This window comes from Miniopterus natalensis, chromosome 8 (genome assembly GCF_054644295.1).
Source record: "Miniopterus natalensis isolate mMinNat1 chromosome 8, mMinNat1.hap1, whole genome shotgun sequence".
Lineage (NCBI taxonomy): Eukaryota > Metazoa > Chordata > Mammalia > Chiroptera > Miniopteridae > Miniopterus > Miniopterus natalensis.
This window is the reverse complement of record NC_142088.1, coordinates 4,798,041-4,940,435: the sequence shown is the minus strand read 5'-3', so window position 1 is coordinate 4,940,435 and position 142,395 is coordinate 4,798,041. Positions and strand designations below refer to the sequence as shown.

Sequence of the window (142,395 nt, the reverse complement as noted above, 5' to 3'; positions counted from 1 at the left end):
CATACCTATTTAATTCAATTCAACAAATACCTTCTTCATGCCAGCATTATTCTAGGCTCTTAGATTGTATTAATAAACAAAGCAGACCAAGACCCTTGTCCATGTGAGGCTTAATCCTGGGGGTGGGAGAAGGGCGACAGACATCATATAATGACATAATCATGTAGTGTGCTAGAAGGTGACCAGTTCTATGGGAGAAAAAAATACAGCAAGATAAAAGGAGTTGGGAGATGGGTAGAAATTTTAAGTAGGGTGTCAGGGTAGGCCTCATTGAGACATTTGACAAAACTTTCAACAAGGTGATCTATTATTTATTATTGTTGTTGTTGTTATTTTCCTAGGGAATCACATCAAATTCTTTGGCCTGTAAACCCCCACATCTCTGCCAATCCACACCCACTCTTGTATCAGAGGAGAAATGTTGCCCCTGAGACAGAAAATCTGACTTTGACTCTGCTCTTTACTAGCTATGTGATGTGGGGCAAGTCACTTAACCTCTCTGAGCCTGTGCTTCCTTCCACACCCTGCACTCCTCTGGGCCATCTCCTCTGTGTGGTGAGGTACAGGCATGGCTATCTAAGGCAGGACTGCTCTAGGGATGGCTGGGGTAGGTGTTGAGATTTCAGAAGGATGAGCTGTCTATCAGTTAGGACCACGTTCAGCTGCAAGTAACTGAAAACTAGAGTGGTGGGGGCTTAAACAAAGAAGGATTTTTTTTTTTTTTTTTTAATCTCACGCAGAAAATTAAGTTCAGAGTAGGCAGTAAAGGGCTGGTGCCTCTGCTTAAGGTTGAGTCAACCCAGATCCAGACTCCTTCTATCTTCCAGCACACTCAGCTTCTGCCTTTTATCCTCATGGTTGAAAGATGGCTGCTGCACCTCCAGGCATCCAAATTGTCTTCCAGGAAGGTAGAAAGAGGAAAGGGTGAGATCAGCAATCACAGATAAAGGGCTGCTGAACATGCCAGTTGAGTCAGTTCCTTTTCAATATCTACCATTGACTTCCTCTCTTATTTCATTGGGCAGAACTGGATCAATACGGCCACACTAGCTACAAAGGATCCTAAGAGGTGTTTTAGCTAGGCACATTGCTGTCCCCCTAAAATCGGGCCCTGCTAATAAGATGAAGGGGAAACTAGACGTTGGGCACACTCTCTTTATTGCCCTTGAATCAAGCAAATTTTGAGGCTGACCCTGTTTTGAAGGGCTGGTCTAGATTTTCATTTCCATCTGTACCGGAACTCCTCTTCCTCTCATCAGAACCCAGGAGGCTTTGTGACATCTGTGTCTTTTGATTTTTGTTTTTTTGTTTTTTTATTTTTTTAAATATGTTTTTATTGATTTTTTTAGAGAGGACGGGAGAGGGAGAGAGAGATAGAAACATCAATGATTAGAGAGAATCATCGATTGGCTGCTCCTGCACGCCCCCTACTGGGACCCAGGCATGTGCCCTGACCGGGAATGAAACTGTGACCTCCTAGTTCATAGGTCGACGCTCAACCACTGAGCCACACCAGCCAGCATGCCTGTGTCTTTTATACATCAAGGTCACCCCTGGCTTCTTTGCTGTCCAAGCTCACTGGGAATGTCCCCCCCATCCCCAACGTCCAGTGCCCCTTTGGGGTGGGGGAATCTTTGGCAAGCATGGACACTTGGTACCAGTCCAGATGCCCCACTTAGGGCCCCTACACCAGGCCTGGCCACTTCCTCTGGCTGCTGCGGGGCACTGGGGTCCTTGCTGCTCAAGGACCCCCACACTATCTACCCTGAGGGCTGGGGCCTCTGTCACTCTCCAGGCCGATCTCCCTCCTACCCTCCCAGGACACCAAGAATGATCTTATCAACATCTGGCTTAACTCCTGGGGAATTTACTTTAGGTGAAAAGGCAAGTGTCTCCTGGGGTTGGGCAGGACAGCCGAATGTCTGAGCCACCAAACCCAAGGGAATACTGGGACCTGGATGAGTGTGCTAGAGTGGCCCTAGCAGAGCCACACAATGGAAATGTACAGACTTACAGTTCTGGAGTCCAGAAGTCCAGAAAGTGCTAAGACAAGGAAGACGCCAAGCAAACCGGGATGGGTGGTCATCCTAAATGGAGGCCCTATTTTTTCCTATTTCAGGAGAGGCCAGGAATTCTTAATTTTATGTAAAATATCCCAATTTAAATGTTGGCAACTAATTCATCAAATTTTAAAACCCCGAGTGGCCCCAGGTGAGTGTGATTCTAGCCCGCGTATGGCCAGTTTACCACCCGCTGAACACACCAGCCAGGGCAACACAGTGACCTTTTAAAGACGCTAGCTCCAGATGCAGCCCACATTTGGAGGTCCTGGGGCTTAGGACAGAAACAGCTGAATGGGGAAGGGACACGGTTCGGCCCATAGCAGGAACCACGCTGTGGATGTCTGACGTGGGGAGGGGCACTTCTTGGAAAAGCAGTGGAGACACTGACATGGTTGCCCAGCTACCCAGCCCCCACTTATGCCACTACCACCAGACTTGGCCACCAACTTCCCACCCCCACTCACTCCATGCCACTCGTTGCTTCTTATCTACCCAGATCAGCTCTGGCGCCTTCTAAGGGGAGATTAGCCTCTCAAACAACAGCCCTCGCTCTTTGCTGGTGGTGACTAAGAGAGGGAATTGCAGACAAGGTCAGAAAGGAGGTTGGCACAGGGCACAGTGGGGAAGGATGAGGTGTCCTGTCCAGGCCTCTGCCCCCAGGTGGGCTGGCCCCGTGCAGTCTCTGGTTTGAGGCCCAGACAGCGCTCTGGCCTGCTCCTGGCCACACAGCAGGGCCTGCAGATCTGGAAGGGGAACGCTTCCTGAAAAGAGGAAGCGTTGAGGAGAGGGGAAGGCCAGGGACTCCCCCTTCCCTCTTGCCAGGCCCGCAGCACTGGGGAGCCCCCGTGGGAGACCACCTCCTTCCGGCTGGGAGCTGCACCCCTGCTCAGCCTGGCCCCGGCTGACCTGCCCTGCCTGCTGTGACCTGGGCAAGCACGCCGTCCCTGCGCACGCTCGTGTTCTCTGAAACCCGAGGAGGCCGCGGGATAAGGAGTCCTGCACGGCCCGGCCCAGCTGGTGGGGCTAATTTTAGGTGTTTCCCAGCCTGACCGAGGCCCACTAATCTTCATCTACCCAGAGAATGCACACTGATCAGATGGCACCTTCACTCAGGGTGTCCCCCACACCTACGCCCTAAGAAAGCAGCTTCCTCTGTCTAATTTCAACCCCTCTTTACCTGCCCAGTCCCAGCCCCCTGGGGAAAACTGCGCTGACCACTGCCTCCCAGAGGGTTTCTCCCCCGCAGCGTCTGGGACAACTGTAGTCTGAAGGCACAGTGGGGCCTGTGTCCCCAGTGCAGGACCCAAAATTAGCACTCGGTCAGTGTGGGTGACATGAATGAATGAATGATTGAGCACTTTATTACATAGTGCCATCATGTGCTACATGGAGGTTAGGTCTAAAGTTAGCAAATAAGGTCAAAAGATCAAAGTTTAAGCCACCCTTGAAACTTCATCAACAAGGCATAAATCTCTCAGTAAGTCCAGTGCAACCTTATTTCCTCCACAAGACCTGCCTCCTCAACTCCCCCTAACCCTCCACTCTGGCCCCCACCACTACCAACGACCAAGGAGAGGGACCTGGTCCGGCCAGTGGGGCTCAGTTGTCACCTCATGCACCAAGAGGTCACCGGTTCTATAATCCGTCAGGGCACATGCCCTGGTTGCAGGCTCAATCCCCAGGAGGGGGCGTGCAAGGGGAAGCCGATCCATGTTCTCTCTCATCGATGTTTCTGTATCTCCCTCCCTCTCCCTTCCTCTCTCTCTCTAAAAATCAATAAACACACACACATACACACATTTATACACACATATATATAGGAGAGGGACCCAGTCCTCTGCCCTGGCTCCCCAGCTCTCTGCCCAGACTTGGGACTGACAGGTGCTGGCTCAGGAATCCTCGAGTTTATGCAACAGGCCCCTGAAAGAACCCACATCTGGAAACCTGAAAGGTAAGAGGCTCTCATCCCCTCTCAGCCTCCTTTGGGGCTGCCTCTCTGTGGCCATGAGTCAGGCCAGAGTCTGGAGGGTCCTCAGAAAGTCCAGCAGGCTGAGACAAAGCCAGCCAGAGGTGGAGAGGCAGCCCCAAGGCCGAGAGCAGGAGTCGGAGGCTGTGGTGAGCAGCGACAGGCCCGTTTCGGAGAGCTCTGCAGTGTGGCGAGGAAAGCTCCCCAGCTCCGTCCAGGGCAAGGGAAGTGCCCCAGGCCAGAGCCTAAACCCACGCCAGGAGGGGAAGGAAGGCTGTTCTCACCTCAGTTTTCCTCTTGTAGCTCAATGAGTCTTCCTCACCTTTACACTTGACAAGTTCCAAACACAGAGAAATGAAAAGAGTAGCACAGCAGTCACGACCTGCCACCTAGGTGCCACAGCTGCTGGCACTTTGGCTCGCTCTCTTTCTCCGGGTGCTTGGTGTTTGAACATTTGATGGTGAGGCCAGACATCACGACACAGCCTTAAAGGCTTCGGCTGCATCTCCTAAGAACTGTCTATTCTCCTGCATAACCGCAAAACCAGCTTTCATGGGTATTTGAATTTAAAAAAAAAAAAAAGCTGTACCTAACATTTTTTCTAAATAAAGCAGCCTTGCAAGACTAGAAAAGTAAGGGAGGGCCAGGGCTCACGGAGGGCAACCATGCAAACCAAACCTAGATTTGTTCTGGGGAACTTCTAAATCGGGCTCTCATCACTGGAAAACAAGAGAGCTCTTCAGCCCTGCCGAACACCTACCCAGGGAGCCTTGGGTATATATTTAACAGCAAGCCTCCAAGTCATCTATTTACACTTTCCAAAATGATGTCTTGGGAAGCTGGAGCTGCTCTGTAACTGTGTGCTGAGCACACAGTAGGTGCTTCATAAATCCAAGTGCACACTGCCCTGAGGCAGGAGAAAGTCTTCAGAGCCCACCATCTGGGCTGCATGGGGCTCAGTGTGAGTCAGCAGCCCTAACTCGGCCTCCCAAAAATGGCCCTTTACGTAGTCAAAGGAGGTCCCTCTGGTCCCACTGGTCACCAGCTCTAGCTGCTCTGAGACCAGACCTCCTAGCCCCCCAAGAGCTCCCAGCTTTTCTTCTTATGTAAATTCCTAATATATCTGTGGCTCTGTATCCTAATATATCTGTATCCCAATTTGGCTCTTAATTTGTCTTCTTTTCTCCCCATGGGTTAGTCTTAGTCTTCAACTACAGCCCAAGACCCGCAACCCGCCCCCCCTTCCCCTGCAGCTCAGAGCTCACAGCCAGAGGCTGTTTCAGACTGGGGGAAGGTAAAGGTCGGAATCACTAGAATCTCCGACTCCTGGGGTGCCAGGCATTGAACTGAACCCCTCCAAACACAGTCTCGCCTAATCTTCACAAACCCCACGATGTGAGTACTAGTATAATCCCCAGTTTACAGATCGGGAAATGGGGGCTCAGGAAGGTGAACAAAAGTAGCACAACTAGTAAGTGAAACAGAGGCAGGATCTGAAAGGACCACTCAGGAGCCAAGTCCCAGATTTTTTACCATTAGACGCCAAAGATGGGCGGGGGGGGGGGGGGGCATGGGTTCCCACGCACACTGAGGAGGGTGGTGGTTGGAGGCCCTGGGTCAGTGTTGCTATGGTTCTACTCCGGATTCGAGCTTTGCACCCTCCTACACAGGGCATCCCTCAGAGCAAGGGACTCAATTGTCTCTGCTAGCCTCCTCCTTGGATGTCACACAACAGGTGCTCAGCACAGCAGGTATGCAGAAATGTGACTTATTTCTCCTTTGTGAACCCTGAGCAAATGTCCAGATGGCAGAGTGCAGGGGAGTATTGAGACCCACCCATTTGTGGCCCCTTGACAACTGCAGGGAGCATGCTGTCTGCTATTCAGGTTGCATCTGAGATCCGGACAGCATCTCCCGGGGGAATGGATTTTCCACAGCAGCCAACCGGAGGTAGATACCCCACATTCTTCTGTAATATGTAGAGCAGCTGTGTGGGATACCGGGGAGGCCAGGAATGGAACGGGACGCTGACTTGAGATGAGGGAACAAAGGGCTGCCCCCAGCAGACCCCTTCATTGTCTGACTCACTCCTTATCCAGAACCATGGGGAAGGGAACAAAGGGGAGAGCTCAGGTCTTCCTCAAACAGCCAAACACAACTTCTTTTTAGGGCAAGAACTTCGTACATGAGGAATGAATGAATAGGAAAGTCTCCAATGGGTTTGAAAAATATTAATGAGACCTTGAATTTCCACCTTAGTCTGTGCTCCATTGATCTGCCTGGGGAGATCTTAGGATTTGCTACAGAAGTTAAATTAAGAAGACAAAAGAGCTATAGAGAGGAAAAATAAGCCTTGCAAGTCAGAATAGTGCCTTTAAAAAGATATTCTAAGTTATTCTTTCTCCCGCTCCCATGTAACCTTTTAACAAAATGTTCTCTCTCCATCATTCTGGAAGTAAGGGGAGAGCTGGCCCCCCAAGCCCAGGGAATAGAGAGAGGGGAGGGGGCACAAAGCAGTCCACGGCCTTCCCAATTAGTGGGAGACGGATAGGATACAAACAAGAGCAGGTGGAGAGTCGAGGGACCCCTTCTCCCCCTCTCCCCACCCCAGCTCACCCCTGCTCCCTCCCAGGCCTCTGGGGGGGCTGCCTGCACCTGCCCGGGATGCAGCCGCATCTGCACCACCCTGAGGGGCTGTCTTGGCTAGGCGAGGCCCACCCCACGTCTGAGCTCTGCCTGAGCCACCCTTGGTTCCTGGGATCATGGGCTAGACCCTGAAGGAGCTGTCAGTCTAGATTGGGAGCTTCCCAGAAAAAGGTAGGAGGGGGCAGGGGGAAAGGTGAGCAAAGCACCAAGGGTGGAGCCAAGGGCAAGCTCCAGGCCAACCTCAGAGGCGTCTTTTGCCCCAGGGGGAGTTGGATGGGGCCAGTCAATGGTGTGACACTGCTAGGAGCATTGGTCTCCAGGGATGCAGTGTTTAAGGTCACTGCTCTGTCCCCTTGCTCTATGGGCCAAAGAACCTCCCAGGACAAAAGCAACCCCACCCAGGCCGCGGGCCTTTGAATTCAGCACCATTAGAGCATCTCTGATGAAGTGAAACTGTCCCAAATGAGGACTGGTCGCAGGAAGGGCCTCAGAGGGAAACTGACCCTTAAGAACAGGTAGTGGCAGAACTCAGGGCCCGGGTTCAACAGGAAAGCTTAGAACATGCGGCTCAGCCTGGGGACTGACCTGCTTTTCCCAGGTGGTTTTCGGAGACCACAGCTGAGCAAGACACTGTCAAGTGAGCATTCAGAGCTCAGGAGCCCAGGGGTGGGGTCCCCCTGCCATCTGGGCTCAACTCGGAGCAGTGGCACTGTCAGTCCCCAGTGAGAACAAGGAAACCTTCTTCTGTGTGGAGCTCTTTCTCGGCAGCAACTACGGCCAAAGCCAGAAGTCAACTGAGGTCTCCACCCATTCACTGTCCCCCTGACACTTGGAATCCTGTGCCATCTGGGGTACTTGTCTCCAGGTCCAATGTGATTGACTGCAGAGGGGCCTGACTGTTGGGTTCCTGGGAGAGGCCATCACCCACCATGTTCCCCCTCTTGGTCCCAACACAGGGACACCTGGAACTTCAGCTCTACTTCACCTGATCAGTACCTAGCTGCCTGGGCACCGCCCCCCCCCCCCCCCCCCGGCCACACCCAGAAGACTTTCTGCACTGAGGCAGCCAGTCCACGCATACACCAGGCTGGTCCTTCCTTCTGAGCCTTTGCTTGAGGTGCCCTCTTTCCTCTTCATACCCGGGCTCACCTGGCTGATGCTTAGAATCACAGCTCAGGCACGCTGGCTGCAGAAAGCCATCTCCGAATTTCTAGTATGGACTAAACTTCTCCAGCACCCTGCACAGACCTGACTCCCAGTATTTCATCCATTCCTTCCACAAATACCTAAGTGCCTACTATGCACCTGTCCTGGGTCCTAGGGATGCAGCAATGAGCAAAAAATATAACAAACAAATAAAAAAAAACCCCTGCGTTTGTGGAATCTGCTTTCTAGATCATGTGGAAGGGAGACAGAAAATAAATAAAATTAACTTCACATCAGATTCGAAGTCCTGTGAGGATAAACAAAACAGCATAAACAAAATAGCAAAGACAAGGAGGCATGGGGGTGTCTCTTTCACAGTGTGCTCCTGGAAGACAAGCGTTCAGTTGTGTTTCTCTTTGGGCCCCAGGACTAGCTGGGTACCTACTGACTGATCCTCTCCCCCAGGGCTGCCACATGCATGGCCACTTGCCCCTTGAGAGTTTAGAGAGACCCTAGGTGCCTGAACCCATGCCTCCCCCTCCCCAGATCACCAACCCGTCTCCAAGCAGTGAGGGCCCAAGACAGTCAAGGCAGGGCTTCCCCAGGATCCCAGGACCGCCCAGGCAATCCCTGCCCACTCAGGCCTTCTTGAAACCAATCTGGAGATTGAGCCAATATTGTTTCTGTGAGCCCTTAAAGAAGAAGACTTTGGGCAAAGAATTAATGAATGCAAAATTCTGATTTTTTATGAGCGTATGAATCTCAATGCAGAATTAACAGCCAGATGACCTAGAAGACAGCTCTGCCCAGATGGCCTCATAAGAACCATAATCCACTCAGAGAGGCTAGCTCTGGGCATGGGGAACAGGAGCCAGCTTTAGTGCCATTTTCTAGAAGTTTCTTTTCATGATTTATTTTTTATAAGCAGTTATACTAGAGATGAGAATCATTTCCTTCTGGGCCACAGCTCAGATAGGCACCCTGTGTTCCAAGCGATCCCTCTCCTCCCCCCACCCCCTATTTGCCCATAGATCATCTCTGATTCAAGGGGCCCAACCACTTTCTCCAGGGATGTGGAAGTGAGTCTCAGAGTCCCAGAGGTGTTGCTGCTGCCTGGAAGCTGGCTCATGGGCACTGCATCAGGGAGAGGCCAGGGAGGTGGAGTCAGTGCCACACACAAGGAAAAGCTCCCCCAGCTGCCAAGGGAGGGTGGAGCAGGTGTGCAAAGGGCAGAGGGGTGGAGGCTGCGAGAGACAGACAGAGAGGGGGAGAGAGAGAGAACGAGAGAGAGAGAGAGAGGCTGGCTGGGTGTAGCCATCTGAGATAACGTGCTGAGATACTTGCGGAGGTAGAGGCATGCCTGGGAGAGGAGCACGTGGCTCTACCTGAGGACACCCGATGTAAAGCTTCCTGGCAAAGAAAAAAGATGCCTATGGGGAGCACCGAGGATGAGTAAGAGGAAGCTGAGAACCGGGGAGCGGAAGGGAGTTCCAGGCTGCCCCATCCCGAGGCAGAGGGATGAGGCATGGGGCCTGCCTGGGGGCGTCCAGGGACAGACAGGGAGCGAGACTGCAGGAAGGGGGGGGGGCCAAGGCCCAAGGGCACATGCGTGATACTGACGAACTTGGACTTGGTGGTGGGTGAGCCATGTGGCAACATTCATGGAGCAGCAAAAGATGCATTCAAATAAAACATTTTAAGCCTTAGATGCAGTGTCAGGGCTGAAGATATGTCCCGGGGCACTGGCAGATAGAGGTGATGGAAATTCTAACGGGGATGGGAGGTGAGGCAGATGTGAGACAGGAGAGCGCCACACTGAGCCCAGAACCCCAAGGAGCAAGACTGGGATCTCAAGCCCCCAGCCGCCAGTCCCCAGCCCCCAGCCCCCAGCAAGGAGTCTCAAGAGACTCGGTTGACAAGTAGAAGGAACACGGGGCAAGGGGCTGTCCTGGGAGCCTAGGAAATGGGAAGTCTCAAGAACCAGTGTGGTCGCAGTGGCAGGTCAATAAACGGGTCCAGAAAGATAAGGCCTGAAACTATCCAGTTGGCCTGACGACCTTGCAAGCCCTGTGGCCGTCCCTCGGCTACCGTGGGGCAAGAAGCAGGGAAGCTAGGCGCTGCCGGGGAGAAGGGGAAGGTCGCACAGCCATCACCGACACCCACTCCCCCTCCCACCCTGCCACCGCCAAAAAGAAAGTAGCAGCAGCAGAATGCGCGGTCTCTGTAACTAGGCGCCGGAGGAGGGGAAGCGCCTGGAAAAGGCAGTCCTGTTGGCTCTGCTGGCTGTCCAGTACCTGGAAGGGTGGGAGGACCTGTTTCCCAGGACAGAGGGCTTAGAAACTGGTTCCTGAGAACAGGAGGCAAGGGAAAAGAGATACTCAGGAAAAAGGGCATCAGACAAAGAAATACTCGGGAAAAAAGGCGTCAGACTCTAGAGAGGCAGCGGACTCTGGAAGCATCTGAAACCCAGCTCTGCCCCTCAGCTCTGAGGTTCTGGCCACAGTACCCGCTTCCCTGAACTTCAGCTCCCTCGTCTGTAAAATCAATTCCTCACCATCAATTCTAAGATGCACTTTCTTTTCACATTTTAACATCTCCGAAATGAGGGTGCAATTTGCAATCAGCGGCAGGTTACAACATAGTTTACAGGGTGTGTTTTTTCTTAATGTAACAACATGCAACAATGGGCCTTACAACCCAAGTGTCCTGTATTCAATAAAATACAGTATTTCCCCTTTGTTTTAGGATCAGCTATGAACGTAGGTAATGCCTCTGGCATAGGACCTGTGCATAGTAGAGTCTCAAAAAATTGCTATTTTTAACTTCATGATATAAAAAATGGTCCTCAAAATCTTTGTGAATTGATTGATTTCTACCCTCAGATTCTGTACAACTGTCATTACGGGCAGTGCCCATGCATGACTTGTGGGGTGCAGTGGGCTCATTCTGCAGGTGGGACTGAAATAAAGGCTAGATGAGGGGGTGCAGAGAGGTGGGGGAGAGAGAAGACAGAGAGAAGAGAAATTAAAGGCACAATGTTAATCGATGACCTCATTGGAACTGTACAATCGCAACCGAACTGTAAGAGATGCTGGCTCCGAGCCGGGCAGAGGCAGCGAGCCCGAATGCGAGATCAGGCCTCGTGAATGACTCAGCAAGGAGCAAAGAACATCCAGGACAACAAATAATCCTCCGCCTCCGAGAGCCAGAGGCCAGAAGAGTCCAGAAGCCATGAACTTTGATTATTATAAAATTGGAAGTTGAAAATATAAACCTTTTTCATCAGAAAGATAGAGACCTTCGGTGCAAAGCTCCCCAGTGATTTTTAAAGCAATGAGGGGACACTGTTAGGTACATGGGAGTAGATCTGGAGACAGTGCCAACATTTATCCCTGGTTTAGATCCAGCTCCTTCCCTGCACTGTCCATCCCCACCCCGGCCCCCATCCCCACCCCAGCCCCCATCCCCACCCCGGCCCCCATCCCCACCCCCGCCCCCACCTCCACCCCCACCCCCACCACAAGTGATTGGCTCAGTTTGAATTGTATCAGTTTTGTTAGAATTGTCTTAGTGTGTGACCATCTGGATATTTGTACTTGAGCTTAACACTTGAAAGTTTAGTTTGGTGGGGGGTTTTTAATCTTTTTTTTTTTTATTTAAAATTTTCTTTATTTTAATTTATTTTATTTTCATCACCATTTACCACCACCCCTCCCCACACCCTCTTCCACCTCCACCCACTCTCCTCCCTCTGCACTCATAGTGTGGTTTTTGAAATGCTTTTTATAAAAGGATTTCATTCCTTTTTCTCTTTTTTTTTTCTTCCTTTTTTTCCATCACAGTTTATCCCCCTTAAGGATTTTCATTTCTTAATGCAGTGAGGTATTATTAAAAGGAAAATCAGGGTTTGATCTGTATTGATCTGGAGAAGTTCCGCAGGATGTCAAGTGTTTATGGTTTTGCAGGTCACGATGATAAGAATCAGGGAAGGACATTAAAAAATAAGTTTATGAAGAAACTTGGGTAAGTAATGACTCAGGACATTCACCATTTTAAGGGAAGGGAATTATTAATGAATTGTTTTGGAAATCGAATTGCCAATTGTCATGTTACTTCTACGCTGGAAGAGAGCAAATGGGAAGGTGCTGTTTTGTACATAATTCAGTACACGATGGGATAAATGTGGCCAGTTCTGCTAAGTGAAGGTATAAAGTTGTATAGTAGATTTACATTAAAAAAAATACAGATCCTACCAAAATGAGGAATTGAGTTTTTGATCATAAGATAGCTTGGCAAATAACAATATGTTTATAAATATTTTCCATGATGTAATTTGTCCTTTAATTTAATCAAGATGAGTTCTTTAGAGATAATTTTGGTTAAAGTAGTCAGTGATGGAACTTATATTTGAAAGCTGAGATAAAAATTGGGCTGGCTGTAATGTGATTTTAATTAAAAACATCCCATAGTGTTAAAGTTAATTTGCTGGGTAATTTTAATCAGGGCCATGCCATAATTATGGGTGAATGGGACAGGATTTTGTTTTTAGAGGTATCTCATCTACCCATAACCTAGCCTGCGCTCTGGGGTGGTTTGTGGTTTAATCACCATAAAATAGACTTGGGCCACTGAACACCTATGATCAACTCAGATCTACAGACTATAGCCACTTCCAATAAAAAAGTTACATTGTTTGTATTTTATACATTTTTAAAGTAACTTTTATCACTTTTAATTTGAAACTTTGTTTATGGCATAGTCAGTCCCTGTCCCTGGGCTGATTGGAGAAGTGGCTGAAAATTTATGTGAATGGTTCTGGGAGTGGCCAGTAGAGCGTGCTGTGAATGTGGAATGAGCATGGCTCCACGCACTGACGTTTGCAGAAGCTGCACTGAGATTGTGACTAGACACATGGATCCTTAGCCTGGAGGAAGTCAAGTTTCAGCTTGATGGATTGGATCTGGGTCATCTCCAGCACACTTTGTGTAACTCATGTACTGTTCCTCACACACTGTGGCAACACAAATAATACCTTCTGCAATGACCCTAAGACAGCTGGAGATACTGCAGCTCCTTCTTGGGGGCCCTGCTGGCAAGTGGCGGCCAGGTGCCAAGTCCATCACCTGCATCCTAGCTGCACCAGTCCCGACATGTGCCACGGCATGCTGTCACCCGGACCACACCTGGACTGGAGCGATCCCATCTTCTGTACCATGCTAGGTCTGAATAATCCTTTCCAGAAGCAGTGGGTGGCAGCTTCCCAGAGCTCTCTTCTGTCTTGAGAAGGCTGATTCCAGCCAGGACTACTGCTTGAGTGTGCTCCTGGTGCCTCACCCCATTCTCTGGTGGCCCTGACCCCTAAATCCTTCTTCTTCCAGAAGGTAAGCAAGTGCTCACCCTGCCGAGGTCCCTGGTTGCCCTGCACTCAGGTGTGCCTGTATTGAAGCCTGTGGAGCGGGAAGTTGCAGCTCCCTGGTGAAGCTGCCCAGGTGACCATGCTTATAATATCTGGCCTCCCCTTTACTCTGTTCCTATTTTAACATTAGCTAGCTAGTTACAACGGTAACAATGCCAGAAGCATAGCTGAATGGGTATGTTCATCTTTTTGAGGCTGAAATCTTTCAACCACAACAGCCTAGAAAAAACTTACTATCGGGAGTTAGCAAACTTTTTACCACAGTCACCAGGACGGCTGTCTTTGTAATGTAGGAAAACTGGGAGCTCCAGCTAAAACAGGACTTCCCAGAATAGGGCTGGAGTCACCAAGACAGGAGACGCTAGTCTGGAACAGAAGCTAGGATCTAACTATGCTGCATATTCACACAAACTCCACGTAAATACTTTTAACCATCAAGCCCCCAGGTTTGTTTTTCTCACCAGATGCCAGACCGTGTTTTGGTGGCCCTAATCAGGGCCGTCACAATAAGAGACCATTACTCACCTCTGATCATTTTCAACTCATGGAACCAATTTAGAAGAGCCAGTCCATTCACAAAGCAGGACAAACAGTGCAGGTGTGGGCCTGTGGGCCTGCAGAGAAGACCTTTGGACCTGCTGGGACCATTCCAGGTATTTGGTAATCCCCTGAGTTCTGACCCACCCATGTGTATTTTGAGGACTCACAGGTGTGAGCCTGCAAGGCCTCCTGGCCAGGTGCGAAGCCAGGCATGACTGGTGCCCTAACCCTCAGCTATTTCCTGGACCCTGTCTTTATGACTCAAGTGAGTCAGCGTCCCTCCCCCAAATTTATATTCCAAACACTTGAGGTTGACTTGACCAGGTTCCTGTAGTCAAGTGGCATACCCCTATAACACCAGAAACAACCAAGATTACCTGGTTAACATGGGCACTCAAAAACTTACTTCCACCGACACCTTGTCAATGGACTTCCTCAAAATAAAAAGAATATTGCTTGGACCAGAAAATAGCAAAAATCCCCAGGAAACCACAGACCTGCCTCCTTCCACCTTCACCCAGCCTTTTCTAAGTCAGCCAACCATGTCCACCTGGCTTTGGAGGCTCCAACCATATATATGGGGTCACCATGTTGCTAAAGGACTTTTGCTCTTGGGCATATTTTTTTAAATATGTCTTTATTGATTTCAGAGGAAAGGGGGAGGGGGAGAGAGAGAGAGAGAGAGAGAAACATCAATGATGAGAGAGTTGTCATTGATCGGCTGCCTCCTACAGGCCCCTGACCAGAGATAGAGCCAGCAACCCGGGCATGTGCCCTGACCAGGAATTGAACCACAACCTCCTGGATCCTAGGTCCATCTCAGCCGCTAAGCCACGCCCGGCCAGGCTTGGGCTCATTTTTTGAAGTACCTTGTTCCATTCAAAGCCAACTCCCAGGACATGAATAATAGCAAAAGAGGCTCGAGGGATGAACTCAATAAAAACTGGCATCAGTGAGCCTCGAAGGGAGACCACTGCAGCTTGAAACAACTCTAGGGAACAGGAAAACAGCCCTGGGCACTTGACTTTGAATGATTGGAGTTTTCAAACAACTAGTCTCGGCAATCACTCAGCTGGTTTGTCATTTCTGAAACACAAAAGGGTGGGGAGAGTTCTTAACCATCGCTGCTGAGATTGCACAGGGCTCCAATAAAGCTCAACCTCGTCAGTCCCCCCTTTTGTTCAATATGATATTGTTTGTCACTGAACAACTCAGAGGTAAGCATAGACTTCCCAAGTAGGGTGATGCAGGGCCCAAGACATAGTCTCTCCAGGATCCGGCTACAATCCTCCAATCTAATGTTTCAAATTTTTCTTCCACTGGCCTGACTCAGCATCACCAGGAACTAAGACTTCACTGCTCAGGTCCCTACCAGACTCTAGGCTGCTTTGCAGGTGGCCTTTCCCTCTGAGTCGGAGGAAGCACTGTGAGCTGAAGCCCGGTGACTTGGCAGTGACCTGGAAGGAGCCAGCACAGCAGCAGACCATGCACGGGGTTGGAACTCTCCCTGGACGAGCTGCTGCTGGACCACTAAGGAAGTCCAGCAAGATGGGTCACACATGCCCTTAGATGAAGGTAGCCAAGACTATGCACAACACCACCAAGAGTATAGACATCTTAGCCTCAAGGAGGTTCGGTAAGTATAAATTACACTGAGTTTCAAAGGCTTGGTACCACAACAAACAAACAAACATAAAACAAGGAACTCAAGAAGTGATGCTACGCGATTTTCTACAGCTGACCTCTGGTATCCACTGGGCTGGGTAATTCTCAAGGTTCAACTCCTGGCTCTTGACTTTAAAGAACTTTTGTACTACTATTTCTCTATTTTAGGCATCCCTCTTTTAACATGTCTAAGGTCCAGGACTCTAAAACAACTGACCTTCACCACCACCTCTCAACAGATGGTTCAATAGTTTTATAGGAACAGCACCAGCTGAAATTATGACTTTCAACACCTCCTGTGGTTGTCTACTCTCAGGTACAGCAGCACCAAGAAACACCAGGTCCAGTGAGGGCCACAAAAATCTCTAGGGATTTCCACTCCCTTCAGGTTGAAACTCAAGTCTTTTCAACATGGATGATATGACTTTCCATTTTTGGACCTTTGCTTATCTCTCCAACTTTATTTGTGCCAACTTCTATCCTCAATCCTGCTATTTGTGATGGCATAGATGGACCTTGAGGGCATTCTGCTAAGTGAAATAAGTTCCACAGAGAAAGACAAATGGTGTCCTTTATATGAGGAATCTAAAAGAGCTGAACTCAGAAACAGAGCAGAATGGTGGTTGCCAGGGGAAGATGTCTCATCAAAGGGTACAAACTCCCAGCCATAAGATAAATAAGGTCTGGGGATCTAATGTACAGCCTGATGATTATAGTTAATAATACTGTATTTATATAACTAAAAGTTATTAAGACAGTAGATCTCAAATGATATCAACACACACACACAAAATCATAATTATGTGAGGAGTAAAAGGTGTTAACTAACCTCACTGTGGTAATCACTTTGCAATATAAACATGTACTTGCCCTGACCCCGGAGCTCAGTTGATTAGAGCACCATCTAATATGCCAACGTTTCAGGTTCGATCCCCAATGAGGGTACATCAAGAATCAACCAGTGAGTTCGTAAATAAGTGGGACAACAAGTCAGTGTTTCTCTCTCTCTCAAATCAATAAGTACATTTTTAAAAACATGTATCTAATCATCATATTGTACACCTTAAACTTACATGTGTTATATGCTAACAATATCTCAGTAAAGCTGGGGTGGGGAGGGGATAGTAGTTCAGTCTATAGAGCTTAGAGCTTGAACTCCCCTCCTCAAGTTCAAGCTCTAAGCTCTATAGACTGAACTCCTCACACGCACTTCCCAAATTCACCGTGCTTTCTTTCCGGCTTTTGGTGCTATTCGCATGGCTTCCCTTGAGCATGTCCCCCCAGCTCCAACTCATGCTTCGTGTCTCTTCGTAAACGCCTGTTGCCTTGTGTCCCCCCTGGACTGCAAGCTCACTGAGAGCAGGGGCCATGTTATTCAACGTCTCACTCCTGCTGCATGTGCCCAGTAATTATGTGCTCTCAGTCTGTATCTGTTGAAAAACAAAGTTTCACTGAGCTTTAGAGCAGGTTTGGTGGGTGTGAGGCTGTGGGACGGGTGGGTGGCCGGGAGGAGCAATTAAACCGGAGAGTTATAAAGTTCAAGCTTCAAACATAGAGTGGTGGTGACCCAGAGACCCGGGTGGGGCTAACCGAGTGGCTGCCCAGGTGGAGTGGAAGTGAAGGTCACGGGGCAGAGAATAGGAGGCGCCTCTGCCCCAGCCCCTGAGCTGGGTGGCACTTAGGTTGCCCGGAGAAGTCAGGTGCGGGTGGGGTGGGAAGGGAAGCTGTGAGTCAGGCTCCAAGGTCTTTTCACAGGTGGTGTGACTAAGGCAGGGAGGGGCCTTCAGCCCTCGGCCCTGCGGCAGTGGAGCAGAGGAAGGGAAATGACAGTGATGGAAGGTTTACACAAGACCAGCAGTGACCCCGGAATGGCAGCCCTGCCTTCTGACCCTGAGATCTACGCACCGGGCACGGGAGGGTGAGGCCTCTGTGAAGAGCGTTTCAAGATGAAGAGGTGGAGGAGTTTCCCAGAAAGAGGCTGTGTCTACCAAAACATGTATTAATAGAATGGGCTTTGCAGAGAGCCTGGGAGAAGGCCGGAGAAGGTGCACATTCAAGTGGTCGAATCGCAGGCCTCCTTCTGCTTTGGCTTCAGAATTTGTTCCCCCTGCAGAAATGTCTGCCATCTTGCTGGAGACCTGCTCTTACCCTACAGCAGAGGAATCAAAAACTTGCGTATGGGGGGGGGGGGAGGGGGGGGAAGGGGACATCTGTAATTCTTTCAACAAGATAAATTAAAACAATACAAAACAAAAACTTGTGTATGGGGTTATCCATCCCCATGCGGTCCTTCATTCTGTGGGAAATTGGGTCTTGACTTGTTTTTGTGGGATGTTGGTACAATCAAGGCCTCCCCTTGGGATTACGGTAAAAGGGGACTCTCATCTTAATTGAAAGGGAAAAAAAAGGAAAGAAAGCTGCGGGGGTAAAGTCTTTATTGAACAAAGTTTCAAAATTGGATAAAACTTGCAGTCTGCTCCCTCTGGAGGACCAGGCACCTCCCTGCCATGGTTACTAGAGAGAAGCGAAGAGCAGCTGGGAGCCAGCCTGCTCAGGACTTTGTGCCGGCTGACTTCTCTCTGGCCTAGAGGGCTATGGCTTTTCTAATAGTTTCTAACATGCTTGAGATAAATTGTCCCTGGCTGGGATGGACTTTACCTTTAACATGCTGCTATTTTATTTATATTTCAAATTTTTTATTTAGGTTTTTCCTAGCAAGATTAGTCTAGTTTTCTTTTTTTTGTGGGTTGCGTTTATTGAGGCTTTGGTATCGAGATTATAACAAGAATAATCATCACCCTCCCACCCCCTTCCCAGACCAGTGGAATCACTATCTGCATTTCAACAGGGTCCCCCAGTAATTACATGGACATTATAGTTTGAGAAGCTGCCCCAGGCCTTGTCATTTACTGAAAACTGCTCCTTTCCTGATCTCAGTGTAAGGAACCTGGCTGTCTAGCCAACACCTCCTTCATTCCAGCTCAGTCCCTCTACTGCACTGGTTCCAACAATCCTTCCCCCCACCATTTCGTGGGTCCTCCAACTCCTACAAGGTGTCTCCTTCCCAATGCCCCCACCTCCGCCCCCATTTCCTCACCGCCCCTTATCTGGCTTGGATTCAACAGTAGGCCTTAATTATTATTACTGCCTTGTATACACTCTCTCCTTCCTTTGCTCCGTCTCTCCATGGGGCTCCCTAAGAGAAACAACGCTGGTTGAATCCAACTCCCCACCTTCCCAGCAACTGTGGCTGGTGAAAAACACAGAAGAGCCCTGCGGGCCGGTCCTGCTTCACTCCCCCTTCCCTCAGGCTCCCAACAGTGAGCGGATGACCTGGCTTCCAGCTTTCCCGGGAAAAGAGGAGTCTTCAGAAGGAAACATGTCCCGGCACCTCCGCCCACCGGCTCCCTGCCTCTGTGCCCGCACTCGGCCTGCCCTCTGTCCCTGGGAGGGAAGGCCACCTTGCGGGCATCAAGGCCAGGCCCTCCGCTGTGCGCTGCAACCTTCTCTTCTTGCTCACTCAAGGACAGGTGTCTAGAAAATGCCCCCCACACGTACCTCCCATCACATTTCCCCCTGCGGCTGACTCCTTCCCATCAGCACTAAAGCTGGCTGTAATAGCTCCCAGCCTAAAATCAAAATCAAACCAACGAAAAGAAATAAAACAAGCAAACAAACATCTGTTTGGCCCTACCATCTCCTCCAGCTACCACCTCATTTCTCTGCTGCTCTTTAGAATTAAACTTCATGAAAAAGTTCTCTACATTCACGGTCTCTCTTTCCAGAGCCCCACTCTTTCTAGAGACCACTCCTGTGAGGCTCTTCCACCCACCTCTGCTGAAACAGCTCCTACGGAGGCCACTGGTTACCTCTATGGTGCTGATGCCAGTGACCAATCGCCAGCAGCAACCTTGCTTGAGTATTAGCCAGAATCGGTGGCGTCGGTCCATCCTCCAACCCATCGTGGTCTTCCAGCACAAAAAGTTCTCCTGGGTGTTTCCCAGCCACCCTGGTTCCTCTCCTCAGAATATTTTGCTGGTTCCTTGTCATCTCCCTGGCCTCTCAAGTATGGGGGGCTTCTGGCTCATCCGTGGCTTTGCCCTTCATTAACACTCACCCCCTAAGTGATCCCATTGAGTCTTGAGGTCTTGCTTCCTTTAAGGACTCCCAAAATTCTATCTCCAGCCTGGGCCTCTCCTCCAAACCCCAGACTTCTACATCCATCTTCCTACTTGGGTGTCTAACAGGCAGTTCCAAGTTAATATGCCCCCAGATGTGTTCCCGACTTCCTCCTTCACTCTGCTTCTGTTTGTCTGTCAACTGGATTATTTCAAAAGTTTTCTAACAGGTCTCCGGGCCGAAAGCCTTGTGCCCGTCAGGCTGGTCTTCACAGCACTACCAGAGTGGTCCTTTTAAAATGTCAGACCACATCCTTTCTCTGCTCAAAACGCTCCAAATAGCTTCCCATCTCATTCAGAGTGAAAAGCAAAGGCCTCATTTCAGCCTCTATGGTCCGCATTCTCTGCTCATCTCTGCCTCTGCTCAGGGATCTCGCCTTGCTGGGGTCCATGCGCCCCACCTCGGGGCCTTGGTCCTTGCTGTTCCCTCTGCCTTTCCGTGAACATACGTCATAGCAACATGCTTTTATTTTTTTCACCTAGAAGCTACCCATACAGGAGAGCTATAAATAACAACACCCTGCACTCTCCCCCTTCCTTGGCCCCTGTTGCTTTTCTCCGCAGCACTGAAAACCATCCAGTGCCCTATATGTGCTGTTTGTTTGTTTATTGTTTGTCTTGGGAGCCGGGACTGTTTGGTTGACTGTCCCACCTCCTAGAACAGTGCCTGGCACACAGTAGATGCTCCAAAATCCCTGTCCAATTACAAATAAAAACCAAAGCAACAGAAAGAAACAAATATAGGCATTTATGGCATTTTTATGGTCCAGATTCTGCTGTCTGGGCTTTGCAATGCCTTTTCATGTTCACCCTCATAAGCCTATGGCCTGTATGCGTGTGTGTGTGTGAAGGAACCAGACACAGGGAAAGGAAATAGCCCGTGGAGACCAGACGGTAGAGCTGGGGTTCAAATCCAGGCTGCTGCATCCCACTAATCTGGGCCATTCCATCACTGTCCACGCCCCGAGGATGCCAGCGTGACCGATGCGTCCTCCACAGGGATGCCGGGTTCAAGCTACACCGTCGGCTCCAGGTGCTTAGCAGAAATAAAGCTTTGTTAAGAGCTGAGGAAGTGGTCGCGGAAAGGGAGCGTGCGATTTCTCCAGGAAGCTGCTTAGACAGAAGACACGGGGCCGGGCACCGACATCTGAGCGGCGAGGGAAGAAGAGGAACTCCCCGGCTCAGCTTCTGCTTTCCTCTGCGCCCCTCCCTCTCCCGCCGCGGCGGGGCCTCGGGCGCCGAGTCCGCCCGGCCGCCAGGGGGCGCCCGAGGCCAAAGGGGGCGTTGCGGCGCCGCCCGACGTCGGCCCCTCGGCGGCTGCGCAGTGCGTACGTCAAAGCCGGGCTCGGTCCGGGAACGGGGAGCGGCGCGGCCTGGGAGAGACGGAGCCTCGGGGAGCCGGGCGCAGGCGAAGGCGAAGGCAGAGGCGGCGCCGGGCTCCGCAGCAGCAGCCGCAGCAGCCGCCGCCGGGCGATCGAGCGCAGCAGTGAGGCGGCCGCCGCGGGAGCCTCTGGGCCGCCGTCTGCCCGCGCCGCCGCCGCCGCGGGAGCCCGTCGCCGGGAGCGGGAGCGGACGGAAGACAACGGAGGGGCCGAGCGCCCGAGCCGCGCCGCGGGGACCGAGCGAGCAGCCCGAGGCGGCGGCGGCCGAGGACGGGGACGGCGACGACGCGGAGGCTGAGAGGGAGCCGCCCGGCCCAGCCCGGTGAGTGACCCCCGGCCCTGCCCTGCCCTGCGCGCGGCGCGGACGCCGGCCCGGTTTCCGCCTGCCGTGCCCGGCCCGTCACCGGCCCCGGGGCCGCCTCCATTTTCTCGGCGGCAGCGGCGGCCCGGCGCCTCGCGGAGCCTTCGCCTCCTGCCCTCGCCGGCGCCGCGCCCGGGGCCTGCGGCGGGGTCCGGGCGCGCCGGGCCCTCCCGCGGCTCTGCGGCCGGGCGGCGGGGAGGTGCGGGCCGGGCCAGCTGTCACTGCCTTCAAGCCCGGGCCCCCGGTCAAGTTCCTGTTCTGCGAGGCCGGCGGCCGGTCCGCCACGGCCCGCGGGGGAGAACGCCTAACCGACCCCTGGCTGGGAGTGTGCGGCGCCGCGTCCCCGAGTTCGGTTGAACCACCAGCGCGCTCACCGCGCGCAGGTGCCCGGTCGTCCGCCCCGGACGGACTCAAAGGTGAACCCGGGCCCGCGCCTCCTCCCGCGGGGCGCTCACGCCCGGGTGTGGGTGATAAGCCCGGTACACAGATAACACGATACCAGGAAGGAGGCGATAAAGTCCTGGGACGGAACTGCAAGGTGCTAGAAAGGAACCCGGGGAGGCCCGGCGGATGGACCAATCGCTTCCGCCCAGCCGAAATCTGGAAGGCTTCCTGGGCGAGGCCGTGCCAGGGGGCGCCTCGGGGGCCTCCCCAGGGGGGATTTGGGAGTGGAGGGGTCGCGGAATAGAAGGTACGGGGCGGGCCGGCGAAGCTAGAGGACAAAGGTAAAAAGGCGTAGTGTGGAAACAGTGGGTAATTCATTCTGTCGCCTAGGACGGCGGCGGGGGGGGGGGCGAGGGGGAGCAGAGAGGTGTTTGGGGGCCTGGTCCTTGAGCGCTGCCGAGGAGCTGCCTGAGCGGCGCTCGCCCGGAAACTTCGAGCTCGTTTCTCTGTGACTCATGAGCCCGGAAATGTACGCGGAGGGGCGTCAAAGGCGCGCTAGTGAGAGGAGAGGAGGCCCCGGCTGGAGTTGACGCTCGGTGCCTTGAATGTAATGCAGCTTGAGATCGATTTTGACAGCTTCCCGGGTAGTTAAATAAATCCATGTCCAGTCTGAGCAAAGTACCTTTTGCACAAAGCTTCATTAGATGTCAGGCTCTTAAGAGGTAATGGGAAGATGTGTTTAAAATAAGCTCATCTCCACCGAAGGCGGTTCTGTGGGTGTGTAGTTCACTAAAACGCATCAAAACTGAAGACGGTGTGTGTTGGGTGTCTGCCCCGTGGAATTACAGAGCGGAGCGTAACTTCTTTCAGATGGCATTTGTGTAAAGCAATCTGAATGGATGGTTTTCAAAATCAAATTGTTGCCAGTATTGTGGAATGGAAAGTTGGACATAGAACCTTCTTATAGAAAGGTAAAATTTTCTTTTTTTTTTTTCAGTTCTGAAAACTTTTATAGGAGAGCCAGAAGCAAAAGTCTTTAGCTTTATTTTGTATATTTAAAAAGTATTACTGTCTCTATTTGAAATCTAGACTCTATGGAAGCAGCTTAGAACCTGTGTTAGTTTTGCAAGCACTTATTTGTTTGCTTATATGATGACTATAAACCTTTTTCAGTTTTAAAAAAAGAGTTGTAAAATGCAGGACGTACTGGAAAATTTTTAAAAATTATATTCTATAATCTTACCACTTAGATATCGTTACTGTTAACATTTTTGCATATTTCCTTTTCACTCCTTTTATGTTTTTTTCTTTACATAATGAAATAAACTGCATGTGTGTGTGTGTGTGTGTATATATATATATATATATAAAACACTTTTATTAAGCTTTTTTGTCATTAAATATCTTCATGTAAAATTATTTTACCCAAGTAGGGGAAGTCTTCTTAAATGTATTTTTTTTTCTGACAAGGTTGCACTATTTATGTAAGATAAAATGCAGTAGACATGCATTTTATTTAATAACTGCTACTATGGACAGAATTTTTTCTAAAATTGTCTTGTTTGAAGTATGTTTATTAACTTCTGTACAATTTAGATCCTGTTGCTTGTTGAGTAAATATTACTTGGGACGCATCTTGTCATCAGGAAGCGATCACACATCTCTGCTATATGAGAGGATGTACTTTTTAAAATCGCATTATAAAAAGATTGCTCTCACAGCTTTTCATAGCTCCCATACAGTGTAATGCGCCTCCCATTCCCTGCCCCTCCCCAAATAGTCTTTATACTAGGGCCATCCATATAGGCTAACTACTTTTGATCATGACATTACAAAGGTTCAGGCTAGATACATTAAGTTTTCTATTGGTGTTTCTTTAGTAAATATAGAATTCGTCACGAAATAAGTTGCTGCTGTAACAAAACGGACTTGGTTTTTTTTGTTGTTTTATTTTGAGGCACTTCACTTTGGTTCATTAGCATTGCAGTCTGCAGGTTCTTGTTTAAACCAGTTTTTCCTCTTGTGCTTTACATTCTAAAATGTATAAATGAGGTTTCTAATGGCATGTGAAGTGAGATGCTGAGCTAGATAATATAAATTTTCATAAAATCAGTATAAAAGAATAGCTGAGAAAGTCCAGTTTAAGTATGGGGTTTAGTTTTATAATTTGGTTTTATTCGAATCTTTATTTGTATAGTGCAGATGTGTATGCCACAGGTACCCTTTATTACTTTTGAATATTTAAAGTTTTTTCTTTTGATCATCTTTTGTAGGTTATAGATTTCTGTTATTACTGCCCTACTTTCCCAAGAGCCTTTTTTTCCAGGAGCGGTTGATCACTGATCATTCAGGTTTACCATCTGCCATAAAAATACAGACCCAAATCCAAATTGTACCCCCACCTGACCTCCACAGAACGCAAAAATATAGGGTATAATTTCATTTCAGGCAGTGTGTTCTGGTTACATTTCTGGTGGTGTTTTTATTTTTAATATCTATTTTCCTCTTTTTTATGGCTCCTTTTAATTAGGAATTTGATTTTATGAATGGTGTGTTACAGAAATAGTGTCATAGGTGGATTAGTATTGGTAAGGGCAAAACACTGGTAAAACTTTGGTGTACTTGTTTAATTTTTGAGGTGTAAAGATCTTATGTTTGTGTGAATGCATATCAAGCCAAGTAGCCTAAAAATTGCATAATAATTTAGTCATCAGTCTATATTTTGGTTTTTATTGGAGAGAAGGCTGGCATTGGGTCCATCTCTAATTAAAAGGAATTGAGCTATATGAGAGTTCTTTCTTTGAGTGTCTTACCCTCTAATGACTATCCAGCTGGACCCTAATCATCATCTTTATCATTCCACAGTATGGGGCTGGGGCAGAGTGAGGCAAATATCTCTACCACCAGCATTTGTAAAGTAGACCAGCCTGGGAGTAAATACTAAATGTTCTGCTTCTGTTTCTCAGGCCTTCCACGATTGTGAGAGGAGTTATTGAAGGACTAAGTGACACATGATAGACTGATGGTGATAAAATGAAGGTTAACAGCCTGTTGGCCTCAGCATTTTGTTTTAGGGTGTGCATATGTGTGCATCCTCCTCCAATGTACTATTTCTGCCTCACTGAGCTTCCTGGCCCCACTGTGCTTTTTTAACTTTCTTTAGAGATAAAAGAGGTGTGATGAAGGCAGAATTGTGTTTTGTTAGCAACTATGGTGTTAAGCTGGCAGAGGAAGGAGGAATGGTATGCAGAGAATTGCAAGAGGTCAGTCAGGTGTGAAGTGGCCCCAAAGGAGGGAGGTAAAGCCTGCCCATTTATGTTGGCAGTGTCTAGCACATACCTTAATAGATTTTTCTTTAAGATTTGCGTAATCCTTAATAGATTGTGTCTAATTTGAGATTGTGTTTCTGTTTGCTTGTTTGTATGTATACATGCATTTTCCTATGCATAGTTACAAGGATGAGAAAATCTAGTTAACCACTGTTTAGTACTCCTTGGGAGCATTCTCCAGCAGATAACTTGTTAATGACCAAGGAAATATGATAATGCTAAAACATCACAACACTGATTCTTTTGATAAAATGTTTGTCAGAGAAACAACATATACATTTTGTAGATTGATCTTAATTAAGTGGCTACCTGATAACTTTGTCTGAATTGTAGCTTGCTCTTTTACAGGGTGCTGTTAACATGTTAGTCCCTGTTCTCTCCACAGTAGATTATGTATTTAGGCACAAGGAGGGAATAGCAGGAACAGATTTTTGTTTACAAGTCTATAGTTAAGGCTCACTCTGCGATTTACAGAATTCCGAGACTAGCTGGTTGAAAGCACAGGTGCAGCCAAACCCCCTAGATTGTGGAACCCTCATCCCTTCTTTGGGCTCTGTAACTTAAGGCAAGTTCCTTCACTTCTTTCTAGCTTACATTCCTTGGATAGGAATGGTATAGTCCGTATCTACAAAGATCGTAGGGGGCTAAATGAGTTACTCCATCTAATGGTTTATAACAGGGCCAGGCACGTACCAAGTGCAGGACATAAGTTCTGTGTTGCTGCTGGTGCTGGACTGTTAGGTGGAAGAAATGTGAGAACTTGAGAAACCCTCTAGTCAGAATGGTTTTTTTCTGCAGTTGAGAACACTGAGGCCCGCTGTAACCCGAGCAGTGTGTGGCTTTGAGCTGTAACTGGTGGAACTTTCTGTGAAGTGGAGTCACTTGCTTAGGGTCATGCAGCTTATTAGCCACAGGACTGATCTAGAGAGAACCTGGTTCTCCTTGTTCTTTATCCAGTTGGCTTGAAAGAAATTGCTTTATACTTTATGCAGTAATGTCATCTTTCAACCTTTTCACTAATATTTACAAAGATTATATCCACATCCTAGATGCTCTTTATTACAAGATAATTCTTGTTTTGAGGTGTTGAATATACTAATGTCTATAATTATAATTATAGCTGAAAATGGCTTGGGGGTGGTTGTATGAAGTTAAAAGTTGGAATAGCACTCAAGGGAGATGGACAGAAATAGATTGAGTGAGAAAAGTACCATTTCAGTACCATTAATTGTAGGGCAAACCTCTGAGGTAGGTAGTGCTGTCTCCCAGCATCATTACAGATGGGAAACAAAAATGAGGGCTTGTCGAGGCTCGCACAGGCATTGCACAGTTGAGGTAAGATTTGAACCCAGATCTGCCTCACTCCAAAATATATTCCTTGGAATAGGAATGACTCTCTCGTATGAAATAGTTTTATTTTCCTCCATAGGTTCTTGGTTTCTTGTTGGTCATTTTTTATTTAGTACTTTAGAGTGAAGGTTTGTAAGTGTAGCCTACTGAGGATTTTAATGGGTTTCTAGACAGTAACCACATGTCATAATACAAAATAAGATGGTTTATTCTAAATGCTCTAGTTGTATAGAGTCATAATTGATTAGTGGTTTATAGTTTTGGTTAGGCCAGTAGCTAGTGTTCATTTTCCATGTTCTTATAGAGAAGGCGGGAGGCCTTATGTTACAGTGGGAAATGCAGAGCCTGGGAATTGGAAGATCTGGCCTGGCTCCTGACTCGATGACTAATCATGTCACTCTGGGCAAGTCACTTCACCTTTCTGGGCATCTGTCATCCAATTGTTATACTCGGGATCGGATTGAAAAACCTTCATGTTTCTTGTTCTTATTTTCAGTGATCCTATGCATAGACTTTCTGACTTGCCTTTTTTTTTCCTGTACTAAGTACCATGCCTTTTTGTCTGTGGTCTTGAAATCAGTTTCTTTATGAGAACATTCTGGCACATAAGCATGCTTTATCATTTTTTTTCTCCTGCTTGGTCAAGTGCCTGGTGTTGTATGTCATAGTAGGGTAGTTCTCTGCTTCAGATAATGTAATATCAAAATGTGTATCTTTAAATTTTTTACTTTAGTACTTAGGAACAAATAGTTAACAACTAAATGTTATGTAGTTGTAAAGTACAAGCTTTTAGTAAGTCAAGTTAATGATTAACAAAATCCTCAAGCCTCACATCGAGTTTTTCTGTCAGTTTTAGGTACTATATGCTATGAAGTTCTCTGAGCTCTTTGTTTTGAGGAAAGGAAAAACATTAAGAATGGAAAAGAAAGGACCAAAAAGGTAGAATCAAATTTGAGGATGTGAAGAACATGCATAAGATAGTATTCTTTGGCTCTAATTGATGTTAAGCCTCTACCAACATAAAGGGGTATGCTAGCCTTGATCATAGGGTTGTTTCTAGCCCAGGGTTCTGTTGCTGATAATAGATGACGGTGATGTTCACCATCCCTGAGCATTCATAACTCCTCAGACATCTATTATGGATTAGGTTGTTCCACAAGCAGTTTTTATTCCCCTTTATGCTGGGTCCTGTTCTATATGCTGCCCCCAGAGGGTTCCTGGTCTAGGTAAACAACTGCTCCCTTCTTTGATGGCATGTTATCAGTCAGTTCATTTACTTCTGGATTCTCCAGCAGGGAGACAGAGACCCAGGTCACTAACATGATCTTTGCGGATCTTTTGGCTCCATTTACAGTGTGGTTTTCTTCTCTGTTCAGCCTTGTTCCAGGGTGAGTTACAAGTTTTTCTTCCTTGTGTGTCATCTTAGTAGACTACCTATGTATAGAGTCATTTGTGTGTAAGTTTTGTACAATAAGTTGTAATTTATTTGAATTGTTAGTTTCCTTTCACCTTTCTTCATATCTTTCTCTCTTGTCTTACCCTCACTTCATGTTTTCAGAGTATAATACATTGTTTCTCTACATATTTATTCAGTAATACAACTCTGTAATCGGATAAAACTGCTCAGCAGAGATGAAATATTTATCCAACTTACAATTTTCTGTGAATTTATTTATCTCTGCTATATTTGCTCTTACTTGCTTTAATAGCTGAAGCTTATTAAGACCCTTTCCATTAAGTTTACATAAAAGCATTATTTCCCAGATTGTGTTTTGCAGAACACTAGTCTTATGAGAGATTAGTAGCTGTTGGTGGGAGAGGTTCCAGAATAAAATTTGTGTTTGGGAAAACACTGAGTTAAAAACAGTTAATCAGATTTTAATTCTGATGGTAGTTGTGTTACTGTTTTTCTACAGAGCTTGTCAGGGTTTTTATTTTATTTATTTTTTCCTAGTGCAAGAAGTTTATTTAGCTTTTAAGAGAGAAAGCCACAGAGGCAAAAGAAGTGAGCCAGCTAGGCTGCATGGACTCAGAAAACAAGTTACAGAGGCAAAAGAAGGGTCCTTGGAGCTTAGAAGAAAGAAAGCAAAGGATATGAGCCTAAGGAAAGAAGTGGGAGAAAGGCGTGGGCATGCTCTAGAAAGAGGGCATGCTAGGGTTTTTAATAATGTGTGTTGTGACTGTCCAGAAAGGAAATATAATGTACAATTTGCCAAGTTTATTTGGTTGCAAGAGCATTTCTTCCCCTGGAAAATATGCACAAATATCTTGAAGGAAGGTTCTATTGGAAAATAATTTGGAAACCCTCTTATTTACATACTTGCTAGTATGGAATTCAAAGCATTTACTTAAATTTTTTTTTTTTTCTAATTTATTGATTTTAGAGAGAGAGAGGAAAGGAAAGAGAGTAAGAGAGAAACGATTTGTTCCATATATTGGTTGCTTCTTGTATGTGCCCTAACCAGGGATCAAACCTGCAATCTTGACAGATCGGGACAACGCTTTAACCAACTGAACTACCCGGTCAGGGCTCAGATCATTTACGTTTTGATTAGAGTGATTATTTCTATCAGGTATGGAATCCAGCTAACGATGGAATTTATTTTCAATTTCAATAAGGAAAAGAATGCACCTTAGATGGGCAGCTTTTCAACCTTTTTTTTTTTTGAACTTCAACCCACAATGAGAAATTACATTTTCATCAGTGACCCAGCACATACATTAACACACTGTCGAAACTGAAAAAGAAGTTTCATGAAACAATACCTAGGCCTTACTATAGTGAGTGAGGAAACTAAAGCTCAGCTTGGAGATAAGAGAGGGCTCTAACCTTAGAATTCCTGGATTTAGTTTCTGGTTGTGTTTTCTTGACCAGTTGTTAAAAGCCGGTTTTGCCTCAGAAGTAGAGCCTACACTTAAAGTGGTTGTGAGGATTCAGTAAGAAATGCTTTGTACAATGTGTCTGATATGCTAAGTGCCCAATATGTTTTAGCTTTTATGATAACTGAAGCTCTAAAGCTCTTTCTGCTGTACCAGACACACACTTCCAAAAATATTTTAAGACTTCAAAAGTGTGAAGCAGCCTTCAAGTGAACCTGGACTCTGACCTGTAGCTGGGTGTTTCATTTGGTGTGATATCAGCCTCATAGTTGCAAGTGGATTCTTAGTTGCTGAGCTTTATACTGTATTATTGTATGTAATTTAAACTACTCTTTTTTAAAACATTACCTTAAATTTAGAAGAATCTTTCTTTGTAGCATGTAATTAAATACAAGTATGTACACACATACACCAGTGATTAATTTAGCATTCTTACAGTTTAACTCACTAAAAGAACAAGGTAAAAGTTGCTGTTTCATGTTCTGTCCTCGTTTCTGCAGTTAATTCCCTCATCCTCAGTATTTTATATTTCTTTTGGGAGGTTAATTTTGTAGAAAAGGGACAGTTAGAAGAGATCAACAATGGTGGGGCCAAATCCAGTTTGTAGGCTGTTCCCTGTTCTGAACATATCTGGCTACCTCATGCATTTATGTCACCTACAGAGGCATTTTATGTTGTCTGTCCCTGGTTAAGCGTTCCCCTGTGTGCTTCTTGTATTGCCCACTTGTCCTCAACGTGCCCCGAGGTTGCTGAAATGAGAGGCTTCAGTGAGCCTCATTGAGACTTGCCAGTTCAGTGTGATTCTCTACTTGAGTGAGCAAAAGGGAGGGAGTGAAAGGGTAAGCGCAGGGTGCGGAGAAGGAGGTTCACAGTCGTGAGTGTGTGAAACACAGTTTGTTCTTGTATTACTATTTATTCATTAATTATTGTACTTGTTGTTGTTAACCTACATTTGCCCGCCCTTGTAATTGCTGACATAGCACATACCTGTTACCTGCTGGTACAGAGTCTAAGACCTCCCTGTATATTTACCTCATTCAGTCCAATAGGAACCCTGTTTTCATCCCAGATCTTCAGGCGAGTAAGCAGAGGAAAGCTAAGTAACTGGCCTGAAGTCAAACACCTAGAAAGGGGCCTGAGATTTCAAACCCTGGTCCCAGAGTGTTCGCTTGTAACCCACCGTACTCGGCTGCCTCCGCCCTATGGTGCTAGAATATAGAGTCATCCTGGAACATAGGGAATCTCTGTTACAGAAACAGGTGAGGTTAAGTCTTCTGGTCAGGACAGGTGATGTCCTAGGACAAAGTGCACTCTCATGCTACTGTCAGTGGTCTTTGAGGAGCTGTGAAGAGAGGGAGCTGTGCAGGAAGACTAGAGAAGCTAATGAACTGTTTTTCAAAAAAAAAGGAAAGGGTGGAATCTATAAATCACAGAGACTGGACTTGATGCTGATTAATGGACAGATTCCAGAAGAGAACAAGTCCCTTAGCAAAGTGCTGGTTTCTGGAGGCTACCACCCATTACCATTTCCCTTCTTAACAGGTTTCTGTTAAATGTCTTGGAGAAGGATGTCGGCAGGATACGGACACCTGCAAGGATTCATAGTTTCATTCATATTTGAGATTATCTGAAAAATGTTAACCTGTATAATTTAAGTTGAAATATTATCTAGGACTTAAAAGTCATTTTGATATTTTTACAAGACAATTTTACTTACATTCATTGTATTAGAATATAGCTATAGAATAGACCTTTCCTCTGCTGTATATAGCAACATTAGGCTCAGACACTGGCCCACATCCCTATGCCTTGCCTTCTCAAGTAGGCAAGAAGGAACTAGAACTGACAACATCTTCCTGTATATGCACATGGCAAAGTAAGTACTTCCTAGTTCTATGTTATTCAAAATCATTCATCCCTGTTCTTTAAGATGGGTTATAACCCATTTATTTACTCAAGAGCTAGTCTTGCTCTTGTTCCTGAAGACAACATAGTGAGTGAGTGAGTGGAAGCTAAGTGATGGGAAGTGGGTTAGACACTAGGAGAGTACATTCCTTCCTCACAGAAGCTGCAACTTACAGAGGAGGGGTGAGGGTGGAGAATGTTAGCTTTTTTTTTTTATGTTATGAAACCCCCCCCCCTTTTTTTTTTTTAATTTTTATGAGCTTATTTGAGCCAAGCTGATGACATAGGCTGGGGAGCAAGATCTCAAATGCTCCTTGAAAGTTTCCCCATTTTAAAAATTAAATAGAGTAAAAGGAAGACAGAGGGATGAGTGTGCTTAGCATAGGATATTATGTACAAGTACCCCATAGGTGTTTGGAAAGGGCAAAGCTATCTTTTACAGAGGCTTTTGTTGTTGAGAGGAGGAAGGAATAAGAAATAGGGAGGGGAAACAAGACATAGGAGTACATCTAGGGGGAAGTGACCAGAGAAGACACTGGGTCTAAAATTTGTGTGTCATGAACAAATTTGAAAGATCTAATGATGCAGGCCCTGGCTGGGTAGCTCAGTTGGTTAGAGCTTCATCCCAATATGCCAAGGTTGCAGGTTCGATCCCCAGTCAGGACACATACAAGAATCAACTGATGATGCATAAGTAAGTGAAACAACAAGTCAATCCCTCTCTCTCTCTTTCTCCCCCCCTTCTTCCCTCTCTCTAATAAAATCAATTTAAAAATAATTTTAAAAAGAAAGATCTAATGATTCAAGTGGAGAACTGGTTGCTTTTCAGAATTTCTTAAGTAGAGCACTTGAGTAGATTGTCAGTTATGGAATATATTAAATATATATTGAAGGCCATCGCCTCCTAACCAAAAAAGGAAGGGGTACTCCAGGCCTAGATTATAAAGAAATTAGTTATTTTTTAAAATGGAGGGGGGAGTGTATCAGTAAACCATCTGATTTAGATCCTAGAAAAATACTAGAAGATGCCAAATTCATGTTTTAAAACTGGCATAAACTCTTAGAAACCTAATAAAATATAAAGGAAGGCGACCTGATAAGATACTACAAAGGAAGAAAACTCTGTTCCAATTTCACTTATGGAAATAGCCATGAAAATCTGGAGTAAAACACCAGCAAGTTTAATTAAATAGAAAGTTCTTTTAGTTAAAGAGGACAAATAACAGGCAGCAGTTGGTATTTACTGTGTGCCAGGCATTGTTCTAATACATTATCTCTGTTAATTCTCACAACAACCCTAAGAAAGAGGTTATTACCCTCATTTTATGGATGAAGACATTTAGGCCAAGAGGTTAAATAACCTGCCCAAGTTACAGAGCCTGATTGTGAACATTATGGCATGGGACCAGTGGATATTGAAGACTCATGCTACTTCATCTCAGCATGTGCCAAGATGACTGTTAATTCAGTAGTCCTTCCTGATCCAGAACTCTATAAAAGTTGTAGGAGAGAAGAGAATGTCTGCCTTAAACCAACAGCATACAGCCTACTAATGGGAAAACTGACAGAATTCTCCTTGGAACCAGAAAATGAAATAAGCATGCCCCCAATAACATTTCTGATGTTTAGTATTATCCTGGCCAATGCAAGAATATTAGGAAAAAATGGTGGAAAATAACAATATTTGCAGATGTTACAGTCTTAAACTTAGGAAAACCAACAGGCTCAACTGAAAAACTGAAAGAGTTGAGTAAGATAGCTGTATATACCACATAAAGATATTTAAAAATTGGTAGCGTTTTTCTTGCTAGAAATAACCAATTATAAAACTATTGGGAGAAAAATGTCATTAAAGCAACAAAATGTGAAATGCCTAAGGTGTGGGCATCTGTATGACATGTCCAGGATCTCTATGAAAAAAACTAATAAACATAATTGAGTGAAGAAAGACAAGAATGGAGAGTTACCGTGTTCTTGAATCTGAAGACTGAATGCAGCTATGCAAGAAAATTTCCCAAGTTAAGTTACTAGCCAGGAGTACAGTCAGATTTTTAAAAAGTCAACTTAGGGAACTCAGTAAATGGTATATATGCACCTACCGCATGAGCGAGATCACACATCAGTCGGGAAGGAAGAAGGATTTGTTTTTAACTGAGGTAACATTGGTTTATAACATGAGTTTCAGTTGTGCATTATAATTCTACATCTCTAGATACTGCATTGTGCTCACCACCAAAAGTTAGTTTCCATCTATTGTTATAGACCACCTTTACCCGCTTCACCCTCCCCCATCCCCTTCCCCTCTGTTGTCTGCCTCCATGAGTCTGTTTTTTGTTTAATTTTTCGTTTTTTGTTACACATATGAGTGAAATCATATGGTATTTGTTTTTCTCTGCCTGACTTATTTCACTTAGCCTAATACCCTCAAGGTCTATCCATGCTGTTGCAAATGGCAGGATTTCATCTTTTCTGTGGCTGAGCAGATTCTGTTGTATTCTTCATCTGCTCTTCTGTCAATGGGCATAGAGGTTGTTTTCATATCTGCACTGAACACAGGTGTGCCGTTTATCTTTTTGAATTAGTGTTTTTTATTCTTTGGATAAAGACCCAGAAGTAGAATAGCTGGGTCATAATTTTTTGAGGAATGGCTATACTGTTTTCCATAGTTGCTGCCCTAATTCTGCAGCCATAGCAGCTAGCTGGTCTGTCTTTGGAACCAAAGGATTTTCAGTAGGTTGTTTTGACTTTTCTCTGAGTGAGCACTATGATGTTCTAACGCTAAAATGTTCTGCTTTGCCTCAAGTCAGACAAGGAGAGATTCTAAATGTAAGCACCTTCTTTTCACCCAGATTCACTTGTCCTCCACTCATCTCTAGCTTCTCAGGAACCACTGAAGAAAGAAGTTGGGGAGTTCTAGTTTTTGAAGAGTTGTTATTGGATGCCATGTAGCTCAGAGAGGACTGTTTAGGAAGGTGATACACCAGCATTCATACACTTACATATTTCTGTAATCTTTAATTCTGTATACTTAAGAGAGAATTTCTTCCAAGTCCTAGAGCAACTGTATCCAAGAGAAAAATCAGGAATTTCACAAGATCATCTTGAGAATTCAATTTAGGATGGCCAGGGAAGAAAATTGCATTTACTTTTTATGTGTTTATATAATCTTGAACTTTATTCTCATTTTATGAGAATAAACATACATGTCTATTTTCACCTTTTTTTTTTTTTTTAATATATCTTTATTGATTTCAGAGGGAGAAAGAAATGGAAACATCAATGATGAGAGAGTCATTGATCGGCTGCCTCCTGCACACCCCAGACTGGAGATTGAACTGCGATCTCCTGGACCCTAGGTCAGTGCTCATCCGCTGAGCCACGCCAGGCCGGGCTTCATCTTTTTTTACTGTTTTTCCCTTTGTCCTGTAATAACACATGTCACGTCTCTAACCCCCCAGAGTAGGTACTCAGAGTACGTGGAAAAATAGCAGCAGGGGCCACGCCCAGCCTTGGCTAGGCCAGTATGGGAGCTCTAAAGGGGTAGGAGGACAAGTGTCTGGGCCCTGCCCTTCTGTAGCTGCCTTTGTGGGGCAGAGCACTGGAGCTTAGGCAGGAGGAACCCCCGTGGTACTTGGAACTCTTGTTTCTGTCAACAGGGCAGGGATTTAGTGAAAATTGACCTCAGGGAAATGTCAAAACACTCAAGGTGTGGAAAACAGCAGAGATGCAACTGGGTCTCACCAACAGCTGGAACCAGAAACACAAACTCTTTTATGACTAGCCAGCTGCTACTGGGTTTCTCTGCTTGCTTACTGCATCCTCTTGTGCAGTCCGGCTTTCTCCAGCCTGATAGAAAGCTGGCCACCTGCATCTCCTAAGTATTCTTTCATGGAGTGTCAGCCCCTCAATAACAGGAGGTCTACCTGCCCCTCTAGGTAACTTTGCTGGGCCCAGCAGGGGTATGGTTCTTATAGGACTATTGCCCCTCCCGTTATGTTAATGGTGTGTGTTGGGGTCGGGGCAGTTGCCAGAAGGAGGTGGTGCTGGAAGCAATATAGAGTGACCCCATGACCTTCCCATCTGTGAAGATTGTTGGGGTTCTCATCCTCCTGTCTGATTTGCTTAGGTGTCCATGATAAATCTGATGGACTTCTTGGTTATTTGTCTGCTCTGAGCCCACATATTTCTTCCTATTCTTATTTTGTCCTTTAGCTCTCACTTTAGCCTTAAAACATTTCAGCTTCTCTGGCCATAGATATCCTCAAGGCCTAGGAGGGTCTGTAAAGTACTGGAGCACAGGATCCCAAAGGAATTCCACCTCCAACTAAAACGCCACTATGCTTGTATTCCTTCAACAGTCCCGGAAATACAGAAGGAAATTGCAGTATTTGCTGCCCAAGGGTGGAACCTTGTTCTGCTTCGTTAACCTGCTTTCAATCTAAACTAGCAGTATTTGTTGATGAGGTGGCATTTTGGTTTATCTCATTCTCAGTTTGTTTACATGGTGCCCTTTGCCTGTTGCCTCCTCTGACCCACTCCCCTCACCCCCAGTCATATTCTTGTTTTCCTAATTTCCTAGAAGAAATTGGAGTAGCATGGAGACAAGAGGTTTGAAAGTACAGCTCAGCTATTTATGAATGGTATTTTTTATACTAGTTGAATAGAATACATTTTGTATAACTGGTTTAAAAATATTTTTCTATAAAGGCAACCATTTAGACCTTAATGTCTGTAGTGCCTCACACAGACACTACACCGTACTTGAAAAATACAGTGAATAAACTTGGAGATATTTTAACTTATTCTTACTTCCCGGGAAGGGGAAGGAAAGGGACTAAGGCATTTCACGCTGGAGTCAGGAGCTCTTTGGGAGGTGGAGGAGCTGTGATGACCATCTCTCACGTCACGAGAGCGGCCTGGGCCATTAGTAACCTTCCCCAGACAGGATGTCCCCTTAGTTGTATTAACCTGTTTCTACCTGAGCGAGAAAAGTGACACATTAGATCTTGTAGTATTTAACAAATTTATCATGATAAGGTTAAAAGCCATACTCTCACGCTAAAATTAGCTAGTTATTTTTTCATGTTCCTTGCCTTCCATTTTAGGGAAATGGAAAAAATTAGGGGCATGTTTTCTTCTCTTTTCTTTCCCTCTGTCTCATCTCCTCCCTTACCCCAAAGAATTAGATGAGGCACAAAGGAAAAATAGGGAGAGATAAACATGATTCCCAGGGCAGGAGTAATACACAAATAAATGCATGTGTTTTAAAGACTGACTAGGTGAAGGCCATACATTTGACTTTGAGTTTGACTAGCCAGAACAAAAAAGAAAACAAGATCAATTCCAAGACCAAGTTCATGAGATAAACCAATCCGGCCACGTAGGTAGGAGAAGCATCATTTTTCCAGGAATTGGGACCCTCTGGATCCTTTGTAATGCAGGCTCTGGTCCTTTGTACACTTGTCTCTTCAGTTTTCTACAGACTGTAAAAGTGAAGTACCTGAGTTCAAGTTTAAGGTATCTTAGTACAAGACATGAAGAATAATACAAGGCTGGAGTGCAATTAAATCATTACTTTTCTGATGCTCTGTACATATTCATGCCATTGAACTTTTTTTAAAAATTGGTACGAGAGAAGTCCAAGTAACCACTCTGCTTTAACAGTTACTGAACTGGTGGGTAGCACTACAACATTTGCCTTTGAAAATTGAAGCGCTTAACCAAGACTTCATTTTAAATCTAGTTGTATAAGTTAACTTGAAGACCAGGTCAGTGTTCTCAGAAAATAATACTGTGTTTAACATACAGACAGATTTAATGGGCAGTGTATTATATCATAAAGTATAGTTTTTAAAAATTTGTTAAATTTCTGACAAAGAAGCCCAAATTTTTTTTTTTTTTTTTTAAATGATAGCAGTGAGGTGTTTGGGCTGGAGAGGAGCTGGACCCTCTCCTGCTCCAGCCCTTATAGTGAGGCTCAAAAGATGGCTAATGTTATTTTAGCCTGGAAGAGTTTCAAAGCCTGGATCACCAGTCTCTCACTTTTAAGGAACAGGTTCAATCTATGCATTCCACTATCCCCAAGAACACCTATATAAATCTACTTTTATTTAAAACTAACTCCTATTTGAACTACTAAGGTTTTGACAGGTTGGTAAAATGGTTAGCAGTAACCTCAGCATTGGGGAAATCAAGTTAAACACCAAGAAGGTAGATTTTTGAGGCCTGAACAGAAATGGTAATGTCTGTCTGTATGCTTTTTTGCAGATACAGACCACTTTCACAAATGATTTGTTGAGTCACCACATTCACTTGAGTTAGTAGGATTCTGCCAAAATAGTAAAGGAAAAGTCAAATGGCATGTTCAGAATTTTTGTAGAAGGAAGTAAGTCTTTAATGTAAATAAATGTATCCACTGATACTCTTCTGAATGTTTGGGTCCTCTACCTAAAACTTACCTTAACTCCCTTGGATAGATGTGTTTGTTGTGCATTTTAGATCCAGCTTTCAGATTAAAAAGCAAGTTTTCCCTTGTGACTGTGTTGTGATGTCAACACTCACCTGGAAAGCACCACTCCATAAAGAGTGGAATGTTCTTTGAGCAATAAATGAAGGCATGTGGTTATTCTGTAAACAGAACTTGGGTTTATGGTGAGGCTTTCACCACCTTTTGCCTTCCTTTTTGCTCAATACTTTATTATTCACCAGAGCTTGGTGAAATTACAAAATAATTTTTGTTTCCTCATGATTGTTTAGATTGTTGCATAAATGTCTCTTGCCAACTGTAATACATTTTCTTACTCTTATCCAAATTTATTCTTTGTATAAAACATAGTTCAAGAAGCATCTCCTCTGTTGAAGTCTGAGACCTTCAGCACAGAGTGCCCAGTGTATCCTCTGAATTTGCTACCCAGATCACTTTTTTGGGCTCCCTTCATATGGCCAAGTGGCATGTATTAGTCTTCTGTAGATTTCAGTCTTCCTGTGTGTGTGCCTTGTCTCACAGCTGTATTCTAAGTCTGGAGCAGCTCCTGGTGAATGTGTACCACAAGATGAGGCATGACCACAGCTAAGTTTTGGCTATAGAATTGGGAACTTTTTTCCTCCAAAAGTGCAAGCAAGAGCTTTTATATTTGATCATGCCAATCATTTGACAAATGAACTTCAGTCACTTCCTCTGAAATGAAATGTTTTATAGCATCATTATTTCATCTAGAATTTTTCTCAATCGGGGGTCAAGACACCATATGCCAGTTAAGTGTCGACATGGAGGGGTGGAAAGGATATATTGACTCTTTAGGAGAAATCTTAGAGAAATCATCCCTGGGTAAATGTTCCACGTGATCCTCTACAGGGCCATGTCATTGTTTATTCTGTGACTCTAAATACTTCTGCTGAAAAAAATCTATTTACACTAAATACCACCACAAGGTGGCCTTTGAGCAGTTTAAAAAGAAAACAGACCTTCAAATCTCCAACTATGGTGCTTTAGCTCAGGCTGGTTTTGTGGCATGTTGGTGCTTTTGTGGGCATTTGGCCAGAACAGAAATAGCAGCAGGGACCTTGGAGGAGAGTGATTTTCCAGGTTTACCTCTTATCCTCTAGAAATAAGTTTTATGGTAGTAAATTTAGAAAAGGAAATTGTTTTTCAGAATACTGTGTGGTTCTTCATCAGAATGACTAAAAGGGAAAAAGTAAAAATTATTTCACCCTTCTCAGGTGTAACTTTTTAGAACCACAGTATTTTCTTTTCAATCTATCTGTTTGACAAAATATTTTCTAAAAGGCTTTTTTTCATATTTGAACTTTCTTTCACATTTTTCATTTGTTTATAGTTCAAGTTTGAACTATGCCTTCTTTTTAAGGAGTTATCTTTATTAAAAAGCAGGATTGGCTATTTACTTTTCTTATTTACCAAAATGTGGGTGGAGCCATGATATGTACCCGTGATCATATGGGCTATGTTTACACAACCTGTGGCAAAGTGAGTAGTAAATATAACAAAGAAAATGGATTTATCATTTCGTCCTTGAAGATTGACAGTTTCACATTTTAAAATGTGGGCATGGATTAACCTTTCATGTTGTTAAAGTACAGTGCTAACTTGTAAAGAAATAGTTGAAGTTCACGTTTTGAAACTAATTCAAAAACTGTGATTAATGTAACTCTTCATTCCTTAGAATATCTGTGAAATCAGTGAAGATAAAACTAAAGATGGCAGATCCATATTGATAAAAGACCTTTAAAATACTCATGGAAACCAGTTAATTAGTTATGTATTACAGATGTTTCTAAATACCACTTTGTAATATGTAACTGTAATTTCAAGTCTTTAACTACATGCTAAAATATTTTTGCCTTGTGATAATTTGAGAAGTTCAGCATTGTGAATAAGATAGATGTCATTAATAAAAAAGCTACTCAAATTGATTTTAAGTCTGTTTTACAAACTGCAGGTTCCTCCTATCAGTTGGTTGTGAAATCAGCCTACCGCTGGCCAGTGTGACTCAGTTGGCTGGACGTTATCCCATGCACTAAAGGGTCATGGGTTCCATTCCTGATCAGGGCACGTACCCAGGTTTCGGATTCAATCCCTGGTTGGGACACGTCCAGGAGGGAACCAATCGATGTTTCTCTCCCCCCTCTCCCTCCTTTCTCTCTAAAATCAATAGAAACAGCCCAGCCGGGCGTGGCTCAGCGGTTGAGCATTTATCTAGGATCCAGGAGATTGCAGATCAATTCCCAGTCAGGGCACATGCCCGGGTTTCGGGCTCAATCCCCAGCAGGGGGTGTGCAGGAGGCAGCCAATCAATGACTCTTTCATCGTTTCTATCTCTCTCCCTTCCTGTCTCTGAAATCAATGAAGATATATTTTTTTAAATAAAAAAATTGAATTAAAATCAATAGAAACATATCCTTGAATGGGGATTAATCAAACAAAAAATCAATCTAGTGGGCTCTGACTAGCATTTTTAAAGGGAGGGGAGGGAAGTGAGCAGGGCATTAGGAAAGTGGCACAGAATAGAGAATGTCAGTGTAATTTTACATAGTAAGGATAAGTGCTGTTTGGTGATACTTTATGTGTAGGGGCTGGGGATACTTATTTTTTATATAATGAATATATGTGTGCCATGAGGTCAGAAATCTGTAAGCCATCACTGCTAGTGGTAATGCAGTTAGGTGGCTTGGTGGCCTTGTGGTTATTTAATGACTGTACACACAATAGAGGTTCATGGCAGGCTCTAACTGGAAAGCTTCTGTATTTGTGCTTTTAACGGGGTCAAGGAAGACCTGTGTGACTTGCTGATCAGATTTGTAGTTGACAGGAATCTGGTAGGGAAAGCCAGTAATACACTGGACAACAGAGTCAAGATCCAAGAAAAAATTTTAATGTCATACTGTATACTGAAGCTAAACCAGAAGCAATTTAATAGAAATGATTCTTTAGTCCTGCAGGTATGTCCCAAAATGCAATAGTAAACAATAGGTGAAAATGTAGCTCACTGATGGCATATTGTTCACGAGAAAGCAGCCATGCACGCAGTGTGACCATCAGAACTATTATGGAGTTTAATACTACATTTATAAAATACAGGGATAGGTAGCCCTGTCTGGTCAGATCACATAATGGAGTGTACAGACCATTTTGAAACGCCACACTCTCAAAGAAGGATGGTGACAAGCTGAAGTGTCTGGAGGATAACTGAGGAGGTGGTCCTGTGTTTGAGTCAACTCCCCCAAGGTTCATTTTTTAAATTTGTAACCACAACTGAGCCCGGCCGGGCGTGGCTCAGTGGTTAAGCATCGACCTAGGATCCAGGCGATCAGGGTTCAATTCCCGGTCAGGGCACATGCCCGGGCTGCGGGCTGCAGCCAATCAGTGAGTGACTCTCTCATCATTGATGTTTCTATCTCTCTCTCTCCCTCTCCTTTCCTCTCTCTGAAATCAATAAAGATATATTTTTTAAAAAAACAAAAAACAAAAAAAAAACAATACCACAACTGAATAAATTTTGTAGGAATTTGGTTGCCAACTATGGTAAGTGTAATACAGATTGAGTATGAATATATGACTCTTGCCTCCCAGACAGCTCACAGGCTAGTGTGCTGGTAATTTATATATTAACACGTTTGATTAGACTATTCAAAATGCTTTAAGTTCACACCTCTCACTTTCTATTTACTCCAGTCCTGGATGCCTAGTGCTTAGGACATGAGGATACAGGTCTACTGCAAAATACTCCTACTGGATGCCCACTAAAATTGCTGCCCAGGATTGACAGTATATTCTGTCAGCTTACTTTTTTGTTGTTGTTAATTCTCACCCAAGGATACTTCCTCCATATATTTCTCAGAGAGAGTGGAAGGGGGGGTATTGTGGGGAGAGAGAGAGAGAGAAACATAGATTGGTTGCCTCCAGCAATTGAGCCTGCAACCCTTCAGGCTCCTGCCCTTAGTGGGCTGTTGCTCTAACCACTGAGCCAAACCAGCTAGGGTTGTCAACTTCTAAATTTAGTGTTTGTCTCTGCCTTGGCCTGGACTAGGATGAAATGTTGGAATAGGAATCCTGTCACATTACCAGTTGGAATCCATTTCTAAAAGGCATGTCTATACGTTCATTTTTTTTAAATATTCTTAAATCATAGACCTATAACTTTGAAAAATGTATCAGATGTTTATTTAACATCATACTTACTTAACATGTACTTAAGTATGGTTACCACATATACAGAATATAGTCTAACCCTATCCAGTAACTTTATTATTTGGTGGCTAATTGGGAAAAGCTCATGAATTCATGTTACAGTGATTTCTTAATTGTCCTACAACTAAGCAGTGCTAATGTGAAAGTTACCGTACCATGTGAAACTGGATAACATAGTGAGGTTTGTTAAATTAGATTCTATTAGAACTTACTTCAGAAAAGGCCACTGTTGTTTAATTGTAAACGTCTGATGTCTGTAAATATGAAACCTTGTCTTCATATTCAACATGCCGTGCAAGCCTGGTAAGAAATCCAGAATTCATGAAAAAAAGATTACAAATAAAGCTGTCAGAAAATGAAAACCTCATACATTAAGTGACATAGTTGAAATGCAAATGGCAAACTATAAAACATATCCTCGGGTGAGGGCAAAAAAAAAAGCAGGTATCCTGTCCGTCCAAAAGCCACATCAGAACTCTAGAGGCGAAAGTGAAAAGGGTTAAGATCGTGCATTTTATTTTGCTGCTCAGTCTGTGTAGATACCTGTTGTTTCTTTTTTTTAACCCTGTTTTGGTTCTGGAAATAGCGGTCACGAATCAGATTTTAGAAGGCAAAAACTCCACATAAGTAGCCTTTACTACTACTTATTCAGATTGTAACATATACCTGTGCACTTGAAACACATGTAATTTTTTTTTTTTTAATTTTTATTGATTTCAGAGAGAAGAAGGGAGAGGGAGAGAGAGAGAAACATCAATGATGAGAGAGTCTTTGATCAGCTGCCTCCTGCGCGGCCCCTGCTGGGGATCCAGCCCACAACCCGGGCATGTGCCGTGACTAGGAATCGAACCGCAATTTCCTGGATCCTAGGTCAGTGCTCAATTGCTGAGCCACACTGGCCGGGCAACACATGTAATTCTTATTACTAACTTGTAAGGTAGCTATTTTTCCCATTAGAGATGACGAAAGGGGGCTTAGAAAAGTATAAGTCAGCTTAGGCATGGGTGAAGTCAGAATTTGTGCAGGTAATCTTTACAGCCCATGTAATTAACTACTGTGCTTTATGTAATTGCCCTGGACTAGTATATGGATAGTCTAGTGCACCTAAACACAGTATCTGGCATGTTGTAGATACTCAGCATTTATTTGAAATTACACACTTCCTATGACTGCTTAATTAAGTACCTTAATAGTTCTTGTATGCAACAATTTTGTTATTGTATGTGGGCGTTTTGTTTGCAGTTTGTATTTGACCACCAAGTTTATGAGTTAGATTTAACATACGTTAGTTTCGAGTCCTATGAACTCATCTGTCTAGGAATGTGTTCTCATTCAGCAGCTTTTCATTATTGTCTCTACACACACGCACTCCACACACAGAAGAAAGTTGTCTTCTTTAGAGCAGGCACTCTTGGTGCCTTAAGTTTGTGGCATATAGTGACTGTACAGTTGGTTTTGGAGGGTTTTTTTTAAATATCTTTATTGATTTTAGAGAGAGGAAGGGAAAGGGGGAGAGAGAGATAGAAACATCAATGATGAGAGAGCCTTCTTTGATCAGCTGCCTCTTGTACCCCCCACCCCGAATGGGGATCGAGCCCCACAACCCGGGCATGTGCCCTGACTGGGAATCGAACCTCGATCTTCTGGATCCTTGGTCAGTGCTCAACCACTGAGCCATACCTGGCTGGGCTACAGTTGGTTTTTGAATGAATGTCGTGACTGCTTTTCAGCATTTGACTACTTTTCAGTATTGTCGACATATAGGTGAATAGAGTTAGAGTTAGGAGTATGTCACATAAGCCAGAAGCAGTCAGATTCCCTAACTCTAATGCTGTTAGACTTTGATTTTCCCGGTGGGTTTTCTGAATGTTCTCCAGCACTTTCATGTGGTGGAGCTACTCGTACTTTTAGGAGTATTAACGTAACAGAGCAGTGACTTGAAATTTTTGTGCTTTCTAAGATGGAAGTGACCATTTCTAGTATCATCTGGTCTTCATCAGTTTTGAAGAAAGGAGTAGACTCCTAGTGTGAAAGACCACAAACATAGAGCATAAGTGATAAGGAGACTACATAACAAATTGTTAATACCAGTTGACTCCACAGGCTTTGCAGGTCATTTTCACCTTCTATCTTGTGTAGTCCTTTAATGTTTGAATTTTGCACAATAAACAACATAACCATTTTTTAAATGCTAGAAGTTTAACTCTCAGTTTTGAACACAGATGTAGGAAGTAGATAGCCTTTTATTATTTTGACCCCCAACCCAACCCCTCTCCCCGCCAGGATATAGAAGTTAGCAGAAGGCTATGCACATGTGAACAACAGCACAAAAAGCAGTGCTGGGTTGGTTGGTTGGTTGGTTGGTTGGTTGGTTGGTTGGTTGGTTGGTTGGTTGGTTGGTTTGATAATGATTTTAGTGGTCAGTGAATGTGACAGTCATTGACAACCAAATTTTCTAAAACAGCCCCCAGGGATGATATTGGCCCAATTGACAACCACCCCTGCCTTATGTGGGGAATAGTGAAGGTCTACACACTTGGTATCTGTAGGGATAGAGAGATTTAGAAAATAGAATTGACTAAAATTGTGACCTGATTATATATGGAAGAGTGAACACGTGGAGAGTCTAGTATGATCACCAAATTTTGTGATCGAGTCAACAATGGATATGTTCGCCCTAAAGGGGAACATAGAAAAAGAAGCAGGGCTTGGGGATGGGGTTTGAGTTCCCCGAAGGACATCTGTAAGGAGTAGCAGTTGGAAATGTAGGCCAGTTGGTTGGGGCAGGAAGAAGACTTCATGTTGCTATAACCATGGGTAGATGAGATCACTCAGAATATAGAGTAAAAAGACAGCCAAGGGTGGAACCTTGAAAGGACATAAAGATGAGTCATTGAATTAAATGCAGAAAGAGAGAGCATTTGGAGAGACAGGAATACAATTAGAGGGGTGCAACTTGTGAAAGCTAAGAGGTGTGCAGTGCGAAATAGTCATGCAAATTCCTTCCATACAGACTTAATAAATTCTATAAATGTCTATTTTAATATAAAAGTGGCATGTAAAATTATTCTCCACTCCTATCCTCCCCACTCACCCCCCCCCCCAATTTTTCAAGTTAAATTTACCCTCCATGGCTGCTTTTTCTTTGGGATTTAAGTGTACACCACTGATTGCCATCAGGAGCATGCTTCCCTCCAGGTTGAGAAATGTGGTTATGGGTTTCCAAGCCCTCTACAATCCTAACAGTGGCTGGCTTTCTCCCAGTTACATTAATAATTTTGGCTCAGCCCAAGGAGTCCTGGTTCATTATGAAACTTTTTTTTTTTTTGACAGGACAGAGGGAAATTAGTTGTATTTGAAAACTAGATGAATTTTTTCAGTTATAATGTGTATTTTGTCCATTTTCTAAATGAACTCCAGTTATGTCCAAAACACAGGTTAGTCAGTTTTAAAACACTATTAAGGAAAAACTGGACATACAGAAAAGTTGAGTAACAATAAAAGCCCATATATACCTACCATCTAGATTTAAATATTAAGGTTTTTATCATATTTGCAAATGTGCTCAGGCTTAGAAGTAGTTGGCATGTTCAGAGAACAGAAAGGATCTCAGTATGGATAGACTTCTGTAATAAAGGCCAGAGAGCTGTGCTGTGAGTTGAAGATGGGGAAAGCCTAGAGGGCCCTAGTAAGGAACTTGGATTTTATTATGAGTGCAATGAAAAGTTATTGAACCCTCAGTCACTGGGTTCTTGCTGTTAATTGTTCCTTGGCATTCCCCCAAATACTTCTAATGATGATAAAGGAGGAAAGGGCAAAATGAGAAAGGCAGGCAGATTGTTAAGCTGAAAGGTACCTTTTAACCATCTTAACCCTTGTTTAACCATTGCTGCCTTTAGCTTGAGAATTTCCTTACTCTTGGAATTCTTAGTTCAGAAACTCAGACATGCACCTGTATGTTTTCATATCCTTCAGGGTCCTGGAGCACTTTGAATGGTACTTTTATATTGCTTGATGATGGACCAGGCCCTTTTGAAGGCACTTCTGTGCTTTTGGGAAAAAGCAGTGTGGGCTGGAGAGGCCATTAGTGATGCCTTTGCTATCTATCATTTGAGCATTGTTGGATGGTCATCTGGTGTTTCCTTTGTCAAAGCAATGAAGCTCAACTCTTTTTAAAGTTAAGTTTGTATTTGATCCTAAATCTTCTTGCTCTTTATAATCACTAAAATTAATTAGAGTGATTCACGAATCTGTTCAATCGTGCATTTTTTTTTTTAAATAAAAGTGAATACAGTAGAAAATACCAATTTTAGCTTTGTTGCATGCGCATGCACACGTGTGTAATTAAATAAATTTCTTGTAGATCATGATCACAGTTTGAAAAACACTGCTGGTTCTACTGGCTCTGTCTAGGGTTCATGATTAGTAGGATTAGTTTATTGGTGGCCTTACTTTCCTCTTTCATTTAGCTTCCCATTCAGTTGTCTTATGGTCAGTACTTTTTATGTATTAAAGATGGACTGTTTTATATTATCCATTGATTTCTTTAAACTTAGTTTTTATGTTTATCAAAATGATGCATGTGTACAATTGAAGGAGGCAGATAGTTACAAAAAGGGCTTGTAAGGAAAAATTACCAGTTCTTCCCCCTTTTCCTTCTCCGCAGAAATACCACCATTCAGCTGTTTGGGTCGATTGTTTTCGGCATTTTTTCCCACAACTTTAATGAGTACACTTGTATGACACATCCATGGTTTTACCATATTAGTCATAACATTTGCCTCAAGCTGCTTATGTTTCCTTTATTACACTCATAAATTCAGTAACAATCAATACTCAGTAGCTCTATGCATATTAAGCTAACATGTTTAATTAAGAGCCTTATTTCTTAAAGCATTACTCTCTTACCCCTTTAGCAATGTTCTAGGCACAGGTATTGTCTACCCATTTAAGAGCCATTCATTAATTTTAAACTTTTCTATGTCAATTAATTATTTTAAAAGTTGAATCACTGAGTGGCATACATTAGTGTAAGATATTTAAGCTTAATACATAGCAAACTTAGACATAAGAAACAAATTCTAAGGCAGAAGTTTTAAGGGGCATTATTTCCTTATCTTTGCCCTGCAGAATCTCTGACAGTTGAGTTGTGTAAAAATTGGTGAATTTGAGGACATGAATGAAAGAAAGTAAAGGATTTGTTTATTACACTCATACTTTAAAATAAGAACTATATAGCCCTGGCCAGATAGCTCAGTTGGTTGGAGCATTGTCCCGATGGTTCAGGGTTGCAGGTTTGATCTCTGGTCAAGGCACATGCAGGAGGCAGCCAACAACAAATCTGTTTCTCTCTCTCTAAAATCAATAAAAAAATAAAATAACTATATCATTCTTATTTACAAGTTTATAATAAAATTATTTGTATAGTGTTTATTTTTTACTTAATTATTTTAACTATATTTTATAAACAATATCATAAAAGAATATATGAAGTATAAGGAGGCAAGAGTGGGAGGGGGAGAGAGCAAATGGGAGTATGTCATGAACAACTTCACCACTGTGACTGGATCCTGCTGAGTAGTGACCACTTCTTGTTTTGAGTACTTGTTACTCACTGTTTTTCCTCAAACTACAGTCTTACTAGTTTTTTATGTTCTGCAAACTCTTGGCTGCCTGGTGTACTAATTATAAGGAGTGATGTGTCCTGTCTCTCCTTATCTGTGCTCTCTTTAGCAGCTGTACTCTCTGCTATGACCAGTATTTGCTGTGTGGTGTAGGATTTTTTAAAACCTGCTTTGCTCTGGAAAGTCACTTCCACTATTTAGCCAGAGCTGAAAATATCTCTGTTGCATAGCACCATGACTTACCTTCCTGCAAAATGCCGATCCATTCCCCCTCCACTCAGCGTTGACAGTGGCTTCACTGCCATTAGTTGCAGAGCACAACTAGAAAAGATGATAGTTACAGAGAGTTTACTATGTGAATCCTCTGTGTTTATGGAGAATCAACCTGCATTGCCCCTCACTCCCCTCAAAAAAATTATATGTATAGAATGGAAAAGAATTATCCAGGGTTTGTGTTCCATCTAGCCAGGTAATCAGAGAGAATGTAACAGCCAGATGGGAGTAACTTTCCTTTAATTGACCCAAACTTCTTGTCATAGAAAAGATTTTCAGAAGTAAATTTATGCATCTTTGAAGTTTGAGAACCTATGTTTGAGGACATTTCCTTTTGGTTAATGAAGATGTGATTTTAATTTAAACAATAAAGGGTTTACAAGCTGACAGAAGGTGAGCTAGGTGATATTTGGGTATAGAGAGTGCTCAAAACAGTTCACATCAAAACATCACGAAATAACATAACCTGCTCATGATTTAATTGTGGGTTTAACATTAGCATTTATGTGCACGCTTCCTCCCCTCCCCCCCCCCCCCCCCCCCCCGCCGTGAATACTTCTTTTTAAACAGATATGTAGGTCACTGTATCTCAAACTTTAGAGAAAAACATTCAAATACTTTCTTCAAATGAAGTCTTAGGCAGAGTTTACAAGAAATATTATAGTGCTATGCAATAGAGATATTTTATGTTGGCATGGGGAAAAATACAAAGTGGGGCTGAGCTCTCTGAGATTTGCCTCTCGAATTTGGCAGAGGTAGGCGCGGGCACCAGGGGCAGTTAAATATAGGAGTTTGGAACTGAGTTTGCAAACCACTGACCAAAGTGGTCCATAAGGTTCTTCTCAAAAGTGTTATCTTTTGATATCTTATATGAGTTTTGATGTCTGTGAATGTAACTGATTTTAGTTTTTTTACTAAAAGAGATCGTAACGCCCTAGCCAGTTTGTTTCAGTGGTTAGAGCATCGGCCCTTGGACTGAAGGATCCCAGGTTCGATTTCAGTCAAAGGCACGTACCTGGGTTGCAGGTTCAGTCCCTAGCCCCAGTCGGGGTGCATGAGGGAGGCAGTCAGTCGATGTTTCTCTTGCTCTCTCTCTCTCGCTCTTGCTCTCTTTCCCTTCCACTCTATGAAAAAGCAATGGAAAAAATAATCTCCGGTAAGGATTTAAAAAAAAGAAAAAAGAAATCATAACTTCTGACGTGTGTTCCCCAAGTTAGTTACATTGTTTGTCTTGTTAACTTTGTTTTTTCAAGGTTAGTTCTTAGAATAGTTGATGTCTTTTTTTGTATGATGTGATATTCTGGTTGATATGGTGGAAATGTTTCCTGCTACCCACAAAAAATTAAGAAGTTCATTATTTTCAGGGTGTTATCCATTGAGTCCCTTCACAGGAGATAGTTGTATCCAGGTAGAAAGAGTACACATTGAAACTGACAAAGGATTTGAGGGTCTGATGCGAGATTTGTCCAAAGCTCTGTCCAAGGTTCTCCCCAGCTCTGAGACCCTGTGACCACCTGAAGAGGAGGAGGGAGAGGAGGGTGGGTGGGCCTTGGAAGTGTGTGCCCAGCACAGTGCTTCAGAGGAACAGCATGAACACTGGAAGAGAAGCCTCGGGAGAGGTACAGATAGTGAGCCTGTTGCTAGTGCTGTTTGGCTGAGCTCCTTACCTAACTTTTTGCCTCAGTTTCTCAACTGTAAAATAGAGGTATCTATTAATTGGAGGTATAGTGTGTTGATTAAGGACACTTTGGGTCAAAACAAACCCGAGCTGGTTTTACCACTTAGTACTCAGTATTGGCCTGGCAGAACTAGCTGCCCTGTGAGTGATAGCTGCTTCATTCCCATGGTCAGTACCTGCATGTTCCTCCTCAAATGGGTGGTTGGAGGAGCAGGTGATAAAAAAGGTTTTGGGTGTTTTGTGTTTTTTTAATAGTTTTTATTGACTTCAGGGAGAGGAAGAGAGAGATAGAAACATCAGTGATGAGTCATTGATCAGCTGCCTCCTGCACGCCCCCTGCTGGGGATCGAGCCCACAACCCGGGCATGTGCCCTGACCGGGAATCGAACCGTAGTCTCCTGGATCATAGGTCGATGCTCAACCGCTGAGCCACGCCAGCTGGGCTAAAAAAGGTTTTTGAAAAGTAAAAATGTTCTACAACTCTGGGATATCTCTGCATTATCATTTCTTGCATATACTAGGTGGTTTCCCAGTTCCTACTGATTTTGGAAGTCCTATAAAATGACTTTTTCAAACACCGGTTTTCTTCCCAGATTAGGATTTAGAAAATATGTCTTCTCATTGACACCACTTTCTTCTTACTTGTACCTTGTGCTGTGTCCCCAGGTACAGCAGGCAGAGCGCAGCGAGGCGCCTGTCTCCGCCGCCATGCCGTTCCCATTTGGGAAGTCTCACAAGTCTCCCGCAGACATCGTGAAGAACCTGAAGGAGAGCATGGCCGTTCTGGAGAAGCAAGACATTTCTGACAAAAAAGCAGAAAAGGTATGTATTGGGCATTATTTTATATTTTCAATCTTTTGATTAGGAGCAAATAAAAGACACTATGAGATGATTTTTTTAAATTAATAAATCCCAATTTGGGGTTTTTTTGGTTTCAAAATACGACATTTGCTGCTGCTTGAACACCATGTTTTCTCCTGTAATGCTGTCTACCAAACGTATTTCTAACTTTTTTCTCTGTTTTTCATTTGGGGTTTCCAAGTCTATTTAAATTTTATTTTTTCATTGTTGAAATGATTTATCTGATTCCTAAAGTCAGTAGGCATTCCACCAGTAGTCTTCCTAGGGAGGTGCCGCTCCTGGTTTTCTTTCTGTTCCCTGGAGGAATACCTTCCTCTTCCCAGTCGCCACAGCACAAAGCCTGACTTCCATCCTAGTTTTGTCTCCCTGCTCTCCTCCAAAACATCATCTTTCACTAAATAGCATGAACCCCTACTTCTGAGGGGTTTATGAATTGATTCTGACTTCCATTCCTACTAAATGATGATCCTTGTGACCTTCCTTATTTCTCAGATATCTCCCTTGCCTTAAGCCTTCAGTGCAGACTTCTTGGGTGGCACACAAGACCCTTTGTGACCTTCTTTCTCTTCTCTAGGTGAATTTCGGCCCCTCCCTTATTCTGTGTGTTCTATCATCTCAACTTGCCTCTGTTCATTGGAAGTAACTAAAGCAGATAATCAGCTATACTGTTTCATGCCCTTGTCTTATCTCCCCCCATCCATTTCTACCTCAGCCCCATTCAGCCTTCAGAACCCCCATACATCTCTCTCTCTCCTTCTCTCTCTGTCTCACTCTCTCTTTTTTTAACTGAGTGCATGGTGATAAAAACTACAGTGACAGCAGTTTGGTGTCACTGCCTTGGCTCTGGCTAAGGGATCACACCATCGGTGCAAATGACAATATAGTAGAAAAGGGCAAATTATGTGTTAGTTTGATATAAAAACAGTTTTGACCCCACGGACCCCTTGAAAGGGTCTTGAGGGACCCCAAGGGGACCCCACGGGCGCTCACTCGCTTCGGGAGAGCACCTGTTCACTGGCACGCTCAGAGGGGAGGGAGGAGTCTTTCCATAGCAGGCCGCTTACCAGTGACTCCTGGTTACTAAACTTGCTTAGAGTAATCTTTGACACCAGGGGGTTATTAATAGTTTTCTTTTAGTCTGTGATCTTTCAGCTGAGAATAGTCAGGCATTTTCTTTACAGAGAGACGTGCATGCGTGCATGTATGTGTAGGGCTTTTTTTTTTTAAGTTAATTCAGGAATTAATGTGATAACAGAATTGTTCTCTCATTATTTCAAATATTTGGCACCAACAGTATTTCTCAGGTTACTTTTAGATTCCATGTCACATTTTTTATCTTAATTTACTTTGACTTAAGAACTTCTGAGGTCATCTAATAGTTTTTTGAGGATGAATTGATATTTAAGGCAGTACATATAGATTAGTATATATATATGCAGAGGGCTCTTGTTTAAAATGATTCTTTTGCTAAAGAGTAGGTATGAAGAAACAAAAAAAGTAAAATATAAGGCAAAATAATAAATTATGTAACCCCTCCCCAAGAAGATGTGGTTCTTTGAGGCATTTCTTAGTAATAGCTGCTTACATGTAAATTATAATAAATTTGATTATGTAAACTAATGGTGAACAGAAACATGGGAAATGTTGCTTAATAGATTATTTAAAAATTGTTTCCAAAAAGTATGACTTTATAAATAGTGATTTCCATCTCAGTTATGGGAATTTTATTATGCTGAGTTTCATGTGTACAGCATAAAGCAAGATAATCTTGCAAAAGATGACAATGGAAGTAATTACATGATCATTTTTTGCAAAAGATTTCCAACTTGATTGAATCCACAGACATTTTAGTGCCCTCATATATTTGGGCAGATAGATGGACACATGGATCAAATTTTTCCCGTTTTTAAGGAGTTTATAATCTAGGAGAGGAAATATGTATGTAAATAATATAACATAGTATAGAGGTACCTTGGAGGTAATAATGAAATTCTGTGAGAATCAGAAGGATGAAGCAGTCAGTACTCTTCAGAGATAGTATTAAGTTCGAAGTGACATTTGAACTGGGTTTTAAGGTGTTTGGCAGGCAAAGAATTAGAGGGAACGGAATGTGAAACAGCATAAAGTTTGGCATGTTCAGAAAAACAGTGACAAGTTCAGGGTGACTTTATAGAGGTGACTAGATATAAATGAATGGTGGGAAGTGAGGCTAAAGATGTAGGTTGTGGTAGATTGAAAGGAGCCTTACATACAGCCTAAAGATAAACTTAGAGAGCTGAAGAAATCTGTCATTTTGCTTTGTTTTAAATCTTTATTTTTAGTTAATTATTAATTCACAGGAAGTTGCATAAAAGTACACAGGGAGACCTGTCTGCCTTTTCCCTGTTTCCCTCAATGGTAACATCACACATAACTATATACAATATCAAGACCAGGAAATTGACGTTGGTACAGCCCACAGGCCTCATTCACATTTCACCAATTTTGTAAATGTATGTGTGTGAGTGGGGGGGTTGCTTTGCACAGTTTTACCACATGTATAGCTGTGCAGTTTCTTTAGTAACCACCACCACAATCAAGATTCAAAACTGTTCCATCACCACAAGGCCCCTTTTTGCTATCCCTTTATAGCCACACCTATTTCCTCTCCCCCGTACCTACCCTTGCTGGCAACCACTAATCTGTTCTCCAAATCTGTAATTTTATTTCAAGAATGATTTATAAATAGAATCATGTAGTAGGTACCCTTTTGAGATTGGCTTTTTTCACTCAGCTTAATTCCCATGAGATCCATGCAAGCAGTATATCAGTAATTCCTTTTGATTGCTGAGTAGTACTCCATTCTATGGATGCACCACAGTGCATTTAGCCATTTGCCCAATGAAAGTCAGCTAGACTATTTCCAGTTTGGGGCTATTACAGATGAAGCTGCTGTGAACATTTTTATACCAGTTTTATGTGAACTTAAGTTTTCCTTCCTCTGGGATAAATGCCCAAGAATGCTATTTTGGGTCATATGATAAGTGCACATTTAGTTTCATAAGAAAGCACCAAATTCTTTTCTAGAGTGCTGTGCCATTTTACATTCCCATTAGTAATGTTTCAGAGTTAGAGATGGCATGAGATTGGAAGTGTGTTTGGGAAGATGGATATAATGGCAGAAGATGAACTTGGTAAGAGAACTCTGGTGACCAGGAAAGCTTAAGGGTAAGGAGGAGAAGTAGGGTGTGAAAGCAGGTTTCTGAGAGACAGTTGAGATGATTTGATGGTTGTCTACAGTTAATTACAGGTTCACATACCCTTGGCCTATCTTCTCTACCCACCAAATATTTTCCAGAGCATGAGTCAATAAACTGTGGCCCAGGTCAGTCTGTTACCTGGTTTTGTAAGTAAAGTTTTACTGGAAAACAGCCATTCCCATTCATTGACCTGTGGTCTACGGCTGCTTGACTGCTGCAATGGCAGAGTTGAGAAGTTGTGACAGAGACCATATGACAAACAGTTTGCTACCTTCTTATCTAGAGAAGCTTGATACTTCTGATGAGACAGCAGGGATTCTTATTTTGGTTAGAAATGGGGGGGGGGGGGCAGGGAAAGTGTGTGTTTTTCTTTTAAACTTAGTGTTCCACATATGTGCAAAGAGTGCTCTAGGGAAGCAGGTAGGCCGTGGTTCCAGGTGCTTCTCCCTTCATTCACTTTTTTAGTTTTACTTTATTCTAATTTGTATATTGGGATTCTACATAAAATTTTTGCTTTGAAAAGTGGTGGCAGGCAGGAGTAGGGAATAGGCTATCAGTGGCCCCAAAAGCACTAAAAACTACTGATTTAGATGACCTCTGGCATCTCCTTCAACACTTAAGATGCAATCCCATACTCTGGCATTACTTCTAACTTAACATTTCAACTCAAAATTTATTTTCTCTGCCCTAGAATTGGTCTGTCTCTTCCTGACTGGTTTCAGAAATGTTGTCTTTATATCTCTGGCTCAAAACCTAAGAGTCATCAGATTCTTTCTCCCTTACTTCAGTATCTGTTTGCCGGAGCCCTTTTTATTTGAAATCACTTGGGGAGGGGGGGCTGAAATTTGCAGCTTCTCCCTCTTTCTCTTTTCATAAGCACTCTAGGTAATGGGATGGGGGCGGGGGGGTGCATGCATGTGCGTGAGATCTCTGCTTCCTTCATTAAGCCTAATAGTTTTAATTGATTTCTATATCTTTAAAAAGTTCAGAAAAGACAACTGAGTATAAAGAAAATATAAAGCTCATCTTAATTCTTTCTTAACATGGTGGGATATCCTTACCAATTCTCATTAATGAGCTTTTTTTAGATTTATAAAATAGTTGCAAAAGGAGTACCCTTCACCCAGCTTTACCAAATGTTAACATTGTACATAACCACAGTAGAATGATCAAAATCAGGGAAAACATTGACATATTAGTATTAAGTAATCCGCAGACCTTTTTTCAGATTCCGGCAGTTTTCCTACTAATTGTCCTTTTTCTGGACCGGAGTCGAGTTTAGGACAACACGTTGCATTAAGTGTGACGTTTTAGTCTGCTTTAATCTGGAGCAGTGTCTCAGTCTCTGCCTCCCATACCCGTAGCACTTTTGAAAAGGACTGGCCAGTTATTTTGCAGATGTCCCTTAATTTGGGTTTGGCTGATGTTTCTTCATGATTCAATGCAGGTGATGCCTTTTTGGCAAGAAAACCATGGAAGTGATGCTGTGCCCTTTGTTGTGTGTCTGTCAGGTGGCACATGAAGTCAATAGCCTCAATACTGTTCACTTTGATCTCGTGGTTGTTATGGCATCTCCATGTAAAAGTACTATTTTTCCTTTTGTCGTTAGTAAGTCTCTCGGAGGAGTGGGCATCTCTTTATATTGAAAGCATTACTGATGTTCCCTTTTTTCCCCCATCGATCCCCTCCACCCCGCATACTCCCCACCCCTAGTCCTCACACTGTTGTCTGTGTCCGTGGGTGGGCATCTTTTTTTTTTTTTAATCCTCACCCAAGGGTATTTTTTCCATTGCCTTTTCAGAGAGAGTGGAAGGGAGAGAGAGAAAGAAGGGGGAGGAATCTGTGCAAGAGAGATACATTGATTGGTTGCCTCCCACATGCACCCTGACTATGACCAGGGATTGAGCCTGCAACTGAGGCACATGCCCCTGGCCGGAATCAAACCTGGGACACTTCAGTCCTCGAGCCAACACTAACCACTGAGCCAAACTGGCTAGGACTGGGCATTTCTTTTTAAAGTCTCCCCAGTGATTCTGGTGTGTCTCCAGGACTGAGACAGAGGGTGATAGAAATACACCACAACGCATAGAGGAAGCTGGGGGTGTTTTCGTTAGAAAGTCTATCACTGTGGAAGGAGTCAAGGTAGATGTTCAGATCATTGGAGGAGGGAGGGGGAGGACACACCCAGACGCTAACATCTCCTGAGGGAAGTGGAGCAAATTTGAAATATTTGTGACTAGGAGTTACTGGTGTGTTTTTTTGTTTTGTTTCATTTTTTGTTGTTGTTTTTTTTAAATATATCTTTATTGATTTCAGAGGGAGGAAAGGAGAGGGAGAGAGAGATAGAAACATCAATGATGAGAGAGTCATTGATCAAGCCCACAACCGGGCATGTGCCCTGACCGGGAATCGAACCCTGATCGCCTGCATCCCAGGTCAACGCTCAACCGCTGAGCCACACCCAGCTGGGCTAGGAGTTACTGGTTTTAAATCAATCCAGTTTGAGGGAATGTTTCTGACTGGATTAAAGGCAGTGGACCGGCATGAATGTCAGTGAACCAAGTGTGCTCAGGTACGTCACGTTTTCTACAGTGCTCAGAACCTGGGAGCCCAAGTAGGGGAAGTTTTCAGGAAAGGACATCGGACGTTGGGTAGGGGAGCAGCAGACCTGGAACTGCGAACAGGACAGGTAGCTCGGTCTTAGGAGCCCAGTGGATTAAGTGACATGATGATCTCAGCAGCTTGAAAAGGGTACAGTGTTTGGAGGAGCTGTAATTGTGACTAGCTGACTCAGTAGGTGTGAGGGGACAGACAGGAAGGTGACAGATACAGAGGAGGATGTGGTCAGAGAGGCAAAGAACATGCTGACATGGTGCAGGCAGGCCAGAGATGAGGGACTGGACCAGGTCTCTAATGTGGATGCTGGTGCAGGGAACCAGGTCAGACCTAAATAAGGTCAAGTTTACTTGTGCTGTGTGTGGTGTCTTCATTCCATACATACTGGCTGCATTGCCTTTTCTGGTGAAATACTTGACTTCTTAAGCTTTTCTGATCATCTTTTAGTAACATTTGGACAGTTTTTTAAAGCTTTTGTTTAATCAACTTGCAGTTGTTCATGTAATGGGGAACAGAAATTATGGAAATATGCATAAACTTAAAAATTCATCAATTGAAATATGAACTTAATCTCTCTCACTTATCAGGACTGCTAGTAATAAAGTTGATGAATTTTAGTTTTTCTTTTATATCATGCTGCTAATTATTTTATGTAGATGGTAACTAACCATGGAAATGCGCAGGTTTGGAAGTCCCTTGTCCCCGGTGCTATTCCCTATTTCTGAATAATTTGAGTCCAGCTTTTTACTGTTAAGACCCATCCCAATCTTTAGCTTTTTCTTTTGCATTGCTTGTGGCACTCTCTTTTTAAGGTTGACCTACTTACATATATAGACACATACTTAGTTGTTTGTTAGAAATCTTAAAAATTTGGGGGGGATGTCTTGTGGGGATGAAGCAGAAATGAGTAGATTAGTACAACATATTCAACACTTTGATCTATTTATCTCATTGTCTATTTTTTTGCTCTTTAAACAAGTAAAATGTGAATCGTAAAACATTCAAACAAATTTGAACTAGAGCAAGCATAAGATGAAAGTATTCTTCTTACCCTCCCCATGGGCAGACTCTACTACCAGACTGGTCTCCCTGTCTTCCTAAGAATACAGGGAGGCTCTTTGCTCAGCACTTAACTCTGTCAGGTAGAGGCCCTTAACTTTCTTGGTGAGAGGTTTCAGGGTGTCCTTCCTTTAGGTCCCTGTATCAGCACCACATTTTGGAGAATTCGTTGACGTTATGGTGTCGCACATATCTTTACATCCAGTTTTCATCTGGACTTTATATCCCAGTGATCAAGTGTGCTGATGTCCAGCCCTTCTTAGGCATGTATGGAGTACCTGCAAGCATTGGGCTCCTAATAAAATACAGAAGGAAACAGACAGTAAATGGAAAGCACAGGTAAACCAGTATTACGTACAGCTGGAGAAACACTGTGAAGACGTGCACAGTGGTAGGCGAATGTATGCTAGAACTTACCTAGAAAGACTCTAAGGAAGTAATAATTGAACTGAGCGTGAAGGAAGACTAGGAGGTGGGGCAGGGTTTGGGCACAAAAAGCATTCCAAGCATAGGAAACAGTATGCACAAGGACTCTGAAAGGAGAGCAGTGTGACCAGAGAATTGGCAAGTAGATAGTGCAGAGAAACTGTAGCGCAGGTGTGAGGGTAGAGAGGTAGGTCAGACCGTGAGTCCCTTTATGGGCACGTCAGGAAGGAGTTTTCTTCCTCCTAAGGGCAGTCGGCAATCAAAGCATAAGCAGAGGGAATGGCAGTCACTTTTGTGTTATCAGAAGATTGTTGTAGGTGTGATATGAAGAATGATTTGTAGGGCACAGTCACTAGGATACTTAGTAGACCAGGTTGGTAGTAGTTACGAGAACTCTAACTTGGGTAGTGATGGTAGAGGTGGGGGGATAAATGGACGGATTAGGGAGACTTGGTGCTGAATTAGATATTGGGGCAGAGTGAGGAAGAGTTGAGGAGAATTCCTGTTTCTGTCATGTATACAAGCACCAGTAGTGATACCATTCCTTGAAGTAGGGAACAGAGGACGACTACCAGGCATTGGAGCAAGATCATGCGTTGTTTTAGGTGTGTTAGGTTTGAGGTACCTTGATACATCCAAGTGGAGACATTTTGAATAGGCTGCTGAATGTACTAGTAAGAGAACTGGATTGGAGATAGGAATCTGTGAGGTGTCTGCATCGAGGTTAATTAAAGCTGTGGGTGTGGGCAAGATCAGTTAGGGAGAGATGATAGAATGAGAAGAGGGCCTTGTACCCTGCCTTGAGAAATTTCCAATATTTAAATGGCCTAGTCAAGGAGGAGGAGCCAAAAAGAAGACAGGAAGGAAAAAATTAGGGTGATGATGAGTCACAGAGGACAGGGAGGAGTGGTTTTAAAAGAAGGGTGTAATCTTAACAACTGCAAACGCTGTCAGGAGCTCACATGGAATGAAGACTTGACATTGTATTTACTGGCAGGCGGGTCATTGGTGCCTGGCTAAAAGCTATAAAGCTCTAGGTGTAGAGACCACATGGGATTTGGCGGAAGAGTGAATGGGAAAGATGTGGGCTAGAGCCAACCCAGGCAGATGTTTCGAGAGATTTAACTGCGGGACATAGCTAGGAGGGGGTATGGATACGGTTTAACTGCGGGGCATAGCTCGGAGGGGGTATGGATACAGTTTAACTATGGGGGCTATAGCCAGGAGGGGGGATGGATACGGTTTAACTGCGGGGCATAGCTAGGAGGGGGTATGGATATGGTTTAACTATGGGGGCTATAGCTAGGAGGGGGTGTGGATATGGTTTAACTATGGGGGGGTATGGATGCAGCTTAACTATGGGGGCTATAGCTAGGAGGGGGTGTGGATGTGGTTTAACTATGGGGGGGTATGGATACGGTTTAACTATGGGGGCTATAGCTAGGAGGGGTATAGATATGGAGTCAGGGAAGTGTTTGATTTTGTAAATGGGAATCTTGATCATATGTAAAACTGATGGGGGGAATATCAAATGAGAGGGGAATTGACTGTGTTGGAAGATGAGGTAACAGACTGGGTGAGAGTGCCTGAGAGGGCAGGAGATGGGTAGGGTCCAGAAGCAGGGAGGATTGACGTGGGTGGACGAATATAATAGCAGATGAAGGAAGCCCATTTGTGTTTCCTCCCCATCGGCAGTGTACGTGACAGTGTGTATGTGACAGTGTCATCTTCGGAAAGAGAAGAGGGCTGCTTTACATGTGGCTCCAGGTGGGCTTTCATTTCAGAATTACCATAAGTAACTCTGTTTCCTTCCTTCTCCCCTCCCTGTTTTTTTAACAGCTTTGTTGAGACGTAACTCACATATATAATTCAGCCATTTAAAGTATATAATTCAGTGGGTTTAGTTTATTCACAGATAATGTGCAGCCATAACCATACTCAATTTTAGAACAGTTCATCACCTCTAAAAGAAACCCCTTGCCCTTTAGCCGTCACTGCCCCCACTTCTTATTCATCTTTTGCTATCAGAAGAGAGCATAGAATATGGTGTGAATGCAGATTTAAAACCATATGGTGATTTCAGAGAAGAGTATAAAGTGAGGCGTATGAAGGACTGCTATGAGCCTCAAAACTTTGGCCTAACCAGAGAAGCAGAGAGGGCTGAGGCCTACTACGTAGGGTCACTGGTATAAAATCGACAGATAATAGACTCAGAAAACCTACTAACTGTCAGATTCTTCCCTGTCAAAGAGCATCATCTTAAGAATGAAAATTAGTAAAATGAAGTTGAAAAAGCAACATGTGCCCAGTGGGGTATCGCTCAGCGGCTGAGCGTCGACCCAGGATCCAGGCGATCGGGGTTCGATTCCCGGTCAGGGCACATGCCCGGGTTGCGGGCTCGATCCCCAGTTGGAGGCGTGCAGGACGGAGCCAATCAGTGACTCTCATCATTGATGTTTCTCTCTCTCTCTCCCTCTCCTTTCCTCTCTATGAAATCAATAAAGATATATTTTTTTAAAAAAAGAAAAAAAGCAACACATGTAATGAGATTTTAAGAGAACATTTACTGTTGATAACTAATTTGATCTATTTTGGACCAGAAAAAGTACAATCCGGGGTATTTAAAATTTGTATATGGGATGGCATGGCAAGCTGTCAGGAATCTGAGTCATTAGCAGAATTGGGTAGTGACAGCAGACTGTAAAAGGTAAAGAATCTGCTTAATGCTGATGCTGATTACGGTTTCATAACGGGATTCTTGTATTAGGAGGAGGGTTTATAAGCTTAGACAGAAAGTAATGGTCAGTAGACATCAGCATAAAAGGTCTTACCAGATTTATTTCATTTTCTTAAACTCAGGAAGTGGAAGGAATAGTTATTCTTATTTTATCAATGTATTTAACAAAAAGCTACTTGAACATGATTTGGAAATAGGTGTATATGTAAGTGGTTGAGCAGCCATGCCCAAAGATTATTGTAAGTAAATTGTTACTGAAAAGAACATGATTCATTGATATAATGATAGGCTCCCTTCATGGTTATTTCCTCTTCAGCATTTTGGTTAATGAGGAGGCCATGGGAAGCATACCTATCAGATTTTCAGATGATACAAACAGGAGAGTGATAGCTAGTACATTGGATGTCCTTCAGATCCAGAAATACCTCTACAATGTTGAATGATGGGCTGTTAATGAAATGAAATTAAGTAGTGAGAAGAGTTAAAGCCTTCATTGCACTGTCATTCAGAGATCTGGCTTTGAATGAACTATATGATAGAACTGCAAAAATTCCTAAAGGCAGCCTTGGGCTACATTAACATTTGTGACATTTGTAGGAAAGGGGTGGTCGGATGTCTTCTGCATTTTTCCATTTTGGATAGGAGCATTAGCCCTATCTTTCTTAGGATAGTTGAAGAAGCTGAGAGGTTTCCTGGAGAAGACTAGGGAAGGCGGGCAAGCTGCCTTCACAGAGCCTTTCCGTGGAGAAGTTAGGGTACTACCTGCTCTGCAGTGCAGCCCCAGGACCAGCAGACACTAGTGAGGCAGTGTTCATCTCATAAAATTTTCAACAACTATCTGTTTCTGGAATCTGCTAATACTGCAGTCACTAGGAATATTTAAGGTGAAGCAATGCAGTCATTTGGTAAGGCTGTAGAAGGGAGTACCTTGGAACTAGATGATTCTTTAGGTACCATTAAATGCTTATGTCCTGCGAATCTATGCTAACTAATCTCCTTGAAGTAGGTTTCTGTTCACAAGTACTTCAGTTTATGTAGCTTTTTTATGGCCTTTGTTTTTCACCCATCTTTAGTACTCTAGTCTCCTTTGTTATTACCTGTAACTCTTTGTTTTGTTTTTTTAGTGGTTCCTAAAGGAACCACTTACAGTACATAACTTCAACTTATTGCAGTCTTCAAGAAATATTATTCTGCTTCATATATGAAAACTTTATAACACTATACTCCATTACCCACCTTTGAGTTGTTGTTGTCACATATTTTTGTTCTACATGTGTCATAACCTCAGAACACATATTTATGCTTTAAGCAGCCAATTACCTTTTAAAGACATTTTTTAAAACAATAGGGGAAAAGCTTTATATTTACCCACATTACTATCTCCAGTGCTCTTCGTTCCTTTTTGTATGTGCAGATTTTCATCTTGAATCATTTCCCTTCTGCCTCTAGGATGTCCTTAGACATTTCTTACAGTGCAGGTGACAAAACCTTCCAGCTTTTTTGTGTCTCAACAACTCTTTATTCAGCTTTGGTTTAGAATGATATTTTCACTAGGTATAGAATTGTAAGAGAATAGTTTTGCTTTGTCTTTTCCCAGAACTTTAATGATGTTCCTCCACTATCATTTGACTTGCTTCATTTCTATCAAGAAATTTGTTGTCATTCTTTAATTTTTTTCTAATGTTCTTTTTCTCTCTGGCTGCTTTTAAATTTTCTCTTCACTTAATTAAAGCAATTTGATTATTCCATGGTTTGGTGTAGTTTGCTTTCTGTTTCTTGTGCTTAGGATTTTTTTAATTTATTGTTTCCATGGGAATACAGTTTTCATCAAATTTGGTAATATTTCAGCCCTGCCAGCGTGGCTCAGCGGTTGAGCATCAACCTAGGACGCAGGCGACTGGGGTTCGATTCTCGGTCAGGGCACATGCCCGGGTTGCGGGCTCGATCCCCAGTCAGGGGCGTGCAGGAGGCAGCCGATCAATGACTCTCTCATCATTGATGTTTCAACTCTCTCTCTTCCTCTCCCTTCCTCTCTCTGAAATCAATAAAGACATATGTATTTTTTTAATTTGGTAATTTTTCAGCTATTATGTCCTCATTTATTTTGTCTGTTCTTCCTCCTTTGGGGACTGCACTGACACATGTGTCAGACTGCTTGCAGTCATCCTGTAACTCACTGCTGTGCCGGCTTTCCCCCTCTGTGTTTCATTTTGGACAGTTTTTATCTCTGTCTTTATGTTTACTAACCATTTCTCTTGCAGTGTCTAATCTGCTGTCGATTCTATCCAGTGTAATTTTTATTTCAGACATTGTAGTTTTACTTCTAAATGTTTGATTTGGGTCTTTTTAAAAAAATGCTTTCCATGCCTTTACTTAGCCTGTTTATTTTTTCCTGAACATACTGACTATAGTTATAGTAACTTTTAAAGTCCTTGTTTATTAATTCTGCCACCTGTGTCACTAGCAGGACTGTTTCTGTTGACTGCTTTTCTCATTATTGGTGCTGTTTTCCACTTTTGCTCCTTTTCGGGCTTGCTGTTAAGCTTTGTGTGGGACCAGAGAAGAGTTAGTCTAGGACAAATTTTGTGAATGGGATAAAACCCTTTGAATGCTCTACTTTCTGTCCTGTGAACAGGAGGTTTCCCTCAGGTTAATGGGAACAAGAACTGCTTCCAACCTGTGTGAGCTCTGTGGTGCTGTTCCCTGGCCCTGAGCACTGTCCTCACATGTGTGTGCCCATCAGTACTCAGCTGACGAAGCAGGCAAGTCTTTGCAGAGCTCTGGCTCTCCGCGGAGCTCTCTCCTCTCTGGTGCTCTGCCCTGCTGCAAGGGCCAGGCTCCCTGGCCTCGGTAGAGGCACAGCTCGCTCAGCTCGGCTCAGCTCGGCTCCTGGAAGCCCCGTTCCGCCCGGCTTCCTCTTTCCTGTGATGTGGCCTGGAAATGCCCCCCAGGCAGTAAGCTCTGGCAATCGTGAGGTTCACTTCATTCATTTCCTTCCCTCAGGGATCACTGTCCTGTACTGCCTGAAGTTCAGTGTTTAGAATTCATTGTTTCATCATTTTCTCCTAATTTTTTAGTCTTTTCCATGAGAAAAGTAAAATCTGGCCTCTGTTCCTCCATTTTGGTGAGAAGTGGAAGCTCTTTAGTGACATTTTGTTTATCTCTAACATTTTCCGTTGCATTCAAAACCTCTTTCAGCACATTTTCTGCTCCCACTCCCTGTTCTCTCCACACCTGTTCCCTGACAGGCCCTGTGCTCCCTCCCCCTCATCCCTGGTCATTCCAGTTCTTGCCCCTCCATCTCCTTTCCACAGTTCTTGCTTGTCGGTGTCTCCAGTCTCTGGATCAGAGCAGGTGCCTCTTCCACATTGTTTTCCTCCCATTTGATGCAGAATTGAACCTTCTCTCCCCGTCCTGTGTATCATAGTATTGTTTTCAGTGTTCAAGTGTACGTGTTGTGAGCCTGCTGGTCTTCCCTGCTGAGCACATGTGGTGATCCACGTGTACACACATGCACAGCGTTAAGCTCCTGAGGGCAGCTTGAGCTCGTCTTTTATTTCTTGTCCATAGGTCCATGGGTTTATAGTACCTAGCAAAGGTATTTAACAAATGTAGGTGTGCTATATATGTTTGTTAAAATGAATTGTTTTTCCCCTGTCCCCCAAAATCAGGCCACAGAAGAAGTTTCCAAAAATCTGGTTGCCATGAAAGAAATTCTCTATGGCACAAATGAAAAAGAGCCGCAGACGGAAGCAGTGGCTCAGCTCGCTCAAGAGCTGTATAACAGCGGGCTCCTGAGCACCCTGGTGGCTGACCTGCAGCTCATCGACTTCGAGGTAAGAAATCGCTCTTTCCATTTTCACACAGCACCCTGTTCACAGTCCTTTTCTATGTGCTGCCTCCTTTGAAACATCTGGAGATTCCTGCCAGGCTCTTGGCTCAGGGGCTGTTGACCTAAGCATGCCCAGCTGCCTCCTATTAGCAGGGCTAGGACAGGAACTCAGCGGTGTCCCAGGCTTGGCCAGGTTTTCTCCCCTTATTTCACCACTTAAAGGAAGTTTCTTAACTATTCATTATGCCCTTTCATTTAGGTTGTATTTAATAAGCAGCTTCTGTTTTACATAATTCACTGGCCCTTGGTTCTCAAGGAATCAATAATCTAAAGACGAACATAGAATGTTAGAGTTTTAGAAGTAGATGAAATCTCTGAGAAGATCCAGTTATGTTTTTGGGGGTTTTTTTGTTTTTACCTGTAGAGAATTTGTTACAGCAGAGATTGTCTGTGTTTTGCTTGGCACTGCTTTTAAATGTTTAAATTAGGATGTCACTTAAATAGCAGATGTTATACACAATTTTGAATTTCTGGCCTCTTGAAAATTTTGACTCTGGTAGCATTAGGCCTATAGTCCTTCATGGCCTCTCGTCTGGGCCAGAAGAGCACCTACCCCATGATGCAGGAGACCCACACTTGGCTCTGTGGCAGACAGTGCAGCCTGCTTTTCTGTCTTAGGGCCGGCTTTACCCATCCACATCTCCTGCCTGGCTTTGGTAGCCATTTGAGATTGTTGCCCAAGCTTATACAGCTGGTTGTGCCATGTTAGCTATTTAGTCAGGGAGCAGTGAGAATAACGGTCCTTGATACCACTCTGAGAAGCATGTATATATGGTAATGAGGGGCTCCGGCATGGTCATGACTCTGATTCTTTATTATGGGTGGGCTTTTTGTTAAGCCTGTGCCTGTCATCCTGAGTGATTGGATGTCTGTGCATGTGATTGAAAAACCAGGGGAGAAAATGGCAGACATATTGCCAGATTCAGTTTTGGAAAGGGATATGAGGGTGGGGTTCATAGGTTACTCCAATAGAATATTAATGCAAAAAGAGAATGAAGTTTTTTATTTCTATCCTGTAGAACTATGATATTTCCATTTATGTAGCTGATTTCATTTATTTTTAATAGTGTATCAAATTTCAACAACAGTTTTTATTTCCTATGCAATGTTGGGAATGCACTAGAACATCCAGTTCCTTCTCTGTCCACCCACCCAGCCCCCAGCCTTGACACCGAATTTAATATTCATTTGGGATTTTAGAGACATTAATTTAAAATAAGTGTGTGCCCCTGGGACTGGTTCTTAGCTGTTGCTGTTACAACTCCTGACCTAGCATGGGCCCAGGGTGACCTCTGGCGCTGGAAGCTGTCGTTCACTTGGTCTCCTGCAGGCTTGTCAGCCTGTTAACAAATGGCCCTTCTGAAACAGCTCTGGCACCCAGTGCTGCATTTGTTACTTCCTTATGCAGTTTTTCAGGTTCACTGTAGAGTGGTCATGTCCATCTGTTTTGTTGATTCAAGTACAGTGGCTGAACTACTGCATCATGTGAAACTTAGCACCTTCATTATTTATCTATATAAAGTTTTTCCTAAGTAGGCCTAGTTTAATAGGGGCTTGTGTCTACTTACCATTAAAGTTCAGCTTCTTACGGAATTCTTTTATTTCTATTATATTAGCAGCATACACTTTCTCCATTCATCACAATCAAAGGAAAGTATGTGTAGTGCTTATAACATGAGCATCCTATTTAGGCTGCCTGTTCCATTTGGGTGGGAACCAGATCCCTGAACATTGTAAATATAGAGCAAGGTTTTGTTTTTCATAACTGAGCATGATTCTGAGAGTTAGGAATGGTTGAAATTGTATGTAGTGAGATTTCATTTTGTTGACACATTGCTCAGGTTAAAAATAGTATACTATTAAAACTTAGAATTTGAAATTATGAAGAAATAAAGTAAGAAAATTTAATGTCTGAATGTTTTAAAGTCATATATTTGATCATAATTATAAATATGCAATGCCTTGATTTGAGTTTATCTGGGAGGGTCGATGGGCTTTTTGATGTTTAGTCAGGTAAATATTTTAATGATTGTATTCCTAATAGGGCAAAAAAGATGTGGCTCAGATTTTCAACAATATTCTCAGAAGACAAATTGGTACAAGAACTCCTACTGTTGAATACATCTGCACCCAACAGAATATTTTGTTCATGTTATTGAAAGGGTATGTACAATGTACTAACATTTATATTCTCGGTAGAAAAGTAAAAAGGAAAGATGGTCTTGGGCAAAAACAGGATGGTGAATGTGGGAAAGCATTTTCTCTGCAGTTCGCTCAGCTCTTTTTTTTGTAGATTTTGAACACATTTTCCTCCTTAAAAATTCAGCCTGTGAGCTCAGTTTAATTTGAAAAAATGCCCATGGAAGTTTAAAGGTAGGTGAATCATGAGTCTTCAATTTTCAAATCATACATGACTGAAGAAATAAGTCCTCTCTGGTTTTATTTCTATTATCTAAGATTTAAAAAGTGTAAGTGTATGAAATGTCAGTTAAATCATGTATTTAAAGACATCTTTGGATAGACGTGCACCCTCTAAGGCAGTAAAAACTGTCTAGTAAGTGGAGCGTGGATACTATATAGCTTAGTCAACAAAGAACATGTTTATGAAGTAGTATCCTTTGCTTTTTACCTGTGTCTACTCACCACAAGTAAAGCAGAGTGCATCTCCCTAAAATTAATCCTGGACTAAGCAGGCATTTGTGTTGGGGTAGTTTGTCAGTTTCAAAAAAGCCCCCCAAAGCCTAAAAACTTAAACTTCAAAACAAAACAAATCCTCCTTTCCCTCGTCACTGAGCCTCCCTGATAGCCAAGGTAACCTCCTGTCGGTTCACACCAGAGTTGTTTGCCGGCTCTGGGCATGGTGTGCGTCTGTCCCAGCCCTGGTGGTGTTCTGTTAAATTGGCAGGCAGGCGTTTTACTGGCATGGCTGTTGGCGTGAATCAGCTTGCTCTCCTACCCCAGCTTTACCACTTGCCTCACTTGATTCCTATCTCTGTGGTTAACACTTCCCTCAAGTTCAGACTTGCTTAGACAAAGCATGAGTCAGTGCGTGCACTGGATGCCAGCATTCTGTTTCCTTTTTTCTATTTCCAACTATCTGTGTTGCTTCTTCAGATGTTGCCATAAGAACTTTTGGCATCTAATGTTTTTTTGTTGTGTCAATCCAGAGTTGTGTGTATAAACATGTAGGGAGTAGGCTGAAATTTTGGTGTTCTTCAGGCAGCTTCCAGGAGCATTGTGTATTTTTAAAGCCAGTAATTTCCTTTTCCATAGGAAGCCATCTTTATTAAAATCTAGAAATTGGTTATCTCTGCCAGGGGTATGAACAGAACATTGTTAAATAGCATGTAAGTACGAATATTTAGATACAACTTAAAGGAAAAGTTTGAAGCTCTTATCCGTCCAAGCCAGAGCAGAAACCTCAGCAGGAAAGGAGAGAGGAGACATGTGCAGAATGCTGCCGGTGTGGGTACCCAACAGAACCCATCCCCTTACCCTTTCTAGCCTGTACTGTTACTGTGTCAAATGTGAGTCAAATGGAGGGGATAAAATAACAAGCCCTTTCCTCCATCACCAGCTTCATCTCTTCTTAAACTGGTCATTCTTGTTTCACGTAGTCCCCCTTTCGCCTCACAACCTTGCTTCAGTTTACATCCCTGGCAAGTAGATGATACATCTGAGGATTTTTTTTACATAGTCACAATACCATTTACAAACCTAACATTAGCTAATGCTCAATGTTCAAATTTCCTTGATTTTCACACACACAAAATGCCAATTTTTGGTTAGTTTGTTCAAATCAGGTTCCAGGCAAAGCCCACAAACTGAATTAGGTTGATGTGATTCTTAACTTTCTTTTCATCCATAATAGTTCCTGACCCCCTTTTAAAAATATACCATTTATTTGTTGAAGCAACTGGGTCGGGGGGGGGGGGGCTCCCGTGTCCTTTTAGCCAGGCCACATTAGCCTTTGACGCTTCTGCGCTTTCTGGCGCATGATATCCCACGCTTATTTTGTGTGGGTTACGTCCTCACACCCGGAAATAGCCACTTCTTCAAGGAGCCTTGTGAACTTTTAAGATTGTTGTCCTTCTGTTGCTCAGTTAGCGATAGCTTAGACAACTTCCACAGGATGTGATTATCTGCTCAGGCTGTAAGTACTTCCACATTAGCTGTTTGGGGAGTTAAGCTGCCACTGTTAGTTTGCATTTGAAAATAATCTTGTTGCTCATGTTAGACTGCATCTGGAGGCAGTTTCTTCTTCGGCAATTTAAATGTTAATGTGCCCTCCACTCTAGTGCTAACAGGTTGTACAGCATAACTGTTTGCCTTGTAATCATTGGTCTATGGTTTAATCATATAAGATAAGCTTGACAAACAGGCAACAAAACCTGCCCAACTTGTACCAAACTGTCTTACCCTTGTCTTTCTAGTCTCCTTACTAAAGATCAGCGAAGATAAATCGTGTGATTAGCCATTTTCTGAGCAGACATTTTAATCACCTGAGAGCCAGTCAGCCATCTAGCTGCCTTGCCATAAATTATACAAAGCAGTATAGTTTGGATCTTGTTGAGGATCTGTGATGAACCTATGTACAACAAAAGGTTAATGCTACTAGATAACAATTAGTACTATAGGGTTTCCAGGAGTAAAATGTGTGTGGGTTTGGACAATAAGACAAAGGTTGGTAAAAGATGGAACTTAAGAGTGAAGTTCCAGGTGGTTTAGAATTTGCAGAAAAAAGTAGGTCCAGGGGCACAGATGAACATGGTGATTGGCAACAATAAGGAGAGATCTGGATGATTTATAGCAAAGTGGGGTGGGAGGTGACACTGTGCCAGAGGAACAGCTCTGCTGAGGGAAGCCTAGATAGACATTAAGCCCAGAAGTTTGTCCTTATTTGATTCTAGAAGAAATCATTTTAAGCTCCTGAGCTGGAAATGCTATTGGTATACTTGTGTGTTGGGTAGATTTGGTAAGACAGAGCTTGCACACAGGTGCTGGTTAGGGACACTGGATTTCTCTAGGTATGAGTTAATCTGGCAGTAGGAACAGATAACAGGAACTGAAACTAAGGTATTCCAAAGAAGCAATTAAAAAGGACTGTGGCACTGGAGATGGGAAGATTGGGAGCAGAGAAAGAGGGTAAGGTTGGGCCCTGGCCTGTGTGGCTCAGGTTCTGCTCAGGTTCAATTCCCAGTCAGGGCACATACCCAGGTTGGGGGATCAGTCTCTGGTCAGGGCGTGTATGGAAAGCAGCTGATTGATGTTTCTCTCTCACATCAGTGTGTCTGTGTTTCTCTCCCTCTCCCTTCCTCTCTCTCTAAAATCAGGTTTTTTTTAAAAAGAGGATATGGTTGGAACTGTGTTGTCCTATACAGTGCCTACTAACCACGTGTAATTATTTAATTTCAAATTAATTTAAACTAAATAACATTTAAAAATTTAATCCCTTAGTCATTTTAGCCAAATTGCAAGTGCTCAGTGGCCACATGTTGCTAGTAGCTACCATAATGGGCAGCACAGATACAGAACCATTTTGGGCAGCACAGATACAGAACCATTTCCATTACCACAGAAAGTTCTCGCAGACCTGTTTCAGACTCGGGTATTGAAAACAAAACAGTGGTGCCAACTTAGAGAAATGAGGAGGCAGGGGTGGCGGCCTCTTTTGTGGAGGGAGATGAGATTTGATTTTAGACATGTGGAGTTTATGGCAGACCTTTAACTGAAGTTGTCCAGAGACAACAGAACATGCCTAAGTATAGTTCAGGTGTAGGCCTGAGCAGGGGGCCTGTAGGAGCCATGGTGGAAGCCAGGAGATTATATGGTGTTTACTAGCAGGCCGGAGGCCACTGAGGAGAGACCGCAGCCAGGGGAAAAATAGAACAGAGGGTTAGAAAGGAGAACTGGAGGAGTTTTTTCTTTGAGAGAGATGCGAAGGTCAGCACTGCCTGGACACCAGGTGGTAGGGTCTGTTAGGAGAAATCGCAGATTTGCCCAAGAGAGGTTTTTGCTGGTAGGATGTTGGGAAATGGAATTGACTGGAGGAGATTGCGTGGGAAGGACATTAAACCCGTGTGCGCAGCTTGGAAAGAAGTGGAAGAAAGGGAGCGATGCGTTTGAACAGAATGGCAGAGCCAGTCCGAAGGGCTCGGTGCATGTCAGAAGGGAGAGGGCCGCTGGGCTGAGAGGAAAATGAGCTTTTCTTTCTGGTCACAGGGAAGGGAGGCTAAGGAGATGCCAAGATAGGTGTAGAGGAAGGCTGCATATGGAGTCCCCTGTGCCCACTGCAACAGTCCTGAGCTCTCCTTGACTATGATGTCATCAGGACCAGGCTTTCAACTCTGTAGGGTTTAGGTGTTGCCAGGAGTCTTGAAAGTGTGATTTTGAGTGTTAAATTGAAACAGTAAAGTATACGTGCTGTATATGTGCTAGAGCCTTTTAGATACTGTGAATTTAGGGAACTATTTTGTTTCTTTCATACTGTTTTTTGACCCAGCTTTTGGTTTTTCTGAAGTGTTAAGAGTACCCACATGTAAAACTAACCCCCATGTGGAGGTGAGACCATAAATGCTTCTCTTCAAGTTTTTTAGCTTAAGTAATGAACTTTTATTCCCCCAACCACTCTCATGGCTGTTGTTTTCTTTGGGGGAAGCAGTCTTCACCAACTAACATGTGTGTGCCCACTAGAGGAATTCACCTTAGCGCATGTTCTGCTCTGAGGGAGATGCTGTTTGTAGCCTGCTCTGGTCACTCAGTTTGGGCACTCACTTCCCTTTCTAAAAATTCAAACTGTTCAGTGTTGGAGTTTCATAAGAGCAATCATGTTTCTTTTTTTCTTCGCAGGTATGAATCTCCTGAAATAGCTCTAAATTGTGGAATAATGTTAAGAGAGTGCATCAGACATGAACCACTTGCAAAAATCATTTTGTGGTCAGAACAGTTTTATGATTTCTTCAGATATGTCGAAATGTCAACATTTGACATAGCTTCCGATGCATTTGCCACATTCAAGGTAACATATGTAAACACTATAGAATTCTGAATATGCGTGCAAGTCCGAAAAAAAAACAGGAGTGCTGCTCTTCCTACCTCCTTTGTCTATACGCTGCTGCCCCCTAGTGGGAAGGAAGAAGACGGTTTATATACAGGGTGGGGCAAAAGTGGGTTTACATTGCAAGTACACGAAAGTTTATTCTTTTATATTATTTATTATTGTATTGTTTTTCCATGCAAACAACTGTAAACCTGCTTTTGCCTACCCTGTATATGTATGTGTGACTTAGGTATACAAATAGAGTCACGGCTTTAAAGGGTGGAAAAGTTAGATTCTAAATTTTTTGTCTTTCTAAAAGAGTAAACTTTTCTGTTAAATTACCATCAAGTATAGTAATAGATATAACAACCAGGTTTTTCTCCTGTGTTGGATATACTGTCACAGTTTCTTTGGTTAAATACCAGATGAAGTAATTGGCTTCTGTTCAGGCTGAAGGGGACCAGGGGACTTACCTCTCCCATCATATGCTCATGCCGGAGCTTGTTTTTTAAATGCATGGTTGGGGGCGGGGGGCAGACAGGATTACCAGCACTATTCAAATTACTATGTAGCCTCTCTCCCCTGTGTGTCTTATCTCTCTGCTGTAGATTTATCTAAATAAAATACACATATATAGGATACCAATGTACAATACACACATCTTTGTTTTGAATCGTAAGGTCCTGTGCCGCTTTTGGTATATAAATAAGGCGGTAATCTTTATTAGGGTTTTCACAATAAGAGCGAGTCTTTCTGTTACATTCCCTTATATAAAATGTGTGACCTTTTAAGTGAATATTTAGAAAACAACAGAGGAGTCTGAGGATGAGCTCTAGAGGAGAACTGCTGTTTTAATGTAATCAGAATGTAGTGTACTAACCTGCAGACTGCTGTGCTCAGGAACCATGAACACTGTGACAGAGATAAGTAGCCACTTCTCTTGAAAGTTTTCAGTTTTATGATTGTAAAGAGCCCCTGAGGTGAGCAGAGGCCTTGGTTTCTGGGTAAAATCTGTCACTCAGAGCAAATGAGCACCCTTAAAGAGGAGGAAAGCCTGGCAACCTGGCCACTAGGGTTCACATTGGATGGGAATAAAATAGTAGTGTGGGAAGTCCAGGAATTTATTTTCCAGAAACCATTAGGAAGACTATCAGCAGCCCTAGGTAAGACCTGTGATCTTTCTGTGTCAATGTAAAAAGCAAAATGACATGAATTTAAGATGGTAGCATAGAGTGGTAAATATGATGCTTGGGTTTCACAGCCCTTGGTGGGGTAGAACTCTTGCTCAAGATGGAAGGTGTGCCCATTCAAAGCATCAGACTGTTGTGAAGAGAGATGTAGTAGCACCATGTGTCAAGACGAAGAGATACTCCTGTGTGGAAAGAGCCGTGAGCATGAGAGTGCAGCTCTGGGAGCGAGCAGGAGGGTGAACGGAGAGAAGGAGAGGGGCAGCAGTGGTATGAGAGAATGTAGCCAGACTGCCAGACCAAGGAGAGCATGGAGGACATGCTCCTGGCAAAATTAACCAAGAGGTGAGAGAAGTGTGCTAATTATATGCCAGAAATGCGATTCCCAGTGTCTGACAAAGTCTTGATTGGCCTTCTGGTAATTCATCTCAGTTAGGGTTGCTTCTTTGAATTAAACTCACACCAAGGTGATGGAATCACCGTGGGTAAAGCAACCTGTCAGGTCATGGTGGCCACATGACCTGGGGAAGATTGGCAGAGCCAGGTGGTAGTCATTACCTGAAGAAGGGCAACTTTAGAAAACAACAGAGGAGTCTGAGGATGAGCTCTAGAGGAGCAAGCACGGAGGAGCTGGCTTGGATCCTGTATCTCAACTGCTCCTCATTGCATGGAAAGGGGAGAGCTCATTAAAACGAGCTCTCCCAGAAACAAAATAGACAGGAGGCCAAAACTAAGACAAGAGCAAGGCAGAGGCCTGGCCAACAGACCAAATCTCCCTCCCCACCCCTGCCCAAAAGAAACTCCACTCAAGTCAGGCAGGGAAGGCCAGCGGGGGCGGTCTCAGCCTCAGCCTCAGCCTCACTCCACAGGCACTGGCGCAGGGAAGGGGGACTTCCTCTCTCCTGGTTCACTTATGTCCTCTTTGCAGAGAATACTTTTATAAGGAAAAGGAGAACAGATCCCTGATGCATGTTCTCCTTCGAGAATGTGACCAGAGCAACTTCCCAGAAAATGCAGTCTGCGCACTTTCAAGTGAATGCAGCTCATCCATAACCCTAGATTCAAAGCCCCAGGAAACAGGCTGAGTCTTAAAAGGACATTCAAATTACCTGCTCTAAATGTGTAACTCGAGTGAACAGGTACTGAGATAGTTAAATCAGTGGCCAAATATTTGTTAGTGATTTTTTTGTTTGTTTGTTTGTTTGTTAAGGAATTAGGAGATTGGGAGGGGCATCAGAAGGCCAACAAATATATTTCCAATTTTCCAGAGTTAAAGAAGGTAGATTCCCCAGAGAGGCTGGTGGAGCTTGGAGCTTGATGTTATACCTGTATAAGGTTCTAGAAAGTATTTCTAAAGAGATGATATCTGAGCATTTTGGAAAGGAAACCGAATGCCCACAGCCAACATGGATTCACTAAGAGTAAGTTCAGTCATACTAATCTCATTGATGCCAGTAGATCAGGGGTCCTAAAGCGTGGCTGCCTGGGTTCAGTTCCCAGCTCTGCTGCTGATTGAACCTGTGTCTTCATCTGCTTAAATGAGTGTGATAATACTAATGTGTCAGGTTATTATGGCCTCACACAGTATGTGTGCTATAACCAGTAGCTAGAAGTATTCCTTTATGACAAGGTATACTAGATGTCAAATAACTGTGCAGACTTATTTTCATGGAAACAATAAAAAGATTAGGAGCTAGTTGGAGTTTCAATGATGTTTTGCAACTAATCGAAGGCTTGTATCCATAAGGTGCCAGAAAATGGATCGCCATCAACCTGGAGAGAGACTAATGGATCTCCACTCAGCCAAGTTGATTATTAATGACTTAGGTGAAGGGTGCCAAGGCATACTTACCAAATGTGTCGGCAGTAGCCACAAAGGGAAAGATAACAAATAACAGTGAGCCTAAATGAGGCTTCATAGATCCAGGGAAGCCAGAATATAACAGGATAAAAGTAAATGCAGATCACTGAGGTCTTCCACTTGAGGACCCAACCATATAAACATGGATGGGGGAATAGTCATGATACTAACAGTTAATACCAACTGTAATAATAAAATTAGCTAACTTCTTATCATGCTCAAACAACCCTACGAAGGAGGTATTATTACCTCCTTTACAGATAAGGGCGCTGAGCCTAGAAATGTTGAATAAAGTCAGACAGTAAATGGGCAAGCCGGAATTTGAACCCAGGCAGTCTGACTGCAGAGCCCACTATGAGAAAAGAAAATTCTGAATACGTCCATTAAGCAGTCTGATGGTGCTGCCCCAAAGCTCCATGTGCCCACACAGTGTGCGACCTCAGGAGCTTTTGATGGTCTCTCCCCACGGTAAGCTTACCAGGTAACAGCACATCAGTGTGTTCCATTCCAGGCACTATACTTTAAGAGGCACATAGACAAATAGATGACTTTCAGAAGACACTAGATGGTGAGGGCCACTCAGAACCTGTCATTTGAGAAGTGGGTAAAGGAACTGGATGTGTTTAGACTGAAGAAGAGAAGACTCAGCAGGGACTTGGCATGAGAGCACTACTGTATTTGAAGTGGGAGCCTCTAGGAGATGGGTTCAACCTGTTTCTGGAAGTAACCAGGGCATAGGCTTTAACTCTTAGCACAGGAAAAACATTCTAGCTCTACGAGCTCCAGAGGTGAACCACACAGAAGAATTGAGTTTCTTGTCCTTGGACAAACATATTCAAGTGTCAAGTAGGAAATTGAGCCAAATGACTTGCCAAGGATCTGTGAAAATCAGCCCCCCTGACTTAGCTCTATTTCTTCTGGGATTCCAGGGCTGTCTTTGTCACGTGATATTTGGGGCCCAAACTTACATAATTTTAGGAATTTTTCATTTCAACCCACCCTAAAAGTTGGCTGCTTAATCTGCTGGACTTGGGAAATGATTCCTGACCTTTCTCCAAGTTATACCTGGAATTTAGCAACTAGCAACTCTGCCAGTCTGGGACCACATGTATCCTATGAATTTGTGGATTGCTGACCAGATACCTCATAACCATTTCCCTTCATCTTCTCTTCTGTTGGTTTCCACCTCTATACCCTGGTTTGAGTTGTCTAGAGCTCTTGGCTCTAATCCTAAGGTAAGGTTCCTCTTCATCTCAGTAGACAGAGGCACTGCCTAAGTCCTATCTCCCCATTTCCCAGCTTAGTGCCAGCCCTTTTTCTCAGCGCTGGCTCTCAGCAGTTGCTCCTTTCCTGCTGATGTTTTTCTGTCCCCTCCAGGCCCTGCCCTGGCATGGCCCTTCTTAACAAAGGACTTTCATCATGTGGGGCCAGCCCCTACTTTAATAGTCTCAGAGCACCCCTTTTCTCTCCTACCCCAAGGCCATTGAGATTTGATTCCTGGATTGGCAGTGGTTTCTCAGTGAATTTCATGTTCTCTTTAAACCAGATGATAACAAGTAGACTCCTCTAGGTGGGGAGATGGGGGCAGTCCCCCTTTTCATGTGTGGCCCACCCGTGAGCCTCTTGCTCCTCCTTGAGATAGAGCCTCAGAGCATATAGCCCCTTACTCAGACGCACAATCAGATCTGTTGCACAATGCGTTCAGGACCTTTGCTGTTTCAGAGCAACACTTCCTACCTACCCAAGAACCCAACCCCAGGTGAGGGCCACTGTCTCTCAGACCCCTCCTCTGGCCTTCTCCGTGGTCACATTATGACCGAGCAGTGAGCACGGCTTCTTTCTCTGTACTTCCTCATACTGGCCTCCAAGAGGATTGACCACAGAAAGGTAGGCTTGACTCCCAGTCTCGCACCATCCTGACTCATTAATCCTTTAATTCCCATATTTGTATGTTCATTCAGTTCATTCCACGAGTCTCTTGGCCCTGCCCTGTGTTGGGTGCTGTTCTGTAGGTGGGTTCTTCGGTGAGTCATACAGACAGACCCCTGCCCTTGAGGCTCCTACACAGGGGAGACCACCATAAACAGACCAGGGTCATGTTAGAAGGAGGGAAGTGCTCTTAGCAAGTATGCCTGATACATGCCCTAACATTCTCGTGTTCCTCTTTGTCCTATATCTTGCCCCATGATACACTGAGATAATATCAATTCTCCTACCCCCACCATCTCTTCCTTCCCCATATGGGCACCTCATAGCATTTCTTTCCAGACTCTTGTACTAAAATAAACTCCAGGGTCTCTAATTTTGCCTGTTTAATCCCTAAGGGAGATTTAGAATAAATTGGGCAGGTCTTTTCTGAACATACAATACACACCCTATCCAGCAGTTTAAACACCTGTAAATCTTTGGGGTGGAGTTAGAAGCCTTTTTATAAGCATACTTTGAATCTTGATTAATGTGACGTTTTCACAAACATATTCCCTGATGTTAGGTCATTCATTTATTTATTAACTATTAAACTCTTGCTGTGTGCTGTACACTGCATAGGTGCTGGGGATTCAAAGATTAAAAATAGACATGAGCCTTGTGTTTACAGAATGTGCAGCCTGGCATGAGACATTAATCAGACGGTCTCTCAGACGTACAGTCACACCTGTGACCATGCTCACGTGTCGGTGTCCAGTCATTCCCTATGGGAGCGATGAGTGGGACTCCGAAGGTGGTAGGTACCTAGAGAGGGGCAAGCCATGGGGGCCTTTCAGGGAAAGGTGCCATCAGAGCAGGCAACAGCTCCCTGCAGAACCTCCTGCTGCTGGATGGAGCCCCACGAAGCACCCAGAGCCGTAGTGCTCTGCACGTCAGCTTGACCATGGGACATTTCTCAGAGCTTTTCCCATTTCTATGGCACTCGGACATACTTAGGAAGCACTAGTTCATTGTAACCTGGGTAACTCAAACATAAACAGCAGAGTACAAGTTAAGCAAGGTTGGTTCTGACAAAGGGCATTATTGGCACCAGCCCCTCCAGTAGGGGGCTCTAAAGGAATGTAATTCCCTAATGTACCAACTACCGACTGGCCATTCCTGCTGTCACACGATCCCCTCCCCACCCTGGTGAGACCGAGGCCCATCATTGCTAGCTTGCAGGGCCCATGTCTTTCTTCTTTGTAACCCAAGCACCTGGAACATTACCTGGAACATTGTAGGTATTTTCTGAACGAATGACCCTTGGCTTGTTTCCAGGGAAATCCGTGGGGCAAGACATCAGCTGTTTCATAGGAATGCAGAATTAGACTTGAGGTCTTACTGATAATTGTTCCTACATTTCTTCAGTGTTCTGCTTCCTTGGGAGTTCATGTTTCTAAAATGAGAGGGCTTTTAAAAACATTCTACCTCTGCAAAAGTTTGCATTAGATGTGAAACTGAGTGCAGCTGAATTTAGGAGGAAGGAAACGGAACCTCTAATACTTCTAATTAAAGAAATTTCCTCTTTCTCCACCAGGAGCCGTTTTCTATTTGACATTTTACTGCAGTTGTATACTTCTATTTCACTTCAGCTCTTCACTCTCTTTGAATATCTACTTCCGTTGCCTTATATGTTTGTTTTTAAATTTTTTCTTCTAAGAATAATTATAATCATTCTAATCATAATCATTACAATCACAATTTCAGACTGTTGATTTTATTTACTCTTATACAAAATCAGTATTTCCAATACAATTCATGCTCAACTTAAGTAATTTTAAAAAGTTTTTGTTAGGTTAAGTGGCATGGAATATTTTAGGATTCTCTTTTTTAAGAGAACCTGAATGCAGAACAACTTTTTAACAGTACTTTTTTTTCCCCGTAGGATTTGCTTACAAGACATAAGTTGCTCAGTGCGGAATTTTTGGAACAGCATTATGATAGAGTAAGTATATGAACTACTTTTTTAAAATAGCAAATTTTAAGTTTTGTTACCAGAAAGGACAGGTTTAAATCAGATTTTGTACCAGATTGTTTATTTTGCATGTGTAAAGTTTTAAGATGGTGCCATAATCATTTCTTCCCTAAAATGGGGTGTAGAGTGTGACTGGTCAGAAGCAGACTTGTATCTGTTTGATTGACATGCTGCCCTTTGGATCTTTTCTTGCTTTAGAAGAGGAAAGTAGAGCACTTTGGTGCTGAATGATAATACACAGTTGAGATAAAAGGAAAATATTATTTGACTTCCTATCTCTCCTTTCCATTCGGGCAGCTGACAAATAGAGAGAAAGGGAGGTGGCAACTGATAGGGTGAGACGAGCTCTAGCCTAGAGGCAGGACTCGGTTCTGCCCCTGCTCTGCTGCTGCCACCTTGTCACCACCAAGGCCATTACCTGTGGGGGACTCAGAAGTCCATCCTTATTTCTAAAATGAGGACACTGGACTGGCCCAGCAGTGAGGTCGCTTACAGCTGGAGCCGGTCGATGTCCGACTTCCTGGTGATAGGGCCCCCTGAGGTTTGTACGAGATTCTCTGCGCTGATAACCTGATTGCCCATGACCACCACAGCGACCTTCAGGCCATGGTGTCAGGTGTTCTCTTCCACCACGCGCCAGCTCTGCTCTCCACGGGACCCACGAGTGCTTCCTTATGCCATATGAGCTTGGCTTACACATCCAGGATCTCATGGGTGCTCTTAGGGAAGTTACAACAACAGTCCACTTAAAATTCCTATTTATCTCGCAGGGTTTGGCTTACGTTTCATTCTTCCACTAGTCATTTGAATTTCTGAAATCCTAGGTATTATTAATTGTCATTGTTCACTTTGTTCTTCAACTACATGAAAAGATTCTTATAGAATCTTACAAAAATCGTAAAAAATTAAAACCTGTGCTTTCTAATTCTTTTATGCTCCTTTTCCTGTGTTTCCCTCCCACTCCCAGTAACATAACATAGTAAGTCCCTCATAAATAGCGTCAACACTGCTGGTCATTTATTTTTATTTCTGCTTATGGTTTTTGGATTTGGGTTTGTTTCTTTTTGTGTGTTTGTTGGTTTAAAATGGCAGCATGGTCATTTCATCGGTGCCTCTTTACAGTAGTTAGAAGCGTGGGTTTCGGCACCAGACTGCCTGGAGTCTGGCTTCAGATCCCAGCCCCACTGTGTGCCCCTTGGGCTCTGCCCTTGTCCACCCTCTGTGCCCTCAGGTTCTCCAGCCGTGTGAGGGGCTCATGTAGTCCCTGCCTGCTGGGCTATTGTGAGGGTTAAATGAGCGTGTGTGTCAGGTGCAGGACAGAGCTACAGCACACTAGCCATGTTTAATACCCACCAGTCTGTAGCAGTTACCACCACAGGGCCCCGGGTTTATCATCCAGTATCTTAACTCAAAGCTTCCCAAAAGTACATACTGACCAGTTTCCAAGAAATTTACTACAGCCAGTGGCATCAGTTTAATTTTGCAGTAAAGATTTTCCTACATGTTATTAATGGATGACATTGGTTAACAGGAATTTAGAAAAAGTCAGGTGAGGCAGCGAAAGGAAATGTATGCGGTACAGTCAGATCTGAGAGAGAGAAGGGAAGTAGGGTGATGTAGGTAATTTAAATGAGGCCAGAGGTGAGGTAAATACACCAAAATACGTGGGCAAATATCCTGGACACCTTGGCTCTGAGCTTTCTAATAGCCAGAGCATAGAGGAGGGAAATCATTTAAAAGATCACAGTCTCCATAAAGCAAAACAGATGCTTGTTGCTCCAAAGAAACAGCCTTTTCCAGCACTGGGACCGGAAACAAATTTCTCTCATTGGCATTCCTAGAAGGGAAATCAAATGACAGTTCATGTAGCGGACACAACCCTCAAGGTGGCTCTGCAGTAAGTGAGGTGCTGGACTAAGGTGCGGTTCCCTGGGAGCAGATCTTTGAGGAGCCCAAACAGTGCCTGTCCCCATCCTAACCCAGGGCCAGGACCCAGCACATCTGGCGGGTGCATGAGAGCAACTTCTTGAAACTAAGAATTATGTAGCAGAAAAACCCTAACTTGGATTTTCTGTCAAGAATTTGAGGTGCGCACATTCCATGTTACTAACTAAAGGCACCTCCGGTTGTGATCATCGGTTTGAGGATCACTTGAGAAGGCAGGGTTAGCAGCCTCCTCTGAAGAGAGGTGTCCCACTTGCTTAATAGTGAGTAGATAGCTACCCATCTCTTCCTAGAGCTGAGCAGAAGAAATAATGCACGGGCAGCCCTAGCGTAGCTCTTAAACACGGCTGGGGACACGTTCTGCACAGGCCCAGAGAGTAAATACTTGAGGCTTTGTCGGCCATTTGGTGTCTCTCAGCTCTCCTGTCTGTTACACTGCAAAAGCAGCCCTAAAAATACATAAACGAATTGGTTTACAGTAAACCAGTGAGTATGGCTATGCCCCATTAAAACTTCATTTTATAAAAATGGGCAGTAGGCTGGATTTGCCCCGTGAGCCAAGTTTGCCAGCCCCTCCTCTAAAGCACAGATGAATGGCTGTTGACCCAGCGTAAAGCATAGGCACAAACAGTTTCGGTGTGGACAGATTACAAAGCAGCATCCTCTGCCGCCCCCCACACCAGTGCAGCCTCAGGATAGTTCTGACATCCAGCAGTCATGCTAGTGTACACAGTGGGAAATCTTAAAGCCTACTAGAGTCAAAACAAAAACAAATAAATATGTGTGTTTGTGTGTGTGCATGTGTGACTGTGTGCGTGTGTGTGTGCGTGCACACACACCTTAAAGCTAGCTGGCCTTCTCTCCTGACTTTCTGAGAGTGTAGCCTTGGCCTCTGGGTGCCCTCATTTCCATTTCCTGCTTCCCTGCTTTAATTCAGCTTCTCCTCCCCACTCTAGTGACACTGTTCTTGTTGGTGAGCACCGTTTTGTAAATCTAGTGGACACTCGTCAGTTCCTAAACCTATAGCATTTTGCATTCTCTAGGTCTCTACTCATGCTGTGTCCTTCCCTTTTATCCCCCCAAGAATACCTTTTCTCCCCCCGTTTCTAAATGAAGTCCCTCCCATTATTCAAGTTTGAGCCCAAGGCCTGTGTTCTCTAGGACCTCTGTCGATATAGCACAGTGCAGAGTTTCTTCTCTCTTCTATTCTTAATCGCTTTCTCTCCTTACTTGATGCATTGAAAGAACAGGTAACTTTTCTCTTTGTGTTTGTGTTTGACTTCTTCTCTGTAAAGAATATGAATTTTCTAATATAACACCAACAAATGATAGCTGACTCAAGAATTGGGGGAAGGGAGTTATGTTTCATGCGTAAGGAGCTTGGGTAACAGAAGAGGACCAGATTGAAGCTATATATGGGCCTGTCTAGATCTAGGAGGGGTCAGTCCCGAGAGCCCTTTTCACAGAGGTGATCAGCAGGTGTCACCCTGAGGCTCTCTGAGCTCATCAAAGGAAGGGCTTGGAACAATGGGAGGAGGCGAGCGGGCAGTGATTGGCCTCTGTGGTGTTCAGTTTCCACTCAAACTTTATGACATCATCTACCAGTCCTCAAGAAACAAATAACTCTCATATGTGTTTTTTTGTCTTAGTTCTTCAGTGAGTATGAGAAGTTACTTCATTCAGAAAATTATGTGACCAAAAGACAGTCACTCAAGGTATGACAAGTTATTTATTTATCATTCTTTCCTTCTCTTCACCCTATGTTTGAATTTTGGATTTGGAGAAAAGGAACAATGCTGGTAGGTGGGTCTTAGACCTTTAGGGGAAAATACATTTGTCCATGGTCAGAATTATTGTGGAAAGAAACGGGGTTCAGCAGTAGCCTACACGGGGCACCTGCCCACCTCCTCGTAAATTAGAAATACCAAATGCAGGGAGTCAAGATTCGAACCCAGGCGGCCAGGGCCAGCCCCTCCCCCACTCTGCTTCTGCCTCTGTCCACAAGGGCCACCGATCGGCCTGCCCACTGCAGGCCACACGACCTGCACTAGACATGGGCACTGACGGTGTGAGGAGGTGGCTGCTGGTTTCCAGAAAAGCAAAGTGTAGGCTAAGCAACGACAGTGCAGATACTGAGGGCTGATAAAGTGTAATGAGCCTCCATAGACTCAGCGAGCCCTGAAGGCACAGGTTTCTTCCTGGCTTAGCTGACGGTATTAGTGATGAGTCACTAAGAAGAAAAGGGAGTATCTCAGGGAACCTGGCTGGAGAGGAACAGGAAATCTTTCATTTCTGTCACCTTTCTGAATCAGATATGCTAACCTTGGTGTGTGCAGAAGTCAGTGTATGGGAAATTTTGGACATGGTCCTTGGCCCTGTGGAATTCAGATAAAATTTTAAAATAGTAAAATTAGCTTTCAGTTGAGCTAAGGTTTGTGGTTAGTTGACAGGAATTATCAATACCTTCTAAAAAAAATGTAGTGTTTTCAAAATATAGACTTCAAACTTGCATTCAAAAAAAAACAAAAAACCTTCTCTTCTGAACACTGTCTTTGATCGCTCCTTTTTAGCGAGATAACACAAATGCATATTTAAAGAGTAGACAGGCTCCGACAGGCTCAAATTTGGGTCCAAACGAGCCTGGATGTTTTCTTCAGGGAGCAGTGTTGGACTAACTGAAGGTTTAGGTGCTCGAGGAAGAGGCGGGTGGGTGAGTGGCGGGCAGTAGGCACCCGGTAGCTTTCAGATCATAGTTCAGTTCCTTTCATCAGCCCTTTAAGGGCCTAGTAATACTCTGTGCTTAATAATGACGATTATTAAATGAATTATTTTTTATTTTTTTAAATATATCTTTATTGATTTCAGAGAGAGGAAAGGAGAGGGAGAGAGAGAGATAGAAACATCAATGATGAGAGAGTCATTAATCGAGCCCACAACCTGGGCACGTGCCCTGACCAGGAATTGAACCCTGATCGCCTGGATCCTAGGTTGACACTGAACCGCTGAGCCACGCCCGGCCAGGCTAAATGAATTATTTTTTTAAATTTGGTTTTTCTTATGACAATGGAGAGTTACTCTTTAAATGTCTTTTCAGCTTCTTGGAGAACTATTGTTAGACCGACACAACTTCACAATTATGACGAAATACATCAGTAAACCCGAGAACCTCAAATTAATGATGAACCTTCTACGAGACAAAAGCCGTAACATCCAGTTTGAAGCTTTTCACGTTTTTAAGGTAGAGTATTAGAACCACAAGCAGTATTTTCTTCTGAAGTTGTCAATCTCATTTCATTGACAAATTTCTGAAATAGTATTAGCCTCACTTAAAATAGACCCCAAAACAGGGTAAACCATTTTGATTTGGGAACAAAATAAGTGTATTTACAGAAGAGTGCAGTTTGTCTTTGTCATAGAAAATTATTAATCACAAAGTAAGGGGTAACCCATGTCTTAATGCTTCCCGAGGAGGAGTTTATTCCCAAAATCCACTCTCACTTTTTGTGCCCAGAAATAATTTTTGCCCATTTCATCCTAAAATCAGCGTCTATATTTAATGCCAACTACTGAGTTTCAGAGCATGAATGAACATGCCAGTCCTTTTTGTGCTAAAACATGTAAGTCTTTTTAATTTTCATATTGTGAAATAAGATTTTTCAGAAGCACAAACCTCTGACCGAATCATCCCAACTTCACCACGGGCCCCAGGAGGGAAGTACCGGGTATGTCCCTCGCGCGCTCTGTGTGTCCTTTCCCCGTGGCTGATGCTGGTTTCTCTCCGGCAGGTGTTTGTTGCCAACCCCAACAAGACGCAGCCCATCCTAGACATCCTCCTCAAGAACCAGACCAAGCTCATAGAGTTCCTCAGCAAGTTTCAGAACGACAGGACCGAGGATGAGCAGTTTAATGATGAGAAGACCTATTTAGTCAAACAGATCAGGGACTTGAAGAGACCAGCTCAGCAAGAAGCCTAACCCCCCACAAACATCCAAAATATTAAATCCAAACCCAGCACCTGCTGTTAGCTCGTCAGCGTCAGGCACTCTCACCCATCCGTGAGGAACATTATGCTAGTCTGCTGTTAAGTGAACGGTTTTCATTTTACCTTGTTTTGTTTTTTAGTCCGACTTGGAGAGCGTAGCTGCTGCTTTCTTGCACACTAGAGCACACATGGACTTTCTTGATCTTTGTGTCATTTCAGAATTCAGAGACCCTGTTTGCTGTAGGAGTTGTGAGCACGGCTAGGTTCATGAGGGCAGGGGTAGGGGTGATAGTGTGGCAGAGGGCGTGTAGGGCCGACTAAAGCTGCGGGTTTGCGTGTGTCTTTGGTAAGGAGCCGGCTGGATTCTTGGTGGATTGTCTGCCTTCCCTGCAGGAAGACTGTGCAGCGCTGTGTTTGGAATCGGGAACTGTACCCACGGTGTGAGCTTTTGGGTGGATAAAGTTGACGTGCAAATAAATCGATGCTGAAACTTAGCAACTTCTTAAAAGTGTGACGCTTCGTAAGGTCAAAAGGAAAATGTATATATGCTTCCACGGCTTTTTAGAATTTTTTTGACATTTGATTTTCTTGAGACTTGTAAACCTGGATATTGTTGGAAGGTATTTGTTAATTTCCCTTTTGGAAGGTCTTTCAAACAGTAGAGCTAGCAACGACACCTCGCGTTTCATTTCAACAAGGCTCACAGGTTTCTTTTGTATATAATTCTTAGAATGCTCATTTCTTTTAAATGATTTAATTTGTACAGCAGAGGAATGTTATTGTATTAGTATGTAACTATTACCTAATATTGAGTTTTTGCAAAAAAAAAAAATGAATGCTCCTATGTAATTGAAATACTTCAGATCACATGAAAATGCTGATTTACCATTTAAGTATCGCAGCATTAAAAGAAGAGTAAGCCAGTCTGTTGTATTCAGTGTCTCGTGGGCGCCGTCAGTAGGGTGCAGTACAGACATGGGCCTCAGTCAGCCCCTCCTTGCGTAATCTGGCCTCATTCACGTAGCAGGAGTCCCAGGTTTGCCAGATCCATGAATGGTACCGATTACGCTAAATTATTACTGATTCTGTCGGGGGGAGCCCCGGTAGAGCCCCTTTCTTTAAAGTAATCCAGCACATAGTTGTGACACTGAATCATTAAGACCCTGGCTTCTCGGAGGAAAAGAAGAGTTCCTAGTCACAGGTGTCCTGCGGGGAGATTTATTTTTCCTAATGTCCTATTCCTTAATGCTGCAGATTATCAGTATTTGTAAAGTTACTGATTTTCACCCCGGTTTTGTTACGTGACCACGGCAGAGCAGCGTCTCCTAGGACATATCTCTGTAAAGTTATTAGAATGGTATCTGTTCATCTTACTGATGCAAAGATCCCAACTAACCACTTACAGCCCGAGTTTGCCAGTTCGATTCAGCATGGCTGTGGCCGGCTCAGAAGTTTACGCGATTATTCTCCACTGGCCTCTCTCACTAATTGAATTATCTGTCGGCCAGTAAAACGAGACTCCCAAGTGCTGCTTCAGCCTGTTGCAAGGCCTCCTAGGAACACCAGTCAGGAAAACAGCTCCAGAAAACATAGAAGTGTTTTATTACATTTAATTAAATGGCAGCCGACATTATCATTGTTTTTCCTGAGGCTGTCTTTACCAAAATCTGTGTAAAATCATTCATGTTTTTCACTGGGAGTAGGGAAAGCGATCCAAGCTTCTTGAATTGAAAACATCCAGATGTTCAGGAAGGCGGACCTTGCCACGACGAAGCGTCCCAGTCCTCGTGGCCTAGTGCTGGTGTCAGGGTGTCACGTGAGGACAGTAATCACACTGAGTGGAGGAAGGTTTCCTTGCCAAGCTGGTTCTTAGAACTGGAAACAACAGCAGCTCCTTCCATCCCGGTGACACCGTTGTAGTGCTAGAGGGTGGGGTGGGAGACAGTGAGAGGCCTGTCGGGGAACACCGTGTTACCATCACATTGAAATCTCGCAGAGTTAAGATTTGGGGGCTTTTGTTTGTTTTTAAACAAAAATGTGAAAAACATTCAAAGTTGAAAAGTTGCATTTGAAGTTTTGATCATTTAATATATTCATGTTACCAAAACTATTATACTAAAAGTATTTGTCTCTGTGTTATAAAGGTTTAATTTTGCATAAGTCAGTTATTCCATGTGATTTTTAACCCTTAAGAGAGGTGGAGATGGATGCACCTGTTAACGCTGTGAGCGCGTGCCCTTTCTCCTGAGGAAAAGGAATTTCTATCAGGCTATGGCTGGCCCTGTAATTTAAATTAAAATAAAATTTTGGAGAAACAGCATGGTTTGTGTTTACGGTGTATTAAGGATCGTGGCATCCGTCTCCCTGTGCACAGCCCTGTCAGGAGACGCAAGGACAGCTGTGTCACAGGCTGGAACCAGAAACCACACACGAGATCCTCACTTACCATGTAGAGCTCACAGCTCCCTCGCCCTGCCTTCCACACTGAAGTTTTTTAGGCCGTTTAATAGCTTTGCTTCAACACCATGGCTTTTGGGGAGTGGATCCTTTCTCTTCGCCTCTGTGACCCTTTATTCTGAGCCCTTTAAGGTAAGACTGAAGCACTGGGCAGGAGTGTTCATAAGCTGCTAGAGTGAAGTTATACGGAGGTGAGAACTACAGGAGCTCATGGCCCCTGGACGAAGCTGTGTCCTCAGGCCACCTGTGACATGGAGCCACAACCTGCCCTCAGTTTTTATCCCAACCCGTGTCGTGAGTGGGACCCCGTTCTGGGGTGATGGCAAGGGATGTGCTCTTGCCAAGAGCACTTCATCTGAACGACACATCTTGTTCCCATCTTCTAGGTGGTTCAGTCTACCTGTAGTTATAGTTGCCCGAAGATGGCAGGATCCCGAGGTCAGATCTGTGATTCTGCTCTTTCTCTGAGGTGCACAGATGGGACGTGGCCATACTGGGGACTGGATTCATGCTGTAGCCCAATTTCTGCTTCTACCAGTCACCAGGCAGGTGTCCCCTCCCTCTGCGAAAAAATGGAAACCGAGCCAGGTGGTTCCTGTCCTGCCTGGTCTGTGAGGGTCCACTGGACAGTGACAGCTCTCCGAGGCTGCAGTGCCCTCAGGCTGGTGAGGAACCCACCTGAGAACTGGCTGGAAGTGCCCCTCAGAGGACGGTGGCTGGAGCACGCTGCCCCTTCAGCTACTCCTGGATTCACAGGGGCTGTTCTCCAGGCTGGGTCTGTGTCCTTACCATGCCTTCTGGAGCCTGATGGCCCCTCTCTGGCCATCTGGTTTCCAGAAGGTGGGAAGGACAGGGTAAGACCCCTCCACACACTACGGTCTTAAAGTGATCTTGGCCGACCCCAAAACCAGCCCCTGGGAAAGACCTCCCTCCGGAGCAGTATGAGCACACCCCACCCCAGCTCCCACCGGCCAACCCGCAGTCCTCCACGGGGCATAGTTGATGGGGACTCAGACCCCCAGGTTGACGTGGCGATGGCTGTGCAAGCCGCGTCTCCGCAGCTGGCACGAGGCTCCCGTGTTGGTTTGCTCAGTGACCTTGCATCAGGCGTGTGTGCAGGTGTGTCCTCTGCAGTTCGTGAAATACTTTTATCCAGGTAGCACTTCAGAAAGACAGATGGGGGGGAATTTACATTTTTCAACATTCTCCACAAAATGAGCTTTAGCTCATCAGAACTCCCATTCTTGGTAATAGATTTTTATCACCTAAATACTTGGTGTTCCCTGGAAATAGCACGGGCCTGCTCCAGTTTTCAGTAGCTGGGTCTTCCCTGTGGTGGAGATTCCACCCTAGTGGCGGACAGTGCCACAGGCCACCCCAGGGGATGCTTCCAGAACAGGCTGCTCCCCAGCCGGCTCCCTGACCCCCCATGGCTGCCCGGCACTCTCCCCTCCACGCACCAAAGGCCTGTGCGTCTCCCCACCTGAGAGAGTCTCACCTGTGTGGAGAAGGCGCTGAGGCCCACTCAGCCACATAGCGCCTTCTTGTGCTCAGCTGAATCCCCGTGTGGTCCTGCGCTCCCCCAGCCATTGTCCCGCCTGGGGCCTCTTTCCACTGGACGAGCCCAACACATGAACACAACTAAGAGGACCTGGCAGTGCCCTGCCCCACCCCAGCAGCACCCACTTCTGCCTTGGAAAGCTACCTATTGCCCTCCAGGACATCAGAGTCCAGCTGATGTCCACAGAAGCAGCCTTCACCCCAGTTCCTGAACCCCAGCTGGGATGGGTGCACCCCAGCAGGTCAACTCTGAGGCTACTCACCACCTTAATGGTTTAATGACATCTTTTATCTGATTCTTCCCCTCCCCTGGCTCTTATCTCACTGTACCAGGGCTTTCTGGAATCAAGTCCCAAATAAATAGCGTTCAAACCCTTGTCCCAGACTCTGCTTCTGGGGAACCCCAACTAGACGTGCTCAGGTTCCCTCTAACCCAGAGGCATGAACAGCCACACAGAGGAGGCCATGGGGTGCAAAGCACCGTTGCCGCACTGCAGGAAGCACCAGTCCTGTCCCTCTCACATCTGTGGCCTCGATGTGCATGTGTGCCTCAAAGCCTGTCTGACAGCAGCTGCCGTGTGGCCCGGCACAGCAAGGCTGCTCGTGACCACAGCTTCTGCGGCCTGAGTCCACAGACCCAGCCTGCCACCCCCCAGTCCCTGAGGTCCGTCCAGCCAGCTGAAGCCTCCAGACCCTGATTGTTCAAAAGCAGCTGGACAGGCCACACCCGCACACGGATACTGCTCTTCATGGTCATCAAAACAAAAACGCCCAGTTCCCTCCCTCATGCTCCCTCCACCTCCTTCCAAGAAAGACTTTTTTCCAAAGTGTAATAAAACCCTGAAAAATGATTGCACAGTTGAGAATTGGGGCGTAGTTAGGAAAAGTCCAGGTAAGGATTGGGATGGGGGATCCGTGGAGAAGGGCCTGGGTTCCTGTGCAGCCTGAGATCAGAGACTCTGCTCCCAGCCCGGGGCCTCCAGCTCGTCCTGCACTCAACGCTTTAATTAAAAACGCCCACTGGGTGGCAGTAGAGCTGCTTGTTTCTAGCAGCCGGGGGCATTCGCGGAGAGTAAACCGAGGGTGACAAATACGAACCGACCTGAACCCCTGCGGGTGTTGCCTTGTTTTTTATGCCAGTTTGAGGTGGGCCGGTCAGGCAGATTGCAGAATCCCTATGGCCGGGATTCGTCCGGGGTTTTTCTCATGATTAGAATGAGACTGGATTTGGGCAACCGCACAGGCCAAGTGCCACTGTCATCGCATCACATCAAGGATGCACAGCACCACGTCCCTGCGGCTGTGGGCTGCAGACCCCTGGCTGAGGAGTGTGTTCCTGTGTGCAGCCCACACTCCAGGAGCGAGGGTGGGCTCCACCTCCTTGACAGCGAGTATATCAATTATTTGGGATTTTCTATATAGGAGGTTTGTCTCTTCTCTCCCATTAAAACATTTCCCCCTGCGAACATATTTTAATTTTCTAGATGCTTAAAAGGTAATAAAAGGTGAAAACAAAATAAGCGATCGAAAACATTGCTGGGGGGGGGATACCCAGCACATGTCACTGAACACAAGGCGAAAGGTTTTCAGGGTGCGAGGGGACCGCGGCACAGGCCCCGCACCTTCTCCAGAATTCACTGTCACTGCTCAGCGACCGCTGCGTGTGGATGTCCAATAGCCCAGAGCTCCTAGGTCAAACGGGAATCCACACAGGCCCACCCACCAGCCCCCCAAGCCCGGGGCTCTGGTTTCTTACATCAGTGATCATCCTCGAGCCCTTGCTTGCCGCTCCCCTCCTCCCATCCAATCGGCTGCAAATTGTGCTCACATCCCGTCATCAGAGAAATGCCAATGACGTCAACATTGTGACACCCCTGCACACCTGTTAGAATGGCTGGGATCTGTGGGGCAGTGAACACAACGCATGACCCTATAGTGCTGGGTATGTGTCACCACACATTTGTCCAAACCCATATAATACACACCAAGCAGGAACCCTAATATGTCCGATGAACTTTGGGGGATTACGGCGAATCGCCGTAGGTTTATCAGCTGTAAGAATGTACCACTCTGCGGGGGATGCTGACAGTGGAGGGGGCTATGCGTCTGTGGGGTAGGGGCACGAGGGAGATCTCTGTAACCTTCCTCTCAATTCTGCTGTGAATCTAAAACTGCTCTAAAAAAATTAATCTTTAAAAAACAAACAAACTGGAGACCATTAATAAAGAGCTGGAAACCACCAACCCTTTCCTTGGACTTAAAATAGAGGCTTTTAGCCCTAGCTGATTTTTCTCAGTGGTTAGAGCATCGGCCTGTGGACTGAGGGTCCCGGGTTCGATTCCGGCCAAAGACACATACCTCGGTTGCCGGCTCGATCCCCAGCCCCAGTCGGAGCTAGTGCGGGAGGCAACCAGTCGATGTGTCTCTCTCACATTGATGTCTCTCTCTGCCCCATCCCCCCTTCCACTCTCTCTGAAAAGCAATGGAAAAAATACCGTCGAGTGAGTATAAAAAAAAAATAGAGGCTTTGATAGAAGGACGTTTCGGAAAGAAATCTAAACATTCAGAACAGGTCGTGCTGATGGGTAACATTAAAGAAACACCCCGACTTTAGAAGGTGCATCAGTACACATCCACCATCCAGGACCTGCGGCTGGAACAGCCTTCGAAATACATCAGAAGGAGAAAAACACCGCAGACGGGGCTGAAAGGTGCCGGGCGTGACAGTGGCCTTCCGGACGCACGAGGCTGCTTCGCAAGAAGCCAAGGAGGGGAAGGGGGGTGACGAATGTGTCGAACAAGTGAAACGTTAGAAAGCTCCCAGGAAAGTCAGATGAGGCCTCTAGGTGGCCACTTGGTAAGGGGACTCTGGGTGGCCTTGGGGGAGCACAAACATGGGGTTGGGAACTTGGGACTGGGTGTAACAAATGCACCAGAGAACAGCGTTCCTGAGCGGTTAAGCAGAGCGCTTTTGAAGAAACTGGTTGATGTCGCTCAATTGAAGGGTAATTTTAACCCGGCCGGTGTGGCGCAGTGGGGCCAGCACGGTCCCGTGCACCGACGGGTCGCCAGCTCGATTCCCGGGTCGCGGACTCCAGCCACAGGAGGGGGCGTGCAGGAGGCGGCCGGTCCACGCTTCCCTCTCTTCCTCTCTCTAAAATCAGTAAACACGTTTTAAAAAAGTAAAGGGCTATATTAAAACACTCCCAAAGAAATCGAATATGCATTAAATTAGCGAAGAAGATGAAGGAATCAGCACACTCAGGGTCGAAGGCTTCAAGCCGAGAACGCTTCCCCGGGGCCAGGAAACCGTGAAGGGAGAGGCCGCACTGGCGAAACTGCACGTCCTCCCGGGAAAACAGCAAGAAGGATAGACGCGTGTTCGCCGGGTCCCCAGCCCGGAGACGGCGTGTCCTTTACCGCACAGGAGGGCCTTCCGGGGGCAGATGGCGCGACCGGCCGCGGGGCAGGAGCCAAGGTCCCGTCAGAACATCCGAAGGCATCGGGGCTCCAGCGGAACCAGCTTATTCTTCACGCGAGAAAGAGCTCAAGATAACGAGCGGAGAGCTCTGCTGGCTGAAAAAACCTTGATAATTTAAGAAAAGAAACTTCATACATCAGACAAAAATTACTGCGGGAGGACGCTAATAGTCTGGAGATTAGCTTTGCGTCCCGGGTGTTCCAAATGGCGTCTGCGGAGGCCAAGAGGCCCGCCGGGGAGGGTGGCCGGTCACAGTGGATTAGGGCCCCCAGTGCCTTCGTTTTAACTTAATTGCCTCTTTATAGACCCCCATCTCCACCTGCAGCCATGGTCTCGGGCCCCGGGGGTGAGGACTTCAACATACGAAAGGGGCTGGGGCACGCTTCCTCCCATAGCCCTAAGTGTGACTGAGCCCTAGACTTGCTCTGCTGCGTTGACGACAGTAATCACAGCGGGGGAAAGTCCTTAAGCCCGAAAGAGGGCTCCAGGTCTAAAGAGAACGCCTCCCGCACGCAAGCCACAGCCGCCAACGCCGTATTCCCTGAGCCAGGACCGTTTGCTGGGCCTGCGGCCCCCGCAGCCCCCTGTGGACAGACCAGAACTTCACCCCCGCTCCCGGGCGAAGCGTGCCCGCGCTGAGGAGCAGGGGCCTGGAAGCCAGGGCGGGCAGCCGGACACACGGTCCGCTTTTCTCTGCACTGGTTTCTACTTCTATACAAAACAGAGGCTGGATTTGACAAGAGGGGGTGATCCCTAGTACACCCATCTGCCTCACTCAGCTCCCCAATCAGTAACAGCTCTGCAGAGAAGCGCGGAGACGTCCGCCCAGACCCCCAGCCGGTGCTGCCCCCCCCCATTGTTCCTGCGCTGTTTTCTTCAAATCACTTAACGCTCTTGGAAAGCATCACAATGACTGACTTGATTGGTTTTTCTCTCCTTTCACTAGGACGTGAGGTGCGAGGAGCCCGCCGAGCTCTGTCTGCCTTGGTCCGCCTCCGAATGCCCGCGGTCTGGCGGGTAACGCGCCCGCCCTCAGCAGGCGCTGAGCGGATGAGCAAGGAGCCGCTACATTTTTAAGAGTCGATTTGGCTTTAGAGTGGCTTTTTCATACCCATCTTCCAAACTGTATTTTGCTGAATCTAAAATGTTGAAAATCTTTTGCTTCCTTCACGGGAGGTGGTGACTCCAACAGCTAGCAGGGAAGGAAAGGGGGGGTGTTAAGATGGGATTGAGTTGAGGATCAGCAGAACCGCGGCCCTGGAGCGCCGCCGAGGGGCGCCCTTGGATCGCCCGACGCAGCCCAGCCAGAGGCGGGAGGCCCGGAGCGTGGCCAGCACTGGGCTCTGACAGGCAGGAAGGGCCTCCGGCGGCCCACTGCCACCTCCAAGTTCTTCGTCCCCAAACGTGCCTCTCGCTCTCTCCAGGTGCCCAGCCACAGGTAGAAGGACTCAGCCTGCGACGGTGTCCTCCGGAAGACATATGGAATCCCTAGGAATCGATTTTATGACCCATGTAAAGAAAGGCACGAAACTTCTCTGGGGGCCATACAGCTGAGATTGAATGGAGAGATAAAGCATATTCCCGGACAGGAATGCCGACTTTCCCCCAAATTAATGCAAATCCAATAAAAATCCCTATAGGTTTTTGCAGACAGATGGAAAAAAATCATACTAAGATTTGTCTTGAGTAGGCAGTGCATTACAACTGTCAAGAACTTTAAAAGTAACGGCTAACAATTTCAGCGTTCTGTGTATATAACAATGCCAGGAGAAAATACTGGTGAACATGTAAGTTTAAAGAGGAGAGGGTCTTTCTAAGTGTACCGGCAAAGAAGAAATCATAATGGAAAATCGGAGGGATTCACATATCAAAGCAGTCCATGAATGCAATGAAAAGGCGAGTGTCAAAATGGAAAAATACCAGTGAGTTCTGATGGACAAAGCGAATCTCTTAATGTACAAAAGGTCTTCTGTGTTCTTATGAAGATAAACCCACGAATAGGAAAACTGGGCCAGGACACAGGCAGGGCCTGACCGGGTAGGATCTAGACGCCCTTGGCCAGGGCTTACTGTGAGGGAACTTACCGCAGGGCTCGTTGTGGGCTCCACTACTCGGGATGAACTGGGAGGTCAGCCGGTTTGAGGCAGGCTGTAGGGAGCACAGGCTTCGAGGGGACTGGGGACACCTGCGAAGGTCCTGGTGCGAGACAGGCTGCGATGGCCCAGGAGTGAGGATGGCGTGGACCAAGGTGGGGAAAGCGGTCTGGTCTGGAGAGACTTTGGAGACAGAGCCCAGGGAACTCGCTGATGGATTCGGTGTGGGGTGTGAGTCAAAGAAAGGTGACAAGAATGTTCACGAATGTGAGAGAATTTTTAATTACGCCAGATGTATTCGTTCTATATCGCTGTAACGTGTTATTGTAAGTTTAGTGGCAACGCGAATTCCTCGGCTCAGAGACCTGCGAGTCTGCTGTCCCCTCTGCTCCTGGCTTCACAAGGTCGAAAGCAAGGCCTCCGCCAGTTTGAGCGCCTTGGGGGGGGCGGGGGGGGGGATGTACTTCCAGGCTCAATCCGGCTGTTGGCAGAGTTCAGTTCTGTGTGGTGGTAGGACTGAGGTCTCCGTTTTCTTGGGGTCACCCAGGACTCTCTCGGCGCTTTAAGGGCACCAGGGTTCCTTGTCTCATTGCCTCTCCACACACCGCACCGTCCTTCCCTCGCTTCAGAGCTCTCTGACTTCCCCTCTGCCACGTCGCCCTCACTCTAGCCAGAGAAAGTTCTCTGCTTTTAAGGGCTCATGTAATCACTCAGATAATCCAGAATCATCTCCCTCTTTTAAGGCTCATAATCTTAATTACGGCTATAGGGTTCCTTTCACCACGTGAGGTAACAAATTCACAGGGTCCAAGGATTAGGGCCTGGATGTCTCGGCGGGGGCTGAGTCGGTGTGCCTGCCCTACCACACGCAAAAACGCTGAAATTACAGAGGGGAAAAAGCAGGGTATTAATCAGGGTTTCTCTGCCTTGACACTATTGGTATTTCAGACTCTATAGTTCTCTGTTGTGGGGACTGTCCCATGCACAGTAGCTCTGGCTTCTAACCGCTAGAGGCCAGTGGCACCTACTCACCCCACCCCCCAGCCTAAGTTGTGACAAACTTTGCCAAATGTTCCCTAAAGGTCAAAATCACCCCTAGCTGGAAATATACTCTCTCTCTCTCTCCACCCCCCTCCCTCTCTTTATCTCTGTCTCTCTCATTCCAGTTTAGTAAAACACACACACACAACACACACACACATTCATATATAGAGTAAAAAATACTAGAGGAAAAATAACGAAGTATTAACAATGGTTGTTGTGGGTTTTGTCGAAATAGTTTTCTTTATGCTTCTCGGGTTTGAATAGCTGTTACCTTTAAGCATGATTTTACAAGGCAATTTCTCTCGCAATAGATTTTCAAACCTGAAATCCGTCTTTGTTCTCAGAGGTTCTACTTGATGGCTCTTGGCTGTTCTTGTAGTGTACCACCGGGTTTCTCTCTCTCTATTCACAACTAAAATTATGTGTCTCTCTTCTACTTGTCAGATTTTTGTGTCAGAATATATAATCTATGCCTGAAATTAATTGAGTACCAACAGAACTAGCTGTCCCTTTAGTCTGAAAGAACCATGCAGTTAAATGGTCTGGCTACTCAGAGCCATTTTTTGTGATAATTGCTGGAGAATTTTTTCAGTAGTTTCCTTGATTACAGGGCATTTTGATTTTCTACTCCTTGAGTCCAGTCTGACCAGTTAAACTCTTCCATAAAATCGCCCTCTTTGGAATAGTCCTATTTATTAGATATGATTGTATGTAATACATTATAATTTGTAACATCCACCTTATCTGTAGTTATATCTCCTTTCTCATATTAATATTTCTATCTTATTTTTAAATTAGATTTTTACAGAGATTTGTGTCTTTCTACTGGTTTTTCAGAGGAGCTACCTCTTCAATATACTTATCAGGTAGGGCCATTATGGAAAACGGTATAGGAGTTCCTAAAAAAATTAAAAATGGAACTACTGTATGATCCAGCAGTCCAACCACTGGGTGTACTATAGCCAAAGGAAATGAAATCAGAATGAAAAGACATGTGCACTCCCATGGCCATTGCAGCATTATTTGCAATAGCCAAGAAGAGGAGGGGAGAGGAGAGGGCCGTCTGGAGAGGACAGGAAGAGGCGGTGGGAGCGTGAGTGAGCTGTTTGCCTTTCTAACAGGTTCCCAGGTGCTGCTGGTCAAGGTCCTCACTTTGAGAATAACTTTGAGAACAAAGCCGCACCCATCCGTTGCTTAGCTCTGAGGGACATCACTTGAATAGGCTGCTGTGGGACTGCCCAGCAGCACCGAGGGCCAGAAGGGGAGGTGGCACGGTGGCTCCAAAGGGCATGATGGGCCCTGGCCAGGCGGCTCAGTTGGTTGGAGCATCGCCCCATACACCGAAAGGTCTCGAGTTCGGTTTCTGGTCAGGACACATACTCAGGTTTGATTCCTCAGTTGGGGCACGTTCGAGAGGCAACCAATTGACGTTTCTCTCTCACACTGATGTGTATGTGTGTGTGTGTGTGTCTCTCCCTCCCTTCCTCTCTCTAAAAATCAATTAAAAACATGTCTTCCAGTGAGGTTTTAAAAAAAACAAAACCTCTCAAAGGGCATGATGGTGTCTCCTTCCCCAGCACTGCCTGAGCAGGCCCTGGGACCAGGGAGGTGGGCAGAAGGAGCTCAGTCACTTGGGGGACATGAAAGGATCCCTTGGGGGAGAGGAAAGGACAGAAGGGCAAAGAGGATTACAGGGCTGGCAGTGGCTGAAATGCTGGGCAAGGGCACCCAGCCCAGCTCACTCTTCCCCGACTCGGTATGCCTCTCTGTCCCTGTCACCCACCCACACCCTGACCATCTTTCCAGCTCCTGCCTAGATCTCGCATCTTCCATGGAGCCTAGGCTGCTGCTCCCAACCCCCAAGTTCACTCTGCTATCCTTCTTACCCGAACCCACAAAACTCAGTGTGTGATGTTAACTTCATGCTGACTCCAGAAGCCCGGTGGGTTTTGACTGTCTCTACTGCATTCCGTCGGCTCTAAGACTGTGTTGTAAGACACACCATTGCTCTAGGTATAAGAAAGAAAAATCACGGCCAATTTTAATGGTAAAAAAATCTTGATTTCAGAGATGTTAACATATGAAAAACTGTGTATCTTAGAATGCATGGACTGGATTCTTGAGCCTTGGTCAGAGCAGCAGTTCTGAAAGTGGATGGATGGATGATGGATAGATGATGGATGGATGGATGGATGGATGGATGGATGGATGGATGGATGGATGATGGAAGGATGGGTGGATGGGTGGGTGGATGATGGATGGATGGGTGGGTGGATGGATGGATGGATGGATGGAGGATGGATGATGAATGGATGGGTGGGTGGATGGATGGAGGATGGATGGATGGATGGAGGATGGATGGATGGATGATGAATGGATGGGTGGGTGGGTGGGTGGATGGATGATGGATGGATGGATGGATGGATGGATGGATGGATGGATGGATGATGGATGGATGCATGGATGGAGGATGGATGGATGGGTGGGTGGATGGATGGGTGGATGGATGGAGGATGGATGGATGGGTGGGTGGGTGGATGGAGGATGGATGGATGGATGGATGGAGGGTGGGTGGATGGGTGGATGGGTGGATGGATGGATGGATGGAGGATGGATCGGTGGGTGGGTGGATGGATGGAGGATGGATGGGTGGGTGGATGGATGGATGGATGGATGGAGGATGGATGGATGGAGGATGGATGGGTGGGTGGGTGGGTGGATGGATGGGTGGATGGGTGGGTGGGTGGGTGGATGGATGGATGGATGGAGGATGGGTGGATGGAGGATGGATGGATGGAGGATGGGTGGATGGGTGGGCGTGTGGGTGGATGGATGGAGGATGGATGGGTGGATGGGTGGGTGGGTGGATGGATGGAGGATGGGTGGATGGGTGGGTGGGTGGATGGAGTGAGCGACCCTCACTCAGTCCTTCCCAGGTCGGAGCAGCACGCCCGGCAGGGGTCACTGCGCACCCAGCGGGCGGGCGGGGGGCGCGGGCGCGCGGGGGAGGCCCCTGGGGGCGGGGGCGGGAGCGCCGGCGGCGGCGGAGAGACGCGCGAGCTGCGCCCAGACTTCCGGTGCCTGCGGAGCGCCCAGCGACGGTTGCGCGCCAGAGGCCGGGCGGCGGAGCTGCAGCCATGGTGAAGATCAGCTTCCAGCCCGCCGTGGCCGGCGTCAAGGGCGACAAGGCCGACAAGGCTTCGGCCTCGGCCTCGGCCTCCGCCCCGGCGCCCGGCCCGGCCGCGGAGATCCTGCTGACGCCGCCTCGGGTGAGAGGGGCCGGGGCGAGGGGCCGGGGCGGGGGCCGGGGGCTGCCGGGGCGCATCGGGGCCCGGGGCCGGGAGTGGTCGCTCCTCCCGACGTGCGGAGGGGGCCGCGTCCCGAGCTAGGGCGGCCGCCGACTGTCTGAGTCCGAGGTGGGGAGGGGGCCGGGCGGCTGGTCGCGGTGGGAGAGGGCTCAAGGCCCCTCCCCAAGGCGTAGGGGCGCTGGGAGCCTGGTACCCAGCCGGGGGGAGGGGGCGGGGGAAGAAGTTCGGGGGGCGTCGCTCGCGGGGTGTTTGCGGCCGGCTCCAACCCGGGGGGAGGGGCCGGGAGTCGGGTCCCGGGTGGGGGATGGGAGGAAGGTTGAGCGTCGTTTCTCCAAAGTAGCGCGGCGGGTGGTGATGGGCGGGGGACGGGGGGGACTGATGCCCGCGAGGGGAGAGGGGCGAGGGGCCCCTGATTTCGTGCCAAGCGGGGGCGGCCGGGGTCAGGGGCCGCGCTGCGCCTCTGCACCCAAGTGGCGGGACCCCGAGGGGCGCAGGACGACGTGGGAACGCGCCGCCCTGCCCGGCGCGCCTCGGGGGGTGCGAGGCTGGGCGCCCCGGCACCCCGACCCCTCCTCCTTCCCCTCCGGCTCCCGCCCCGGCTGCCCCCTCCACCCAGCGCGGGGGGCGGGCCTCGGTGCGCCCCGCCCCCCGCGTCCCGGCGCCCGGACCCCTAAGGCGCGGGGCGAGCGCGCCTTCCCGCCGGGGGCTGGGGCGCCGTGCGGCCCGACGCGGGGGGGCCCAGGGGACCCGACCTGTGGCGCGGGCGGGGAGGCGATGGGAGGGGGAGCTGGTCCCCCCAGGCTTTCCAGTGTCGGGGCAAAAGTGTCGACGCAGCGTTGCCCACGGCGATCTTGGGGCGCACTAAGCCCCCCCTTCCCCGCCCCGGTCGAGACTGGACTTCGAAGAAAAGTCTTTGTCTCTCCCTGCCTCTGACTGAGGCTGGCTTCCGAGGACTCTCCCCGGCGCCAAGGCCTCTCCAAGTTTATGGGTGATCCACACACACACCCCGGGGTTTGTCTGGGGGCTGGGGGGCAGGGAAATTCCCTTGCCTTGGAAGAGGAGACTGCAGAGGGGCCTGAGACATGGGCGTCACAACCTGAGCAAGCGCCCGAGTGTGGATGCTCGAGCCTGGGGCGCCCACTGCCCTGGCCTGGTGGCTGCATCACCGACCGCCTTGGCTGGGTTGGGGGGTTGCTGTGACCCCCACCAGAGCAGCGCCCTCCCTCTGATGCCTGCATGGGGAGGGGCACTCCGTATTTGAAGACTGGTCTGCTGCTTTACTAGTCTGCAAGGAGCGCGTCTCCTGCCTCTGTCCTTCCTTCCGCTCAGCTCCAGGGGGTGCAGGGATGGGGGCTCCAAGGCCCGAGCTTGCCCCTTCTCCCAAATGCCTGGCACCCAGCTGAGGCCTGGGAAGCAGGGCCCTGCCTCTGAGAGCCATAGGATTTGGGCGGCAGGGAGGACCAGCCAGACAACGGGAGGATGTGATTCCAACCCCATCAGAAGGGCCACGAATTTGCAGGACTGGCACATTCTGGGGAAGCACCTTGCTGATGGTGTCAGGCAAGCGGGGTGGCAGATGCCAGCATCACCTTGGCAGTAACTGACACCCAGCCCCTGGCTCCGGAATCGAGCATCCTCTCTTCACCTCCCCTAGCGTGAAATGGAAACATCCACTTCCTTCCCCGTGCTGTTCGTAATGGCCTTGAGCCTGCTGACCTAGCCCCCTCTGCAGACCTTGTTGGGCAGGGTCCCCTCCCCCCCTTAATGGGCGACGGGGTCAAGGAGGAGAATTACAATCTGACACCTTTAGGACAGATGCGCCTGTTAGTGAAATTTTATAGCTCCTCAGGGCCAAGGCGATGCCGCGATTGGGGCGATGGGAGAAGGGTTCACTCTCGTGAGCCTTTTGTGGCCACCCCTGGCCAGTGGGCACATTTCCCATGCCCAGTGCCTGGGCAGTGAGCACAGCAGATGCCAGCCATTCACAGAGCCCAGGACAGAGTGTCAGCCATTTATTAGGGCACCGAGGAGAGGTGGGTGGGACAGGCAGGCCGTTGGGGAGGCCCAGGGAGCCACTTCATCAAGAGAGGTCGTTTGGGTTTTGTGCCGCTTTGGTGGGGATCAGAGGAAGTCTAATTAGAAGGTCTCTTCTGGGCTGGGGGTGATGCTAGACCCCTTCCTGGTTACTGAACTGGATGCAACAATAAGATCCAAAGCCAGGGAACGACCACTGGATGCACAGACCGGCTTGTGAATCAGCGGGCGAGCTACCCTCTGGCCGCTGGAGTAAAATGTCGACTTGTGTGCAGGCCTGGGGGCCAGGTGGGCAGCAGCATCCTCAGAGCCGGCTCCCCCTGAATTTGAGCACAAACTGAAAACACAAGGAGCATTTTGTCCCCAGACCTGCTGCTGGAAGGAAGTGCCTCAGTGGGCCCAGAAGGGATGGGGGGTGGAGGCCCAGCTGGGCCTCCAGCTGCCCACTCTCCCCTCGTGGTGTTTGCCACTGAGATAATGAGAAGCCAGCACTGGTGGGCGGCTGGCGGGGAAGCACCCCTTCTCAGCACCTTCTGGCCACGTCACCCCTTATTGGTGAGAGGGAGCAATGGGGGCCCAATCCCGCACCTTTAGGACAGATGTGCGTGGAAGTGAACCAGGCCCGCCCTGCACCCTCAGCCCCCTCCCTCTCCCACAGTTCGCTGGGTGCACACGCACACATGGCCAGGTGTGGGCACGTCCCCACTCGACCCGGCTTGGGGGCTGCAAGAGGAAAGAAGCATGTTCAATACAGTCATCTCCTCAGCGCTGTCATTTTCTGGGGCTCTTGCCTTTGATTAATGGCCCCTGTGTTGCTCCCTCCCCAGCCTGCATACCTGAGAATCAGATTTCACCTTCTGTGCCCCCGCCTCAGGCCCTTGGCAAGGGGAGCTGGGTCTCCCGGAGCGCTGGGGGGAGGGTCCCTGCCAGCCAGGAGGGCGGATCTGGCCAGGCTTGGAGTCCTGCCCGTGTTCCAGTACCCACAGGCTCCCAGGGCTGGGCTGAAAGGACCTTCGTTCAAAGGCAGCCCAGGCTGCCCAGCTCTGGGCCTGCCCCGCGGCAGTGTGGGGACTTGGGGCTTTCCCGTTCCTGGCCTGCCCTGGGACTTCCCAGAGCACCAGACTTTTCTGCTCTCTCTTTTCTGTTCCTCTCAGCCTGTCCTTGCATGTTTCGAGGCTGTCCGCAGAGTGCCAGGGAGGATGAGTTTCTGTTAGTGACAAAAAAAATGCTTGTGGTAAAATGGCAGAAGCGCAGCCTCTCCTCGCTCTCTCCCCCAGAAGAGCTCCAGCAGCCAGCTCTCCTCTCGTCCTCTGGAGCCTTTTTTTGGAGCCTCATCTTGACTCAGGAATGGAGCAGAATCAAAGAGATAATCCACCCGGAGCAGCCAAGCAGAGCAGGGAGTGGGGGGTGGGAGGGCTATGGAGGAGTGTCCTGGGGGCCTCACCGTTCTCCTCACCCACCTGCGCCTGGTGCCACTGGACCCCACGACAGAATGAGGTTCAGTGATGACCAAGTCATGAACCCTGTCGCTTTGACCCAGCTGATGTCTGTGCATCTGAGCACAGCTCTGCGTGCCCCAGGGGGCAGAGCGCATTTGCCTGCTCTCCCCACACCCCATCGGTGTTCTCTCTCTCTCTCTCTCTCTCTCTCTCTCTCTCTCTCTCACACACACACACACACACTCACACACACATCGGTGCCCTTGTCTCTGTGGTCTGCGGCCTAGGAAAGAAAGATGCTGAGGAAGAGACAAGATGCTGGGGCGGGGAGGGGAGGGGAGGGGAGGGGAGACCCTCCCTGCCAGCTGGCAGTCCTGGCCTGTGGCGGGTGCACTCTGGTTCCCTCTCTGGTTCCCTTGTAGCCACCTCCTCCAGCCTGCAACTCTAGCTTAATCCGCCCACAGTTCATTTCGACACTGTCACCGAGGGGAGGTAGCTGGAGCGCTCTGTCCAGGAGCCGTGAGGGTCTGCTGAGTTAATGCTGCAGTTGGCTGGGTTCCCCCTGGCTGCTTTGGCCCTGGCTTTGCTAAATCATTTAATGAGCACCACTGTGGGCCAAGCAAAGCCGGCAGGCAGCGGCCCAGGCCCCTCTTGGATCCCCACAGGTCTGGCTCACGTGCCTCACAAGAATGCACAGCCAGGCACTTCGCTCGGAAGGCCCAGTTGCTATGGGAACAGTATGCAATATTTTCTGCTTTCTAAATGGAAGCCCCCAAGTGCCTGTGGTAACTGTTCCACGTGGGGGCTGCGTTTTCCTGGGTCTCTAGCCTGACAGATGAAGCGGCTTGGGGGCTTCCCAAAGCTGGCGCTGGGCAGGCAGGGATCCCAAGGGGCGAGGCCCCAGGTTCTGGCCCAGCTGACTGCACGCCCCAGAGGCCTCCGTCCGGCTGCTGGTGCGCAGTGCCTGGGGCCTGCGAATGTGCCAGGGCTTTGGAATTCGAACCTTGGTCCTGACGGTGTAGCGCGGGGCTCAGGAAGCAATGGCAGCATTGGGGCAGGATTCGGGGGCCCTCCCTCCTGTGTGGGGCCCTTTTGCCTGGAAGCAGGGACATCTGTGGTTTCCCATCTGCCTCATGAGGGTTTCTGGTTCTGATTTTCTTCCAGCTGCTGCTCGGCCGTGGTGCTTCTGGGGTTTGGCCCCGCAGGCTGAAGGAGTGTGGGATGGGAAGGGGAGCAGGGTGTGAGCCCCGGTGTGTCAGTAGAGGCAGGAGAGGGGGCCATTTGTCCACCACACATCTAGGGAAGGTGGGGGATCCCCAACCTTCAGTGACCCCTACAGAGACGTGAGGACACAGGGCGGCGTCAGGGATCCTGGCTGTGTCCTCAGGCACATTAGCCACCCCTCACAGTCTGCGGTGGCCACGGAAGCCGCCTCCCTCCTCTGTCCTCTCTGGCCTCCTCGCTCCCCTCCCTCTGCGGCTGTGCTGGCCCCTTAGAACACCAGGCCTAGCTGGTGCTGTAACGCTGGTAGGAGGCCTCACCTGATCAGGTTCTTCCTTCATGGAGCTGGCCTGTGGGCTATGGCTGGTTGTAGCCCACTGGCTGTTCTGTTGCTTTTTAAGCAGTTTTCACAGGCTTCTCTGTTTCCTGAACAAGGAGACTAGGCCTGACCCCAGCAGCCTCAAAGCTGTCGTGGTGGTGGCCGAACGGTGGTGGCCTAAGGAGTAAAAGTCACTCGGCTGATAAAAAATCTGTAACCAGCACCGAGGGCTTTGAGGCTCTTTGTCTTCTTTAATTCGGACAAAAGCCCCCTCAGGACAAAACACAGGAGGGAGGGGCAGTGGCAGTGTGCCCCATGCTGGGGCTCAGGCCCTTTCAAAGCTGCATCCCACTAAATACAAGTATGGGTCCAGAGGGCAAGAGTCTCAGCTGGTACAGTCAACCTGTCCTGCCTTCTGGGTCCTTAGGACCATGCACGACAGCTGCCCCCCCCCAATCTTGTTCCTAGTGAGATGGCAGCAGAGCTTGGCCCTTGGGTCACCCTGTCCTGTGCTGCTCCTGGGAGCCCACTGGAAAATCAAAGCCATTGTAGCCCCCACCTCCTCCAGGTGGCAGCTGTCTCTCAGGGCCATGTGAGCAGTGATCAAGTGTGCTGTCACCCTGGTTAGAGCCCCAGGGTGCTGAGGAGATGACAGCCAGGTGGGTGGTCTCATAAACTTGCTCAATCCCAGGACACACACACACACCCCCCCCCCCCGCAGCAGGGCTAGGTTTTGGGGGTAGGCCCCAGGCCTGCAGATAGGCCTAGCCCATTAGGGGCAGTGGGTTTGACTTGGTTCTACCAGGTGAGCTCCCTGGAGCACAGACCAGGGTGGTGGGGAACAGGGGCACCTCTGCTTTCTGTGTCTCACCGCATGGCTGCTGAGGCTGGGGGCCAGCTGGCCTGGGGATGGATGTGCCTAGAGAGGGGGAGGGTCCTCCAGGCCTTTTCTGCCCTCCCCAAGCAGGGAGGCAGCAGCCCCTCTGATGGGACTCCCCTCTGCTCCCTGAGGGGCCCCCCCCCACGTGTGCTAAGCCAGGGGCCACAGGGGAGAGGACCTGAGGGGCACAGCAGTCTCCATCCCTATCAGACTGACGACCTATGCTAAGAGATACAGGCCTGTCTTGTTAACTTGGACCTGAACCATGTTCCCACCCTCCTGCCACCAGCTCCAGGACTAAGGGGAAGGGATATAAGGCGCAAAGAGGGCTAGGCAGGCAGTTAGTGGCAGAGGCCCCTGGGAGGAGCTGGCTCTGGGCTGCGCCCCTCCCACACACCGCCCCAGCTCCTTGAGGGTGGGAATGGGGGGGGGCTGAGTCCTGGGCACTGGCCTCTAACTGCACCCTGGCTGTAGGTGGACACTATGGAGGAGGGATTGGATGGCGGGCACTGGAGGCAGAGACAGACCTGGTGCCTTAACAGCGTCTTGCAGGGTGAAGGAGGGCCTGGGCTAGGGCAGGGATCGTAGGGAGGGAGGACAGATGTAAAGGTAGAGGTGACCAAAGCCACACGGGTTAGAGCCCGAGTCACCAGGCTCCCCGTCCAGTGCTCCAGGTAAAGCATGTTACTGAGATTATAACATCCTGTCTTCCGCCTTCCCAGACACCCGTGGCCTAGAGTTGGGTCGGGTTGGCCTGCTGCTCCTTGGCAGCCCTGCAGCTACTGTCCTGAGCCCAGGTCTGGCTCCCAAAGCAAGTTTTACCAGGAGCCTCCTGCCCTGGCCTCCAAGGCAGCAGCTGCTGCTGCCACAGCCACGTTTCCCTCCTGGCAGAAGCACCCTGGCTTCCGGAAGCCTCCAGACCTCACCCTGCAGGCTCCACTCCTGACAGCCTGCCTGGCACTGCCAGCCGGGACTCATGTGAGGCCATCACTGCCCAGAAGGCTGAGCTCTATGCACTGTGGATTGCAGGCCTGGTGCTGCCAGGTGGGAAGGAGACTGGCCCAGACCCTGTGCGCCTCCAGGCGCCCAGGTCCCCAGCATTCAGTGACTGCTCCCTGCCACAGCCCCCTCCTCCCTGCCTCCATTCCTGTCCTACCCTGTGGACACCAGCCTTCTGGTGGATCTTGTTACTCCCCACCTCAAAAGCCTTCCCTGGCTCCACACTGCCTGGAGCACCCCATTTCCTACAGATGGCCAGGCCTGGTGCAATCACTATGGCCATGTGTGTGTTTCTTCCCTTCTGTGTTTGAAAGGATATACTGTGGTCCCATGAAGGGGACTCAGGGCACGGGAGTTCCAAATGCGCCCGTGGAGCTCCAGTGTATCATTCTGTGGCTTCGTGGTGGGTCTCGGTCTCTGTGTACGTGGCAGGAGGAGCTGGGGAGAGCCCGAGGCTTCCTTTCCTTCCAGATAACACTCGGAGTATCCCGAACACCCATTCTGCCCTCTGCTGACCCCAAGGCTCCCTCCTGGCCAGCAGGGTGGGAGGGATTCCAGGGTGCACGACCCCCACCCAGCTGACCCTGCACTGCTGTCCACAGGAGGAGCGGCCCCCCTCCCACCGCCACAGGAAGGGGGGGTCCGTGGGCAGCGTGTGCTACCTGTCGATGGGCATGGTCGTGCTGCTCATGGGCCTCGTGTTTGCCTCCGTCTACATCTACAGATACTTCTTCCTTGCCCAGGTGAGGCCGGGCAGGGGGAGGCCGGGTCGCAGAGGAAGGGGAGCGTCCAGGGAAGCAGAGGGGAGTGTGGAGAGGACGGCGTGGGCAGCTGAGAGCCAGGGGCTTGGGGTTTGTGAGGAGGGGGCCGCAGGAAGGCTTGGGCATGCCCCAGGTGGGAGGAGTGCCTAGGCTATGCCAAAGGCCTCCCTCCCTCCGTGGGGCCTCCCTGGGGCTTCCCCAGGGCCGACTACTGGGAGTTTCCTGTTGACCTCAGGTGTGTCTAATGAAATGGGTAAGGACACTTGTCCAGGGTCTGTGTGCGCTAGAAGATGGGGCCCCAGGCCTGGCTCCCGGCCATTATCACCAGAAACTCAGATCCAGCAGAAATTGGAACTCTGTGATCCCTCCAAGCCCGAACCCTGTGCCATGGGTCACGCCTTGAGGAATTCCATTCCATTCCATGTTTGGATGTTGGTTATGAGAGGAGAAAGGTGGAGGGTGGGTTTATAGACAGACTCACCACCACCTCCTGTAAAGCGGCCCTGGCCACGGCCACACACCCAGGCGGTCACACCCCCAGCTATCTGCTGTCATCTTTCCCCTGGGAACCTGCAGCCAGTCTGGGCGGAAGCTGGGCCTGGAGAGCTGCTCATGGTCACGGCGACCTTGTGATGGACCCGGACCTGAACTGAAAGTAGTTAAATCAAAGGCAACTCAAAAGAAGAACCCTAAGTACAAGGAACGGGGACTCTGAGGAACAAAAGGCTGCGAATTGCCAGTCATTTATGACCCAAGCGACCTCCTCCCACCTCGAGCGCTGGGCTTTAACTGTCCTCCGTCACCCAGTTTTCCCACAGTGGAAATTACTGAAGAGTTTCTGTTCCCTGGAACTTTCCCCTTGGAAGCTGCTGACTTCCCCTTGTGTCCTCTCTCCCCTCCCCCCCGGCCTGCTCCCCACTCATTCTAGGTTTTCACTTTCCTGTTCACCCTTTTTCTGCTGTGGCTGCAGCCCTCCCCTGCACCCAGTCTGATGACGGGTCCCCTCTTTTCCCAGCCCCCGCTCACAGCCTGGGGTTCCCCACCCACCACAGTTCCCAGGGACTGGGGCACCTAGAGCAGCCCCAGGTCTGTGCCCCGGCCCTGGGATTGGTGTGTGGTGACTCACCCAGGAGCCTGCTTGGGGACCGGAGGGGAGTTCCGCCTAGTTAGGCAGCAGTCTGGGCACGGGGAGGGGCCCCGGAGGAGTACGCGTGGGCCTCCTGGTCCACCAGGGCAGTCGCTGGGCCTCAGTCATGTGTCAGTGCCTCCTTCCCTTATTGACGGAGTACCTGGGCTGGCCACTCAAGGGAAGCTGCGTTTGTCAAGGTTTCTCGCGAGGCGTGGGCGCTGGGGAAGGTGGTGGGGCTTACGTGAAGTAGAACTGGAATCACAAGGGACTGCCTCTCAGGGCGCCACAGCAGGGGGCAGGAAAGATGGGTGAGTGCCCTCTGGTGGCCATGCTTCCCCCACGGCCCAGCTTGCCCAGTCCAAGCTCCCGTGGCTGCCCCTGAGGACCCTCTAGCTCACCCCAGGCTCTTTTTCAAGTGTCTGTCCCTCGGGTCCTCCCCATGCTGGTCCACCCCTTCCCAAGCACAGGCTCATGGACTTGGAGGTCAGAAGAAGCCTGGGGAGCACCTCATTTTACAGATGGGGAAACGCCCAGAGAGGTCATCCACCTAGAAAATATTAGGCCTGGCTCATCCTCCCCAGCTCCCCACGTTTCTCAGTTTCTCTATCTGTGAAATGGGCCTCAGCCCCACGTGTGCTGTGTCCCCAGGCCTTAGGAGCGTGAAGTCGTTAGGCAGGTGGCAGTGGCTGTGCCGAGGGCGCTGTGTGACCAGCCTGTCTCTCTCCCCACCGTGCTTAGCTGGCCCGAGACAACTTCTTCCACTGTGGCGTCTTCTACGAGGACTCCCTGTCCTCCCAGGTCCGCGCCCGGGTGGAGCTGGAGGAAGACGTGAAGATTTACCTGGGAGACAACTACGAGCGCATCAACGTGCCCGTGCCCCAGTTCGGGGGCGGCGACCCCGCAGACATCATCCACGACTTCCAGCGGGTAGGCCAGCGGGGGCAGGCGGGGCGGGAGAGGGCGCCCGGGGCCCACTGCCCCCGCACCACGGGTGGTGAGAAAGAGCAGGTGCGGAGGGAAGGCTGCTGGCCCTCGTCCTCCCTTTGACTGTACCGGTGCTAAGCTGTGTGTAGACACATCTACGGCTTAGCTTTGTGAGGATTTAAAGACGTTGCTCTTATTATATACAGGGTGGGGCAAAAGTAAGTTTACGGTTGTGAGTACTCGAAACACAGGGTTGGCTCTTGTATTACTACTCAGCAGGTACGTATCATTTCCCATTTGAACAGCCGAACCTACATCTGCCCGCCCTGTGCCGGTAGCACAGCCGTCGCCGAGTGAACCAGCCACGATTCCCTCCTCGCCACCTTGTAGCTGCAGACACCGGCTGTTGTGGATCAGACCAGTGTCCCCCCTTTTAAAAAATTTTTAAAATATGTTTGTATTGATTTTGAGAGAGAGAGGAAGGGAGAGGGCGAGAGAGAGAGAGAAACATGAATGAGAGAGACATCAACTTCAGTGGCTGCCTCCTGCACACCCCCTGCTGGGGATCGAGCCCAAAACCCAGGCATGTGCCCTGGCTGGGGATCGAACCGGTGACCTCTTGGTACTTGGGTTGACACTCAGCCACTGAGCACCACCAGCCCAGCCAGTGTCCCTTTTTATTGCAGAATATCTTGCTGTAGCACAAAGAGGCCCCGGGGTGGGCCGTTTCTTGCTGAGGGCCCACAGAGGTGGACCTCACAGCTTTGACGAAATGCAGTCAGGACATTGCTATGCTCCCTAAACCTCAGCTCTGTGACACCCGAGAGAGCCCTGTGACAACTGAGGCATTTAACACTTGGTGTCTTTCATCTAGTGAGTGGAACCTACTAGAAACACAGGCCAGGAGAGGAGCAGGAAAGGGGTGTATCGCCATGGCGGGGTGGGGCTCCCGCCTCTACTGGCCTCTCGTAGCCCCGCCTGGGCCAGGCCCTCTCCACGGGACTGACGTAGCCGCTCTTCCCAGGGTCTGACCGCCTACCATGACATCTCCCTGGACAAGTGCTACGTCATCGAGCTCAACACCACCATCGTGCTTCCCCCTCGAAACTTCTGGGAGCTGCTCATGAACGTGAAGGTGAGCCGCGGTCGTGGCAGTGTCTGTGCCTCCCTGCTCACCCTCCCTGTGGAGGCCCGGCCTGGGGCCAGGGCTCTGCACCCCAGCCCGTGCCCCATTCCACACCCCACTCCATGCCCCAGCTGCAGAGCAGGGAGAGGCGGGAGATCAGGCCTTAGGGTGGGAGATCAGACTCCCTCACATGCAGAATTCGGGCCAGTGCAGTACTCGGCACAGTAGGAAGTTCCTGGGGACACAATTAGAAGGCCAAGCTGCGGGGCCTCTGCATGGGGGGGGGGTGCATTTCAACGTTGAGAGTCACAGCTCAAGTGAGTAGAAGGATGGTGACAAGGGGAGTGGGCGGTGAGCTAGTGGAGACCACGGGAAGGGAACCCTGAGTACTGACCAGCACTGTGGCCACTCCCTTTGCAGAGAGGGACCTACCTGCCCCAGACGTATATCATCCAGGAGGAGATGGTGGTCACAGAGCATGTCAGTGACAAGGAGTCCCTGGGCTCTTTCATCTCCCACCTGTGCAATGGGAAGGACACCTACCGGCTGCGGCGCCGGGCTACGCGGAGGCGTGAGTGGCCCCTGCCCTGGGCTCCAAACCACCGCCATTCCCAGCAGTGCCTGACCCCAGAGCTGGAGACCAGCAGACAGCTCAGATAGCAGCAGCAATAACAGCTAATGTTAATTGAGCACTTACTACATGCCATGTATTTTACACTCTATGCCCTTAAAGAATATAAGTTATCATCATCATTATTGCTGCCCCTTTTAAAGGTGAGGAAACTGAGGCACAGAGAAGTTAATTAATACCTCTAAAGTCATACAGCAGGAGGGAGGCAGAGCCAGGCCATCTGACACCAGCTCCTGAGCTCAGCATTTTACTGCTCTGCCTCTGGGTGAACCTGGGTTTGTTTTCCTAGGCCTCCTGCCCCCAGCTCTGAGGTCTGCTCAGGCTCTAAGGCTGGTGGCTTTTGTAGCCCAGCCAGTTCTGGGCCAGGACACCAGCCTCACTGGGATTTCTCTGTTCCCTGCAGGAATCAACAAGCGTGGAGCCAAGAACTGCAACGCCATCCGCCACTTCGAGAATACCTTCGTGGTGGAGACACTCATCTGCGGGGTGGTGTGAAGGTCTCCCCTCCCTCCTGCCCCCCCCCGCCCCTCCTCTCCTCTTCCTGCCACTCTCTGGCCTTCCTCCTTCCCCTCTCAGCTTGTACTTTGGATGCCGTTCAGTAGATGTGACATATCTCCCCATTCCTGCCTGGCCCTGCCCGCCTCCCTGTAGCAGATCCGTACCTCTCAAGGCCTCCACTTCCACTGAGGGAGGGGCAGAGAGGGCGCCCGAAGATGGTTTCTGTGACCACCATCTTGAAGTTGGGTCCTCAGGGGAGGACTGGGTGGAGGGGCTGAGCTCGTGGGAGTCCTGGGCTGGGAGACAGGGTGGGGGAGGGGTGTGGAGTGGGGTTCGAAGCGTCTGCACAGTGGGAAAAGTCCTAAGGGCTTTTTCCTTGGGTGGCACGCTTCCTCCCGTGTCCCCATTCCTGGGTCTGGGCTGAGAATGGGGGACTGTGCCCACCCAGAGCACAAGGGAAGGTGGCTGTCCTGGGGGGTCTCCCAGGACTCCTGTCAGTGCCTTTGGCCCACCAGAGGGAGCCTGGAGCTTGGGGTGGGGCTGAGTTTGTCAAGCACAATCGTTCTCTGAGTGGAACCAAAGAGGGAGGAGCCAGGGCCCCTAGCATGGGCCCCTGGAGCACAGTGGGGTCCCACAGCCATGCTGGAGCAGGGCAGAGGATGCCCCCCGCCCCCCGGGTGCTGTGGGGCTGAGCACAGCACTGACCAGAGATGGGCTGTAGGTCCCGCTGAGCGGGCGCGGGCTCCTGGCTGCCTCCAAGCTCAGAGCTGTTTGGAAGACTGTGGAGGGGAGGGAGAGCCCCTGGCACCTGCACCCCGCCTCCTCTTTGTTCTGAACCTGTTGCCCTCTGCTCTGGGGGATGCGCCGCTTTCCTTTTCCTCCTCACTTTGCATGTTTTTACTGATCATTCCAAATGCAACCACGGGAGCCCTGAGCCTCGAGGAGAGGGCTTCGACGCCCCAGGCAGGCTTAGGTGCTCCCTGGAGATGAACTCTTAACCGCTTTGTATATTTTCTCAATTAGATCTCTTTTCAGAAGTGTCTGTAGAACAATAAAAATCTTTGACTTCTGACTTTGACTTGAAAGTGACGGGGGGGTGGGCGCAGGGCCAGGATGCTCGGTCTTGTGGGCTGTGCTGTGAACCTGGGGGCAGGGAGACGGGGCGTGGGGGGCAGCAGGCAGGAGACGCCAGCAGGCCTTGGCATCTGACCCTGCAGAGGTGGGCCTGCTCCCTGGTTCAGCCGAGGACCACAGATGTCCCCTCATGAGCCAGGTAGACGGACTCACGTTTACAGATGAGGGAGGAGAGGGCTCTGAGAGCTTGCACAGCCTGCCCAAGGTTATGCTGCTTTTAAGTGCCCATGAATCACCCTGGAAGATGACGTCGTCCTGAAACACGATGACAGTGATGTGTTCTTCACGATTTCTGGGCATTAAGCAACCATGTTGGTGGATCCGATCTGAGGTTTGGCACAGGTCAGGTCCACATTCTGCAAGAAGGAAGGGGGAGAGCTGCCCAGAGCCTTTGCCAAGTGAGCCCAGAGGTGGGACCTGGGTCCTGCCCTGGGCATGAGGACAGGTGCCTACACCTTTGGCCCCTTTCACAGGTTCAGTAATCCTGTGAGGGACATAAAAGACTCAGACGCACCTTGTTCTAAATCTTGCAAAGACATAAATCTAAATGCAATGCAATCACAAAAGAGGAGGGTCGGCTGGCGTGGCTCAGTGGTTGTGTCGATTCACGCACCAGGAGGTCACAGTTCAATTCCTGGTCAGGGCACACGCCTGGGTTTTGGGTTCGATCCTCAGTTGGGGTGCATATGGGAGGCAACTGATTGATGTTTGTGGCTCTCTCTCCCCCTCTCCTTTTCCCTCTCTCTAAAATCAATTAAAAGAACATATAATTAGGGGAGAGCATTTGGCAGAGCAAGAATAAAACATATACCCCGTTTGTGAATCTTCTGAAAGGTAGCTCTATGGATGTGCATGGACTACTTCTGGAAGGACACTCCAGACCGTGGAACAGTTATCTCTGGAAGGCAGGGGGCTGGGTCTCTATCCTCATGCCACACAGATGCCTTCTCTTTATAATCTACGTGTGTGCGTCTCCGTATATATGGACCTGCGGCCAGAATGGAGGAGGCCTGCTGGCTGAGGAAATGTCCTCACTGTCGGCTAATGGCTCAGGGTCACCCAGTTCCCCTCTGGCTCTTGTGGTCTGTCACGGATCCTAGACAGGAAGCCCTGTATTAGGCCCAGGTTTGGCCTGAAGAACAGAGCAGTTGCAAACATAAATAGGAAGCTCTGTAACCTCCTATAAGTGTTGCTATGGAAATCAGAGCCTGGGGGTATCCATGGAAACCGGTCTCAGCTCTCCGCCTGAAGGAGTTACCACCCACGGGTGTTGGAGTCTTACTTACCAGGGACCTCAGAGATTCAGTTCATGCTTAGGGAGGGAATGGTGGGTTGGCCCCTGCCCACCCCCGGGTGCCTGGTGGGCTCTGGGCACCGCCAGCTGCTGCTGGAGGAGGAAGGGCCCGCCACCCCCACGGAGGTGCCCTGACGGGGAAGCAGGGTATTCAGGGTTCCGGGGGGCGGGGTGAAGGCTCGAGTCTGGAGGTCCAGGGGCCTGGACTCTGCCACTGGCCACCATGCACCGTGTAGTGGTGCAGGGCTAGCCCGAGCCTCAGCTCCAGCCCGCCCTCTGTAACATGGGGAGCTGGGGCTGAGTCCTGAAGGTCTTGTCCAGCTTTGAGAGCTCATGGGGCTCAGGGAAGGGGAGAGCAGACAGTGGCCAGGGCAGGCTTCCTGGGAGTCACCTGAGCTTCCAACACTGATGCGGAGGGGTGGCGGAGGCTCGAGGTGCAGCAGGAAAGAGCCCTGCCCCCTCCATGGGCCGGGGACAAGGCGGCGTGTTAGAGCCTGTGGCCCTCCTGGGAGGATGCCCCTGAGCTTGGGGGCTGGAAGGGAGGCCTGGGGTCCCCTGAGGGCCGGGGTGCTGGGGATGCATGGTGCTCTCCCAAGACTGCGGGTTCAGAGCATCAGTGACACCCTGATGCTGCTGGCATCTCGTCCCCGCTGCGTGTCGCCCACGCTCCAGCCGCCTGAGCGCAGAGCGAGGTGCGAGAGCAGACGAGGGTCGTCTCCAGCCTCTGCGGAGGGACGAAGAGCTTCTCCAGGAAGCCGGGGGTCCAGTCCGGCCGCTGGAGGTGCCCCTGCGCCTGCCGAGGGCCGATGAGGGGGGTGGGCAGCGGGGGGGGGCTTCGACCAGCTTCCTGGTCCAACGTTTACTGAGGGCGACCCGCTCTTTCAAGCATATGCCGGGGATTCCATTGCTTTATTGATTCACTTCTCACGTTATCTCTGGTGTAAGTATGAATTTCATAACCACGAACTCAGGTGTACGAAAGGTGCTTTATTTTTCCAGAATAATCTATTTTGTACAACCACCTAGTTTTCAAATCCCCATTTAGCCTGGTGGCAGAAAATGTCAGCTTGGTCATTTTGGGCTAACCTGCAGTTTTAAGCTCAATCAATTAAGGAGTCACCCTTTTATTAAATGTTAAGTTTTGCCTCCTGCCCCAGGGCCCCGCATCTGGATCATGCTCCTGGATTTGGGGTCCTCCCCACCAACAGGGTTTTCATGGGAGACACCAGCTGCCCCCTTTTATAATTTCTAGAAGTACGCAAGATGGGGCACAGTGAACACCGAGCCACCAGCGTCCCGTGGGCAGGAGGAGGTGGTGGGATCCTCTCTGTGGCTGGGCCTACATTGGACCGGGGTCCCCTTTGTCCAGCCCCGCAGTGCTTCCCTGAGCTCCCCAGCGCCCGTCAGTAACTCCGTCCCGCCCAGATGAGCCAGGATGCTTCCTGTGCCTTGAGTAACAGTTTTACTGAGCTCGAGAACCTTGCAATCAGAAAGCAGCTATTTCTTCCCACTTCCTTTCAGACTTGCTCAGTGGGGTTGGTTCTCACCCAACCTTGAATGAAATCTAAGGGAGACTTCTTGTTTTTCTGGGGTCCATCAAGATCATAAAAATTCCTGCGGTCACTCTTAGGAACAAAAGTCCCATTTCAATAATTATAGGGTCTGGTTATGAAAAATAGTTGAGACTCCAAAGCTCATTGGAAGCTTAGCTGCTCACCTCCACCACCTGAGACCGGCCCACACAGGAAACCTGTGGCCGGCAAAGGAGAGTGTGGCCAACTGTTTCCACCGCCCTGCTCCACGCACTCCGCCTCCCAGGCAACTCCAGCACGATGGGCTGGGGCCGGGGCAGGCCAGGGAGGCCCGGAGGGGCAGTGTCTGGCACCTATTCCCCTCCCTAGGGTAGGTGCTCATTGACTCCCCCCATCCTCACCTCTCACTCCCCTTGATGCAGGCGAGCACTCTGCCAGCTCAGTCCTCTTGGGCTGGTCTAAGTGCTTTTAAGACACCCCCTGGTGCTCTGATGATGGGCTTCACAGCACGGGCGCCCCCACACAACCGCCCCTCCTTGCTCCGTGCTCCAAGCAGGCAGCCCACAGTCCCCCTGAGCTTCTTCAGGAGCTTGTCACACACCAGGTCCTCAGGGTGCCCCTCCCGGCAGCAGGGAACCCATATTAACCTCTCCACAGCCTCGTGGGAGCCCCTCTCACTAGGCCAAAGGCAGAGGAGCCGGACCCGGGACGCTGATGATTCTCGGAAGTATCTGTGCAGCCAGTGAGCCTGCAGTGGGGGGTGGGCAAGAGCTGCAGGATTGGCTTGGGGTCACTCCTCTGCAAGTCCTCTAATTTGGAAAGCCTGACTAGTGGGCACATTCGTGTTTTTTTTTCTCAGTTGTCTGAGGGATGTTAACAGGTCGCCTCTTGGAATTAACTTCAGGTGATGGGGGAGGCGGGGGGGGGGCAGGAGGGCTCAGCCCTGCCCACTTCAACCTTCTCTCACCTCCGACCTCTGTTCCTCCCAGCACCTGGGGTCTTTATCCACACTTGGAGGGGAGTGGTGGGCAGAACACTGGGCCAGGAAACCTCATGAGGTCTACATATTGCTTAGGCCACACAGCCCCCACCAGCGTCCCAGGCAGTTGGGCCTGACCCTGAGCCCGGCTCTGCGCCTCCCCAGGTGGGGCTGGGAGCTCAGGGAGTTGCGTGGGGAGGAAAGCTCTGATGCTCAGGGTTCCTGGGAACCGAGAGCCCCGACCTGCATCTTGGACATGAGAGGGAGTTTGCCCAGCCAGACAAGTGACGCTGTGGCTGCCTCAGGACCAGCTGCATTGACTAATGACCACCTGCCCTGGTGCTGACCAATCAGAGGAGACCACGACCCTGAAAGAGCACACCTGGGAAGCTGATGAATATTCTATTGAGACCCTCCCCTGAGACCTCCCCTAAGATTTCCACCTGCCAGAAAGAAAGAAATACGCTCAGGATGAGCAACCCAGCACACGCCCTCCCCCAGGGGAGCACGCCCACACCATTCCCTCCCCCTTCCTCTCCTCTAAGGGTCCCCAAGAGACTTGCATCCAGGGGAGCAATGGCAGAGGCAGAGGGTCTCAGGCTACCCCCTGAACCTGTCTCCAGGGCCCCCTTTTCTCTGACTTCCCAGGGAGCCAAAGCGGCCCAGCCCAGGCTCTCCTGCTGCTCTCCTATGTCCTTGTTTCACTGTCCTAAGTATATTTTTGCTGCAGCCAATAAATTCTTACTTTGCTACATTATGTCTCTGGGTTGAAATCTTTCCTTCAGGAAGATAAGAAATGAGGCCTCGTCTGGGCTTCTGCAGGAAGGGGGTGCAGCTGGCCAGTCCTGGGTTCTCTCTGCATTCAGGTGGTTCAGTGCAGCTGGCCACAATCTGATGGAGCACTGTGTAATCTGGGAAATGGGGCAGCTCTAAACCAGTCTGGGGAGCAAAAGTCTTTTCATTTCAAAAAAGAGAAAAACTTGATTCTCTAATGTTCAGAAATGCCCAGTTCATGGGGGGCAGACCTGGGCTGTGGCGTTTGGGGGCTTTGCAACATGGGGCTGGAGGGGCCAGCTGCAGCCTGTTGTGGGAGTGCCCTCTTCTCCCAGGCCTCACAGTCCCTGACCACCCAGGTGCACCCTCTCCCAGGCCGGTGATGCAGATGGAGCCCCAGCGCCCACTCAGGTTGGTTCTCCCCTAGGGACACCCTCACAGCAGAGCTGCCCACACAGCCTGCCCAGTTGGCGGCAGAGACCCCCAGCAGGGCCCGAGTTCCCATTCTGGCCCACGGTTACCCAGGAGACTGCTGTCACCAAGGCTCCCTGAGCCAGGCTTTGCTGAGAAGAGATTGTGCCTCCAACCAGGAGAGCTTCCAGCTGGATCTAATTCGACTCTGTCTTTGTGCTGTTGATGTTGTTGCTGGTGATACAACTTGTGTTTGCCAGAACTGGGACAAACACTGGGTGAAAAGAACATGCACCAAGTCCCGGGGCTTCGCGGCCCCACTCAGCTGGCTCCTAGCCCGGGGATTTAGATGCCCTGGCTCGGAAGAGCTGCCTTCCACCCGTGGCTGGGCGGCCCCATGGCCTCCCTTCCTCAGGGCAAGCCAGCCCACACATCAGGTGAAAACACTCTACACCCTGTGTCCTGGGGAGGCCAGGAGGAATCCCCACGCCTTCACTCCTGTGTCTGCACAGAGGGGTGTCGCCACAGTTTTCCAAGCTGTTAAGAGAAGTCCTTTTGTACATCATTTGGCTCACCCCAGCTGCAGACCGGGATGGAACCAGAAAGGGACTGAGGAGGTGATGTCAGTCATTCATTCAACAAATGGTTATAAAGCCCTACTATGGGCTGGGCTCTGCCCAGGGAATGGGGACAGAGACGAGCAGGACACGGGCCCTGCCAAAGGATTTCTCGTTCACCTTGGGCACCCTCCCCGCCCTCCCTCCTGCCCCTTTGCTGCTTCTAGATGCTGCACCGCACCCTGCAGGCGGGCTGATTACTGCAGTTCCGGATGCGTAGGGGAGGTCTCTAAAAATGCCTGCCCTTTGCTCTCTACATTCCCTCTTTGAATTACAGCTTTCTCCCAGTTTCTTTATAAACGTCCTAAGGCAGAAGCACGTGGCCAAGCAGCTGAACCTGGAGTGATGACTCCCGGGTCACATAAGGTCAGGGGAGCTCCCTCGCTGAGAGGGGAGCTTGTTACTGAGCGCACAGAAGGAACAGTGAGGACCCTGAAGTATCACATTTAATATGACGATTATAATGTAACTGGTGCAACCTGCTTCGCCAGCTTAGATTACCAACATGTTCCCATTTCTTTTATTGCCCCGATTCACTGGGACATGAGGGTTGCCCCAAATTATTCAAAAAGCCCAGGCTCCTCCTCAGGCGAAGCGGAGGTCAGCTTTGCTCCCTCGCCCCAGGAGGACAGGCTACTGCTGGCCCCGCTGTCGCAAGGGGTCGCTGTTGAAGCTTGTTCTCTCGGGGTGCTGCTGCCCGGGAGCTTGGCGTGCTATTGGTGGTCTAGGTTCAGGTTTAACAGCTCCTTTTAGTCGACATTTCCACCCCCAGCCATTCTTCCCGGAATCACAACCCCTGGAGTAGGGGGGCCGGGTGGGAAGGGGCATCTAGCGTGAGCCACATCCCAGCGGCCTCAGCCCTCCGCTGTCGGAGCGAGGGAAGCACAGCAGCCGGGCCCCTCCACGCAGGAGGTTTGCTCTGAAAGCCCCTGCTCTTCCCCGCTGCTCCTGGACCACCCAGCACACCTGGGCGGGTGAGCCTGACTGCACCTCAGAGGCGGGGCTGGGGTATGAGTGCTTTTGCTTTCAGAGAGCCCGAGGGCCTCGCCTACTGTGCTGCATCCAGCGTCTTAGAGCCCCAAAGCCCACACACCCCAAAGAAGAGGAAGGCACCCTGGTGGCCCACACTTGCATAACCAAGAAGTCACGCACATGAAATGATCCTTCTCTGGACCAAGAACAACCGTCCGGTGTGCTTATGTCTCTGCCTAAACCAGGAGTTCTTAACCTGGGGACCGGGAGTGGAACGCAAGGCGGGTCATAAGCTGGTTGTGGGGGGAACACATTATACACTTGTTTTCACTAATGGCTAATTGAAACTAGCATTTCCTTCCCCGGGTGTGTAGACATCACACCACAGTGGTGTGGACGGTTCCTGGGACTTGGTCACCAACAGAAATTACAGCTATTTTCATACACGCCACAGATGTGGCAGATATTTCAAAATATTGTTCCAGCTCAGCTCATCACTAATTCAAAATCACCATAGTTATTAAACTTGTCACCGGACTTTACCCAATAAAGAGACACATATTTCTATAGCACAATTTTTAATAGTTGTATTTCAGTATATCAGGTTTTCTTTATAACCCTATGTATTTTACTTTAAGCATTTAAAGCTGTTCTCCTGGGGAAAATCCACAGGCCTCTCCAGATTGCAGGAGAAATCCACAGTGGCCACACAGAGAACAACTGGCTGATTCTTTTGTTAAAAAAAAAAAAAATTAAAGGAAGCTCACCACAATTCCAAGAACAAACATTTATCGAGCTCTGCCATGTGACAGACATTTCCAACCTGTTGTTGCATCCCAGGTAGAGCTGGCATTCCAATGAAAGCTGAGGCACGCTACACTGAGTGGGGCAACTTGGCCATGAGTGCTCAGTGGGTTAGGGTTGGAGCCAGGAGCCTTGACCTTTTGGCCCAGAGCCCGAGCTTTCACCACCCTCAGGCAGGCTGCCTCCAAGATCCTGGGAAGCCCGACTTGAACGTAGCTCACCCTGGGGTGGGGGTGCCCACGGCCAGCTCAGGCAGGGGAGGGAGACAGTCTCAGAGAGTCTAACATTCAGCCCACTGAGGGGTGGCGGTGGACTGCTCTGGTCCCAGGCACCAAGCAGTGTGACTTTCCCAAGGTCACCCTGACTCCCTGACCCTTGCAGGCTTGAATAAGCCTGACAGGAACCCCAAAGTCACAGTCCTGAGGGGGAACAGAGCCCTCCCCATGACAACCACACTTCCAGGGCTGACATCTCTCTGCACCTCTCTTTCCGGGTGCTGCCTCAGGCCCTTGGCTCACACCAGGCACTGCACGATTTTCCATCGTTTACTGGAGAGTTCTCAGGTCACACACACCCTCTGCCATCTTTCTGGTTCTTTCCACCTCCCTGAACTTTTCTGGCTTCCCTTCCTCCTTCCTTCCTTTCAGAGGCAATAGATTCTGGCTCCTTCCTCTCTAGGAGCTGTTTCTCCCACGTTCACCTCCAAGGACTCCCAAATACCTCCCTTTCTGAAGGGGAACTTTGGTAAATAACAGTTTGTCAATCTCACTAACACCTAATTATAAAACTGGGTCCTTAGTTCAGGCTGCTGTAACAGAATATCACAGACTGGGGCTTAAACAGCACACATTCATTTCTCACAGCGCTGGAGGCTGGGAGTCCGAGATCAGGGTGCGAGTATGGTCAGGTTCTGGCAAGACCCTCTTCCCGCCCTAGACTGCAGATTTCTCGCTGTGTCCACACCTGGGTGGCTCTGGAAACTGTCAGCTGAGTTGAATTGAAGCAGAGCGTGGTTCCATGTACAGACAGCAGGGGGCACTGCCCCGCCGGGCCACCAGGCACAGTGCCCGCTGGTGAGGAGGCCGCGGCCTGGAAAGGAAGCTGGGCTGTGACTAGGGGTCAGAAAAAGAAATCCCTGCAGGGTTGCTGAGGGGAGCACAGAGGAGCGTGGCCAGATTCGGGGAGGTCAGAGGGCCAGCTCCCCAAGCCTGTTCCAAGAAAAGTCCCCCAAAGTGGCAGGATGGCTGAAGGGAGCCTGGGGCTTGAAGGAGGAAGGCCACTTAACACGGGTGTGTCGGAGCTGCAGGCACGAGCCTCATGCCCAAGGGGGGCGCCACGCCTCATCGAAGGGCCTGCTGAACGGACACAGTGGCTGTGACCAGTGTAAGCGGAGGCGCAGGGCCTCTGCAGATGTGCAGCCATCGGCCATGGAGGGACACTGCCCTAGGACTTGTGTGGGGTCCTGAGAGGGGACTTGTGTGGGGCCCAGATGATGGAGCTGGACAATCCTACAGTAAAGCCTCTGAGCTCGGAGCCGGTTGCATTCGATTTGAAGAAACAAAAGAAGCACAATATTTCTTTAACTCCAGGTCACAGAGTAAATCCCTATGCAGTGGGCTGAATCGCGTCCCCCAAATTCACGTGTTGGAGCCCCAACCCCCCATGTGACTATATTTGGAAGCAGGGCCACAGCGAACACACTTTGCACGCAACCTCCCTCTGTGGCACCTTTCATGTGACTGTGGGCCCCCGGGGGAGCCTCAGGTCTCAACAGCCTCCCTCGCAGACAGCATCTTGGTCACACTTGCTCAGGGGACAGCCCCCAGAACAAAGGCTGCCTGAGACCTCAGGGTGAACTGCGGGCCCCTCCCCCAAGCAGAACTGGTGCGGGGCTTTGAAGTGACGGCGCTTTGGGTCCCAGCTCTGAAACTTAAAAGAGCTGAGAACAAGCTCAGTTCACGGCTCAAGGTTCAGGTGCCCTGGGGCCCCTCCTACAGTGGCTTTGTGAGGGGGGGACATTTCACCAGCTCTTGGGGAGGGGCATGCTCAGGCCTGAGCTGGGGAAGAGGGACGTCTCTGTCTCCATTTCACGGCCCCAGAGCCCACCTTCACCTGCCATACACCCCCCCTCAAATGTCCACTCACAGCTCTGTGTCCTTGGCTCACTAGAGGAGCCGGCTCTGGGTGGAAAAAAGCAAGTGGTGGCTGTGATGGGTATCACCCATCACAGGGGTATCACCCCAAAAAAGCATCACTTCTCTGGGTCTGTGAGTCCCCTGCCCCCTCAGCAGTGGGGTCTCACAGTGGCCCTGGAAGGTCACTGTCCGAGCACAGCCTGTGCTGTGGACATAGGATGGAGGGAGGGTCGTGAGGTGTGGGCTGCTCCACCCCGTCCACACGGCTCCTACGTGAGGACACCTAGCGACTGCACACCAGGCTGTCCTCACACCCATAGGGTGGCTCTTCTCAGTTTCTGGCCTCACTGATCTATTAACAAAATCACTTTTAAACATCGTTAGTCTCTATAGTCGCCTACCAGGTCCCAGCCATTTCAAACCTCTTTGCAGTTGCTGTTTATCTGCAGCCACTTGCTACAAGGCTGTATCTTACTGATCCAAGCTCCCTTAGTATCCCGCTGCAGCTGTACAGCATTAATATCCTGACTGTCATCTTCACAGGGTCCCCAGAGAGGGACTCAAGAGGAGTATCGTTGACAAATGCAGCTTGTAGACTGGCATTCTCCACGTCTAATGCTCCCTGGGGGCCAACAGCCAAGGGAGGGTCAGTTCTTGTCCCTGAGGACATGGCCCTGTTGGGAGGTGGTGGAGGGGGGGTGTATGGCAGGTGAAGGGGGGCTCTGGGACGGTTCACGTTCCCCATAACAAAACACCACAGACTGTGTGGCTTTGACAACATGAGTTTCTTTCTCCATGTCCTGGAGGCTGGAAGTCCGAGATCAAGGTGCCGACAGGGTTAAGGTCTGCTAAGGGCTGTCTCTTGGGTTCAGCCACCTTCCCCTGTGTCCTCACATGGCCTCTCTTAGTGAGCGCAGGTGGAGGGACAGAGAGGAGGGAAGTGCTCTGGTGTCTCCTCTTGCAAGGGCACATCCATCATGAGGGCTCTGCCCTCAGGACCTCATCTAACCTGAGTATCCCCAAAGGCCCCACCCAACTCCAAATACCATCATATTAGGGGTTAAGGCTTCAATATATGGATTTTAGGGGGACACAGTTCAGTCCATAGCAACTGTCAAGGAGCAAGGCTGGTCACGGTTAGCCCTCGACACCCAGGCCGTGATTAGGCTGTGCTCAGGAGTGGGGAACTCCCAAGGAAGGGGTGGCCTGGGCCAGAGTCTAGCAGTTCACGTTGTCCAGGAGGTCCGGACAGGTTAGCAGGATTCACATGTGAGGGGCCACGAAGGAAAATTCAAGTCAAACCTGGGAGAGTCAGACCCAGTCTGTAGGTGGTCAGGAGGGGAGTCACCAGGGGAAGACCCCTGGAGAACTGGCCGTGTCCTCGCCCCATCAGTGGTCAGCAGGTCTTCTGCCCTGGGCCACACCATGTGTACAGAGGAGCCAGGGCCTTTGACAGCAGCTCCAGTGTCATGTGGTAGGACAAGGTGATGGGAGAAGGGAGTGGACCTGGCACTGGAGGGAGCACAGGGCTTATCCCGTGTGTGTGGCCCAGTTGCTACCACGGAGAACCAAGGACCCAAGTGGGGAGCTGCAATTAGGCCCTGCAAGGTCTGGCTCCTGCCACTTGGGACAGGCCCCATCTGTGCCCCTGGGCCAGGCCTGAGGGCAATCCCTGTGCTCTCACACTTGGTGTCCAGGTGGCCACTTGGATCTGGTCCCTTCTTGGTCCCTTGGACCAAGATTGTTGGGTCACCTGGCAAAGGCCATCAGGAGCCAGGAAGTACTGCCCCAGACAAGAGCACACAGCATCCCAGGAATCGATTTATTTGGCAAATCAGATTAATCAAATCATTTTTTCCAATTAATTGTGCTAGTTTCACACACGTACAAGAAATAAGTATGTCTCGGGTTTTCTGGGAGTACAAATAAGGTCACTTTTTGAGGCCAAATACCTCCAAGTTTCACTGGGTTTCATAGCAGGAATCTCAGTCTTTCCCAAAACTAAGTTCAAGGTTTCCCAACTCCCTGGCTGCCACTTGCTGCAGGACTGGGCCCTTGGATGCATCTGTGCCCTGACACTGACACTGACCCTGACCTTCTGCCCTTTCTTTGCCTGCTAAGTCCAAGTGCTGACCCAGGGTTGGGCTGGGGCCCAGCTAGTGGAAGCCCAGGCAGAGCAGCTTGGCCAGCAGTGCTGGGTCTGTGCTCACTCTTGAGGACTCTGAGGAGTCCCTGGTGACTTGCAGGCTGGGATGGGTCCCTATGGGGAGGGAGAAGAGGCCCCTCTCCTCCCCTCAGTGTACTGGGATTAGTCAAGGGGTCCCCAAGGTTCACCCACCAGTCCACAGTCAACCCAAGACTGTTCTACCCCTCCAAGGACCTACACCTTATAGTTGCACAGATCTTGAGTCAAGACTCCCCTCCGCTCTCTCTGTCACCTGGCCTGGGCAGGGTCATGCTGTCCCTTTTCTCTTAGGAAGACTATCTGGCCCTCAGCACACTGGTAGATACAACTGCAGCACAAAGGGTGCTCTCACTCCACCGGGTAAGCTCCCGGTTCCCAATGCAAAGAGAGAAACTGGAGGAGGGGTGGTCCCTAATTCCACCCAGCCCCAGGCTCTGACTCCAGTCCAGCCCCAAATGTCCTGTTGGATACAACAGCCTGGCTTTCTGAAGTAGCACAGGCGTGTCTCTATCCGGGATGGCCATGGGACAGTGCAGCCTGAGGCACGCGAGGAGCGCCCAGGGCTTGGGGAAGCTGGGCAAGACACTTCTGGGCCCATAGAGCCCTGGACCGCCGTGGCTGGTGCCTGGAGTCCAGCTCGAGGGGCAGGGCCTCTGGTCCTGGGCAGGATCAGTCCTCTGTACCCATTTCACCCCTGCATTGGTACTTTCTTCCCCACCCCTCCCTCCAGCCCACGGAGCACCACCTCACCCCGGAGGCAGCCGCCCGAGGCAGGGGAAGGAAGAGCTCCTGCCCATCTATGGCTCTCAGTCAAGTGGGGGATCCTCAGGCAGGAAGCAGCCGGCCCTCCATCCCTCCTGCCGGTCCCCACCTCCTCACAGGACTCCCTGTCACCACGCCAAGGGCAATGCCCAGCCTCGCCTCCTCCCCCGTTAGGGTTTTATCCGAGCCACCCCCTTCCTCCCCCACGGCCACCCCACTTGGCGGTGGACGCCTCCTCTCCACGCGTGGAAGGCAAGGCGGCTGCTCTTCTTCCAAAAACCTTCCCCTGGTCTCACTTGTCGCTTCCATCCCGCTCACTCCAGCTGGCAAAGCCACCTCACAGCCTGATTTATCCTTGCAAACATCAGCTGTCCCTGCTGCTCCTTCGGATCCGGTCGGATGGTTCCGGGAGCCCGAGCCAAGCCGTGATCCAAGGGTTTAGTTTCCACCCAGAAAGTGCCTCCATCCCCGGCTCACGCATTTCTCCCGTCCAGCCGCCCGGGTGGCCGGCTCCGGGGACAGCGCCCCTGCGGCCAGCCGCCCAGCCAGGGCGCAGGTGGCCAAGACGCTCACGGGTTCTGTGTCCCCCGGCTGAACCCAACCGAGCCTGATTCTGGTTCATTGTTCTCCAGGAAACCAAGTCTAATGAACAACTTCCCAGTCTGTTCAAGATACAAGCTAGTCACGTTCAGGAACGTCCTTTGTCCCAGGCTCCTTACCGCTGCCTCTAAGACGCCAGGCAGCCGGCACCCCTGTGGCAATGGGGGAGGGGCTGCCCTTGCCTGCCGCCTTCCTTCCCCAGGGGTATCCTCTACCCCCGTGGCCCTCAGGTCTCACCAACAGCTGCCCACTGTGCCGCCTCCCGATTCCACAAAGCACCTGCAGCTCCCCCACAGCCTGGTCCGCGCCAGCCCCTTCTGCAACCCTCTTGAGGGCCTCGCAGGCCTTTCAAAAGCCCAAAAGAAACATGGGGCTCTCTGTGTGTGCTTGCTCTGCCCTGATCACCCCACTTGCTGCCATCTCTGCGAGGTCTTTGGCCAACGGAGCCCCAGAAAGGCCTGGAAAGTACACCCTAGGATCCCCAAACTGAAAAGGTGCTTGATCCACCCCCCACCCCCCTACTGCATCTCGGCCCAGGACGCCGGCCACCATGACCAGCCTTCTTGATTCCCTCTCCGAGCTCCTCTCTCTCTCTCCCTTCCCAGAACCTTCCAACCTCACGGAAGACAGGGGAGAACTGGGAGCCAGCCTTGTCCAGATGGTCTGATTTTCTTCCTCAATTCTTCTGCCTCATGCTTTTTGGACTTAGAGATCAAGAACTCTCCTGGTTCTTAGGTTCATTATCAGAAATCCCCCAAACACGGGGTGACTTACGTTGAGCAGCCTGGGTCTGTGTGGGGGAAGGTCTCTGGGGCATTATGAGCAGACACCGCATTCAATGAGCAACTAAAGGACAAGCACACTAGTCAATGCACCACATGCCGTCCCCCGGCACAGCCCTGGATCAGGATGTCGGGTGTCTGCTCCTGGAGTTCGAGGCTAGGGTCTCGTTCCCCTGGGCAGGGCTTTCTGCTCCTAGCCCCTGGTGGTCGCGGTTTCCGAGCGGGCCGGCTTGCCCCTGGGACGCTGCAGGGCCATGACGCCTGTGCGGAATTCTCTGATGACAAAGTAGTAGCAGAAAACGTCCAGGCAGCAGTTGATGTTGGAGAAACACAGGGACAGCTGCAAGAACAAGCTGATGTTCTGCTTAGCTGTGCACTCCACAATAAAGTCATTCCTCACCAGGAACTGCAAGAAGAAGGACAGGTGGACGGGAAGAAAGGAGACCACGAAGACGGCCAGGTTGGACGCGATCGTCCAGATGCAGGCCCTCCGGTGGCCCCAGTCCTGGCTGCGGTCCCGACTGCTGAGCAGAATGTGAATGCTCCTGGAGGAGCAGAAGCCCATGATGCCCATGGGGAAAAGGAAGCCGAACACCTCGAGGGGAAAGAGGACCTTGGCGCTCCAGGTGTCGTTGGACATATTGTGGAAGCACCTGTAGTCTGTGGCCTTCCCGTGGAAGTTGTAGATGGGGGAACTCCCGGCCCACACTAGCACCCAGATGGCGAAGCAGATCCCGAGAATCTTCCTGGGGGACCGGAGGTGGCTGACCAGGATCGGGTACCGGATGGCCAAGAACCGGTCGAGGCTGATGAAGCAGATGGTGAAGATGCCGCCGTACATGCTGACGAAGTAGAGGCACTCCACGAAGGTGCAGAGCGGCGCGACGGGCGCGGCCGAGCCCGGGCGGTCCAGGGCCACCTTGAACGGCAGCGAGAGCACCAGCAGCAGGTCGAAGACCGCCAGGTTGATCATGTAGATGGAGGTGGCGGCGTAGGCCGGCCACCTCCTGGTCAGGAAGGTGCAGAAGCGTCGGATGGCCAGCGCGTTGAGGAGCAGGCCCAGGAGGAAGGTGGGGACGTACACCGCCAGCTGCACCGTCCTCACCAGCTCGTCCACGTCGCCGAGGGAGCAGTTCTCGCTCCCGTGCAGCCCACTCGTGTTCATCCCTGCGACGCCCACACTGGGTGAGGTGCGGCTCCCCTCGCTCTCTGAACGCGGTGGATTCCAAAGACTGTCAGGGACGATAAACTCCCCTTTGTCACCCAGAGATTCCTGCCCATGGAATAACAATTAGAAAACACAGGGGAGAAAAGCACCTTGAATTCTGCCGCCCAGAAAGTCCCGTTTCACGTATGTCACCCCAGACTCTCTCCGTGTGTGCACGCACACACACACATGCACACACACATGCACACACACACGCGCGCACACACACACACACCATGTGTGTGCCTTTTTCTTTTACAAAAATGAAACTGCACGAACATGTCTCTTTTTTCTATTTTTTTAACCCTCACCTGAGGATATTTCTTCCATTGATTTTTTTTTAGAGCGGGTGGAGGGGAGGGAGAGAATGAAAGAGAAACATCAACGTGAGGGAGACACACCAGCTGGTTGCCTCCCACCCTGGCTGGGGCCAGGGATTGAGCAACTGAGGTGCCTGCCCCTGACCAGGAATCGAGCCCTCAACCCTTTGGTCCAAGGGCGGACGCTCTCACCACCGAGCCAAACCAGCCAGGGCAACAGGTCTCTTTTTTCAATCAGAAAGTAGTAACAATGAGCCCGGCCGGGCGTGGCTCAGCGGTTGAGCATCGACCTAGGATCTGGGTGATTGGGGTGCGATTCCCAGTCAGGGCACATGCCCGGGTTGCAGGCTGCAGCCGATCAATGACTCTCTCATCATTGATGTTTCTCTCTCTCCTTCTCCCTCTCCTTTCCTCTCTCTGAAATCAATAAAGATATATTTTTTTAAAAAAAAGTAGTAACAATGACACAAAACCCTGACCCAAACTGGTCTAAGCAGAGAGAGAATAGCTGAAAACATGGACGCAGGGCAGGGCTGCCTCGAGGCCCTCTCCCTGTGGGCCCCTCCACCCACATTCCCGAAGGTCAGCACAGTCCCCCTGCCTGGCTGCAGGGCCGGGAACTGCTGGTTTCGATGACTTATGCTCGGTCTTCAATGCCACTGTCTTCTACCTCACTGCTCTCTCAGCACCCAGGAAAAAGGGACCCCATTTCCTCGAACAGTGTAGCAGTTTAATATTCTGTACAGCTGCTGCCGGCCTCCAGTAACAAATTCACTTATCAGGTTATAAACGAAGGCTCTTCATTCCCCCAAAGCCTGTGCTAAAGATGAACCTCCATCTTCAAAATCGTGCAAATGGGATACTAGGGAATTTAAATCTTTGAGATAAGGATAGCTTGTCCTTAAATATTTAAGCAATTATTTGATTCCAGTTTCAATATGCAATAACTATGTGTTTTTGTTTTCCATTCAGCACCTAAACAACTTGGTTACAAAATGAATGTTTAGTAATAAGACGAAAAAGGAGTTATACACAAAACTCTCTGCAAAAGCTCTTGGTGGAATAGGCTGGCTCACAGCCTTGGCCTTGCAGCTCTGCCACACCGCCAGTTCTCACGGCCTTGGCCTTGCGAGCAGCGGCGCCAGGCCCGCCCCAGGCGCCCGGCCTCCCCTCCCCCAGGCCACCTCGCCAGCCGCCCCAGGGCTTCCCACCCCACCCCTTCCCCGAAACAGCTTTAATCTTTTTTTTTACAAAAGGAAACTAAATGAATGAATTAAGTATTCAACTTGAACCTTTAGAAAAAACGAAAAAGTCATAGAGAAATCAGAAAAGAAAAAAAAAAAGATTAAAGCAGAAGTAACTGAATTTTAAAAAGAGGAAAATATCAGAATTCACACATTTACTAGCTGGTTCTTGGGGGAGGGGGGTAAGTTAAACAGAGCGTATATCTCTAACAACTGTGATTTTTAAAAATGACTCAAACGATCATAACTAGAAATGAGAAAGTATGTGTTAAGCTTACACGGAGAGAAGAGAAAAAATAGGAAGAAACTACCTTACCACTTGAGTGCTAATCCATTTAAAAACCTTGATGTAGTTGACGATTTGGGGACAAAACATAATTTACCACAATTGATACAAGAGTTGACAGAAGAAGGATTGTTTTTTCAACAACCATGAGAAAAACTGAGAATGCCATCGAAGAATTACTCTTAAGCAGGCTGTAGCTTATTTAAAATTTCAAAAAACAGGTAATTCCCATTGCTAGAAATAATTTCAGAGCTTAAGATAGTATTAATGAATTTGTGTTATGTAAGTAACTCACCGGAATTTCAAAACTTGACCAATGTAGCAGAAAAGAGAAAAGCTATTGTTCAAATGACCAATCGTTTCAATGTTAGGAAATCTATTAAAATTGTATTAACATTGTATATTACATCATTAAAGCAAAAATGAAAAGCCCTCTTTCATTGGTAGTTTTTCCACAAAAGTCGTTTAAATGAAGGACTAGAGGGCAACCTCTTACATGTGCTAAAGAGTAACCTGTTCACACCATTGGCCCACTTTGCATTTAATGTTTAAAAAACAAAACAGGCATTCTTGTTGAACTCACCAGCAAGACACTTGCCAACACCCAGAAGTTTCAAATATATGCTGACAATGAACAAAATAAGAATAAATAATACACATGGAAGGCTCAGTCAATAAATGATGTTGAAACTATCAGTAAAAACCAACTTAGATCCTCATTTCACGTTGTATAGCAAAAGAAATTCCAAATTCATTAATGAATTAAATTTCAAAAAATCAAGCCATAGAAAAACTAGATGAAAATTTAATAGACAACTTATGAAAGCGAGTAGAGGGGAAAGTTCTTCGTTAACTTAGAATGATCAAAAAGCAGAAGAATAATTTAAAAAAAAAACCAAAACAGACACAACAAGTTTGCACAAAATTAGAAAAAGAATTTTTGTTAAAGCATTTTAACATCAACTAATATGCTGGAGGAAAGAAAATGCAATAAGTGTTAGATGAATGATGTCCTTTCTCTATAAAGAACATAAAGCTGTGTGCTATCAAGACCCAAAATGGATCAACAGATAAAGGACACAAATAGACAGTTCTCAGAAAAGGATTTGTAAAAAGATAAAATTTTTGCTTATCGGCTTTAAAAAAGCTGGTGAGGGCTCCATGAAACAGTCACCGATGTGCTAGTGAGCATACAAATTAATACATTTGCGGGATTTGATAACTTATATTACAAGCCATAGAAATCATATTAGTCTTCCATCCAGTAATTCTGAAATTTTACCTTAAGTAAATTATGCAAAAGTAGGGAAAAAATGTGTACAGAAATATGTTCACTTTAACATTTTTTTCTGATAGCAAAAACTACACACACGTATTTAAATACCAACAGCTTATTTTAACTTTGGTAAATCTAACCAATGGAAAATTTTTCTGTCTATGTTATGTTCATGCCGACTATGTTAAATGAAACCTCCACAAACTACAGAATTATACGTTCAGAAAATGATTTCAACTGTAATTTAAAAACAAACAAAAAACACACACAAAAAAACAACAACACCACAAAACACCCACGCTTAGGGGGGAAAAACACCTAGAAAAAAAATGTTCATATGTCAAACTTTAGTTGCAATCTAACAGATTGTGAGTGATTTTTAAATCTTTTATCTTTCTCTCCTTCTCTCTTGCTTTTGTGTGTATTTCTAATTAATTAATGATAATATGAAAACAATTTAAATTTTTAAAAATTGTATTAAATATTGGGAAAAAAAGGAAGAAAAATAATAGCTTTTGACGTTCCCGTAAAAGAAGAAAAGTCTGGGTGTGTGTCTGAGGCAGGGGCAAGAGGGGGGTTTACACAAAATTTAAAGAAATGCATTGAACTAACCAGGGCTCAGCTAATGAGGCAAAATCTTGGCAGGTCAAAGATGAGCATTTCAATGCGCAGCATCTGAGGGCCAAGCGCGAAATGACAGAGAATTGCAAGGGGCAGGTGAGAAATGACAGAGAGAATTGCAAGGGGCAGGAGATCGCAGGCAGGTGCCGCCTCAGAGGTGAGAAAGGCATCGAGGACCTGATCCAGATAAAAGGTTTCATCTGCCCGCAGGTCAGCTATTACCTCATAAAAACTGTACCTAACATAAAGAGTAAAGAACAGCGTATAAGAAACAAAAAATGTCGGATTAACAATGAAGGGTGGGGAAGGGAAGGGAAGATATTTAAATATAATTCGCCCAGTGTTTGGAGGGCTATTCATAGAAACACATGTAGAAGTTAAAACTTACACTTAAATATTTTCTATATTGGACATTTCAGTTACATTATCTTGTCTATTTTTTAATTTTATTTTTATTATTTTATTTTATTTTATTTTTTTATTATTTTATTTTATTTTATTGTTAACCCTCACCTGAGGATATATTTTCCATTGATTTTTAGAGAGTGTAAGGGAGGGAGGGAGGGGAGAGAGAGACAGAGAGAAAGAAACACCGATTGGTACGTGCCCTTGACAGGGAATCGAACCCAAGGCCCTTCAGTCGTCAGGCCAGTGCTCTAACCACTGAGTGACGCCGGCCAGGACTATCTTGTTTATTTTTAAAGGGACAAAAGGAAAATTCACAATCGAAACTGAAAGTGAAAAAAATACACTGTCTCGATATAGAAAGCCGAGGAGCAACCCCGTGGAAGTTTACAGAAATATAACAATTATAATATAATTATAACCCTCCATAATTACTATCATACTCCCTATAAAAGGGGCATCCACTTAAAAAATCAAAACCTAATCATCTTTTGTGGATAAGAAACACGGAGAAAACCAAAATATACAGACAGAGGAAAACGATAGGATAATATGTTTTTTCAGGGACACAGATGCTAGAAAAGAAGGGACTATAACAATGTAATTCTTTTTAGTAAAAGGAATTAAGAGAGTAACACAGAGAGTCCACAAAGGTAAAAGTTAAAATAATTAATTAAAACATAAAACACTCAATTTATGTTCCAATAAGCATAGCAAAGAAGTACATCATGGGGACATGCCAGAAATGCAAAAAGAAGCCGAAATGGAGATACAATTGCCGGTAGAGGCCTTAACGCTTCCCTCTGGGAATATCGCTGATCAAGTAGACAGAGAAGTTTGGGGCTCTGAACAGCCCAATTACTATTAAAGATCGATAAATGGCTCATAAATCATAAATCAAGGGAATGCACTCTCTTTGGGAGAGGACAAGGGTCTTCCCCCAAGCCCGCCCCGTCCCTGGGCCCAGCCGAGCACCCGAGGCCCTGGCAATTCTACCTTTCTCTTCTCAGACCACGAAGGAAACGACTGATAATACCTGGAAGGCACTTCGAGGCGCTCTCCTAAGTGACCCTTAAACCCTGTTCGAGTCAGAAAATCAGGAGTTACTGACAGCGGGAAGGTACAAATACTTGCACAGGAAACACGATGCAGTCGCAGCTTAAAGGAAACTGGGGGTTCCTACATGTTCTTGTAAACAGGAGAGGTGGTGAGAAGGGGTGAGCCCGCGCTGCGTGTAGAGAGCCCGCACCCGGCGGCCCTGGAGCCCGCCTGTGTGCAGGGGCCGCAGGCGGAGCAGCGGGGAAGCCACGACACAGGACAGCGCAGAGAACAGACTAGAGCGCCCTGATCGCCGCAGGAGGGACACGCCAGCACTCAGCGCTCGGACATGATCGCTGACTCCACGGGGCCATAAAAGGCGTGGGTTCCCGGCGCAGTAGAAAGCAGACCCATCTGGGTGCCAGAGTGTTCGAGAACAGCCAGCCAGCCTCGCCATTTGCTGAGCTCTCTGTCACCAGAGGCAAGCACACATAAAAAAACAAACAGACAGACAGACAGACAAGGCGAAACCCTGACATAGAATCTCCTGTCAATAAATGAACGAGTAGTGTAGAGGAAAGAAAGCGTCCCGTGCGTGAAGGGGACTGGGCTGGGCGTCCCGAGGCCACAGCTCTGCTCCTGGCCCCCCGGCTGCGGGCCTCTGCCTGGGCTCTCACCTGACCAGCCCCGTTCAGCCCCCGAGCGCGGAGCCTGGGCCGCCCGAGCCGGCCCTCTCACTGCCAACCCGGCCCCACTCTGCGCTGTGATTCCTGCAGCTGCCTGAGTGCGCCCCACGTGCCCACGCCTCCAAGGACCCGGCGTCCCAGCTGGAACAGACCCGAGCCCGTATCTGCACAGCTGGGGCACCTAAACCCAGCCGGGGGGCTCAGACCAAGCCAACCCTCCTTGCAACGGCAGGCTGGACTTTCCAGAAAACGCCAGCCAGGGGGCAAATGCAACCTTAGGGGGTTTGCAGGCTAAGAAAGTACCCCCTGTCTGCACTGCCAAACCCTCTTCCTCATGGACACCAGACAGGAGAGGACCGGGCCTGGCTGGTGCAGCCGGAGGGATGGAGTCGGAGGAGGGTTCCCCCCAGGACCAGCGTCGTCCGTCCAGGCTCCTTGCCTGCAATCCTAGTCTCCCCAGGGTGCAGTGTCTGCAATCCCAGTCTCCCCAGGAGTGCAGGGTCAAATGCCACAGTTAGAACATAAAAATTTACTTAGACGCAGTTATATGCCACTAACACAGTAAGTAAATTCATCAGTCTACGCCTGACCTGGCTTCTGAGGGACACAGTACAAGAGGGAACAAGACACAGAGGGTGCAGAGCACGTAGACAGAATCTCCCCAAGTGCAGAATGTCGCTGGAGCTGAACATTGGGCTTGGTGGGTTGGAGCCCGGGGCTCAGGAAGTGGAGGCTCCGGCTCAGGGACTTGAGATGTGTCCGGCCCGTACTAAGTGCTCTACGGGGAAACTCGGGACATTCCTGGGATGTTGTTACAATTATGCCCATCTCACAGATCAAGACAGTGAGGTTCAGAGAAGCTAAAGAGTCTACCAAAGGTCAACCAGGCAGTGAGGGGCCTCGTTGGAACTCAAGTTCTGAGCCTCTCCTTCATTCTGTCCCATCAGCATCACCGGCATACCCAGGAGCTCCCAGACCCCACTTCCTCACTGCTTTTTGTGCCTGGCTCCACCTCACATCCCCTTCTCTCCCTTAGACCCACCCCTCCCTCTTAGGAACCTCATCCCTCCCTCCAAATGTCCGCTTGCCTGGTCCACCTGACACAATTTCCTTGCTGTGACTGAGTAGGGGCCATTAAAGTCATCTGTGTGCCACAGTGAGTGTCCCAGCAACCCCAGGACAAAGGCCCTACCTCCTTTGCCCTGTATCACCGAGCCTCCCAAAAAACAGGCCTCTGGGAAGTTCTAGTTAAATGAAAGGGGAATTAGCGACAGGTGTTCCCTTTGGAGCTGGGGCCACCGGTCAGAACCAGAGGAGCCCTGAGCCTTCACCAGAGCTCTGGGCAGCTCTCTGCACCCCCTGTGCTTCAGCCCCATGGCCTCAGGCAGCACCAAGCCGAGCCCAAGCCAGTCTGGCAGACAATTCCTGCCCCTGTTCTCCACCTCCATCCTCAAAAAAGAATCTAGAACCCTCAGGGTTCCCCATGCCACTGTATCTTCCCTCCCAGCCTCTCCAAGAGACACTTGGTTAGGATTGGGGAATAATCCAGTTATAATATATAAAGCAAAGCTTTCTGGGTGCTTCCAGGGAGCGAGCACTTATTGCTCTCAAGAGTCCCATGAGGAAGAAACTTCTATTGCTCCCATTCCCCAGAGAGGTACATTGAGCCGGGGAAGTAATGCCACTGGCAAGTGGCTGGCCTGGGCTCCCTGGACAGCGCCGGCACTGTGCTCAGGGGCTGCAGGGTGGGTCCCAGCTGTGTCCTCTGGGGCTCTTGGTATTTTCCCAGTCAGATTCTGGGGGAGCAGGCAGCCAGGCCAAGAGGCGATGGCACGCAAGCCGAGCTCCCCTGGAGAAGGTTCCTGGGCTGCCTACGGTGAGGCTTCCCCACCCCGGCCTGATGCTGCAACCCTGAGTCAAATCAAGAGGAAGCTGAGGGTTCATAAAAAATATCACTGACAATCCGGGACAAACCAGCCCTCCGCCTACAGCCGCTGCCGTCACGGAGGCAGCCAGGGCTGCCCCTGCCCCTGCCCCTGCCCCTGGGCACCGCCTGCTGAGCCAGGGCAGGCGTGGACGGAGCCCAGGCCACAGGGGCCTGGCCGACCTCGGAAAAGTCACCTGCAGTCCACGAGAGCAAGGTCAGTGCATGGCTCTGCGCCTCTGTTTCTGAGCGGCCCAGGGGCTGTTACCTGTTGGTGGTCCTGTGTTGCTGAGCAAGCTGCGAGATGTCATTTCTCCCGCAGCTTGGTCACCAGCCTGCTCTGGGGAGAGTCACTTCCCCTCTGAGGCTGGGTTTTCTCATCAGTGAAATGAAGGGGTGGAACAAGATGCTCTTCAAGTGGCTGGGGCGTCATCCTAGACTGGCTGAGGGCTCCTCCCAGATCTGGGGAGGTCTGGGGGTCCCTCCCCTGTAAGTGGAACTGGAATGGGGAGCATGTTTCCAGGAAGAGGGTCTACACTTTGCCCCCTCTCGGAGTGTCTGCACGCTCACCCAGCTTCCAAAAACAATCAGAGCCACTGAATGAGCAGAGGTAAGAGAAAGCCCTGGAGGAGGAACCACCCGACACAGCAGGCGGGCTAAGCCTGTGTCACGCAGTGACAGTCAGGTCTCAAAAGGCCCTCATGGCTTCCAACACTGCTGAGGTTTAGGATTAAGAACTGCTGCCCACAGAAAGGAGGGTGGTGCTGGGCACCTTCATACTTAGGACTTAGGGGACAGGATGCCCAGCCCCTGCATGAGTGTCTTCAAGGATGGTCAGCAGGGGTCCCTGCCATGCTGGGCCCCACCCTGCTCTCTGGCCCTGGCTTCTAGGCTGGGTCTCCACAGCAGTTTGGGCCAGCCTTGGGCTGCAGAGCTTCCAAGGGCCCTGTAAGCAGAAATGTCCTCAGGGCCCCCCAGCTCCAGGGCTGGGACCTGAGACCCATCCATGGGCCCACCTTGGGTGTCTCTCAGCAGGGAACCCTCACAGATTCCAGCCATTCGGGGAAGTAGGGGCTGAAACACAGCCTGGGAGGTTCAACCCCTGTGCCCAGAAGTGACTAGAAAATCTGGTGAGACACCCAATGCTCGGGTTATTTTTGTAGGTTCACATGCTGTAACTTTCAGGTGTCTACAGGAATAGAAATTCCCCAAGGTGGGGTTAGGTGTTTCATCCCAGCATATGGTCATCTCTGTATAAATAACAGCTTGTGGGTGACTTCAGGGAAGTCAGCGAGCCCCCCAAAGCACAGGGTCCCTACCGTTCAGTGAAGAGGTTGACAGAACCATGGCAGTCTTTTAAGTTTTCACCCACAGTCTCTGACTCTGATTGCACCCTGGAGAACCAAGTTCACCCCCTGCGCCAGGCCAGAGCCCCAACCAAGCTGCCCTGGGCTCAAAATAGGGCTCTGGGCAGTCCTTCCCCAAGAGATACCCCCCCCCCCAGGCCTCTGGGGCAATCTAAGCTAGGTGGGGTGGCCAGGCCAGGGCATCCTGGGTGCTGCTGCAGGAAGCCAGGAACCTGTCCGAAAGTAGCAGGGAGGAGATACACAGGTTTCTGGGGTCTGTGGCCTGGGAGGCCCAGGGAGGGGTTGGAGCTAAAGAGCCTGAGGGCGATTTACCACCCAGTTCCTCTTTGAAGGGAGCCCAGTGACTGTTTCTAGTTTTATTGCAGTTGCTCTTTATTTAAATTTTTTAATACATGCAAACACACACAGTAAAATGTCTCTGCCTCAGCGCTGCCTGCAAATCCAGTCCCACCTGCCCCTCAGGGTGCCCTGAGGACAGCTTCTTCCAGAGTTTCTGTACCAGCATGTACACGTGTTCTCATTTTCTCCCTCTTTCAACACAAACGTTTGAGTCCTACGTGGGCTGTTCTGCAGACCGATCATCTCCCTCCCACCTCCCTCTCTTGACCAGCTTTGCTCATGACCCTCATCAAGGGAGTAACGAGTGATTAGAGAGACTCAAAGAGTGGTGTTCTCCCCCCCCCGCCCCCGCACCGGGGGCCTTGCAGGGTGACACCTGCTGGGCCAGAGTTGTGTGGGATGCCCCCCACTGCACCCCTCCATGCAGGGATGCCCCCGACCATGCCCAGGGAAGCTTCTCGGGAAACAGGAGCAAGGGACAGGCGAGAGAAAAAGACTAGAGAAGAAGGCAGCCCAAGTGCGGACCCAGGGAGGGAGGAGCTTGGTGTTGAGAGGGGTCCTAGGGTCTCTCTGTGCAGCTGAAAGCCGGGATATTAAGGGAATGGCAAGAGGTGAGGCTGGAGGGCCAGCCGGTCAGACAAGGGGAGGGGCAGGGGTGCTTGGGGTCCCAGGGAACATATGCCCTGGACAGGAACACTGTACAGGAAGCCAACCCATAAAAGAGAAAGCTCTGACATAGGAGAGTGTCTTTCTTCTAAACTGCACCCAAATCAGGACCAGCTTGGTGGGTTGGGGCCGTTCAGGGACTGGACACAGACAGACCCGCTCGGAGGCAGGGCCAGGGTGGGTGAAAGCAACAGCAGTAACAGGAAGGAATCGGGACACGGAGGGGTGTTGGAGAGGAGGGCAGCTGTCATTAGGGCAGCCTGATTCCAGTGACGGCCTCAGGCAGGTCTGGGTGCAGTCACAGGTCCCCCACGTAGCCACATTGTAGCTAATTGCCTAACTTTTGTAACTAGGGTCACACAAATATCCGTTGATCGTCTCTGTTCCAGGCAGTGGTGGTAAAGACAGACAATGGTACCTTCTCAAAAGCACTGTTTGTTTTGATGTTTTATTGATTTCAGAGGGAGGAAGGGAGAGGGGATAGAGAGAGAGAAACGTCGATGAGAGAGACACCAATCAGCTGCCTCCTGTGCTGGGGACTGAGCCCCAAACCCAGGCATGTGCCCTGACCGGGAACCGAACCAGGGACCCCTTGGTTCACGGGTCAGCGCTCAGCCGCTGAGCCCACATCGGCCAGGCAAAAGCACCGTTTTCAGGACTCTGTGTGGCAACAGAGGTTCGAGCGTCCAGCAGGGATCGGGTACTGGTGACGCTAGACCCCCAGCCACCACTGACAGGGGCGGGGTCCCAGAAATAAGAGGAGGTCCCAACAGAGGCGAGAGCAGAAGAAACTGAGGACAGAAAGGCAGGGAAGGGAGAATGCCCGCCTTCCCACCCTCCGCCCCACGTCTCCGCACTGTGCCGCAGTCCTGTGCCCGAGCTGCGCTTACGCGTCTCGCGTGCTTTTGCCTCTGGAAACAGATGAGGCCCCTCCCTGAGGTCTGAACGCAGTTCCCAGGACTCCCCACATCCTGTCCCTTAGCTGCCCACAACGCTGACCGCTCAGAGCCCTGCAGAGACAGAAATGCCCAGCTTCCTTGAAAGTGGGCGTGTGGGCTGCTGACAGCATCAAGGTGGCCAAGCTTGACACCAAGGCAGGACCCAGCGGGACACACGGGGCCAGGGTCCTTCAGAATTCAGCCTTCCCTCCCACACGCCCCTCAGGCTCCCACTGGAGATGCAACAGTGAGGCGGAGGCAGGAAGTTCCGGATGCTCAGCTGGGGATGGTCAGTTTTTCAAGCTCCCGGCCCCCCCATCCTGCCTGTAGCCGCTGTTAAGGGCGCGAACCTCCTCGGAAGGCCCCACCCTGAGCTCCTGGCGCCAGGGAAGGCGGATACGGGCCAGAGCAGGGGGAAAACACAGCCCTGGCCAGCCTGAGGGTGGTGAGCCACATCCCCAGGCTCCCCACCCGATGCCAGCCCCCACACAATGCACGCAGGGTTCTGAGGTCACATCCTGGGCAGAGGTAGCTGTCCCCCAGGAGCCCCGTTTGCTACCTGGGTGGGGTTTGGGGGGCTGACTGTCCTAGTGGGGCTGTGGTGATTCCTGGGACACTGGACTTTCAGTGTTAAAATCAGCACAGTGCTCAGACAAATGTGGATGAACTGGCCACCGCAGGTGCATCAGGGAGCTCTGGGGACTGGCTCCTCTCTTCAATCTGAGGGCTTCTCTCCCTGACCCTCCCCCCAGGGAAGGACATTGTCCTGTTGGGTTTGGGGCCCAGGTCCCTGCTTCCAGCTGACTGTGCCGAGGGTGCCCAGCTGCTCTCTGGCTCCCAGGATGCACACGGGTCCCCTCTTTCCTCCACCTGGACAAATGAGCCCACAGGCCCCTTCATTGCAGAGGCCCCTTCATTACAGAGGCCCCGGGGCCTCAGACCAAACACCTGGGGTGGGGCAGGTACTTTTCCTCTCCCACAGAGAGGCCTAGCAGGCACCGCAGCTTCAGCACCACAGTGACCACATGTTCAAGAAAAGGTCATGGTCAGATAAAGGGGCTGTTCCCCGGGGCTGCCAGCCTGCGGAGCGTCTGGAACTTGTCAGAGAAGGGGATTCAGGTTACCAAAAACAGCCTGGCTTAGGAACTAGAGTGTGTGGTCCCTGCCGGGCACCCGCCCCCACCCCCACCCCAGCCCAGCTCAGCCTCCTGTCTGGGTGAGGGGCCCAGGCAGCGAAAGATTACGGGACTCACCGCCTGTTCATTATATTCTCCGTCAGGAAGTCTCTCCTGAACAGGCTCCTGGGGGGCCTGAAATGGGTAAGAGACCACCTCGCCGTCAAGGGGCATTTGCCCAATTAGCTCAGTTCCAGGGTCCAGAGGTTAATGCTAATTTCTCAAAATCTGTAAACTATGCGGCACAGGTGCTGCAGATCAGCAAACAGAAGAGAGAAAACGTACCAAGGACTTCAAGATGTTTGAACCCTTTACAAGCTGTTAGTGATTCTCACACCGATAGTCGGGAGGATCGTGTGACTCAGAACACACGATACAGCTGTCAGGATGGGCTTCATGAGGAATCAATTTTCTTTACAAAAGACCATTTAATGCCATTTATTCATTATAAAATATAAACAAAGGACAATCAAAGTCATCTTTCTGTAACCAGATGACCAAAAATTGGTTGAGCCAGCCCTGTAGACCCTGGTCTTTTGCCCCGTGTGTCTGTGAAATGGTTTTGGCAGACGTTTTCCATCCTTGTAAGAAATATCGCTGCTTCCTGATGGCGTCTCACTTGAAGAAAAGACGAGGGAGGTTGACTGGTGCTGGGACACTGGGGTGAGGCGAGTCCGTGAAGATGCCGGTGCTCTTGGGCTTAATTCTACCAGCTCTGGAAAATAAGGAAACTCTCCGGGACCCCACCAGCAGGCCCAGGGCAGGGCTCGCGGAGGCTCTGGGCCCTGGCCCCAGCCACCCTCCCTTCTCGGTGCTGGGCAGCCGGGAGCTCTGCAGGCAGCCGGTGGCCTTGCCTCATTTTGTCTTCCCCCGGGAAATTGGCGGGCATCATTCTGGGCGGGAAGAAATGAAGCCTCCTAGTCCCATCACGTTTACGGGAACCTGACTCAGCTGCATCTCCTCCAGGCCTCGGAAACAGCCTCCAGGGGCAGCAGGCGGCTGGCCTTCCTGAAGAGCTGCTTAAATGCCGCCCCAAGTAGCCTGTGGGAAGGCGAGCTGGCTACACGTGGCTCCCACCTCTCCACCTGGGGGTCGGATCCATCTCCTAAGACACCAACTTGTCATTGTCAAGATGGAGAGCGAGGGGACCAATCAACAATGAACCCCCCCACAGGCTCCTTCCCCAGGTCTCTCCTTGCCCTGCAGCCAGGGACCTGGGCTGAACCTCCGAGAACCCAGTCTTACCTTTGCTCCCACTGGGGAGCTGGGGAGATCTAGGGGACAGGGCTCCTGTCACATGGCCCCAAGGAGCTGGGTCATTGGTTTCCTTACGTGCGTGGACATTGCATGGCTCTGTCCTTGGTCAGACTCGTCTGAGATGCCGGTGCCTGGGGGACCACAGGTCATGGAGAGAAGGGAGGGGCCTCACGAGTGGGACTCTCTGGAGCCTCAGATGTTTCCCAGAGGTTTCCAAGCCAAAAAGGGTGGGTGCAGTCCACGGTGGTGTTCACAGGAGCAGTCCACTTCTGTGGTCCTGAAAAGACTATGTACCCTCCAGGCTGCCCGGCTCCCCCCAGTCGCAGAGGTCTGGGCCTCATACCATAAGCTCCACAGTCATTCACAGGGATATCTTCTAGGCCACTGAGCAGGAGACTGAAGGGCTTCTCGGCCCCAAAGCACAAGTGTCTGTGGGTTTCCGGCAGTAACACAGGTCCACAGGAGCTCAGGTACCCCACTGAGAAGAGGGCGGGGCCAGGAGTGCAGAGCAGCATGTGGCCCGAAGTGGACAAAGGCGACCCATATCTGATTTGGAGAACTGTTCTGTGTGTGTGTGTGTGTGTGTGTGTGTGTGTGTGTAGAGAGAATGGACAGCAGGAATTGGGGGTCACGACTCAGGTGAAGGAGTGAGTGTGAGAGTTGGGCATGGTGGGTGGGGCAGACTGTAGTTCTGAAAACAGGATCAGGGCAATGGTTCTTCCCCAACCCAACAGCACAAGGACTGCAGCCGGGATGCAGCCCCAGAAGAACCAGTCCCCCCACTCTTGATTTGGGTGGCACCCCTGGAACCCTGCCGTGCTGGGCTGGGGTTGCCGGAGCCTCCCGGAGCACATTCTGATGTGGCTGTTCCTGGACCTGGGCCAGCAGAGGCTCTGCTCAGGGTAAGACCTACCCCTGGAGCAGAAGAGGGGAGAGGGGAAGGGGGCTAACCGCTCAGGAAGGGTCTTGTGCTGGCAGTCCTCAAACTCTGCCCGGCTCCCCACCTGCTCTTGGCATAGAACTCAGAGCTCGGGTTGGGGTTTCCCCACAGGCTGAGTTCACCTCATAATCATTTGCAAACTTGAGGCCCTCAGCAGGAGAGATGGGGTTCCCCAGCCTGAGAACCCCGCGCATCCCAGAGAAGGGGCGTGGCCGCAGGGTCCTGTCTTCAGAGCAGGACCTCACCCCATAGGAAGGCGGTCATCAAGACTGAGATGCCTGCAGGGGCGAAAAGAAAGTGCAACCCTGGACCCTGAGCACCCGGCCATGGCCAGGAAAGCCAGCCCAGGGTGTGCCCCGTGGAGGCAGCAGGCAGCTTGTGTTGTTGGTGAATGTTCAGGGGTCCCCCTCCCACACTCAGTCGGCACTCCCAGGACTCACCTTCCTAAGGTGATGTGCTGCTGATTTTCGGGGGTTCGATCTTGAGCTGTCTGGCCCAGCTTGGCAGACAGAAGAGTTTAAACGTGGGTTCCCCCATTTCTGGCCAGTTGGGCCTTTCCTTGCTTCTGCCACAGACGGGAAGCGGGAGTAGCCCTGGCTGCCCTGGGGCCTGCAGGGAGGGGAGGAGAGGAGGTTGTGGAGGCCCCTCCAGACAGCCTTCACCTCCAGCTGCAACTTCCTCTTACACCCCCAGAAGCCTAAGGCTGTCCCCAGGAAAGCTGCAGGAACAGGTCCTGACCCAGCTACGCTGATGGCTGGCCCACACTGCAGAGCTAAGCAACTGCCCTCTGAGTGCCCAGGGCCACAGTGAACAGGGCTTTGCCCCAGAAGGGTCTCAGCCCCCCCCCACCTCCAGGCCCCGATCTCTCACAGCAGGGCTCCACCTCTCCTCCCACTGCCACTGTCTCCCCACCCAGGCAGTCTTTGCTTTGCCAGTGGTACCCAGTGGTGCCTCTAGTCACCACCTCCTGGAGAAACTGGTTTGGGGAGTGGGGTATGTACCAGGCACAGGGCACAGTCACTCCTGAATGAGGGGACTGTGCTTGGCCACCTGGAGGGGAAGGGCCTGTAGGGAAAGATGCCCGGAGTCCACCAAGCCCAGTCACCCCTTTCCAGTGGCAGCTCGGAGAGCCTGGAAGGCCCAAGTGAAGGCACAGAGGAGCTTGTTACATTTTCTTTGGCCTGTGGGCCAGTCTCCACCGAGTAGGGGCATCTACCCGGTGCCATGGGCCAGGCGGCCAGATGGCTGAGAACTCACTGTGGCGACGGGGGCTTCCTGGAGCGCTGGGGGGCCCGCGAGGGTTCCCTGCAGCTGCTGCCCACCACGTTCTGCTCCCTGCGCCCAGCAGGTGCCCGACTCATGAAGTTCTGAGAGGTCCGGGTCCCCACTGGCAGGGACTCCGGGCCCTGGGGACAGTTTGCAGGACGGCCCAAGGGAGGGGAGACGGCGGGAGGTGGTGACTGGGCAGGAGGGCAGTAGGGGCGGGTGAGCCGTCTGCCCTGGTGGCTGGAGGCCAGAGAAGGGCCAGAAGGGGGGCACGGGGCAAA

At 48.5% G+C, this 142,395-nt stretch overlaps 3 protein-coding genes across 4 annotated transcripts; 2 read left to right on the top strand and 1 right to left on the bottom strand.

Annotated features, from left to right (window-relative positions):
* The first annotated feature begins 21,253 nt into the window (after nucleotides 1-21,253).
* CAB39 (calcium binding protein 39) lies at nucleotides 21,254-85,197 on the top strand. Its single transcript, XM_087819522.1, has 9 exons — nucleotides 21,254-21,324; nucleotides 50,158-50,313; nucleotides 64,101-64,265; nucleotides 66,366-66,484; nucleotides 71,171-71,339; nucleotides 78,259-78,318; nucleotides 81,942-82,007; nucleotides 83,387-83,530; nucleotides 84,078-85,197. The coding sequence occupies exons 2-9, from the start codon at nucleotides 50,200-50,202 to the stop codon at nucleotides 84,264-84,266; spliced, it is 1,026 nt and encodes a 341-aa protein (XP_087675648.1). The 5' UTR covers nucleotides 21,254-21,324; nucleotides 50,158-50,199; the 3' UTR covers nucleotides 84,267-85,197.
* A 12,809-nt stretch (nucleotides 85,198-98,006) lies between these two features.
* ITM2C (integral membrane protein 2C) lies at nucleotides 98,007-111,250 on the top strand. Of its 2 annotated transcripts, XM_087819521.1 has the most exons (6): nucleotides 98,014-98,178; nucleotides 105,712-105,852; nucleotides 107,738-107,926; nucleotides 108,948-109,058; nucleotides 109,470-109,620; nucleotides 110,084-110,223. In XM_087819521.1, exons 1-6 carry the CDS (start codon nucleotides 98,047-98,049, stop codon nucleotides 110,173-110,175), a joined length of 816 nt encoding a protein of 271 aa, XP_087675647.1. In that variant the 5' UTR covers nucleotides 98,014-98,046; the 3' UTR covers nucleotides 110,176-110,223. The 2 variants fall into 2 exon arrangements, with proteins under 2 accessions (XP_087675645.1, XP_087675647.1); XM_087819519.1 differs by lacking the exon at nucleotides 109,470-109,620 and having other exon boundaries at nucleotides 98,007-98,178; nucleotides 110,084-111,250.
* Nucleotides 111,251-125,281: 14,031 nt separating this feature from the next.
* On the bottom strand, nucleotides 125,282-126,324 carry GPR55 (G protein-coupled receptor 55). Its single transcript, XM_016204621.2, is given in 2 exon segments — nucleotides 125,282-125,383; nucleotides 125,386-126,324. Coding segments are annotated over 2 exon segments (1,041 nt in total).
* Nucleotides 126,325-142,395: the final 16,071 nt, after the last annotated feature.

Excerpts from the sequence above, each read along its gene's own strand:
- CAB39 (XM_087819522.1), top strand. The coding sequence starts at position 50,200 with ATGCCGTTCCCATTTGGGAAGTCTCACAAGTCTCCCGCAGACATCGTG. Across the intron at positions 50,314-64,100 it reads CTGACAAAAAAGCAGAAAAG|GCCACAGAAGAAGTTTCCAA; the intron begins GTATGTATTGGG and ends CCCCAAAATCAG. Across the intron at positions 64,266-66,365 it reads TGCAGCTCATCGACTTCGAG|GGCAAAAAAGATGTGGCTCA; the intron begins GTAAGAAATCGC and ends TATTCCTAATAG.
- ITM2C (XM_087819519.1), top strand. The coding sequence starts at position 98,047 with ATGGTGAAGATCAGCTTCCAGCCCGCCGTGGCCGGCGTCAAGGGCGAC. Across the intron at positions 98,179-105,711 it reads TCCTGCTGACGCCGCCTCGG|GAGGAGCGGCCCCCCTCCCA; the intron begins GTGAGAGGGGCC and ends TGCTGTCCACAG. Across the intron at positions 107,927-108,947 it reads TCATCCACGACTTCCAGCGG|GGTCTGACCGCCTACCATGA; the intron begins GTAGGCCAGCGG and ends CGCTCTTCCCAG.